This window comes from Populus alba, chromosome 8 (assembly GCF_005239225.2).
Source record: "Populus alba chromosome 8, ASM523922v2, whole genome shotgun sequence".
Classification (NCBI taxonomy): Eukaryota; Viridiplantae; Streptophyta; class Magnoliopsida; order Malpighiales; family Salicaceae; genus Populus; species Populus alba.
In genome coordinates, this window is record NC_133291.1 from 1090829 (window position 1) to 1220435 (window position 129607).

The window sequence follows — 129607 nt, forward strand, 5'->3', positions numbered from 1 at the left end:
CTCGGACAAGCTCAATGCTTCACTTTCCGTGAAAGGATATACAATCACAGCAATATCGATGCCGGATTCGCTAGCACCCGCAGGAGGCGATGTCCACGTGCTGGCAGCGACTCAACCTTAGCCCCGCTCGATTTGGTCACTCCCAATTCTTTCGACAACAATTACTTCAAGAATCTGATGCAAAACAAGGGTCTCCTTCAGTCAGATCAAGTGCTTTTCAATGGAGGCTCCACGGACAGCATTGTCTCTGAATACAGCAGGAACCCTGCAAGATTCAAATCAGATTTTGGATCTGCCATGATCAAAATGGGAGATATAGGTCTTCTCACTGATCTTCCGGGCAGATAAGGAGGATTTGCAGTGCTGTCAACTAGTTTTTTCCTTTTCTTTTTTTTCCTTGAAGATTCTCTCGGATCAAGTGTGCAGACATAACAATGTGTTATTTGTTTTCTCAAATTGTTTCATTCATTTAGTCGGTCAAGTATAAATTAATAAGCAACAAAAATTCGTTCATGGGTTGTCCTATTCGTGTTTTGTTCTCTGGTCGTCTTACCCCATAATCAACCACACCCTGTGCTCCCTGTTCCTGGCCTTGATCAGCTCCTTAATTTCCATATGGACTCAATAATCGGTTACTAATTTTGCCTCTATTATAGAATTGGTTACTCAAAAAATAAATTAGTAAGATGTTAAGATATGATTTTAAACTAGTTACATGACTTGCGCGATGCTGCGGGTCAATGATTTTTGCATAAAAAATATCAAAAAAAATTAAGATCTAAAAGTATGAGATCTTTTTGCAAATCTATACCTAAGAGTCTTGGGTGTGGCTGCAACACCTGACCCAAGAGTAATATTTATAATATTAATAATAACATCAAGCTTGTATGACCCAAGTTTAAGTGGGTCTGCTTGCAATACCAGACCCAATAGTCTTGGATGTGCGTCTGGCTGCAAGGTCGTGTCATAAAAGTGTGATAATTAAATAGATTAATTAAAAAGAAAAAAACAAAGAAAAAAAAACCAAAAGGAAGAAAAAAATTAATGAAGAAAAAGAAAAAAATCGGAATTAACCAGGTTAACCCTTCAAACCAGGTTAACCCGTCAAACATTGGATTCGTATCGTGAAAGTTTAATAACTAAATAAAAATTAACCAGTTTAAATATCAACAAACTAAATTAAACGAAAAAAATTAATTAAAAAGGAAAAAAAAATAAAAAGGCATAAGTCTTTTCACTATAGACTACAGTGTGCAGTCCACAGTTAAAGACATAAAAAACAGCAAAAAAACAAAAAACAAAAACTAAAGGCGTCAGTCAATAACTAAATAGAAAAAAATTTAATATTGATGAACTAAATTAAATAAAAAAATATTAAATAAAAAGAAACAATAAAAGAAAAAAAAACTTATAAAAAAGAAAAAAACTAATGAAGAAAAAAAAATCTAAATTAACTGAGTTAACCCGCCAAACCTAAGATCCGTATCATGAAATTCTGATAACTAAATAAAAAAAATTTAATATCAACAAACTAAATAAAAAAATTAATTAAAAAAAAAGTATCAGCCTTTTTACCGTGGACTGCATTGTACAGTCTGTTGTAACCCATTTTTGGGTCCCCAAAAAAAAGATAAATAAAATAAATAGCCAAAAGGGGCTAGAAAAATAACAGGAGGCAGTAGCGCCCAGAAAGTGGTCAGAAAAATTGGTCAAGGAGATTAAAAATACAAAGATGGATTTTGGACAGTATATTCTTGAAGGATGAGGGCCCTGTTTAGAAGGAAAATTTGAGTTTTGAGGAGAAAAGCCCAAATTTGGATGTTTATGGACTTAATTGGATTTTTAATTGGATTTATAGGGGATTTGATTGCAAGAAAAATTGTTTTTTAAGTCAATTTGGGTTTTAACTAGAAGAAATTTAAGTTCTGGGGCCAAAATATATTTTTTAGGAATTTATTGGGTCAAATCAGGGGCTCAATTGTATAAATATTGAAGTTTAAGGGCCAATTGGGGACTTAATTGTGAAAATCCGAAACCAGGGACCAATTTGGAAAAGGCGCGTAAATAGGGGTGCTGTATTGTATTGATTCGGGGTCAAATTGAAGAATTTGAAAACTGGAGGACTAATTAAAAAATCGGCTGGTTACTGTTCACTTTCTTCCTCAAAAAGCTGCCTGAGTGGCTGCTTTCCAGGCGCGTTTTCCGGCTCGTGTGGCCTCCAAATCCGACAAAGCTTGCACCAACATATCCACATGAAACCCCTTTATCCCAGAGAATGGTCCGGTCGGGTCGGAAAAGTTAGAAACGGCTCCGTTGAGTGGCTCAAAGTGGCCACCTCGGGCAGTTCACAGCCTGGAGCTGCCAATTTTGGCAGCTCGAGGTGCCCACTTTGAGCCAACGGTTGAGATGTTTCCCAACTGAATCAAGGGCTGCAATTTTTCCCCAACGTAGACAAGATTGCCCTCTTCCACAGCCTATAAATAGAGTCGGATTTGATGATCTGAGGGTTGAGAAATTCAGGTCCAAAGTCAGCCAAAAAACCAGCATTTTCGCCCAATTTCTGCAGATTTTTCTTCTTCTTTCTTCCTCTGCAACAGGAAACCGACGCCGTCTTCCTCCAACTCCACCGCTGCAACCACCGGTTTAACCATCTCATCACAGTAGCCACAACCTCTTCGGCCAAGTGAGCCCCTCTTCCTTTCCTCCTCCTTCCTTTTCCTTTCCTCCTCTTCTTCTTCTTCTTCCTCCTTACCTACTGTTCACTGCATGAACAGTAGGCGTGAAATATAATTCACGTCCTACTGTTCACGCAGGACGTGAATTATATATATATGTGTGTGTTTGTGTGTGTGTGGGTGTGTGTGTGTTATAATTTTATAAAATAAAAAATCTTTGCATTTTATATGTATAAAAATAAGAAAAAAAATATTTTGAAAAATCTTTGAAAAATATTGTTGATTTTCTTGCATTTTTTCAAAATGGCTTAATAATGGTTTGTATTTCTATACCGTAGAGATATAAATTCATTATTAAAATACCCGATTTTCGTCGAAACATAAAAATAATATTTTTCCAAAAATTGTTTTTGTTTTAAAATACGGCCTAGTCTCTCCAATATATATATATAAATATTATAACATCATATTTTTCACACAACAAAGAAAATTTTCAAAACAATATATGTATTAGCATGCATTTTGGCTTTAATAACTAGTTTATTCAAGTCATGAGAACTAGGCCAATATTTCAAAAATTCTAAAAAAATCTTTTTTTGTTTTCTTTTAGTATTTGGGATTACGAATTTATACGTAAAACGTATTCCTAAATATTATTAATAAAGTTTTGGTATAAACGTTAGAACGATTAGGATTTTACCCGATAAGATAAAAACCTTTCTTACCGAGGAGGATTTTTCTTGAACCATAGACAGACCAACAACTAGGAAAACACGAAAATACCTTAGTTTTTATCAGACAATAAAACAATGCAGCTTACCTTAGGTAGGGCGTATTTGGGGTGCTAATACCTTCCCTTTACGCAACCAGTCCCCGTACCCGATCTCTGAGACCAGTTAGGGTTCCTAGTGACCAAAATACTAGGTGGCGACTCCCATTCCATTTTCTACCAATAAAAGACAATATTTTTGTTGTATCCCCATAGATATAGATAGATTTACATTATAGATTAAGAAAATGGAAAAACACATGTATGATTTTCGCCGCGACGCCGCACACGTGCGACAGAATGGCGACTCCACTGGGGACCTTGTAGACTAAGCTTTGTTTTTGTCTGATTTGTTTGTGTTTTCATGTGTTTGTTTTTAATATGCCTTTCCATTTATTTGCATATTTGTTTTTATTTTACGCGTATTATTTATGCATTGTATAAAATTATCTCATGCATCACTTGCTTTTATTTTGAAAAGCACACACAAGCTTTAAGTTAAGTGGGGAATTAGCGATTTACCCTAAGACTATCGGTCAGGGTTTAAATGCGTGAAACACCCAACTCATATCCGAGTGCCTGCTTGGTAATGGCGGACATACGTGTCTTAGCTATTCCTTGCAACGCCCCCATACTGTCTTTACGAAGAACGTCACTGGGCAGATATGAGAACCTTCAAGACTAGATAGAAAAAAACTACCCACTCTCACTTGATAAATAGAGTTTGTCCTTAGGTTATGTATCTTTGTTTGCAATGTTATACTCATCACACATCACTTGTGCATCACATTTTCATCACGCATTTTATCATATGCATTACAGATCGTGAAACATAGGTCCCACACCCAGAGTCCATCAAACCCGTTTAAGATCAAGAATGGAGAATGAAGAGAGGGCCATCCTAGAATCCCGCTACCAAAGTGAATTGGAAGCCGTAAGGAATGAAGTGTCTCGAATGACCAATCTACTTGAGCAACTTTTAAGAACCAAGAACGGGGAGGGAACATCTACCCAACCACCTATAGGAGCACCGTCAGTTCATGTCCCGGGGGTATCTCAGAACTTGGGGGCAGATTCAGTGACGGGGCAGCACTTTGCACCTGTCATTCCCGTTCAGCCCCCTCAAGCTCACATCACTGTAGATTTGACAGCAGATGGGCCTTCCGATAATAGGTCCACTGGATTTATGAACGATGATAAGATATCAGCCTTGGAAGAAAGGTTAAGAGCAGTCGAGGGAAATGACTGGTTTAACCCCATGCGAGCGTCTGAAATATGCTTGGTACCAAACATCATGATACCAAAAGATTTTAGGATACCGGAGTTTATAAAGTACACTGGGTTGGAATGCCCAAACACTCACCTTCGATCTTATTGCAATAAGATGGCTGAGGTGATTCATGACGATAAGTTACTGATCTACTTTTTCCAAGACAGTCTATCGGGGTCGGCGCTAAGTTGGTACATGAGGCTGGATAATGCCAAGATCAAGAAATGGAAGGATTTAGTTGAGGCTTTCCTTAAGCAATACAAGTTCAATTTGGAAATTGCTCCAGATCGAACGAGCCTTATGTCAATGGAAAAGAGAAGCCAAGAATCAGTAAGGGCTTATGCGCAAAGGTGGAGGGACGAGGCCATGCATGTGCAACCCCCTTTGATAGAAACGGAGATGGTGACTTTGTTCGCCAACACATTCAAGGCACCCTACTATGAGCATTTAATGGGTAGCTCATCTCAACATTTTTATGATGCTGTACGCATAGCGGAAAGAATAGAGCAAGGGATTAAAGCTGGACGCATAATTGAGCCATTGGAGACAAAGGGTTTTTTTCGAAAGAAAATTGAAAGGTCCCGTTAACAACTTCGAAGGTGGGTCCAATGACAAGATAACGGATTCATATAACCCACAAATACCTACCTCTCATGTGGCCCACATAAACTTTAACAAACCTTTTTCCCCTAATCGAACAAATGGTCAGTCAAACACCCAAAACAACCACCAAAGACCAAACACAAGATACATTTCAGAACAACTACCGCCATTACCCATGCCTCTGAAGGACATATATGGCAAAACTACTGAGCATTGGAAAAATAGCTCCTATCCCTACATTACCACTACAACCACCATTCCCCATCTGGTATAAGCCCGAGTTGACTTGCGAGTACCATGCTGGTATTCCCGGGCATTGTCTTGAAAACGTGCTATGGTTTCAAGAACAAGTTGTTGAAGCTCATCAAGATAAGAATGGGTGTCATTTGAAGACACACCCAATATCAGTTCAAATCCATTGCCTGGTCATGACAAAAGTGATAGAGGATAAAGGGTTGGAAAACCTTGGTCAAGAATCATCAATAATGAAGAAGGCAAGATTGAAGGAGAAGACAAGGAAACACAAGTGGGGAAGGAAGATGAAGCATTGCCTCGGTTGACTTTCCACACACTAGAAGAAGTTTCAGAACGGGTTGACCCAAGAACTTCTCGTAGTTTTCAAAATGTAAAACAACTTTATTTGCCTTAGCATGTTTTTGTCATTTGCTTTTGTCATTGCTTTTATTTTCTCTAATGGGCAATCAGGGCTCATGTTGTCAGCCAGATTTTGTGTTTGTCTTTGAGCCTACCTTTTCTTTAAATAAATGATGAGATTATGCACCTTTTTAAACAAAGTTGAGTGGTTACAAAGAAAGTATCATAAATCGGTCGAAGATGAAATTTAAGAAAAGCTACCCTTGAAGTACAACTATACCTCTGGATAGCATAATGAATTGATAAATCACCTGTAAACTTCTTTCAAGATAAAAATAGAGTTTATCAATCCTAACAATGTGCATTTTGAAATGAGAAAAACTCATTTTCCTTTCACTTTCTAAAGAGTTTATCGTTGGTGATCCCATTTGAGCCAGAATGAATTTCTCCTTTATAAAAACCCGGACTAGGATCACACTCCACACTGGGGGCAATAAAAGATATTTCATGAAAAGTTTTACATATTTTTCAAAGCAAGATGAGAGCCGTAGATTTGAAAAAGATAAAGCATTTGACAAAAGCATGACAAAAAGGCAATAACAAGTCATACATTTTGAGAAAAGGACTACTTGAAGAAGGTCAAAGACTTCTTCTCCAAGAATATGATCAATAAAAAGAGGCAACACGAGAGATGAATCCAGCATACGACTTCAAAAGCAAGCTCGTGTTAAGAAAGAGCTTCATGAACTAGAAGAAGATGATGGGGCCTATGTTTCAAACCAGGTACGAATGCATGCATTGCATCTAATCATAAATCATTGCATGTTTGTTTTTTATCGTTACAGGAGGAGATCTTAGTGCATTCCAACAAGATTGTGGACGAAGAAAGAATCATTGAGTTGATTTTAGAACAACAAGAAGAGAAGACAATAGCTTCCAAACCCTGCCCGTAGGAAGAACGACATCGATATCAGCTGTTGGTTAAAAGGAATCGCCAGATGGGATTCCAAGTTGTTTGAGATCGCCAGAAGGGATCTCGTATTTCACTATTGTGGAGGTCGCTAGATGGGACCTTATATTTCACGTTTGTTAAAAGGAATCGCCAGATGGGATTACGAGTTGATTAAAGGAGATCGCCAGAAGGGATCTCATGTTTCGCTATTTGGAGGTCGCCAGATGGGACCTCATATTTCATGTTGGTAATAAGGAATCGCCAGATGGGATTCCAAGCTGTTTGAGATCGCCAGAAGGGATCTTGTATTTCACTATTGTGGAGGTCGCCAGATGGGACCTCGTATTTCATGTTGGTTAAAAGGAATCGCCAGATGGGATTCCAAGTTGATTAAAGGAGATCGCCAGAAGGGATCTCGTGTTTCAATATTTGGAGGTCGCCAGATGGGACCTCATATTTCATGTTGATTAAAAGGAATCGCCAGATGGGATTCCAAGTTGATTAAAGGAGATCGCCAGAAGGGATCTTGTGTTTCACTATTTGGAGGTCGCCAGATGGGACCTCGTATTTCATGTTGATTAAAAGGAATCGCCAGATGGGATTCCAAGTTGATTAAAGGAGATCGCCAGAAGGGATCTCGTGTTTCACTATTTGGAGGTCGCCAGATGGGACCTCGTATTTCATGTTGGTTAAAAGGAATCGCCAGATGGGATTCCAAGTTGTTTGAGATCGCCAAAAGGGATCTCGTGTTTAACTATTTTGGAGGTCGCCAGATGGGACCTCATACTTCATGCTTGTTAAAAGGAATCGCCAGATGGGATTCCAAGTTGTTTGAGATCGCCAGAAGGGGTCTCGTTTTCGATATTCATCAATGGAGGTCGCTAGAAGGGACCTCAAATTTCAGCTTTGGTATAAAAGGAATCGCCAGATGGGATTCCAAGTTGTTTGGCTAAAGGAGATCGTCAGAAGGGATCTCATATTTCGATGAAGGTCGCCAGAAAGGACCTCATATTTCAGCTTTGAATAAAAGGAATCGCCAGATGGGATTCCAAGTTATTTAAGATCGCCAGAAGGGATCTCGTACTTCGACATTCATCAAGGAAGGTCGCTAGAAGGGACCTCATATTGAAACCATTTCTTAGAAAAGCATGGAGTTTACAGAATTCTTCCCCTTGGGTAGGTCACCCATACAATGAGACCATCATTTTTCTTGGGTTCGTCACCCATACAATGAGACCATCTTTTTTCTTGGGTTCGTCACCCATACAATGAGACCATCATTTTTCTAGGGTTCGTCACCCGTACAATGAGACCAGCACTAGGGTTCGTCACCCGTACAATGAGACTAGCACTAGGGTTCGTCACCCGTACAATGAGACCATTCTTCATTTTTTTTCTGGGTAGGTCACCCATACAATGAGACCATCATTTTTCTTGGGTAGGTCACCCATACAATGAGACCATTACGCATTTTTGTATTTGGTTGAGTAAAGGAATCGCCAGATGAGATTCCAAGTTGATTGAGATCGCCAGAAGGGATCTCGCATTTCGATATTGGTCAAAGGAGGTCGCCAGAAGGGACTTCATATTTTAGCCTTGGTTAAGAAGAATCGTCGGATGGGATTCCAAGTTTTTGGGGTTAAAGGAGATCGTCAGAAGGGATCTCGAGATGATTAAATTTTGATCATAGTTTTTGGGTTGAGGAGGATTGCTGTAAAGACAAAGTTTCAGAGCGATCAAGCTCCAACCAGATCAGTTTCGGGAGTTCAGTTTTGGTTTATCTTTATAAATCTTACTGCGCAAAACCCCTGCTCCGTAAGCTTTATAAAGAGGGGGCATCTGTTGTAACCCATTTTTGGGTCCCCAAAAAAAAGATAAATAAAATAAATAGCCAAAAGGGGCTAGAAAAATAACAGGAGGCAGTAGCGCCCAGAAAGTGGTCAGAAAAATTGGTCAAGGAGATTAAAAATACAAAGATGGATTTTGGACAGTATATTCTTGAAGGATGAGGGCCCTGTTTAGAAGGAAAATTTGAGTTTTGAGGAGAAAAGCCCAAATTTGGATGTTTATGGACTTAATTGGATTTTTAATTGGATTTATAGGGGATTTGATTGCAAGAAAAATTGTTTTTTAAGTCAATTTGGGTTTTAACTAGAAGAAATTTAAGTTCTGGGGCCAAAATATATTTTTTAGGAATTTATTGGGTCAAATCAGGGGCTCAATTGTATAAATATTGAAGTTTAAGGGCCAATTGGGGACTTAATTGTGAAAATCCGAAACCAGGGACCAATTTGGAAAAGGCGCGTAAATAGGGGTGCTGTATTGTATTGATTCGGGGTCAAATTGAAGAATTTGAAAACTGGAGGACTAATTAAAAAATCGGCTGGTTACTGTTCACTTTCTTCCTCAAAAAGCTGCCTGAGTGGCTGCTTTCCAGGCGCGTTTTCCGGCTCGTGTGGCCTCCAAATCCGACAAAGCTTGCACCAACATATCCACATGAAACCCCTTTATCCCAGAGAATGGTCCGGTCGGGTCGGAAAAGTTAGAAACGGCTCCGTTGAGTGGCTCAAAGTGGCCACCTCGGGCAGTTCACAGCCTGGAGCTGCCAAATTTGGCAGCTCGAGGTGCCCACTTTGAGCCAACGGTTGAGATGTTTCCCAACTGAATCAAGGGCTGCAATTTTTCCCCAACGTAGACAAGATTGCCCTCTTCCACAGCCTATAAATAGAGTCGGATTTGATGATCTGAGGGTTGAGAAATTCAGGTCCAAAGTCAGCCAAAAAACCAGCATTTTCGCCCAATTTCTGCAGATTTTTCTTCTTCTTTCTTCCTCTGCAACAGGAAACCGACGCCGTCTTCCTCCAACTCCACCGCTGCAAACCACCGGTTTAAACCATCTCATCACAGTAGCCACAACCTCTTCGGCCAAGTGAGCCCCTCTTCCTTTCCTCCTCCTTCCTTTTCCTTTCCTCCTCTTCTTCTTCTTCTTCCTCCTTACCTACTGTTCACTGCATGAACAGTAGGCGTGAAATATAATTCACGTCCTACTGTTCACGCAGGACGTGAATTATATATATATGTGTGTGTTTGTGTGTGTGTGGGTGTGTGTGTGTTATAATTTTATAAAATAAAAAATCTTTGCATTTTATATGTATAAAAATAAGAAAAAAATATTTTGAAAAATCTTTGAAAAAATATTGTTGATTTTCTTGCATTTTTTCAAAATGGCTTAATAATGGTTTGTATTTCTATACCGTAGAGATATAAATTCATTATTAAAATACCCGATTTTCGTCGAAACATAAAAATAATATTTTTCCAAAAATTGTTTTTGTTTTAAAATACGGCCTAGTCTCTCCAATTTATATATATAAATATTATAACATCATATTTTCACACAATAAAGAAAATTTTCAAAACAATATATGTATTAGCATGCATTTTGGCTTTAATAACTAGTTTATTCAAGTCATGAGAACTAGGCCAATATTTCAAAAATTCTAAAAAAATCTTTTTTTGTTTTCTTTTAGTATTTGGGATTACGAATTTATACGTAAAACGTATTCCTAAATATTATTAATAAAAGTTTTGGTATAAACGTTAGAACGATTAGGATTTTACCCGATAAGATAAAACCTTTTCTTACCGAGGAGGATTTTTCTTGAACCATAGACAGACCAACAACTAGGAAAACACGAAAATACCTTTAGTTTTTATCAGACAATAAAACAATGCAGCTTACCTTAGGTAGGGCGTATTTGGGGTGCTAATACCTTCCCTTTACGCAACCAGTCCCCGTACCCGATCTCTGAGACCAGTTAGGGTTCCTAGTGACCAAAATACTAGGTGGCGACTCCCATTCCATTTTCTACCAATAAAAGACAATATTTTTGTTGTATCCCCATAGATATAGATAGATTTACATTATAGATTAAGAAAATGGAAAAACACATGTATGATTTTCGCCGCGACGCCGCACACGTGCGACACAGTCCATAGTGAAAGGCATAAAAAAGCAAAAAAAAAAAAAAAAAAAAAAACTTCAGCCTTTTCATTGTGGATTGCATAAAATATTAAAAGATGAAATCAGAGGAACAAAATTAATGAGGAAAAAGAAAAAAAAATCTGAATCAACCGGGTTAACCGGCCAAATCAGGTTAACTTATGAAACCTGGAATTCGTGTAATGAAAGTGTAATAACTAAATTGAAAAAAGATTTATTATTAATGAAATAAATTAAAAAAAAAGATTAATTAAAAAGGAAAAAGTAAAAAGAAAAAAACCTACAGGAAGAAAAAAACTAATGAAGAAAAGGAAAAACAATTTGAATAAACTGGGTTAACCCGTCAAACCTGGGATCCATGTCATGAAAAATATGATAATTAAATAGAAAAAATTTAATATTAAGAAACAAAATTAAAAAAAATAATTAAAAAAAACAAAAAAATAAAGGCATCAGCTTTTTCATTGCGGACTGTACTATGCAATCCACAGTAAAAGGCATAAAAAGGAAAAGAGAAAAAAAAAAAAGGCACACACCACGGGTTAAATTTTTTTTCTTGCATAAAAAATATCAAAAAAAGGCTAAGATCTAAGTGTGTTAGGTTTTCTGCAAAAATTTGCCTAAGAGCCTTTGGTTTAGCTGTAACGCTTGATCCAAAAGTAATATTTATAATATTAATAATAGTATTAAACTTACATGACTCAAGTTTAAGTGAGTCTGGCTGCAACACCGGACCCAAGAGCCTTGAATGTGGGTCTGGCTACAAGGTCGTGTCATAAAAATGTGATAATTAAATAGATTATTTAAAAAAAAAAAACAAAGAAAAAAAAACCAACAGGAAGAAAAAAAACTAATGAAGAAAAGGAAAAGAATCTGAATTAACTGGGTTAAACCCTTCAAACCAGGTTAACCCGTCAAACCTGGGATTCACATCATGAAAGTTTGATAACTAAATAGAAAAAGAAAATTAACGGGTTTAACCCGTCTAGCCCGGGATACGTGTCATGAAAGTTTGATAATTAAAAAGAAAGAAATTTAACATTAAAAAACTAAACTAAACAAAAAAAAAAATTAAAAAGAAAGAAAGCAAAAAAAATTCCGGGTTAACTCATCAAACCAGGTTTAACCCGTAAAACCCGGGATCCGTGTTATGAAAGTCTGATAACTAAAAAAAAAAAATTAACATTAACAAACTAAATTAAACAAAAAAAATTCATTAAAAGAAAAAAACACACACAAAAAAAAAAAGCAAAACAAAACCCATAAAGGCATAAAAAAGCAAAAAAAAAAAAACAGAAAAAAATATTAAAAAAAGAAAAAAAAACAGTTTAGCGTGTCACTGTGGACTGCACAGTGAAACATTGAACAATTTTAGTAAAAGTTATTAATTAAAAAGAAAAAAAAGAAAAAAAATTGAGGTTAACTCGTTAAATCCATGATCTATGTCATGAAAATCTGATAATTAAGTAAAAAAAATTAACATTAACAAAAAAAAATTAAACAAAAAAATTCATTAAAAGAAAAAAACACAAAGAAAAAAGCAAAAAAAAAAAAAAACCCATAAAGGCATAGAAAACAGAAAAAAAAAATAAAACAGAAAAAGAAAGAAAAAAAATAAAAAAATAAAGAAAAAAAGAGAAGACTGCTCAGCGTTTCACTGTGGACTTGCACAGTGAAACACTGAGTAGTTTTAGTTTATTGTTAATTAAATAATAGAATGATTGTTAGGAAGAAAAAAAAATAATTATTCCAATTTGAATTTTTTTTTTTTAATTAGATTGGTTTTATGGCATCCTGCCTCACAGGTATATTTACATAGAATGTACGCTAAAAATGAAGTCATGACATCATTATTTATATGGCAGCAGCCAGGGCGGAACTAGAATTATTTGTTAGAGGGGGCCAAAATTAATATAATAAGATATAATATTTGTTTTTCTGAATATTTAGACATTAAATGTTGATATGGCCTTAGATTAATGTATGCCCTTAGAATTTCATCTTGTTTGATTAACCGGGTATTCTCAAATTTGAGGATGATTATTTAGATATTTAATTAAATGAACAATGTCGATTCTAGTAAGAGGTTGCTCACTAATCAACGCAGGTTCTTCGTAAAATTGAAGCATACTAGGACTACTTAACCATAACTTCAACATTACATATTAGAATTGGTTTACCAGGGTTGTGAGTCATTAATATTTTTTTTTCAAAAAAAAATCAATTCTTCTTATTTTGTTCATGGTTTAACCTAAAATCAAAATATATTTCGTAAGAAAAAAATTGATAATTTTGATGGCTTTGTTAAAAACAAAACATAAAAAAAATCCAAGTATAATTAAAACAAACCAATAAAATATATCTAATTAATTAGAGGAAAAAAATCATTATAATAAGAATTCAAAAAAACAATTGGTAGAACTAGCAGATCTGAAGAAAAAAAAAGAGCAAAAATAGTAGAATTATATAAAAAAAACCTCATGAAATTATTAACAAATATATCAAAACAAAGCAAAAATAGATTTTAAATTTAAATTATCTTATTTTGTTTGATAAAAAATAAATTAATTGATGGCTCTACTTCAATTTTTTTTGTAGAAAAATTTTGCTCATTATTTGTATTTTTATTTCTCTATTTAATCGACCATAAGATTTAAATTAAGATAAATTGGTGGCTCTATGGCTCTATTTTTTTTACAAAAATAATTTCTCTATATATTTTTCTTTCCACGTATGTGAAGGGAATTAGGGAAGAGTGAATTGAAAATTAAAAATAAAGTCACTGTAATAAAGCCTACCTTGACCTGTGGGTAATGAAGAAAAATTAAAATGTCTTGGGGGGGCCAGGGCCCCTGCTTGCCCCCCCTTACTTCCGCCCCTGGCAGCAGCTGCGTTGTATTTGTATAGCTGGTGAAGAAAAAAATAGTGCAGTATTATTTTTATTTTTTTTAGAATTGTTTCATGGGAATAACCAAATTTCGGATACTGAGATATTTGTGTATTTGCTTGATTAGTGATTATAATTCTCAATGTTCAATACTAAGATTTCTATACAATAAATTTAATTTTTCAAACTATATCTAAATTTTTACTTTTAAAAAAAATATATATGTTAATATTTGGTTTTGCATGCAAGTGGGTTTTTGCGCAACATAAATACATAAAAAAATGGTAGAGATCATATATACTTTCATCAGATTGTAACTGGGGAGGTTGCCTGTACTTGCAGAGGCACTCAATTTTTCATGGAGTTGACCTGAGAAATTAATTTATCTTTAAAGAGCAGCTTAATGTCTTACTACTACAATCGTTGTTTACATACGCAAAAGACATGTTTATTAATAAATTATTACTTTATTCCTTTTTGGGTCCCCGAATAAAAGTAATTCTCAATTGGGTCCTTCATCTATCAAGCATTCCCCAATTAACCATCTGCTCTAAATCTTTCCCTTCCAATATTAAAAATGATGATCAATTTGGCTTACAAAAAGTCATTCTGTTTCACAACTTTTAATGCTTGATAGAAGGAGGGATCAAATTGGGAATGGTTTTTATTTGGAAACCTGGTTGCGAATCACATGACAGCTAGGGAACAAATCTATCCTTTGCCTATGTATGTTCTCTGTAAGACAAAAGTTGCATTCTACCTACGAGTGTAATAACAATATACATTTGTTTGTTATTTAATTATAAGAAATAATTTAAGTAACGATTTCTAAAACAATTTAGGGGCATATTCTCCAAAAAAATAAAAACAAAAGAAAAATCCTTTTTAAGAAAATATAAAAAAGATAGTTGGATAATAGTGGAGTTGAAAAAGACAAAAAAAAATACGATTGCAAGCATTTAGAATAGATTTTAAGAAGCTAAATAAATAGAAGTAATGAGACAATTTCATATTACTTCACAAAAGTAATCTCTTTAGGACATCAAATGAGAAGAAATAGTGAAAATATTAATGATGTTTGTGTGATGGAGATGATCTTAGGTCTTTGGATTCAAAGCTTGATCATATAGCAGTAGCAATTGAAGAATCCAAGGATTTGAAAGATTTCACAATAAAAAAAACTTATCGGATCTTTGGAAGCCCGTTAGCAGAAAATTGATAAAAAAAAAAAAAAACAGAAAAGAAAAATCTCTTGAACAAGCATTATTAACAAAATTAATTGTAAAGAATATTGTTGCATCTAGTAGAGGACCATTTCAAAGAGGAAGATTATTTTACAGGAGAGGAAGATGAGGAAGATCATTTAGAAATCAAGAAACTTATGGAGCAAAAAATCAAAGCTTCAACTTCATAGGATGTGGTAGAAGTAGCTAGAGGAAGATGTCGTGTTGGAAACTCAAATTGAAGGAATAATAATGCAAAATGTTCAATGTTATAATTATAAAGAGCGCATGGTCATTTTGCTTCAGATTATTCGCAACATAAATCTGAAGATAAAATTGTTAACTTTGTTGAGAAGGAGCTTGATTCTGAATATCCTACTTTACTGTTGGCCTGTGGAAAATTAGATGGTAGTAACTTCAGCACCTAGTATTTAGATACAAGAGCATCTAATCATGTATTTGGAATGAATTAAGTTTTTTTTTTTTTTTTTTTTTTTTTTTTTTTTTTTTATCTAAGTGAGAATTATACAAGCAATATTATTTTTGTAGATCTTTCATGAAGACATGTTGAAGGAAGAGGTAAAATTCTCATTAAGCTTAAGAATAGCGAATAAAAGTTCATTTCAGAAGTGTTCTATATTCCAGATATGAAGAATAATATTCTAACTTTATTGGGACAATTTTTGGAGAAAGGGTTTGCAGTATAGATAAAATATAAGAATCTAAGGATTTTTTTTTTATCTGGTGTTATAATTGCTTCAGTAAGAATGATAAAGAACATAATATTTCCTCTGGATTTGAATATATATCAGTCAAATTGTTTTAAGGAAGAAACATTCAGCATGCCAAGGGTTTACAATATAGATAAAAGATAAGAATCTAAGGATTTTTTTATTTTTTTATCTAGTGTTATAATTGCTTCAGTAATAATGACAGAACATAATATTTCCTCTGGATTTTAATATATATCAGTCAAATTTGTTTAAGGAAGAAACATTCAGCATGTTAAGTCTTTTGCATCTGTGTTATGGTTATTTAAATTATGGATCATTGATGCTATTAGAGAAGAATTAAATGGTTTTGTGAATACCAAATCTAGATCACACAAACAGAATGTGTGAAGTTTGTGTAATGAAAAAGCAACACAAGAATTCATTTCCAAGAAGTTGTTCAAAAGCATCCCAACCCCTTAATCTGGTGCATTCAGACGTATGTGACCCTTTTAAACCTACTTTAATTGGTTGTAATAGATACTTTCTCACTTTCACATATGATTTTAGAAGTGGTACATGAGTGTATGTATTAAAAGAAAAGAAAGAAGTGTTAAGCAAATTTATGAAGTTAAAAATTAGTAGAAAAACAATGTGAACATAAACTGAAGTGTTTAAGAACAGATAGGGGTGGAGAGTATATTTCACATTATTTTGATGTTAGAAAATTGATATTTTAACTCTAGTGTTTCAGTTTATTTAATTGTTATTCAATCAAGTGTTGTCTGTTTTCTTTTCTTTCATTTTTGTTTTGATTTTGTCAAAGTAAATCCCTTATTTTTATAAGGTTGTTGCTGAGTTCGTGGCAGCACATTGTCCACTACAGTAGTGGCTATTAACTAGGAAAGTTTGTTAAGTTTTCTCATGTATTTAAAGACATGTAATTAATAAAATAATAACCGATATATTTTATCAAACACCTTGTGTGTAGTTCGTGTTCTTCAATACCCAGCACTGTTGTTCTTGATTGTGCATCCCTTCACCTGCACAAAACACAGCAACACAATTCTTAACAGTGGTATTAGAGCTTAGCAAGGATGATGAATCTGAAAAAGTAGATGAAAGTTTGTATAGAGGCTTAATTGATAGCCTTCAATATCTCACAGCATGCAAACCTGACATATTGTTTGTTGTGAGTATTCTATCAAGGTTCATGCATTCTTCAAGAAAGACTCATTTTATTGCAGCAAAAAGGATACTTAGATACATGAAAGGTACCATTGATCTTGGTATTTTCTATCCAAGATCATCAGAAGAGGCTGTGGAACTAAAAGGCTATACTGACAGTGACTGGGGAGGCTGTGTTGATGATTCAAGAAGCACTTCAGGGTATTTATTCTCACTTAATTCAGGTGTCTTCACTGGAGTTCAAAGAAGCAAGAGATAACGGCTCAGTCCACTGCATAAACAAAGTACATTGTTGTTGCCTCTATTGTCAACCAAGTAATTTGGTTAAGGAAAATGTTAAAGGATTTGGGACATGAACAAGTTGAAACTACTAAAATCATGTGTGATAACAGTTCTATAGTATCAATTTCAAATAATTCAGTCTTTCATGGATGTACAAAGTATATCAAAATCAAGTTTCATTTTACTAGAAAAGTTCAACAATCTAATGAAGTGATACTGATTCATTGTTCTTCCAAAGAACAACTTGCACATATATTTACCAAACCACTACCTAAAAAGAGATTCGAGACATTAAGACAAATGATTGGAATTTGTCATCAAAATGTCAAGGTGGAGTGTTAGACAATTGACATTTTAACTCTAGTGTTTCAGTTTATTTAATTGTTATTCAATCAAGTGTTGTCTGTTTTCTTTTCTTTCATTTTTGTTTTGATTTCATCAAAGTAAATCCCTTATTTTTCTGAGATTGTTGTTGAGTTAGTGGCAGCACATTGTCCACTACAGTTAGTGGCTGTTAACTAGGGAAGTTTGTTAAGTTTTCTCATGTATTTAAAGGCATGTAGTTAATAAAATAATAACCGAGATATTTTATCAAACTCCTTGTGTGTAGTTCATGTTCTTCAAGACCTAGCATTGTTGTTCTTGATTGTGCATCCCTTCACCTGCACAAAACACAGCAACACAATTCTTAAGAATCAACTTACTAGGCCTTAAACTCCACAATAAAATGAGGTGTTTGAAAGGAAGAATAAAACTATTATAAATATTGTTAGAAGTATGTTGAAAGAAAGAAATTGTCCAAAAGAGTTTTGAAGAGATGCAGTAGTGTTATATGTATTTGTTAAATAGGTTTACTACAAAAAAAAAAAAAAAATTAGAAGATTACACCAAAGAAACAAGAAGTATGAAGAAACCATGAGTTGAGGATTTTTAGCAGTGCTGCATATTCCAAAATTCAAGAGGAAAAAAGAACTAATCAGTTTATATGGTTACAAATTGTATAATCCAGTAACCCAGAAGGTGATTATGTCAAGGGTTGAAGTTTGATGAATAGCAGGTGTGGGATTGGAATACTAAACATCAACCACAGAGACTGACAGTAGATGAAGAACAAGTTCAAAAGGATAAAGAACAAATCTAGTATGCACCTTCTTCACCTACTCAAATTGATAGTCATGGTCCTTCAAGTTTAGCTTCAAGAAAGATAAAAAGCATCAAAAAAATATATGATGTAACTAAAAGAATCAACCTAGATAATATTAGTATATTTTGCTTATTTTCAGGTAATGATGTTGTTACCTTTGAAGAAGCTTACCAATAAGCTAAATGGAAGAAGACAGTGAAGGACGGAAAGTGATAAATTCATTTTTGAGTGGCCTTTTGTTCATCTAGACTTATTTGAAGATTTTTCTCAAATTAGCACAAACGTTTTTTTTATAAACAATCATTCTATTATTTAATTTAAATCACATTTTATTAATTTTATTTTTGTGTAACCAATTGTATAATAGAGGCAAAATGAGTCCCGATGAGCGAGTACATGGAATGGAGCGCTCAAGCCCGAGAACACGGAGCACAGGGTATGGTTGATGAAGGGTAAGACGACCAGTGAACAAAACACGAATAGGACAACCCATGAACGAATTTTGTTGCTTATTAATTTATACTTGACAGACTAAATGAATGAAACAATTTGAGAAAACAAATAACACATTGTTATGTCTGCACACTTGATCCGAGAGAATCTTCAAGGAAAAAAAGAAAGGAAAAACTAGTTGACAGCACTGCAAATCCTCCTTATCTGCCCGGAAGATCCAGTGAGAAGACCTATATCTCCCATTTTGATCATGGCAGATCCAAAATCTGATTTGAATCTTGCAGGGTTCCTGCTGTATTCAGAGACAATGCTGTCCGTGGAGCCTCCATTGAAAAGCACTTGATCTGACTGAAGGAGACCCTTGTTTTGCATCAGATTCTTGAAGTAATTGTTGTCGAAAGAATTGGGAGTGACCAAATCGAGCGGGGCTAAGGTTGAGTCGCTGCCAGCACGTGGACATCGCCTCCTGCGGGTGCTAGCGAATCCGGCATCGATATTGCTGTGATTGTATATCCTTTCACGGAAAGTGAAGCATTGAGCTTGTCCGAGAGTATGCGAACCTGACAAGGCAACCATGTCCCTTGCAGTAAGGCCTTTCTTTTGGAAACGAGAAATAAGACTCTCCAGGCTTTCAAAGAAGGCAGGTAACTCTGCGTTGGCTAAAGTTCGACTTGCTGTTGTTGAATCTCTTCTTCCAAGCTTCACCGCGTAGGATGGGCCACCCACCTGTGACATTTTTTCCATAAGAATCATAAACAACAAGTCCTGGTTTTGCAGCTCGCAATACCAACAGCAATAAAGAGATGGATTTAGATATACTCACATAAGCAGACGCATCTCTCGCTGCAACAGCAATGATATCTGCACAAGATACTACTCCGGGACAGATCTTCTCAACTTCAGTTTTTGCTTTGTCTATTACATTATAACCTCTAGCAGAGTTAAGATTGCCGAGGGCAGTCTTTTCACTCTGGATAGAGGGAGTCTCGTCCAGTAAGATGGAGGCATCACAACCCTGCAAAACCAAGGAATAACAACTCATAAGTACACTGGCTCCAAGATAATACATAATCAGAGAGGAGCACTGTGGCTGCCAAAAGTAGTGGCAAAAGTACCTGGACAAAGCAATCGTGAAAGTGCAAGCGGATGAGAGACGCAGCCATTCTCCTGTCGCTCGCAATTGCACTTCTGATAGCAGTTCGGATCGCGCTGAGCGCATTAGGACAGGAGCTGTCGTAAAATGTAGGGGAGAGTTGTGCGTGGCATGCTATGTTCAGCAAGAACAGCATGAACATGAAAGAAGCTGCTGCTCCTGCTTTTGCTGCCATTTTATATGTTTTCAGTTGGAGAAACTAAAGTTTTTAGCGCGCTAAATGTATAGCTAAGTCTGCAAGTGCTGTTACCAAAGCTGTTGGATGATTGAGAGAATTGAGATAGAAGATGGAGAAGAATGCATGGGAGCTTATCTATTTATAGAGTCTGATCAAGCACATTAATCAAGATTTGTCTAGGTAAGATCTGTAAGGCCAAAACGCGTTGAAACTTTTCTAATTTGATGCCTGCATGCCATTCATTAACTTTTTGTTTACACTTCTTGTCGTGACCCATTAATTAATTATTTTGTCTGCATCAAATCCTATCAAATAGTAATCTAATGAGGCTGCTTTGGTATTTTTTAGAGCAATTAGTTGCTCACAGCTGCGGTCTTTTACTAAATTATAACTTTAGATAGTAAAGAAATATGGATAGCCAGAAGCAGGGATTTGTGCTCCGTCGCAATTGTCCGTTTGTCCATCAAAACAAGCATCATTATTTTATTATTTATGTCGCGTTGAAAAGTCAGAGTCAGAAAGCGATTTATATCACCCAAAGCCTTTTATCCCCCTAATTCACATCTGAAAGGAATCTCTTTGACTTCCACTCCACTAAAATCCTACGCTTTTTGCTCCTTCATTTAAAATGCCACCATGCAGTCCAAAACTTGTCACTTGAAATCGATGAAATATAGAGTAATTTGAAATCGATGAAATATGGACTGGTTAAGTACAAAACTTCAATTTCTAGATATAATTAATAGGTTTAGGATAGCGATCATGCATATTAGGTGAAATTATCATCCCTGTCTAGAAAAGATATATACTGCATTAATGGTCTATTTTTTTTTTTTTTAAATCCTTATATACCAAAGTAAACGAAACAAAAGGTGGATTTGGTAAGCTACGCGGTGCCAGCAAGCAGAAAAGGATATGTCAATGAGTATATTACCACCATGCAGCCAAGAAAGGAAAACTAGCCACTTGAAATCGATGAATTATAGAGTAATTAATTTGGCCTGATATTATAGCTGGTTAGTTAGTACGCTTACCGGTCAGTTCCTTCGACGTATTTGAAAAATATGGACTATGACCACATCCATTTAGAAATTAATGCTTGGTTGAAAACTTATATAATTTAATTATCATTTAGAATCATTCCCAGCCTCCACATTTGATCAATTATTTGTTTTTTAGAACTGCTATTTTTTTTACTTTTAAAACCCAATCTAAGGTTAACCCGGGACAAATCTTATTAAATCATAGATTAAGTTACGTTGATTCAGGTCAACCTTATTTTTTTTTAAAAAAAAATATATATCTAAACAATGTCAATTTTAAAATAATTCTTTTTTAAAATGAAAGAGTTCATAAATTTTGACTAAATTTTTTCATGATTGATTAGATTGCTAGTTAATCTAGTTAACTTTTTATTTTTGTTAGAAATCGTCCCGAACAAGGTGTTGAATTACTTGGGTCTCGAGTCAACCTGCCAGAAAAGATTGAGTTTTAAAATAATGCTATTTTTTATAACAAAAAATACAATCAATTGTTTAAAAAATGTAACACTCCTGTTTGTTTTGAAAACTTATTTCGATCACCTCTTTAATTATAATTTCATAATACCAAATGACATGTAAGAGTAAAGAATTTACATCTGCAAGGTGGTTGTAGAATAATTCTATTTAATGTCACTTTATTTTATCATCATTGATGAAATCATATTTTCTTTAAGAAAATAAAGAATTTGTCTTCTTACCACCACGAAACCAGTGAGCTCTCACAAATAAATCTTTCTGAAAATTGTATGGGTAATCATCTCTTTGGAAAATTATCCCTATAGAATTCGTCAATGCTTGTCTTTGAAATTTTCTAATTGTCTCATGATTGAAAAAGTATGTGTTGTCCGTACAAAATCAACGCATATCCCTCATAAAGGACTGAATAAGACACTTGACCAACGTCCTAGAAAACAAGGATGTTTCCATGTAGCACATCGTTGTCCCATATTATATTCACCGCCAGAAAAGGCAGCGTTGGGTGCAGAAAAAAGGGATTTTTTAATAGTGAATTGAAGGATAGAATAATTCTCTAGTTGAATTGGTAAGGACAAAGACGGGTTACCTCATGATGGCATGCAGTCATAAAAAAATCGAACGCGTTACGAGTGTGCTTCATCATCCTTCTATAAAAGGATGAGCTTCCATGCATTCTTCTTCATCTTCTATCCCTTCTCTCAATTCTATATTTGATAACAGCTTGTGATAATCAACTGGATTGATTTGCAAAAGCTATAGATTAATTTTGTGAGAGTAAAAATTAGTCTTGCACTTAGACGACTCAAAGAAATGGCAGCAAAAGCAGGAGCAGCAGCTTCTTTCATGTTCATGCTGTTCTTGCTGAACATAGCATGCCAGGCACAACTCTCCCCTGCATTTTACGACAGCTCCTGTCCTAATGCGCTCAGCGCGATCCGAACTGCTATCAGAAGTGCAATTGCGAGCGACAGGAGAATGGCTGCGTCTCTCATCCGCTTGCACTTTCACGATTGCTTTGTCCAGGTACTTTTGCCACTACTTTTGGCAGCCACAGTGCTCCTCTCTGATTATGTATTATCTTGGAGCCAGTGTACTTATGAGTTGTTATTCCTTGGTTTTGCAGGGTTGTGATGCCTCCATCTTACTGGACGAGACTCCCTCTATCCAGAGTGAAAAGACTGCCCTCGGCAATCTTAACTCTGCTAGAGGTTATAATGTAATAGACAAAGCAAAAACTGAAGTTGAGAAGATCTGTCCCGGAGTAGTATCTTGTGCAGATATCATTGCTGTTGCAGCGAGAGATGCGTCTGCTTATGTGAGTATATCTAAATCCATCTCTTTATTGCTGTTGGTATTGCGAGCTGCAAAACCAGGACTTGTTGTTTATGATTCTTATGGAAAAAATGTCACAGGTGGGTGGCCCATCCTACGCGGTGAAGCTTGGAAGAAGAGATTCAACAACAGCAAGTCGAACTTTAGCCAACGCAGAGTTACCTGCCTTCTTTGAAAGCCTGGAGAGTCTTATTTCTCGTTTCCAAAAGAAAGGCCTTACTGCAAGGGACATGGTTGCCTTGTCAGGTTCGCATACTCTCGGACAAGCTCAATGCTTCACTTTCCGTGAAAGGATATACAATCACAGCAATATCGATGACGGATTCGCTAGCACCCGCAGGAGGCGCTGTCCACGTGGTGGCAGCGACTCAACCTTAGCCCCGCTCGATTTGGTCACTCCCAATTCTTTCGACAACAATTACTTCAAGAATCTGATGCAAAACAAGGGTCTCCTTCAGTCAGATCAAGTGCTTTTCAATGGAGGCTCCACGGACAGCATTGTCTCTGAATACAGCAGGAACCCTGCAAGATTCAAATCAGATTTTGGATCTGCCATGATCAAAATGGGAGATATAGGTCTTCTCACTGGATCTTCCGGGCAGATAAGGAGGATTTGCAGTGCTGTCAACTAGTTTTTCCTTTCTTTTTTTCCTTGAAGATTCTCTCGGATCAAGTGTGCAGACATAACGATGTGTTATTTTTTCTCTCAAATTGTTTCATTCATTTAGTACGTCAAGTATAAATTAATAATCAAGAAAATTCGTTCACGAGCTATCCTATTCGAGTTTTTTTCACTAGTAAGAAAAAAAAAAACGACACTATGTGCTCCTTGTTCCTAGGCTTGAGCGCTTATTATAGAATAAGATTCTAATATAGAATGTTGTAATCATTACAATTACTCATGTATCTATCAAAATAGGATTCTAATATAGGATGTTGTAATCATTACAGTTACTGCAGTGTTCTACTGCCTCTATATAAATAGGAAGGTTGGCTAAGGCACAACCCAACACATTCCATTATTCTCAACTTGGTATCAGAGCCACAAAACCCTAAAATAAATTAAACATAATTTTCTCACAGCCTCCCAACCTCCCTTTTTCAATGGAACAGCCACCACATACATCTTCAAATTCTGCAGCACCAGCAATCCAGCTTTCTTCTTCTCTGACAGTGCAGCCCTCTTCTCTTGCAGCGCCTCCTCTGCTTTCCTCTACTACGTCACCGCCTGGATTCTCCTCTACCATGGCTAGTGAACGCCTCCTCTTGCAGCCCAAGTTTGCTGCCTTTACTGCCGCAAGCATTATCTCCCTTTCTCACACTCATCAAGTCATCTCCTTCAAATTAACAAACACCAATTAGTTATTAACAAATCTACCAATTATTACGTGATCACGAGGTTGTGCCTTATAACAACCTCCAGGTTTCGTTGACTCTTCTCTTCCATCTCATGTCTACAGATTGCACAAATCATTGTATGGTTTGAAACAGATACCGAGAGCATGGTACACTCGTCTAAGTGATTTTTTGCTCTCCATTGGTTTTCGAGCTTCCTAGGCTGACATCTCCCTGTTTATCTTATCTGATGGTACGGCATCTTATGGTTTCCATATCACTCGACGCTCCTCTTTTGCTCTACATGGCTTTACAGATGCAGATTGGGCTGGTAGTATTGATGATCGCAAGTCTACGGGCGGCTATCTTGTCTTTTTTGGTCAGACGCCGATTTCTTGGAAATTCGGTAAGCAACGCACTGTTGCTCGCTCCTCTACTGAGGCTGAGTATAAAGCCCTTGCTGATGGTACCGCTGAAGTCATTTGGCTTCAATACTTGTTAACAGATTTGCAGGTTCCCTCAGTCTCTGCCCCTATCATTTGGTGTGATAAACTTGGTGCTACCTATCTCTCAGCAAATCCTATCTTCCATGCTCGTACTAAGCATGTTGAAGTGGATTATCACTTTGTCCGTGACCGTGTTGCCAAGAAAGAAATTCAGATTCGTTTTATTCCCTCTCGATATCAACTTGCCGATGTCTTCACTAAACCACTTCATGTTGCATCCTTTACTGCTTTTCGATTCAAGCTTCGAGTTGATCCCCCACCCTCAACTTGAGGGGGCATATTATAGAATAGGATTCTAATATAGGATGTTGTAATCATTATAGTTACTCATGTATCTATCAGAATAGGATTCTAATATAGGATATTGTAATCATTACAATTACTCATGTATCTATCATAATAGGATTCTAATATAGGATGTTGTAATCATTACAGTTACTGCAGTGTTCTACTGTCTCTATATAAATAGAAAGGTTGGCTAAGGCACAACCCAACACATTCCATTATTCTCAACTGCGCTTCTTTCCACGGACTCACTCATCGGGACTAATTTTGCCTCTATTATAGAATTGGTTGTGTAATTATTAACCATTTTTGGTGCCACGTAAACCAAAAAATAAAAAAATAAAAGAGAGTACAAAAAATAAATAATGATAGAAGAAAAACTCTCTCTCTCTCTCTCTCTCTCTCTATATATATATATATATATATATATATATATATATATATATATATATATATTAGTTAAGAAAAGCGTACTAGAACTCCTAAAAATTACCTAAAACTAGTTGAGTATCAAAATATACAAAATTTTGGAAATTTGACCATGTTTTTGTTGGTTTATTTTGTTTTCAATTATCCTTGTCACTGATAATGTGATTTGTTGGAATGAAAAAAACATGTTTTAGAGGCCTTAAATGACCATTATAAGATTGAACAATGTTTCTAGGTTTTTTTAGGCACATTTTGGGTTCATGTTTATCCAAAAAAAACATTGTTGTAGGTACTAGTTTTAGGGTTTATTTTGATTCAAATTTGATATTATTTTTAGTAAATAATCTAGGAATTTTAAGTATCAATAACGTGTTTTTTGTGTGTTTTAATTTTTGAATTTCTATTTTGAACCAAACTCATTCTTCACAAAAATCATAATGTTTACGTAATAATCATAGCAAAATAACAATTGATTCTTAATCTATGCTTATTGTGATTAAAACCTTGTCTTTTATTGCTTGAAATCTAGTCTGATTTGATGTTAATGTTGTTGGGTTTACATTTCAATGTTATTGGTGTTCTTCATTCTTTCTGTATTTGATTTGTTTTTCTTGAGAAATTTTGAAGTTTTATGTTTTTCTTATGTTGAATCCTTTTCAGTTTTGGGTCTTTGTTTTACTTTGTTTTCAGCTCAACTCAATCAGGTCAAAACCAGGTCAGTCCTTAAGCCCTGTTTGGTTTGATTTTTTTATTTTTTATTAAGGTTTCTTTGTTTTAAGGGTGTGTTTTGGAAAATACCCTTTAAGTTTGTTTTAGGTAGTTTTTATTTCAAGAAAAACTGTTTTTTTAACCAAACATAGCTTTACAAAAATACAAAAAATATATGTAATAAATAATAAAAATATCTTTTTGTGTGTTGTATACAACCAAGTCTCTTAAAAAAAAATTAAAAAATCATATCTTGTTTAAGGAATAAAATACATGGTATGTTTTATTTTTTAACATGTGTTTTGAATTTAATAACAAATTTAATGAATCCTTGGAATTTAATCAATATTTTAATAATTCATAATAGTATAGTCTTCCTCTCTGTTAAAAAACTCTTAATGCTGAGACTAGTATTAAGCCACGTGAACATATAGACTATCTAAAAATTTATAACCTGAATAAACTAACTAAATAAGTGCCGGAAGTATCAAATTTCCATATTTTTCTATCTTCACTTTTTGAAAAAACTAAACAACGCTTCATCTCTCCAATTAAACTTTCCCGCTTGAGAGAGAGAAGTGAGGAAATTATGAGTAGCAGTGTTACTTCGTTGGATCTTATTGCTGCTCTTTTTTCTTGCTTTCTTTTTTTTCTCGGATCTTATTACGATATCTTGGTTCTTGGCTTTCCATTTTTTTCTCCACTCTTTAATAATGGAGTGAGTTGCATGAAGCAAATTCATTGTCCTAAAGAAAATTTGCGTAGCATGAAAATCTTACCACTTACAAATAATGGAAATATTCTTCCATCAATTATTTACTTACACTACCAGAAAATCTATAAATACAAATGGAAATACGTACCAAGAAAATATTTTTATCGGTAAATTTCCGATGAATTTTACCGATGGAAATATTCCTTAGTATATACTGAGAGAATTACAGTTGGAAAAAAATTTAAAACAAAGCAAAAAAAAATGAGACGTGTCATATTTACCTACGGAATTTATTCTGTCGGTAAATTCATTAGTAAAATGTGAACACTGTTCATCATGTCAATTACAAAGGGAATTATCGACGTAATTTTCCAGAGAGCTCTAGAACCGTTCACTTTTCAATTGCACTGTTAATTATTGTTCTTTACAGATAAAATCACCGACGGATTGAAAATACGTCAGTGTTATTTGGCGGTTTTACAAAAAAATTAAATTAATGTAAAATTTTCATTTAAATATTATAAACGGAATCACCGACGGATTGAAAAATCATCGGTAATTGTTGACAGTTTCTGAAAACTTTTTACGAAATTAAAAATTTAAATTAAATATTACTGATGGAATTACCGATGGAATAATTAAAAAATATTAATATTCAATTATCCGTCTGTAAATCCGTCGATAATGTGCCCCAATAAAAAGCCTGAATCCCCTTATTTCACAAAAGACAGACTCATTTCTTATTCTTATTCTTCTTCTTCTTCACTATATGTAAAAAATATCAATATCTATTTCTTTCTCTTCTTTTCTCTCCTCATCTCCTTCTCTTTTTCTCCATGCTCGGGTATGTCTTCTTCTTCTTTCTTCTTTTACCCTCTTAGTTTTTTTTTTTTAATTAATATGCTTTACAAAATTTTCTCTCTCTCCTTAGCTTCACTTGCACCTACATTAAGGTAATATTTTTCTTTTTTCTTTTTTTTTCATGATTTTTTTCACTAGATTTGTTTTTTTTATTTTATTTTTAATTTTTTTGTTCTTAATAATTGTATAAATGTTGTTGTGAGATTTTTTTTTCATATGAGATCAATTTTTAGTTGATTTATTTATAGAATTTTTAAATTTTTTAGCAATTGCAACTTCATTTTTTTCATATGAATTTTTTTTGTTTTATTTATTTGTTGCAAATTTGTTTGAGTTGATTTTTTTATTCTTTTTTCCAAGTATTTTGAGTATATATTATAGAGTGTTGATTTATGTTAATTTAATTATTTTATAATTTTATAAAATGATTTTTTAAAATGTTTTTAATTAATTACCAATGAAAATTCCATAGGTAATTTAATTGGTAAATCTGTTGGTAATAAAAAAATATATTATTACCGACGCGTTTGTTCCATTAGTAAATCCGTCGGTAATAATATAACGGATTTACTGATGGATAAAAAATTACAGACGAAAGATTTACTGATGAAGCATTTCCGTTAGTGATGTCGTCGGTAAGTTAATTACCGACAGAATATGTGTCTGATGTCGATAAAAAAAATTTATCGGTAAAACTATTAAATCTTGTAGTGTTATTATTTATTGAAAATGATGGAATAGATGCTTCATCTGTCGAAAAACACATCCAAAAAGGACATTATCAAACACGTTCTAACGTGATACAGTTATGTATGCCATCAATTTTGATTTAAAACTAGCGCTTCAAATGTAAAGAGGGCAGTGCAGGACACAGTTACCTTCACTCTTTATTTGTCCTTTTGTCTGTTTCCTGTATCTTTCTTTTTTCTTCTATGCAACAAGATGATCTAAGGTAGGACCTTAAGACAGGATACAAGGAATTTCTATTCTCTTTTCCAGCAGCATTTCGTATTTATTTAGAACACAGAAAGTATGGAATGTGTCATCTCCCTTATCCCTTTCTGCTTCGGTGGAACAACTTGTGGACTCTACTGTTATGTGTGGGTCATGCAGGGATGGATCCAGACTTAGCAAAGTGGGAGGCAAAATCGTAGGCATAACCTGTTTTTTTTTTTTTTTTTTTAGTTTGGGGATTCTGTAAAAATACGTAGAAGTTTTTACAAGTCTACGAGTCATTTTGGAAACTTCTCAATTTTTGATGGGTTAGGACACCTCTTGCCATAGTTGTTAAACCTGGTTTAACAGGTGAACTAAAAAAATCTAAATTCAAAACTTTACCCAATTGAATTTTTTATTAAATCATGCTACACATGTCCTAGTTGACTTAAGTGGGTTTTTAATTATTTTATCGATCTAGGTTATGGGTCATGTACAGTTTAAAAGGGTGGTGATAGACACAGCTACCCCAAACATGAAAGTCAACTCTTCATGCAAAGCAACTGGGTTCATATTAAAGAAAAGCCACATGCACATATTAAAAGAGAAGGATGTTGCTAGTCAACTTTGACTTAGGAATGGCGTTTTGCTTGGCCTAGGACACATGCATGATATTGATGTCTTGGCTTTTTACAATTTTCTTAATAAAAACTGCTCTCTTGTTTTATATAAAAAAAATTAGTTTTCTATCAGAAAGAGGTACAGAGGGCACCTCCTCTAATAATAAACAAAGACCTCCTTGCATGAAGGGCGACTAAGGCATTCTATACATTAACCCAGCCATTGCTAATTTTACTGGCATTTTCAAGCCCTTTCTAGATGATTCCTGGAAAATTCCCTACAGAAGGGTAAGGAAGAAGCAGCTTGATCTAGATTGTTGCTCTTTACATGAACTGGCACCACACCATGTAAGTATTTCATGGGGTCTCCTTGTTCCTCTATTTTCTAGCTTTTATTCAATGATATCTTGGTTCTTGGCTTTCCTTTTCTTTCCCCACTCTTTGACAATGCAATGAGTTGAGTGATAAGTTCAACGTCCTGAAAATTTTTTTGCATCATGGTAGATCCAAAATCAGTTCTGAATCTTGCAGGATTCCTGCTGTATTTGGTACTTACTTTAATCTAAATATAAAAAGCTTATATATAGATTAAACTAAAAATTTTATTTTATCTTTAATATATAAAACAAGATAAATATATTATTTAACAAGTTAAATAAATGAAGCTGATCAACTGGGGATTTACTAGCTGGTAAGGGAATAAACAAAGACCCGACGATAATAATAAAAGAAGACCCTTCTATATCGAAGGGAAAGGAAGAAGCAACCACTTGCCATATGTTAAAAGAGAAGGGGAGATAGTCAGCTTTGAGGCTAACTATATAATTAGCACCAAGCAACATACCAAGAACAACAACATACCTTTACTCAAGTTCCTGCCATCGCTCAGACATTCTCAGCAGTCTTATCAAGCTTGAGAGAGAGAAGTAAGGGAATTATAAGTAGCACTGTGAGCTGCTACCACACAGTACCATGTAAGTACTTCGTTGGATCTTATTGTTGCTCTCTTTTCTTGCTTTCATCCAATGATATCTTGGTTCTTGGCTTTCCATTTTTTCCCCCCACTCTTTAATAATGCAGTGAGTTGCATGAAGCAAATTCATTGTCCTAAAGAAAATTTGCGTAACATGAAGATCTTACCGCTTAAAAGTAATGGAAATATTCCTGCATCAATTATTTATTTATTTATTGAAAATGATGGAATAGATGCTTTATCCGTCGAAAAACACATCCAAAACTACATTATCAAACACGTTCTAACGTGATACAGTTATGTATGCCATCAATTTTGATTTTAAACTAGTAGTTCAAATGTAAAGAGGGCAGCGCAGGACAGTTACCTTTACTCCTGATTTGTCCTTTTGTCTGTTTCCTGTATCTTTCTTTTTTCTTCTATGCAACAAGATGATCTAAGGTAGGTCTTTAAGACAGGAAGCAAGGGATTTCTATTCTCTTTTCCAGCAATATTTTGTATTTATTTAGAAGACAGAAAGTATGGAATGTGTCGTCTCCCTTATCCCTTTCTTCTTTGGTGGAACAACTTGTGGATTCTACTGCTATGTGTGGGTCATGCAGGGATCGTCTCTTTGTCGGTTGGAATTTTAGATTCCAATGAACCCGAGCTGAGAGCTATTATCAAAGCTATTGTAATCTCAGCCTCTAACTATCTCTTGCATCACAACCATATTATTATTGAATCTGACTCTGCTAATGTCATTAGCTGAATGAATAATCCTGATAACAGACCTTGGCTGCACCATAAGCTCTTCTCTCCAGCCAAGAGATTGTCTCTATTTTGGCTCATTCACTTTCACCCATTCTTGTCGTGAGACTAATCACATGGCAGATCACCTGGCTAAAGAAGGAATGCGCAGAACAAGTGAATTTGTTGCTTGGATTTGAACCAGCCAGATGATTTTTGGGTCTTCCTTTGCTTAGTTCTGCTTGTGGCTCTTGGTGAAGATGGTTTGTTCTTTTATAGGTTTTGATTGTTTTGCATTCTAAAGAGGTAATGGCTGGTTGTAGCACGTGCTTGGTCTAATGACCTCTATTGATTTGATGTCGTCGGTGATAGTTTTGGATGTTTGGCTTGGTAGTTTAGCATGGCAGCTCCGTTTTTTGTGGAGGCAAACCTACATACTATGGCTGTTGCTCTGTTCTTGTGGTTTTTTGGCCTCTTCTTCTTCATTTGGCTCTTTTGCTATTTCTGTGTGTTTTTGCAGATTTGTAACTACTCATTCCCGCCACATTTTGGCGTTTTAATACATTTCACTAGTTATCAAAAAAATCTTAAGAATCAAGAAAAGTGCCCCGGTGAATAAAACCCTGACACACTAATAAAAGAATAAAACACATGACCACAAAAAAAATGAACAAACTAGATCTGAGGCTAACTGACGTAGCGGAAACTTTGAAGAAAACAGATCACCGTCTGTTTTGAAGGAAAGTAATTGTTCGAGTCCACGAACACAAGTAATGCTCGATTCCACGAGCCAGAGAATGGAATTCTCTAAGAGAAAGTTTATTAAATCTGAATTAAAAGTTATCTTACAATGAAACTAAGCAGCCCTTATATAAGCTGCACATCCTAATTCAACTAGGAAAGAAATAACTGAATTGGAAAAAACATACTAGAGTTCTGACGTTAATTAACTTCTAATATTTAAAGCATAACTGAGAGTTCTAAGCTAGATTGGAGAAGCCAGCTGTTGTTCCTGATTTCTCTCTGCCACGAGTTGTTTGTTGCTGGTTCAACTATAGCTAGCTTTCTCTTTGGCCATCAGTGATGCAGGCTGCAACGTTTGGCCATCAGTGATGCAGGCTGCAACGTGTTCTACATCACTAACCCTGATGATACTCATAGATTAGTCAATGAACATATAACTTCATTTCTTTAGTCGCCAATGTCGAAGCCCTTCCCACAAACTTTGGCTCAATAGATCTTGGCATCACTAGTACTTTCTCTGATTCTTACCCCCCATTGTACACAGATTCTAACATGACGACAAACATTTCCCCATCTTCAATTGTTGTTGAAGTCCTAAGAGATGATAACTATGATGATTGGAGTGCCTGCATGAAAAGCTACATGTTAGCTCAAGGCCTTTGGGATTTTATTGAGCCTTCTGGTCTTCAAGAAGTTGACTATAAGGCTTTGAGAAGAAAGAATGCTGCAGCTTTACGTGCAATTCAAGTTTCTTGTGCCCCACACATGCTTTCCAAGATTAGGAGCATCACTTCAGCCAAAGTTGCCTGGGATACTCTAGCCAATTTGCAGCAACAACATTCACCAAGCCACAAAGAGCAATCTGTTGAAGCAGAACAATCAGTTGAAGCAGAGCAATCTGTTGAAGCAGAGCCAGCAGAAGATGATGAGTCACAAGGTTCAGGTATACCATGATCTCATTCTCTTCCTTTGTTAGGTTTACAATCACTTCGATCTCTTGATGTTAACACGGGAGAGAATAAAAACCTTGGCAGGAGCGGTGAGAAATGAAATGAATGGTCCCTTGCAAACGCTGTACAAGTATGCCCATAATGGAGACTGGGATGCCATAAAAACCTATCTTAGCCGATACCCAAATGCGAAAAAGGCCAAGATTAAACCCTATGGTGGAACTGCCCTACATGTAGCAGCTTCTACTGGAAATCTGAAAGTTGTGGAGGGGTTGGTGAAGTTGATGTCAGTAGAAGAATTGGAAATACAAGATGATCAAGGCCACACAGCTCTTTCTATTGCTGCCACTGTTGGAATAAGAAAGATGGCAGAATGTTTGGTGAGCAAGAACGAAAACTTGGTTACCTTCGCAAATCGATATCAAAAGATCCCACTTGTTGAGGCATGTGTAGGAAGTCACAAGGATATGGTTCTTTATCTATACTCTGTTACTCCAATTGAATATCTTTGTAGCGGCGATCTCGACCAAGGACGTCGCTTCCTAAAAAATGCTATTAGTGGTCAAATGCTTGGTAAGAGACTCTATTACCCCTTAATTACTTATTTTCCCTTTTTTTTGTCTATTGTTTTCATGCTTTTTTCATAAATTTTCCCTTTCGAGTAAATTATTATTTATTTCCTGTAATTTAATAAAACTAATTAATTCATAATTATGGTTTTTAAGAAATATATGAATAATCCTAATTTTGTTTTTAACTTAAAATCATTTTGTCAATTTTATGTGATTTTTTAATTAATTATTTTTTTCTTCTTTTAAATAATAGAAAAGGGAAGGAAAATCAGGAAAGATGGGAAAAGAAGGCAATAATAAATTGATACGAAACAAAATGACTTGTAATTTATTAACATTTCAAAACACTAAAACCTCATCTTTCTTGTTGCTTCTTATGCTGTTTCTTTTTGCTATTGCAATGCCAGATGTTGCTTATGATTTTCTGCAATATCGCTGCCCACGTTTTGCTACTCCAACGGATGAATTAGATCTGAAGTCGTACGCTTTGACTCATTTGTCTTGGACGCCTCAAATATTCCCAAGTGCAAGTCGACTTTCATTTTGGCAGCAATGGATCTATTCACGTTAGTATCTCTTCCTTCGATTTTTCCTCCTCCCATTTCTCTTCATTTCCTCTGCCGGTCTTTTTTACGTGTAATGTTCTGCATGTTTTTGGAGATCATCACTCCGTCACAAAGAAAGAAAGCAAGGTTCTATTTGATATAATTTTTGTAAACTGATATGAGTTAACTCAGCTGGCTTTAACTATATATCTTGTGGGAATATGTTAGGAAGGAAGAAAATCTCTCCTCGAAGAGTTTGGGCACGGCCCCCCGATTTCTTTGCCGTGGGAATATGAGTTAATTTTTTTTTTAATTTTTTACCCATAGAAAAATTGTAAATATATTTAGTTAGAAATGATTTTTGGTTTAAATCAAAATTTATTACAAAACTGATCAGTCAAAATTTTAATGTCGTCTAATGTTTAGGAAAAAAATTAAACTTTAATTTATGAATTTCAACTTATAATATATCTATTCTTTAAAAGAATTACTTTAAATTATTTTTATCAAACATATTTCTAAAATAAAGTTATTTGAACTTTATATATAATTATATATATATATATATATAACGTTTTTAATTGTGATTCATGTTAAAAAAATCATTTTTGTCATAAGTTATGATAGGTAAACTTCAAGTTATATATATATACTAGACACATGACCCGCGCGATGCCGTAGGTTTTTTTTTTTTTTTGTATAAAAATATTTAAAAAAACCAAAAATTTAAAAATCTTGGGTTTTTTTTTGCAAGGTCATACCCAAGAATCTTGGGTTTGGCTGCAACGCCTGACCTAAAAGTAATATTTATAATATTAATAATAAAATTAAACTTGCATGACCCAAGTTTAAGTGAGCCTGACTGCAACACTAGACTCAAGAATATTGGATGTGTGTATGGCTATAAGGCCGTGTCATAAAAGTGTGATAATTAAATAAATTAATTGAAAAAAAAAGAAAAAAAAATCAACATGAAGGAAAAAACTAATGAAGAAAAAAAATGAATTAATTGGGTTAATTCTTTAAACCAGGTTATCCCGTAAAACCTGGGATTCGCATTATGAAAGTTTGATAATTAAATAGAAAAAAATGACGGGTTTACCCAGAATTAACCGAGTTAACCCGTCAAGCCCAGGATACGTGTCATGAAAGTATGAAAGTTTGATAATTAAATAGAAAGAAAATTAACTTTAACAAACTAAACTAAATGAAAAAAATAACTTGTCAAATCAGGTTAACCCATCAAACCTGAGATCCGTATCATGAAAATCTGATAACTAAATAAAAAAAAATAACATTAACAAACTAAATCAAACAAAAATAATTCATTAAAAAATTTAAAAAGAAAAAAAGAAAGCTAATATTGTAGTAATCCATAGTGTTTTTTTTTTTTTTTTTGAAAAAAGCTACAAAGCTAAGTTCTCAACCAGATCAATATAAAAAAAAAAAACCGACAAAGATTATTTTTTTATATATAAAAAAAGTCAATTCTGGGTAAAATAAATGAAAAAAAAAGGGGAAAAAAAACGGAAAAAAAAACACGTGGGGAAAGCTACAGCGTTTTAAAGAAATAAACAAAAAAACTAAATTTTCAACCAGCTCAATAGTAAAAAAATAAAATCAACAAAAATAATTCTGACAAAAACAAAACAAAAAAAATATGTAAAAATTGACAATTTTGGAAAAAAAAACAAATAAAAAAAATAAAAAAAAAACATGTGGGGAAAGCTAAAGCTAGATTATCATTCAGCTCAATATTGAAAAAATAAATTCGATAAAGATAATTTAAAAAAAAAAATATGGGGAAACACTACAGCAAAACAAAAACTATGTAGGGAAAACACTGTAGCAATCCATATTATTTTTTAAAAAAAACTACAAAGCTAAATTCTCAACCAACTTAATATAAAAAAAATAAAATCTACAAAGATCATTTTGAAAAAAAATAAATAAATAAATCATAAAAAAAACAATGTATGAGAATATTATAGCAATTCACAATATTTTAAAGAAAAAAACTATATAGTTAAATTTTCAACCAGCTCAATATTTAAAAAAATTAGTAAAAATAATTTTGAAAAAAAAAAAAAGAAAAAAAGAAAAAGTCAATTTTGGGTAAAAAGAAAAAAAAACATGTAAAAAAAGAAATAAAAAAAAAAACTGCTATAGTGAATTTCCTACGTGTTTTAGAGTTTTTTAATAAATATTTACTAAGATTGACTTGATTCTAAAATCATGGCAGGTATTCCCATGCAATCAATTGCTACAACTGATGACAATGTTCGTATTAATATGCCTGATCAAAGCCTAAGTGAGTCGAAGAACATTATCCTCCAAGGTATTTGCACAAATCTCTCCGTTTTTGTTCCATTTCCTTTTAAGGGGTATGGCAAGCACAGGACATATGTATAGAAGTCCAATTGGGCTGCATCGTGTCGGCATAAAACATTTCATCATACTAAGTTAATGTACAAAACCTTTAGTTACTGGAGCAATTATCATTACATTGAAAACTTAATACATGCAAGTTTGATTAGTATACATATATGCTGCTTGTGATAATTTCTCTAATCTGTTTTTGTCCAACTTTTCAGTGTCAAGCAAATTGCGTGGGTTTGCAATAAATCTCCTCGCATTCTTAGGTAAGCAAAATATATCTGACATCGCTTCATTTCTGTCATCATTATCATGGTTTTATCTGATCACTCTTTAATGGTTGATCCAGGAATCAAGCAAATATACGATTTGAAGAAGATCCACTTTTATTCAGATAAAATTCTACGGTGTATGTGTGAGTATATATCAACTCTGGATTATGAGGAATACCTCAAGGCAGGTGTACATGTATATGGAGCATTGCACAATGCTGTAGAGAATGGCATGGTTGAGTTTATTACTGAGGTGATTAAAGCTTGTCCTCATTTAATGATTAGTGGAGATGACAACAAAAGGAACCTATTTATGTCCTCGATTGCAAACCGACAAGAAAAAGTGTTCAGCCTTTTCTATGGACTGGAAGCAGAAAGAGCAGGAATTGTTTCCCTCGTAGATCGCTCAGGAAATACAATGTTACATTTGGCAGCAAAACTATCACCTCCTTCTCAACTAGCTCGGATCTCTGGTGCAGCTCTACAGATGCAAAGAGAACTACAATGGTACAAGGTGAGCTTTCTGCACTCAACATCTTTCTACACTACAATGATGGAACCTTGATCAAAGATATTTTAGAACTGATTAAGACCTGATTGATTTGAATTTAGGCTACTCGTTTACACATTTTCATTGTTATCCAAAAAGAAATAATTTCACTCGAATTCAAAAATCTTGATGCAGGAAGTGGAAAGCATTATGAATCCTATGCATAAGGTTGTTCATAATAAGGACAATCAGACAGCCAGGGAATTATTTACGTCTGAGCATAAGGACTTGCTAGTGAAAGGAGAGCAATGGATGAAAGAAGCAGCAACTTCTTGTACAGTTGTGGGTGCTCTCATCATTACAATTATGTTTACTGCTGCATTTACTGTTCCCGGCGGCAACGTTCAACAGACCGGCTATCCGGTTTTTAAAGATGAGAAATCTTTTACAGTTTTTATAGTAGCGGATGCAATCTCTCTCTTTTCTTCATCAACATCAGTGTTGATGTTCTTAGGAATTCTTACGTCGCGATACGCAGAGGAAGATTTCCTTAAATCCTTGCCCACTAAGTTAATCATCGGCCTTTCCATGCTTTTCTTCTCTATTGCAGCCATGATGGTAACCTTCTGTGCTGCTCTTATAATCATGTTGGATGGGAGATTGCAAATTATAATTCCAATTGTACTGCTTGCTTCTATCCCTGTAACTTTGTTCATGTTGCTGCAATTTCCCCTGCTAGTGGAGATTTTTGTATCCACATATGGACCAGGAATCTTCAACAGAAAAATGAAACCCTGGTCAAAATCTTCAACATATAGACTGTTAGAGGTTAACAGTTTATCGTTCCAATCTGTTTAGCAATTCCTATTTCCCCGGGATGAGCTGTTTTCTGTTCTACAATTCTGTCAGTAAGTCCTATTCTTATGGGGCTAGTTGTTTTCTGTTCCTCGTCTGTTACCACGTTTAGAGTATGTATAGCGTGGATTGTTTGTAAAAGGCTATATAAGACTTCTCATTCATGACTGTGTGCTGCTGTAGTTTCTTCCGAGTCTTTTTCTACAAATGGCTATAAATTAAGTTTGCTCGTGATTTTGCCATCAATTAAGTTCCTTTTTTAATAATAATAAAAAAAATAATTAGTTAAACATGCATGTTCCTACCTCACACACTAATAAAAGAATAAAACAAATAGCACAAGATATATGAACAAAACCAGATTGATTCTGTTTGAGAATTATTATAACCCAATTTTTAAATAAATAATACAAAATAAATGGATAAAAATAATGGAGTTAAGATAATATAAAATTGTAGTTTGAAGATGCAATTGTTAAATTTAAGAGTCAATTGGTCAATAATTGAAGAATTAATAAGTTTGAAAATTTAATTAAAATTTGGATTAATTTAATTAATGAAGAATTAATAAGTTTGCGTACTTAATTAAACTTTGATTTAATTAATTAAATAAATTCAGGGATTTAATTGGAATTAACCCAAGGGCACAATTAGAAATCAATTTTTACTTATTAGGATCCCAATTGTTAAGTTTAAATTGTTTAGGGACCAAACTCAAAAACAAATGTCCGAGGACACAACGGCGCCGTTTTGGAAGCAGTGTTCATTGTCTCCTTCGTTGCACGCAGATGAAGCCGGTTTAACAGGGAATGTATAGCTGCCCACGATGATCAAGGCCAACAATCCGGACTCTTCTGGAAGGCAGGGGCGAACGTGCCCCATGATCTGGGGACACGAACGCGCAGAGAGAGGAACGTGCCTCACGATCGTGAGGCACGAAGCCATTCTCTGGCTTTATAAAAGCCAGAGAAGGCCATGAAGGCAGAGGAGGAACAGAAAGGAGAGGAATTAAAGGGAGCCGAAAATCAGAGAAGAAAAACCCAGCATAAAAAGGGGAACAAAAAAAAACGGGAACAAAGACTCAAGCAAAATCCAGAAAAAGGCCTCAGCAACACAGAGACATGAATTAGCCTTGCTATTGTCTTCGTCCCTGCAGAAAAAGAAGAACCCGAAATCAGTAAAAAAAAAAATAAACAGACGAACAGGGAGAGAGAGCTGAGGATAGAACCCAGAACACAGGGGAATGAGCAGCGGAACGAGTGGAAGACGAAAACAGAGAGGGAGTGAACCAGCAGGAGGCAGATCACAAAACGAATAAAAAACAGAGGACCAGAAGGGGACGGGAGCAAAAAAACAGAGCAAAAATCCAGAGAAACAAAAAGGGCACAAATTCACAGAAAAGAGGAGCGAAAAGCAGAGGAACAACCATCGGCTTCGTTCCTGCACAAAAAAGGAACAACCCAGAAATCAGTCAAAATAAATCCAGCCAGCGTCTTCATCATCTCAAAAGCTACGGGAACACGAAAGCAATCGGTGAACACAGAAGCAAAGGAAAGAAGAAGAACGAGCAGAAGAGAAAAGGTAGTGTCGGCCAGCCAGAGCTTCACCATCGTCTTCATCGCCTCACAGAGCAGGTACGCCGTTCCCCTCCATTTCTGTTCTCCGTTCAAATTGAGTTGCAATTACACTGTGCGAAGGTAATTTAATTACCTTTGCACAGATCAAGGCACGCGTGAACTCACTTCAAATCTTATCATTTCTATTTATTTAATAAAAAAAAATTAAACACAATGTAACGTGATGTTACTTGCTCCCCTGGCACATGACAGTCTTCAAGTACTATATGGAAGGCAGGGGAGCATAAAGGATTTACTGGTTTTTCTTACCCTTTTATGCTAAGCAATGCAGGAACCAAATTAAATGTTATTTTATTGATTATGTCTTCGATATTAGTTTGATGGGTTCGGTATTAGTCTGATTAATAATTATTTCTTGATTAAAAGTTTACACAGATGCATGCTTCCTCTCTCTCACGAATATTTTCAATGGTGAATTTCTCAACCCCAGAATAATGAAAAGAGTCATGAAATGTTGATTTATATTTGGAATCTACGGTTTGCAGCTTCATTTCTTGGTATAAAATCTCCAATGCAGTACAAATGGAGAAGAACGGTACAAAAATCTGGTCTAAGATCTGGGATGAACTTCGGATTTTGGAGGGACTCGAGTGTTTGATGCATTCATCAATGCAACAAATATGGCTTCCCAAATTGGTTTTTATCAGCAGTTGCTTTAAGAAAAAGTTTAAACCAAACAAGACCTCAACTCTTCCATTGCCCTGGTGTCCCTAGCAGGCAATGACTACCCTAAACTACATTGCTGTTCTGTGTGTGCTCATGGTGCTAGACTGATAGGGGAGGTAATCTGTGGCAATACAACATATCACTGTCTCTTAACTAATTTTTCAGAATCAACAACATATAATGATCCATTAATTAACTAATTTTTCAGAATCAACAACATATGATGATCCATTAATTAACTATTTAATCAGTTAATTCTAAAAAACCAGAACAAAACAGTATCTTGTTATCAACGTTAGGATTTACCAGCCTTCACAACATCGCTTATCAGAATTGACAGCCTTCTGCCTGCCTGAAAAGAATAGCAGTGACAACATCGTGGCCTCTTGGATGCCTGCCCATATTGACAGCCTTCTCTTCATATCAGAATTACAGTGAGACGTGGAATATTGCCTCCAAGTTCCACAACCAGAAATTGCAGCAAGCAATACGAAGGATGAACAGTGAGAGCAGGGTATGCACGTACGACACTCTGAATCTCTATACTGCATTCATGTCCAAACAGAATAATGCGCGAAACTTGAAGCTCAGGACTCTCCTTATTCCATGTTGTGTGGGTGTGACAAGCAACTTTGATAGGACTGGAGCAAAAAAGTATGTGGTGTGCGAGAAGCCAGAGAATGACTGGCATGAAAGTTCTTGTCTCTGGAATCCTCACTTCGTCAACTCTATTAGGAACATTCAGAGGAAAAAAAATATATTAAGAAGAAAACTAGCAGCTTTCATGCATGATTTCATTTCCTTACTTGCTCTTGTCGTGAGCAGCTTGATTACGTAATTAAAGGGACAAAAAATTGAAAACAATGGCGTCGCCCGGATAACCAACTATACCACGACACCCTGATGCCACCATCAAAACTTACTATGTTTATATATCTATATATGATTTCCAAGCTGACAATTAAACTTGAATGACTCGTCATTGTTTTCTTTTACAATTAAACTTGCAAAAAACTGTTAGTTAGTAGATACTAAGCAAGTCTGAATTATTATTATTATTTTTTATCTATCCATGAATTATTATTATTATTACTATTTCTTTTCATCTATCCATCCATAAGTTTGAACACCAGAGTCTTTGTCTTCTATGTGTTGGTTTTTTTTTTTAATTTTTATTAACTGTATTTCTTTCATAGATGAAAGGAGACAAAAGCATTTGTTGAGCTGTAGAAATTACTTTCAGTATATCTTTTCAAGATTTGAAAAAAATTAGTCCCGATGAGTGAGTCCATGGAAAGGAGGTGATCAAGCCCAAGAACAGGGAGCACAGGGTGTGGTTGATTAAGGGGTAAGACGACCAGTGAACAAAACACGAATAGGAAAACCCATGAACGAATTTTCTTGATTATTAATTTATACTTGACGGACTAAATGAATGAAACAATTTGAGAAAACAAATAACACATCGTTATGTCTGCACACTTGATCGAGAAAATCTTCAAGGAAAAAAAGAAAGGAAAAACTAGTTGTTGACAGCACTGCAAATCCTCCTTATCTGCCCGGAAGATCCAGTGAGAAGACCTATATCTCCCATTTTGATCATGGCAGATCCAAAATCTGATTTGAATCTTGCAGGGTTCCTGCTGTATTCAGAGACAATGCTGTCCGTGGAGCCTCCATTGAAAAGCACTTGATCTGACTGAAGGAGACCCTTGTTTTGCATCAGATTCTTGAAGTAATTGTTGTCGAAAGAATTGGGAGTGACCAAATCGAGCGGGGCTAAGGTTGAGTCGCTGCCAACACGTGGACAGCGCCTCCTGCGGGTGCTAGCGAATCCGGCATCGATATTGCTGTGATTGTATATCCTTTCACGGAAAGTGAAGCATTGAGCTTGTCCGAGAGTATGCGAACCTGACAAGGCAACCATGTCCCTTGCAGTTAGGCCTTTCTTTTGGAAGCGAGAAATAAGACTCTCCAGGCTTTCAAAGAAGGCAGGTAACTCTGCGTTGGCTAAACTTCGACTGGCTCATAAGTACACTGGCTCCAAGATAATACATAATCAGAGAGGAGCAGTGTGGTTGCCAAAAGTAGTCGCAAGAGTACCTGGACAAAGCAATCGTGAAAGTGGAAGCGGATGAGAGACGCAGTCATTCTCCTGTCGCTCGCAATTGCACTTCTGATAGAAGTTCGGATCGCGCTAAGCGCATTAGGACAGGAGCTGTCGTAAAATGCAGGGGAGAGTTGTGCGTGGCATGCAAGAACAGCACGAACATGAAAGAAGCTGCTGCTCCTGCTTTTGCTGCCATTTCTTTGAGTCGTCTAATTGCAAGACTAATTTTTACTCTCACAAAATTAATCTATAGCTTTTGCAAATCAATCAGTTATCAAATATAGAATTGAGAAAAGGGATAGAAGATGAAGAAGAATGCATGGGAGCTCATCCTTTTATAGAAGGAAAATGAAGCACACTCGTAACGCGTTCGATTTTTTTATGACTGCATGCCATCATGAGGTAACCCGTCTTTGTTCTTACCGATTCAACTAGAGAATCATTCTATCCTTCAATTCACTATTAAAAAAATCCCTTTTTTCTGCACCAAGCGCTGCCTTTTCTGGCGGTGAATATAATACGGGACGACGATGTGCTACATGGAAACATCCTTGTTTTCTAGTACGTTGGTCAAGTGTCTTATTCAGTCCTTTATGAGGGATATGCGTTGATTTTGTACGGACATCACATACTTTTTCAATCATGAGACAATTAGAAAATTTCAAAGACAAGCATTGACGAATTCTACAGGGATAATTATCCAAAGATATGATTACCCATACAATTTTCAGAAAGATTTATTTGTGAGAGCTCACTGGTTTCGTGGTGGTAAGAAGACAAATTCTTTATTTTCTTAAAGAAAATATGATTTTATCTATGATGATAAAATAAAGTGATATTAAATAGAATTATTCTACAACCACCTTGCAGACGTAAATTCTTTACTCTTACATGTCATTTGGTATTATGAAATTATAAAGAGGTGATCGAAATAAGTTTTCAAAACAAATAGGAGTGTTACATTTTTTAAACAATTGATTGTATTTTTTTGTTATAAAAAATAACATTATTTTAAAACTCAATCTTTTTTGGCAGCTTAACTCGAGACCCAAGTGATTCGATGCCTTGTTTGGGCTGATTTCTAACAAAAATAAAAAGTTAACCAGATTAACAAGTGATCTCATCAATCATGTAAAAATCTAGTCAAAATTTGTTAATTCTTTCATTTTTTTTTCAAATTTAATTTTAAAGTTCACATTGTTTTGATATTTATTTTTAAAAAAATAAGGTCAACGTAACTTAATCTGTGATTTTAAAATAACAGAAGACTAGTCCCGAGTTAACCTTAGATCGGGTTTTAAAAGGAAAAAAAATAGCAGTTCTAAAAACAAATAATTGATCAAATGTGGAGGCTGGAAATGATTCCAAATCATAATAAATTATATAAGTTTTCAACCAAGCATTAATTTCTATATGGATGTGGTCATAGTCCATATTTTTCAAATACGTCAAAGGAACTAATTACCAGTAAGCATACTAACTAACCAGCTGTAATATCAGGCCAAATTAATTACTCTGTAATTCATCGAAAATTTCAAGTGGCAAGTTTTCCTTTCTTGGCTGTGTCACATGTGTGCGGCAGCGCGGCGATCGTCCACCCTCAATGAGAATAAATAATTGGAATATGGTTTTATTCCTGGCAAAACAAGTAGAGACAAGGAATTCTTGTCTCCTATCAATAAAGAAAAAAAATTGAATGGGAGTCGCCACCTAGTATTCTGGTTACTAGGAACCCTAACTGGTCTCAGAGTTTGGGTTCTGGTTAGAGGAGATTGGCGAAAGGAATCTCAGTCTATCCTAACCATACACAGAGTTTTGTTTCTAGTCAGAGGGGATTGGTAAAAGAAATCTCAATATTAGCCCAACCGTACATAACTTTTTTGCTTTGATACAAAAAACTAGCCGAATGGGATTTTCTAGCCAGTCAAGATGGAGGAGATCGGTTTTGAAAATATAGGTTTGTCTATCTTTACAACACTTACTATGCAAAAGCTTTACTCCGTAAGTATTATAAAGAGGAGGCATATGTTGTAATTCATTTTTGGGTCCTCATATAAAAAATAATAAAATACAAAAAAATATAAAAAAATATATTATAAAAAAAATATAACAGTGAAAAAATACCAGAGCGCCCCTAAAAATAAATTGATAGAAGAAAATGTGCTGAAAATTTGTATAAAATTCTGACGAAAAAAAAAAATTAAAAAAATATATTTATATGGGCCGGACCCGGCCATCTCAGCGGGCTAGGCCAAGCCCAGCCACAATCATGGGCTGGTTACTGTGTCTAAGCACAGTAACCAACCCTTTGTAATTTGCAGAACGTGAATGAATTCACGTTCTGCATGAAGATGCAGAAATCACAAACAAAAGGAGACAGAGGCGGGGCAGCCGGATGGTGTACCTGCGGTGGCATCGAGGCGGTGTTGCTGGCGGCGGAGGCATGGTGGCCGGCGGTTTTCCTTCTCTCTCTCCTCTTTTTTTTTTTTTTTTACAAGAGGCTGCATGGTGGTAATATACTCATTTACATTTCCTTTTCTGCTTGGTGGCACCGCGTAGCTTTACCATATCCTCAATTTCCAGGCTGATGAGAGAAAGAAGCAGGCCCCCTTTTGTTTCGTTTCCTGAAAAAAATTTTGTTTTACCAAACATGGCCTTACAACAAAATAAAAATAAATAATAATAAAAATATATTTTTATGTATTGTATACAATCAAATCTCTTAAAAAATAAAATCATATCTTGTTTAAAAAATAAAATACATAGTATGTTTTATTTTTTAGCATGCATTTTGAATTCCATAACTAATTTACTAAGTCCTTGAGAATTTGATCAATATTTTAATAGCTCATAAAATTTTAATTAATGAGAATTAATGGTTAATATTATGGTATAAATATTAGACTTACAAGTAGGTTGTTTTATAATATCAGGAATTAACTAGAAAGTTCTCAGAATTATTATGAATATTCACTAATTTTAATGAGAAATATTTTTCACCACAATGCACAAGTTATGGAAAACTCTTCCGCTTTTCAGGACGGGTGAACCATGTCAGGACACCTACATGGATCATCTCCTTAAGAATTAATTTAGACACACGGGTCCATAATAAATTTGAAAAGCAAGATTTAGCCACACGAATAAATCTTAATTCTAAGTCAGTAGACAAACCACTAGTTAGAAATTCATTAAAATCTTTAAATTAAATTCACATTACATAATACAATTTATTTCAGTTAGGATGCGCGTGGATTTTTTCCTGATAGTACTGAGCATAGTTTTAAAACCCGGACCGATCCGGGACCCGACCGACCCGGGCATGAGACCGGTCCGGGTGGAGGCCAAAACCCACATGGGAATTAGCCCGGCCAGACCCGGTCTACCCGGGACCCGGCTAACCCGGCAAGACCCGGCCTCAAACCCGTTGACTTTTATTTTTTTTTGTTTTTTTTACTAAAATGACGTCGTTTTGATTTAAAAAAAAAAAATAAAATTGACCCGGTCGACCTGGCAACCCGGGCCTTGGACCTAGCCGACCACCGGGCCGGGTCTTAAAACTATGGTACTGAGGAAGGAACCGGTACGCACACTAACTAACCAGCTGTAATATCAGGCCAAATTACTCTATAATTCATCGATTTCAAGTGGTAAGTTTTCCTTTCTTGGCTACATGGTGGTAATATACTCATTGACATTTCCTTTTCTGCTTGGTGGCACCGCGTAGCTTACCAAATCCTCAATTTCCAGGCTGATGAGAGAAAGAAGCAGGCCCCCTTTTGTTTCGTTTACTTTAGTATATAAGGATTTAAAAAAGAAAAAAAAAAGAAAAAAGACCATTAATGCAGTATATATCTTTTCTAGACAGGGATGACAATTTCACTCAATATGCATGATCGCTGTCCTAAACCTATTTACATCTAGAAATTGAAGTTTTGTACTTAACCAGTCCATATTTCATCGATTTCAAATTACTCTATATTTCATCGATATCAAGTGACAAGTTTTCCTTTCTGGACTGCATGGTGGCATTTTAAATGAAGGAGCAAAAAGCGTAGGATTTTAGTGGAGTGGAAGTCAAAGAGATTCCTTTCAAATGGGATAAAAGGCTTTGGGTGATATAAATCGCTTTCTGACTCTGACTTTTCAACGCGGCATAAATAATAAAATAATGATGCTTGTTTTGATGGACAAACGGACAATTGCGACGGAGCACAAATTCCTGCTTCTGGCTATCCATATTTCTTTACTATCTAAAGTATAAAAGACCGCAGCCTCATTAGATTACTATTTCATAGGATTTGATGCAGACAAAATAATTAATTAATGGGTCAGGACAAGAAGTGTAAAAAAAAAGTTAATGAATGGCATGCAGGCATCAAATTAGAAAAGTTTCTACGCGTTGTGGCCTTAGAGTTCTTACCTACACAAATCTTGATTAATGTGCTTGATCAGGCTCTATAAATAGATGAGCCATGCATTCTTCTCCATCTTCTATCTCAATTCTCTCAATCATCCAACAGCTTTGGTAACAGCACTTGCAGACTTAGCTATACATTTAGCGCGCTAAAAACTTTAGTTTCTCCAACTGAAAACATATAAAATGGCAGCAAAAGCAGGAGCAGCAGCTTCTTTCATGTTCATGCTGTTCTTGCTGAACACAGCATGCCAGGCACAACTCTCCCCTACATTTTACGACAGCTCCTGTCCTAATGCGCTTAGCGCGATCCGAACTGCTATCAGAAGTGCAATTGCGAGCGACAGGAGAATGGCTGCGTCTCTCATCCGCTTACACTTTCACGATTGCTTTGTCCAGGTACTCTTGCGACTACTTTTGGCAGCCACATTCCTCCTCTCTGATTATGTATTATCTTGGAGCCAGTGTACTTATGACTTCTTCCTTGGTTTTGCAGGGCTGTGATGCATCGATCTTACTCGACGAGACTACCTCTATCCAGAGTGAAAAGACTGCCCTCGGCAATCTTAACTCTGCTAGAGGTTATAATGTAATAGACAAAGCAAAAACTGAAGTTGAGAAGATCTGTCCTGGAGTAGTATCTTGTGCAGATATCATTGCTGTTGCAGCGAGAGATGCGTCTGCTTATGTGAGTATATCTAAATCCATCTCTTTATTGCTGTTGGTATTGCGAGCTGCAAAACCAGGACTTGTTGTTTATGATTCTTATGAAAAAATGTCACAGGTGGGTGGCCCATCCTACGCGGTGAAGCTTGGAAGGAGAGATTCAACAACAGCAAGTCGAAGTTTAGCCAACGCAGAGTTACCTGCCTTCTTTGAAAGCCTGGAGAGTCTTATTTCTCGCTTCCAAAAGAAAGGCCTTACTGCAAGGGACATGGTTGCCTTGTCAGGCTCGCATACTCTCGGACAAGCTCAATGCTTCACTTTCCGTGAAAGGATTTACAATCACAGCAATATCGATGCCGGATTCGCTAGCACCCGCAGGAGGCGATGTCCACGTGTTGGCAGCGACGCAACCTTAGCCCCGCTCGATTTGGTCACTCCCAATTCTTTCGACAACAGTTACTTCAAGAATCTGATGCAAAACAAGGGTCTCCTTCAATCAGATCAAGTGCTTTTCAATGGAGGCTCCACGGACAGCATTGTCTCTGAATACAGCAGGAATCCTACAAGATTCAAATCAGATTTTGGATCTGCCATGATCAAAATGGGAGATATAGGTCTTCTCACTGGATCTGCCGGGCAGATAAGGAGGATTTGCAGCGCTGTCAACAACTAGTTTTTCCTTTCTTTTTTTCCTTGAAGATTTTCTCGATCAAGTGTGCAGACATAACGATGTGTTATTTGTTTTCTCAAATTGTTTCATTTATTTAGTCCGTCAAGTATAAATTAATAATCAAGAAAATTCGTTCCTGGGCTGTCCTCTTCGTGTTTTGTTCACTGGTAAGAAGGAAAAAAAAAGAAGCGACACCTTGTGGTCCTTGTTCCTGGGCTTGAGCGCTTCTTTCCATGGACCCACTCATCGGGACTAATTTTACCTACATGATAGAATTAGTTATGTAATTATTACCCATTTTGGGGCGCGTAAACAAAATAAATTAAAGAGAATACAAGAAATCAAATAATAATAGAAGAAAAAAAATATATATAAAAGTTAAGAAAAACATACTAAAACTCTTAAAAAATTATTAAAAACTGGTTAAGAAGTGTCAAAATATACAAAATTTTAAAATTTTAACCCTTTTTTTATTGGTTTATTTTGTTTGAATTATGCTCGCCATTAGAATGAAGAAAACATGTTTTAGAGGTCTTAAATAACCGTTCTGGGATTGAACAATGTTTTTAGGTTTTTTGAGCAAATTTTAGGTTCATATTCATCCAAAGAACATCGTCATTAGTACTAGATTTAGGGTTTATTTTGATTCAAATCTAGTTCCTACAAGTTTGTATATCATTTTTAGTAAATAATCTAGGACTTTTAAGCATTAATAACATTTTTTTGTGTGTTTTAATCTTAGAATTTTAGTTTTGAATTGAAACTCATTCTTGACAAAAATCATAATGTTTAAGTAATAATCATAGAAAAATAACATTTAATTCTTGATCTATACTTGATTGCGATAAAAACCTTTATTTTTTATTCCTTGAGATCTAGCTTGATTTGATGTTGATGTTAATGTTGTTAGGTTTACGTTTCAATGTTGTTGGTGTTATTCAATCTTTTTGTATTTGATATGTTTTTCTTGAGAAATTTTGAAGTTTTATGTTTTTGTTATGTTGAATCCGTTTTGGTTTTAGATCCTTGTTTTGATTTGTTTTTGGGTTAACCCAGTCGGGTCAAAACTAGGTCAGTCCTTAAACCCTGTTTGGTTTTTTGTTTGTTTGTTAAGGTTTCTTTGTTTTTAGGGTATATCTGACAAATACCCTTTAAGCTTGTTTTGGGTAGTTTTTATTTCAAGAAAAATTGTTTTTTTTTTTACCAAACATGGCCTTACAACAATACAAAAATAAAAATAAAAAAATTCTTTTTGTGTGTTGTATACAACCAAGTCTCTAAAAAAAAGCATATCTTGTTTAAAAAAATAAAATACATTGTATGTTTTATTTTTTAGCATGCGTTTTGGATTTAATAACTAATTTACTGAATCCTGGAGAATTTGATCAATCTTTCAATAACTCATAAAATTTTAATTCGTGAGAACTAATGATTGATATTCTAGTATAAATATTAGACTTATAAGTAGGCTGTTTTGTAAATATCAGGAGTTGACCAGAAATTCTTAGAATTATTATGAATATTTACTAATTTTAATTTGGAATATTTTTCACCACAACGCACAAATTGTGGAAAACCCTTCCGCTTTCCAGGATGAGTGAACCATGTCGGGACACCTACATGGATCATCTCCATAAAAATTTATTTAGACACACGGGCCCATAATAAATTTGAAAAGCAAGATTTAGTCACACGAATAAATCTTCATCCTAAGTCAATAGACAAATCACCAGTTAGAAACTCATCAAAATCTTTAAACTAGATTCACACCACATAATGTAACTTATCTTAGGTAAGGTGCACGCGTTATGAGTGCTAATTTCCTCTCTAACCACAATCAGTCCCTTATCCTTTGAAGTTTTTACAAGACTAGTACACCTAGGTTTCTTAGCTATCCTGAATCAAACATTTAGATGGCGACTCCTACAACTCCCTTACGTCGCGCTCCCACGTACGATAGGTCACTCAAAATATAAATTAATAAAATATGATTTAAATTAAGTAATGGAATGATTTTTTTTTTTAAAGTACGATAGGTCACTCAAAATATAAATTAATAAAATATGATTTAAATTAAATAATGGAATGATTGTTTTTTTTTTTAAAAAAAATTGTTCTAATCTGAGAAAAATCTTCAAATAAGTCCTAATGAGCAAATGGCCACTCAAAAAAGAATTTGTCACATTCGTTATGCTAGTCGCAGAATAAACATAGGGCTATATGCATGCTACATGGAACATATGAGACTGCATAATCCCGATGTGCTACTGGGAATAAGCTAAAATCATCTCTCTCCTTTTAGCTATTTCCAAATCAGCTATAGAATCTTTTTTTTTTTCTTCTTTCTTTGTTTTTTTTTTTTAAAAAAATTAGTTTATTAATATTAATTTTTTTTTTAGTTATCAGACTTTCATAATACAGATCCTGGGTTTAATAGGTTAACCTAATTTGATAAGTTAACCTCGATTTTTTTTTGCTTTTTTTCTTTTTAATTATTTTTTTTTGTTAACTTTAGTTTGTTAATGTTAAATTTCTTTCTATTTAGTTGTCAGACTTTCATGACACATATCTCAGATTTGACGACTTAACCTGGTTTCACGAGTTAGCCCAGTTAATTCTGGGTTACCCATTAATTTTTTTTTTGTTTTTTTAATAAATTTTTTTTATTTAATTTAGTTTGTTAATGTTAAATTTTTTTTATTTAGTTATCAGACTTTCATGACATTGATTCCGGTTTTAATTGGTTAACCAGATTTGACGAGTTAATCTAAAATTTTTTTTTTTTGCTTTTTTTTTAATTAATTTTTTTTTTAGTTTAGTTTAGTTTGTTAATGTTAAATTTCTTTCTATTTAGTTATCAAACTTTCATGATATATATATATCAGCTTTGACGGGTTAACCTAGTTTCACTGGTTAAGCCAGTTAATTATGGGTTAACCTATCATTTTTTTTTCTTTTTTATTTGTTTCTTTGTTTTTTTAATTTACTTTTTTAATATTAAATTTTTTATATTTAATTATCAGATTTTTATGACACGGATCCCAAATTTGACAGATTAACCTAGTTGATTCAGATTTTTTTTCTTTTTTTCTTCATTAGTTTTTCTTTTTCCTATAGGTTTTTTTTTTTCTTTGCTTTTTCCTTTTTTATTAATCTTTTTTTAATATAGTTCATTAATATTAAATTTTTTTTTCTATTTAGTTATCAAACTTTCATGACACAGATCTCAAGTTTTGCCTGGTTAGCACAGTGAATTCTGGGTAACCCGTCAATTTTTTTTTTTCTATTTAGTTAGCAAACTTTCATGACAAGAATTCAAGATTTGACGGGTTAACCTGGTTTGCAAGGTTAACTCAATTAATTCAGATTTTTTTCTTTTTCTTTATACGTTTTTTTTCTTCATGTTGGTTTTTTTTTCTTTGTTTTTTTTATTTTTTAATTAATCTATTTAATTATCACACTTTTATGACAGAACCTTGCAGCCAAACCCACATCCAAGGCTATTGGATCTGGTATTGCAATCAGACTCACTTAAACTTGAGTCATACAAGTTTAATGTTATTTTTAATATTATACATATTATTCTTGGGTTAGGCGTTAACGCTAAACCCAAGATTCTTGGGTATAATTTTGCAGAAAGATCTAATATTTTTAGATCTTAGCTTTTTTTAGTATGTTTTATGCAACAAAAAAAAACCCGCGGCATCGCGCGGGTAATGTAACTAGTAATTGCTAAACTTGGTCTAGTGGGGTGAACTATAAAATCCAGGACTCAAAACATAATCCCGACCGAATTTCTAGTTGAACGATGATACACATATTCTGGTTTACTCAAACAGGTTTTTAGTTATTTGGTTAATCTAGTTTAAACTTGATTGGATCAACGATAAAAAAAAATCTAAAAAAAATAAAATAATATTATTTTGATAAAAATAGAATTCACTTACAGTGATCTAATAACTCTGTCATGCCTTTTGATGCCAATTATGAGGTTGAGTCTCACAACTGTAACCTGGCCACCCACTAAATTCAACCCTAGATTAGGGTCATGTACGATTTAAAAGGGTGGTGATATACACAACTACCCCAAACATGCAAGTCAACTCTTCTTGCGTCATGACATGGGTTCTTCTTTAAAGACAGTTTTTTTTTTTAATCTTACGAGTCAAGAAAAGAGGAAGGTAAGGAATTGTGCAATGTTAACTGATCAATAATTACTCTTCCTAAAAGTGTTGGTGGCCTTGAGACTGGACCTCCAAGGGATAAAAACAAAGTTTTGTTGTTCATATGGTTATAAAGATTTGATTAAGAGGAGTCTAGCATGTGAAAGGATGTGATCAAAAGCATATATATAAAATACTAAATGCTTCAGACTTATTCCACAAGATTCTATTCCAAGGGCTGGAAGTAAATGGTCATGCATTGTTAACCCTTGTATTAAAGATAATAGGCTGCAGGATATTGTGGATCACCAATCTATGGCGCTAGTTGGTAATGGCAAGAGGATTAAATTTTAGCTTAATACTTGGATTGATAATGGTAGTTTGGTGGACTAGTTTCCTACCCTCTTCTGTTTATCTAATGATAAAGAAGCAAGCCTCGACAAGATAGGAATGTGGGATGGATATGAATGGTTCAAGTTCTTCTACTAGTCTAGACCTTTGCGAGGAAGGAATATTGGTTTATTAGATCCATTGTATGTTGTTTAATCGAAGGTGAACTTAGATAAAGATGCAGAGAATAAATTAGTTTTGAAAGACAACACTACAGACAAATTCTGTGTTAAATCCCTTTACAGGCTGTTAAGCTCTTATCCTTCCATGGATACTTTCTTCTCTGCTGGAATTTGGTGAGGATTCGTCTCACCTAAAGTAGAGCTCTTTTGCTGATGGTAATCATCAACAAAATCAATACCCGTAGTATGTTGGTCAAAAGAGGTATATTGGATATCTCAGCTGCTAACTGCCCTATATACCTAGCCGAGGAAGAATCAGTTGATCATATCCTTATGCATTGCATAGCACTAGATCATTTGGTCCAGAATCATTAACCGGTGGGGGTTAGCGTGGTGTTGCTTGAATAGCTTGTCAACATTTTTTTCTCAGTGGGATTCTTTGATCAATGGCAATTTTTAAAAGAAAGCATGGTTGATGTTGTTTTTCTTAGTGTCATGGTCCATTTAGCTTCTCCGTAATGATGTGATCTTCAAGCAGAAGACCCCAAACTATGAAATACTATTCTTCCTTATTATTACTCGACTCTACTTGTGGATAAAGGCTACAGACTCTGATATCCCCTATTCAGCATCAGATCTGCTAAGATCAGCAGAAGGACTGTTTCGATGGACTAATCTTCAAAAAAACTAGGACAGTTGCCATGTGGTCTCTCCCTATGGCTAATAGCTTCAAATGGAACGTGGATGGATCTTCTCTCGGAAAGCCTGGCCCTTCAAGTATAGGTGGTGTTTTGCAAAATTATTATGGAATTCTTCTTGGTATCTTCTCTTTGTCGGTTGGAATTTTAGATCCAATAAAGCCGAGGTGAGAGTAATTGTCAAAGCTATTGAAATCTCAGTCTCTAACTATCTCTTGCATCACAAGCATAATATTATGGAATCTAACTCTACTAATGTCATTAGCTGAATGAATAATCATGATAATAGACCTTGGCTGCACCAGCCAAGAGATTGTCTCTATATTTTGGCTCAATCACTTTCATCCATTCTTGTCGTGAGACTAATCACATGACAGATCACCCGGCTAAACAAGAAGTAGATCAACTGGGGATTTACTAGCTGGTGCAGGTTTCTAAGGCCTAAATGAGAGAATAAACAAAGACCCGACGACAATAATAAAAGAAGACCCTTCTATATCGAAGGGAAAGGAAGAAGCAACCACTCGCCATATGTTAAAAGAGAAGGGAAGTTAGTCAGCTTTGAGGCTAACTATATAATTAGCCCCAAGCAACATACCAAGAACAACAACATACCTTTACTCAAGTTCTTGCCATCGCTCAGACATTCTCAGCAGTCTTATATATCAAGCTTGAGAGAGAGAAGTCAGGGAATTATAAGTAGCACTGTGAGCTGCTACCACACAGTACCATGTAAGTACTTCGTTGGATCTTATTGTTGCTCTCTTTTCTTGCTTCCATCCAATGATATCTTGGTTCTTGCCAAATTCATTATCCTAAAGAAAATTTGCGTAACATGAGGATCGATCTTGCCGCTTAAAAATAATAGAAATATTCCTGCATCACTTATTTATTTATTTATTGAAAATGATGGAATAGATGCTTTATCCGTCGAAAAACACATCCAAAACTAAATTATCAAACACGTTCTAACGTGATACAGTTATGTAAGCCATCAATTTAGATTTAAAACTAGTGGTTCAAATGTAAAGACGGCAGTGCAGGACACGGAAACCTTTACTCTTTATTTGTCCTTTTTGTCTGTTTCCTGTATCTTTCTTTTTTCTTCTATGCAACAAGATGACCTAAGGTAGGACCTTAAGACAGGAAGCAAGGAATTTCTATTCTCTTTTCCAGCAATATTTTGTATTTATATAGAACACAGAAAGTATGGAACGTGTCATCTCCCTTAATCCCTTTCTTCTTTGGTCATGCAGGGAAGTAGCCAGACTTAGCAAAGTGGGAGATAAAATAGTAGGTTAACTTTGATTTTTTGGGTTTGGGGATTCTGTAGAAGTACCATAGAAGTTCTTACAAGTCTAGGGGGCAGTTTGGAAACTTCTCAATTTTTGGTGGGTCAGGGCCAGCTTTAGCCATAATTTCTAAACTTAGGGTGAACTGTGAAATTCAGGACTCAAAACCTAATCCCAATTGAATTTCTAGTTGAACAAAGATAGACATGTTCTGATTTACTCGAACAGGTTTTCAGTTATTTGGTCCATTTAGTTTAAAATTGATTGGATCAACAATAAAAAAAAATTCTTAAAAAAGATAAAATAATATTATTTCAATAAAAATGGAATTCACTTATAGGGCGGAGCCAGGAATTTTTTTTATTCTAGGCTATAAATAAATATAAAAATATTTTTTAAGATTGATTATTAATTTATGTACATAAATTTTTAAAATTAATAGTAAAGTTTTAATTCAAATATACTATCCAAAATATTAAAAAATAAATTTGAAAGTACATAAAATTAAAGCAAAAGTAAAAATAAACTCACTATTAAAGTTACATCCTTCGATGTTTTGTGAAATATAATTCATCTATAATTGAATCTGAAACGATATTGTAACAACCCCTCAACAGGGATAAAATAACAATCTCATGTCAACTGAAAAACAAAGTAATTAATTTTTTTTCCTCTTTTAATTCCTTCTTCATTCACTTGATTCTTCCCTAGATTAATATTTTATAAGTTGGATTTTGTTAGTTTACAAGGTTATTTTCTCACTTCTTATTTTTTTTTCCTTGGAATTTTTTAATGTTTTTCCCTTAATTTTTTCTATTTCTCTCTCGCCTTTTCTTTTCTTTCTTCTTCTATTTTGCTTCTGCTCAGTCGGCAACATATAAAAGGAAGGAGGAGCTTATTTGTTTTATTTTTTAATGGCAAATAATCATTTTACTCTTAATAAGTCATTTTGCTTTTATTTGACGATCCTTTTTTTTGTTAGCACTACTAAGCTCCGTTCATCCTAAAATCTTAACTAGATTTTATTCAATATATTTTAAGATCCCTCGTAAAATTTCAACTCAATCTGATGGTCGGATTGAAAATTACATCTAATAACGTAAAACTGATCAAATTGTGATTTTTCATCAAATTTCTAAATTTCTCTAAAAATTCTGAAATTTTAACCCAAGCTAAAATATCATATTAGAAGGCTCCACGTAAATTTTCAGAATTTTTTGATAACTTAATTGAGAATTATAAATTGTTTTTACATAAAACTAGTTAAAAAAATATTGATAAAATTTTGACCTAGACTAAAGCCCACCCTAGCCTTTGGCATGCCTCCGCCTATGTGATCTAATAACTCTTTCATGCCTTTTTTTATGCCAATTATCGGGTTTGAGTCTCACAACTGTAACCTGGCCACCCACTAAAGTCAACCCTAGGTTAGGGTCATGTACGATATAAAAGGGTGGTGATAGACACAACCACCCTAAACATGCAATTATGAAGATTTGGTTCGGAGGAGTCTAGCTAGCATATTATTATTGAATCTGACTCTACTAATGTCATTCGCTGAATGAATAATTGTGATAACAGACCTTGGCTGCACCATAAGCTCTTCTCTCCAGCCAAGAGATTGTCTCTATATTTTGGCTCAATCACTTTAATCCATTCTTGTCGTGAGACTAATCACATGGCAGATCACCTGGTAAACAAGGAATGCGCATAACAAGTGAATTTGTTGCTTGGATTTGAACCAGCCAGATGATTTTTGGGTCTTCCTTTGCTTAGCTCTGCTTGTGGCTCTTGGTGAAGATGGTTTGTTCTTTTATAGTTTTTCATTGTTTTGCATTCTAAAGAGGTAATGGCTGGTTATAGCAGGTGCTTGGTCTAATGACCTCTATTGATTTGATGTCGTCGGTGATAGTTTTGGATGTTTAGCTTGGCAGCTCTGTTTTTTTGTGGAGGCAAACCTACATGCTAGGGCTGTTGCTCTGTTCTTGTGGTTTTTTGGCCTCTTCTTCTTCATTTGGCTCTTTTGCTACATCTGTGTGTTTTCTCTGATTCTTACCCCACATTATACACAGATTCTAACATGACAACAACCATTTCCCCAACTTCAATTGTTGTTGAACTCCTAAGAGGTGATAACTATGATGATTGGAGTGCCTGCATGAAAAGCTACATGTTAGCTCAAGACCTCTGGGATTTTATCGAGCATACTGGTCATCATGAAGGTGATCAAGAAGTTGACTCTAAGCCTGTTGATCATCAAGAAGGTGACTCTAAGGCATTGAGAAAAAAGAATGCTGCAGCTTTACATGCAATTCAAATTTCTTGTGCACCACACATACTTTCCAAGATTAGGAGCATCACTTCAGCCAAAGTTGCCTGGGATACTCTAGCCAATTTGCAACGACAACATTCACCAAGCCACAAAGAGCAATCTGTTGAAGCAGAGCCAGCAGAAGATGATGAGTCACAAGGTTCAGAGCAATCTGTTGAAGCAGAGACAGCAGAAGATGATGAGACACAAGGTTCAGAGCAATCTGTTGAAGTAGAGCCAGCAGAAAATGATGAGTCACAAGGTTCAGGTATACCATGATCTCATCCTCTCCCTTTGTTAGATCTCCAATCACTTCAACTCCTTGATGTTAACACAGGAGAGAATAAAAACTTTGGCAGGATCCGTGAGCTATGAAATCAATGGTCCCTTGCTAGCCCTGTACAAGTACGCTCATAAAGGAGATTGGGATGCCACAAAAAACTATCTTCGCCAATACCCAAATGCGAAAAAGGCCAAGATTAAACCTTACGATAGAACTGCCCTTCATGTAGCAGCTACTGCTGGAAATCTGAAAGTTGTGGAGGAGTTGGTGAAGATGATGTCGGAAGAAGAATTGGAAATACAAGATGATCAAGGCAGCACAGCTCTTTTTAGTGCTGCTACTGTTGGAATCACAAAGACGGCAGAATGTTTGGCGAGCAAGAACAAAAACATGGTTACCTTTGTAAATGCACAAAAAAAGATCCCACTTGTTGGGGCATGTATAGGTAATCATAAGGATATGACTCTCTATCTATACTCTGTTACTCCATTTGAATTTCTTCGTCAAGACAATGGCAACCATGGATCTTACTTCCTACAATGTGCTATTGGTGCTCAAATGCTTGGTAAGAGACTTTACCCATTAATTACTTATTTTCTCCTTTCTGTCTATTTGTTTTCATGTTTTTTTCATAAATTTTCCCCTTCGAGTAAATTATTATTTACTTTTTTTAACCCTAATCGTACTATCCGATCATTTATTCAATCCCAAATCCGATAAATCTCACATATTTTTTTTTTAATAAATTTAGGTTTAGTTAATGTACAAAACCTTTAGTTACTGGAGCAATTATCACGACATTGAAAACTTAATACATGCAAGTTTGATTAGCATACATATATGCTGCTTGTGATAATTTCTCTAATCTGTTTTTGTCCAACTTTTCAGTGTCAAGCAAATTGCGTGGATTTGCAATAAATCTCCTCGCATTCTTAGGTAAGCAAAATATATCTGACATCGCTTCATTTCTATCATCATTCTCATGGTTTTATCTGATCACTCTCTAATGGTTGATCCAGGAATCAAGCAAATATATGATTTGAAGAAGATCCACATTTATTCAGATAAAATTCTACGGTGTATGTGTGAGTATGTATCAACTCTGGATTATGAGGAATACCTCAAGGCAGATGTACATGGAGCATTCCACAATGCTGTAAGGAATGGCAAGGTTGAGTTTATTACTGAGGTGATTAAAGCTTGTCCTCATGCAATGATGAGGGGAGATGCCAACAGAAGGAACCTATTTATGTCCTCGATTGCAAACCGTCAAGAAAAAGTGTTCAGCCTTTTCTATGGACTGGAAGCAAGCAGAGCACGATTTGTTTCTATAGACTATCTAGAAATTTATAACTTGAATAAACTTAACAAGTGTCGAAACTATCAAATTTCTATATTTTTCCCGTGTACAAGGTGAGGGAATTATAAGTAGCAGCGTGAGCTGCTACCACACCATGTAAGTACTTGGTTGGATCTTATTGTTGCTCTCTTTTATTACTTTCATCCAATGATATCTTGGTTCTTGGCTTTCCATTTTTTTCCCCACTCTTTAATAATGCAGAGTTGCATGAAGCAAATTCAATGTCCTAAAGAAAATTTGCGTAACATGAAGATCTTACCACTTAAAATAGTGGAAATATTCCTGCATCACTTATTTATTGAAAATGATGGAATAGATGCTTTATCCGTCGAAAAACACATCTAAAACTAAATTATCAATATAGTGATACAGTTATGTAAGCCATCAATTGTGATTTAAAACTAGTGGTTCAAATGTAAAGAGGGCAGCGCAGGACACAGTTACCTTTACTCTTTATTTGTTCTTTTGTCTGTTTCCTGTATCTTTCTTTTTTCTTCCATGCTACAAGATGATAAACGGAACAAACCAGATCTGAGGCTAACCCTGATGATACTCATAGATTAGTCAATGAACATATAACTTCATTTCTTTACTCACCAATGTCGAAGCCCTTTCCACAAATTTTGGCTCAATAGATCTTGACATCACCAGTAGTTTCTCTGATCGATCCTTGCCCCCCATTGTACACAGATTGTTACATGACGACAACAAACATTTCCCCATCTTTAATTGTTGTTGAAGTCCTAAGAGGTGATAACTATGATGATTGGAGTGCCTGCATGAAAAGCTACATGTTAGCTCAAGACCTTTGGGATTTTATTGAGCCTCCTGGTCTTCAAGAAGGTGATCAAGAAGTTGACTCTAAGCCTATTGATCATCAAGAAAGTGACTCTAAGGCGCTGAGAAGAAAGAATGCTGCAGCTTTACATGCAATTCAAATTTCCTGTGCACCATACATACTTTCCAAGATTAGGAGCATCACTTCAGCCAAAGTTGCCTGGGATACTTTGGCAAATATGCAAAAATTGCAAGTAACAACAGCTGAACCACCACAATTATCAAGAATGAACGCGGGTAATACATCTATCATCTCTTACCCTCTCTAAGATGCAAGCACAGCTTGCAAAATAATGCTGTTATTTTTTCCTAACAGAGAAGGCATGACTTTCGCAGGACTCGATAGATGGCGTGAACTATATAAGCATGCTCATGAAGGTAATTGGGAAGCCACAAAAAGATTTCTTGACCTTCATCCGGAAGCAAAAAATGTGAAAATTACACCTGTTGGTGAAACAGCTCTTCATGTAGCGATTGCGGCTGGGAATGTGAAACTTGTGGAAAAGCTGGTAGAGCTAATGTCACCTGAAGACTTGGAAATAGCAGAACAAGCTGGTTGCTCAGCACTTTCTTATGCTGCTATGCAAGGAATCACAAAGATGGCCAAATGCATGATCATAAAGAACAAAAAATTGGTTAACCTTCCGAATGGAGGAGGATGTATCCCAGTTGTGGTGTCTTGTTTGGGAAATCATAAGGATATGACCCATTATCTTTACTCTGTCACTCCAGCTGAACTGCTATGTGAGGACAGCGGTAACCATGGATCATTGCTCCTCCAATTCTCTATAGCATCCGAAATGTTTGGTAAGAGACATACTCATGCAAGCACAATGAATTAGCCCCAACATTCTTGTTGATACTTGTTTGTTGCTTTTGAAATGCTAAAATACCAGATATTGCTTTGGATCTGCTTCAACGTTTTCCTAGTTTGGCTACCGCGTTGGATAAAATTTGGAAGCTTAATGCTGTGACGCAATTGTCTTTCTTGCCTGATAGATTCCATAGTGGAAGTCGACTTGCATTTTGGCAACGTTGGATCTATTCCTGTTAGTATTACTTTCTCTGATTTTCATCCTCAGACCCTCTTCCTCCACACTAGTCGCACGTTTGAAAATTCAGGAGGAATTTGTTGTTTGTGGAATACTTATGGAGATGGAATTTGCATCGTTTTTGGATAATTATATAAAAAGTTCATTTTAAAAAAAAAAATACATATATATATATAAAATAAGTTCACAACTCATGAAAGCTTTTTCATTGAAAGGTATACACATTGGTCCACCCATTCCCTTCAGTGATCAAATGCTACAAGGTACAATCTCTTCATCATTATTTGATACAAGACTAATTTTTGTTTTGATTACTATAGAGGCTATCTAATGCAAGATTAATTTTTCTTTTGCAGCTTCGAATAGACCGCGGAAAGAAATTATAAAGCTCCTCAAATTCCTAGGTATTTTATATGTGGCTATATACATAACCGGATGATTTTGTTGTTATCATCACTAGTATCATGTTATTAATCTGATAATTCTTTCCTCACCCAGGCATAAAGAAAATATATGATGTTAAGCTGAATCATATCTACTCTGTTGAACTTCTACGTCGAATGGTTAAACATATATCAACACTGGATTTCGAAAAATACGATGAATGCGGGTTATTCAGAGCATTTAACAACGCTGTTAAGAATGGTATAGTTGAGATGATTGTCGAGATGGTTAAAGTTTGTCCTAATCTAATGCACACTTTGGACAAGAATGGCAGAGTTTTCTTGATGTCTTCAATTGCACACAGACAAGAGAAGATTTTTAGCCTTTTTTATGGGCTTGAAGGAAGGAACGGAAATTTCCTTTCTGTGACAGATTATTTTGATAATACTATGTTACACTGCGCAGGAGAGTTATCACCTTCTACTCAGTTGGCTCGAATCTCAGGTGCAGCTCTTCAAATGCAGAGAGAACTACAATGGTACAGAGTAAGTTTCTCAAGCATCAACTTTTTGTTACGCTAATCTGACTGATATGGGGTTTATAGTCGCTCTGCCTGAATCTTTCTCATGAACTGGTCAATACTAGAACATTATTTCTCATTATTTCATAGCTCAATGGTTTTGATTCAATATTGTAGGAGGTGGAAAGCATTGTGAATCCTAGGGCTAAAACGTATTGCAATCAAAATGGTGAAACACCTGGCCAACTGTTTACCAAGAGCCATGAAAAATTGATGGCAGCTGGGGAGAAATGGATGAAGCAGGTGGCAACTTCATCAACAGTTGTAGGTGCTCTTATCATTACAGTTATGTTCACTGCAGCCTTTACTGTTCCTGGCGGTAACAAAGATACTGGATTTCCAGTGTTTTTACATGAAAAATCATTTCTGATTTTTATAATATCCGACGCAAATTCTCTCTTTGCATCATCTACATCAGTGTTGATGTTTCTAGGAATCCTCACGTCACGTTATTCCGAGAATGATTTCCTTAAATCATTGCCTAGAAAGTTGGTTATTGGCCTCTGCACGCTTTTCATCTCTATTGCAACCATGATGGTTGCCTTTTGCGCTGCTCTGAGAATTGTGATGGATGGAAGATTGGAAGTTGTCATTCCTGTTTCGTTACTTGCTGGAATTCCTGTAACCCTTTTTATATTGCTGCAATTTCCTCTCCTTGTTGAGATTTTCATATCCACATATGGACCAGGTATCTTCAACAGGAAAATGAAGCGTTGGTACTGAACATCTTTTTTTTTCAATGCAAGGGACGTTCTCTCCGTTTCGTGTACTTCAGCCAAAATTCTTGAACGATCAGCTAGAATTTAACTTCATGGACCTCATGTGATTACTCTTCTTATGGTTTTGCTCACAAAAAAGTATTGTTACATTTGCCTTAAGCTAGATTTTTTTCTTGTGTTTGTTTATTTTTATTATTATTTAATAAATAAAAAATTCATTTTGATAAATAAAATTATTAAAAACAACTAAATAAATGACATGTATTATAAAATTAAATATTTTAATTTATATTTGTTTTTTTTATTCAATTTTTAGTTTTATCTTTAATAATCATTAATAATGTTTTATTTTATTTATTAATACTATAATTATTGATTTATATAATTTGATTTGATGTATCAAATGATTTTTTATATATAAAAAAACTTGTCAACAAAAGTTTACACATTCAATTTTTTTTTCTATCGAAAAAAACCATGGACAGCGTGTCGAATAGGTAATAATCACTATAAAGTATAAGCCCCATCAATAAAAAAAAACAAATTTTCTCCACCTCCAATCAATTACATCCACGCTTTAATTATCATTTCAAATGTGACATCGTAATAATTAACGTTAGGATTTTCAGGTTTTATTTTAAGTATAATTTCTAGGATGAGTATGAAAAATGAGTAACCCAAGCTTAATGAATTTTTGGAGTCAAAGTCATGACACAAACTCATTTCTCACCTAGCTACTAGCTGAGCACATCAAAGATTTCCTTGTGAGAACTGTATGCTTTGAAATTATAACAACCAACTAAAAAATTAAAAAAATAATAAAAAATAATAATAATATTATAAGCATTTAAATCGGTAATTTCATGGAATCTTTGCATCCTTTCTGAAATTTCTGAGAACAAAATGCTTAGGATTTAATTATTGGCGGGATAGAAAACAAATAATTTTATAGGCAAACTAGTTGGCTATGGAAAATGAGAGATAAAATTTGAATTTTTAAGGAGGATAATCTTTTATTTTCGATAATAAGTTTTTACTGGTAATTCTGTTGATAATTAAAATACCATGTAATATTTGCCTAAACATTGATATAATATTCTATCATCGTTTTCCAATTTTCTGGTTGTTAATTGACTCTCTCTCGCAATTAGAATCTACAATTGTACATAGCAAAGCTCTTAATTTTAAGATGTTCATTATATATTCTCGTAATTAATTAGTTGATTAAACTAGCTCCTTATTGAATAGGGAAAACAAAAATCAAAATCAATTTTAAGTTGATTGGGATAGGGACATTGGGCGGTACGAAATTGGTGAGAAAATAAATGGGGTCAGGAGCCTCATCTTCATGATGATTGGTGGAGTTTTTTAGAATTTCAAAAAGTTGTTTTTACAGCTGGCGATGCTCAAGTAAAGGAGATGGTGATTCAAGATAAAAATGATTATTCTCCAACAGCTGTTTTTATTATGGGAAAATAGAAATTAGAGAGGTAAAGGTGTAAGTAATACTATAAGAAATACTATATATATATATATAGCTAAAACAATACGAAATTTATTGTATTGTAATTTATTTTAATTAATTAAATTGAGTTATAAGATCAAAGCTCGTTTTTTTTACCAAAAAAAAAAAAGATTTGAACTTGAAATCCAGATCTAATGATATTTTTTAGATGCTCATTTTTAAAAGAGAGATAATAATGTTATTATTTGAGCTACAACTCATTAGGAAGACCAAAACTAATTAGTCAAATAGTTTGGAGTTGCAACTCTTAATTTAGAATCATAAAAATGTTTTTTTTTTCAAGAAATAAAAGAGAAGAAAGTAGCTTTAATCAATAGGTTATGTAAGAGATTAACATGTTGTCCATCCATATCTTTATTTATTTGTTATGGACTATGACCAGATCTATATTTATTTTTTATAGCATCGTATTTTTACATTTTATATTTTTAATATTTGAGGGTATATATTATTGTATAATTCTACACCCTACAAATATTAAAATTTACATTTGAATCCTAGAAAGAAAGTTAGAAAAAAGTTTTTGATGTAATTTGATAAAATCCGAATGGATAATCATAAACTGGTTATGATAATCATTTTGCATTTTAAAACATGAAAAAGATACAATTTTTGTTTTTATAAAGATATGTTTGTAAAAATTTTAGGATTTAGCCATATATATAAAAATAAAATATTTTTTGTTTGTTTTAGAAAAGAGAAATTAATTTAAAATATTTTGAGATTTTTTGGAAATATTTCAAAAATGTTTTGAAATATTTCGAACAAAACTGGGTATTTTAATACCAAATTTATATTTTACATTGTAAATATATAGTCCGATGTTATATAAAATACATAGAAAAATATTTGAGAAAATAATATTTTTTGAAAATTTTTTAGATTTTTTTTAAATGAAAGTCGGGCCAGATCCAGTTACTTAGGCTGAGCCATAAGTAACCCGACCCAAACCATGAGTTAATTAATTAGATGCTACAGAAATGAATTCTGCATACAGTAGAAGAAAAAGGCAAAATAGGAAGGAGGAAGTTGCTTGGTATGGGGGGGTCTTGGACAAAAAGGCAGAGCTTCTTCTTTCTTCCCACTAATCTTCAAACACATGATTCACGATATATCTTTTTATATAAATGTCATGAAAAAGTAAAGTTGAGAAAATATCTTTTTATATAAATGTCATCATGAAGGTGATCAAGAAGTTGACTCCAAGCCTGTTGATCATCAAGAAGGTGACTCTAAGGCATTGAGAAAAAAGAATGCTGCAGCTTTACATGCAATTCAAGTTTCTTGTGCACCAAACATACTTTCCAAGATTAGGAGCATCACTTCAGCCAAAGTTGCCTGGGATACTCTAGCCAATTTGCAACGACAACATTCACCAAGCCACAAAGAGCAATCTGTTGAAGCAGAGCCAGCAGAAGATGATGAGTCACAAGGTTCAGGTATACCATGACCTCATTCTCTTCCTTTGTTAGATTTCCAATCACTTCGATCTCTTGATGTTAACACGGGAGAGAATAAAAACCTTGGCAGGAGCGGTGAATGGCCCCTTGCTAACGCTGTACAAGCATGTCCATAATGGAGACTGGGATGCCATAGAAACCTATCTTAGCCGTTACCCAAATGCAATAAAGGCCAAGTTTAAGCCCTATGATGGAACTGCCCTTCAAGTAGCAGCTTATGCTGGAAATCTGAAAGTTGTGGAGGAGTTGGTGAAGATGATGTCACTAGAGGAATTGGAAATACAAGATAATCAAGGCAACACGGCTCTTTTTAGTGCTGCTACTGTTGGAATCATAAAGATTGCAGAATGTTTGGTGAGAAGGAACGAACTCTTGGTTACCTTTGTAAATGCACAAAAACAGATCCCACTTGTTGGGGCATGTATAGGTAATCATAAGGATATGGCTCTTTATCTATACTCTGTTACTCCATCTGAATTTCTTTGTCAAGGCAATGGCCACCATGGATCTTATTTCTTACAATGTGCTATTGGTGCTCAAATGTTCGGTAAGAGACTTTACCCCTTAATTAATTACTTATTTTTCCCTTTTTTCTTCTTTTTCTTCATGCTTTTTGCATAAATTAATTTTCTCTTCCGAGTAAATTATTATTTATTTCCTTTAATTTAATAAAAATAATTCATTAATATGTTTTTAAGAAATATATATGAATAATCCTTTTGTTTTTAACTTCAAATCATTTTGTCAATTTCATGTGATTTTTTAATTAATTATTTCTTCTTCTTCATTTTAAATAATAGAAAAGGGAAGGAAAATCAGGTAAGATGGGAAAAGAAGGCAATAATAAATTGATACGAAACACTAAAACCTCATCTTTCTTGTTGCTTCTTATGCTGTTTCTTTTTGCTATTGCAATACCAGATATTGCTCTTGATTTTCTGCATCGCTTCCCATATCTGGCTACTACAATGGATGACGTTACGAAGAAGAACGCATTGATTCGTTTGTCTGAGATGCCTGAAATATTCCCAAGTGCAAGTCGACTTGCATTTTGGCAGCAATGGATCTATTCATGTTAGTATCTCTTCCTTCGATTTTTCCTCCTCCAATCTTTTTTACTTATATGTTTTTGGAGATTATCACACCGTCACAAAGAAAGAAAAGTGGAAGGTTCTATTTGATATAATTTTTGTAAATTGATACGAGTTATTTTTTAATTTTTGACCCATAGAAAAATTGTAAATATATTTAGTTAGAAATGATTTTTGGTTTAAATCAAAATTTATTATAAAACTGAGTCAAAATTTTAATGTCATCTAAAGTTTAGGAAAAAATTAAACTTTAATCTATGAATTTCAACTTATAATATATCTATTCTTTAAAAGAATTACTTTAAATTATTTTTATCAAACATATTTCTAAAATAAAGTTATTTGAACTTATTTTTTATATATAAATGATCTATAAAAAAAAAACAACTTTTTAAATTATGATTCATGTTAAAAAATCATTTTTTTCATAAGTTATGATAGGCAAACTTGAAGTTATATTCAATAAGATTGACTTGATTCTAAAATCATGGCAGGTATTCCCATGCAATCAATTGCTACAACTGATTACAATGTTCGTATCAATATGCCTCATCAAAGCCTAAGTGAGTCGAAGAACATTATCCTCCGAGGTACGTATTTGCACAAATCTCTCTCTGTTTTTGCTCCCTCTCCTTTAAAGGGGTATGGCAAGCACAGGACATATGTATACAAGTCTAATTTGGCTGCATGGCCCTTCAAGATTGTAAAAATCTTGGCCCCCTGAAATTTTGGACAGTTTCTTTCTCTCTTTCTTGATTTATTTATTTCTATTTTCTGAAAATATAAACTTTTTTGAACCCTAATCCAAGTATCCGATCCTTTATTCAATCCCAAATCCAATAAATCTCATATATTTTTTTTATAAATTTAGCTGGTCCACGCATCGGGTCCGCATAAAACATTTTATCATATTAAGTTAATGTACAAAACTTTTTGTTACTGGGGCAATTATCATTAGATTGAAAACTTAATACATGCAAGTTTGATTAGTATACATATATGCTGCTTGTGATAATTTCTCTAATCTGTTTTTGTCCAACTTTTCAGTGTCAAGCAAATTGCGTGGGTTTGCAGTATATCTCCTCGCATTCTTAGGTAAGCAAAATATATCTGACATCTCTTGATTTCTATCATCATTATCATGGTTTTATCTGATCACTCTTTAATGGTTGATCCAGGAATCAAGAAAATGTATGATTTGAAGAAGATCCACTTTTATTCATATGAAATTCTATTGTGGATGTGTAAGCATATATCAACTCTGGATTATGAGGAATACCCCAAGGCAGGTATACTCGGAGCATTCCACAATGCTGTAGAGAATGACATGGTTGAGTTTATTACTGAGGTGATTAAACATTGTCCTCATGTAATGTTTAGTGGAGATGACAACTCATGGGACCTATTTATGTACTCGATTGCAAACCGGCAAGAAAAAGTGTACAGCCATTTCTATGGACTGGAAGCAAAAAGAGCACGATTTGTTTCCATCGTAGATGCATCTGAAAATACGCTGCTACATTTGGCAGCAAAACTATCACCTCCTTCTCAGCTAGCTCGGATCTCTGGTGCAGCCCTCCAGATGCAGAGAGAACTACAATGGTACAAGGTGAGCTTTCTACACTCAACATCTTTAAAAAAAATTGATTGAACCTTGCTCAAAGATATTTTAGAACTGATTAAGACCTAATTGATTTGAGTTTAGGCTACCCATTTACACTTTCATTTTTATCCGAAAAGAAATAATTTCACTCGAATTCAAAATCTTGATGCAGGAAGTGGAAACCATTATACATCCTATAATTGCGGATTATCGTAATGGGAACAATCAGACACCCAGGGAATTATTTACGGATGACCATAAGCACTTGCTAGTGAAAGGAGAGCAATGGATGAAAGAAGCAGCAACTTCTTGTACAGTTGTGGGCGCTCTCATCATTACAATTATGTTTACTGTTGCATTCACTGTTCCCGGCGGCAACGATCAACAGACCGGCTATCCGGTTTTTAAAGATGAGAAATCTTTTACAGTTTTTATAGTAGCGGATGCAGTCTCTCTCTTTTCTTCATCAACATCAGTGTTGATGTTCTTAGGGATTCTTACGTCGCGATACGCAGAGGAAGATTTCCTTAAATCCTTGCCCACTAAGTTAATCATCGGCCTTTCCATGCTTTTCTTCTCTATTGCAGCCATGATGGTAACCTTCTGTGCTGCTCTTATAATGATGTTGGATGGGAGATTGCAAGTTATAATTCCAATTGTACTCCTTGTCTCTATCCCTGTAACTTTGTTCATGTTGCTGCAATTTCCCCTGCTAGTGGAGATTTTTGTATCCACATATGGACCAGGAATCTTCAACAGAAAAATGAAACGCTGGTACTGATTAATGGTGATAGACAGTTAGAGGTTAACAGTTTATTGTTCCAATCTGATTAGCAATTCCTATTTCCCCGGGATGAGCTGTTTTCTGTTCTACAATTCTGTTAGTAAGTCCTATTCTTATGGGGCTAGTTGTTTTCTGTTCCTCTTAGTCTGTTTAGAGTATGTATAGCGCGTGGGTTGTTATTTTGAGTGCTGCATCTCTTTGTAAAAGACTATGTAAGCCTGCTGTTTGTGATGAATAAAACAAGAGACTTCTCATTCAAGACTGTGTGCTGTAGTTTCTTCTGAGTAATTAAAAAGTAATTTCCACTAAAAAAAGTAATTAAATACATATAATATAATTAAAAAGTAATTTCCACTAAAAAAAGGTTAAATAAGTCAACAAAGTCATAGAGAATTGGGTTAATTAAAATATAAATTTAAAAACATATAAAAAATATTAATTAAAAAAATCATTCTAGTATTGTTGGGTCTAGGAAACTAAGCTAGTTATTTGACCTATCAGGAACAGATCAGAGCATTAGTTTGTAAGAGTAGACCCACGCGTAAAGCCTTTAATGTTTTTACAAAGTTACGCCTTTAATGTTTTTACAAAGTTGGTGGATTGAATGGCATGTCATATGGACTTATTTATACTTCAGCTAGGAGAACAAGTTTTATATTTTTTGACCCAAAATAATTAGAAAAAAAAAACCGAAATCAATTCAAAATCAATTTAGGTAATTTTAATATATAAAAAAATTTAAGTGTAACTTTCTTAACCAAATAAAACCCTTGGATATCAAGATGAATCATTTTAATGGCTGAAATTAGTTTGAACATTATTTTTTTTTCTCTAATGCTTGAAAACGATTTTTTTTTTTAAATTAAAAAATATAATAAATAAATAAATTTTTATATCAAAATTGAGTTGAAGAATTAGATATATAGAAAAAAAAAATTATAATTTTATCACGGCAACACTATGATAAAATTGAAAATTATATTATTTCTACATTAGAACATGTATAGTATATCATATAGAAGATCCATATTTATTCGGATAAAATTAGTTTTTTACCTTTGTGGATAGCGCACGAGATACAATGCTTCATTGGGCAGCAAAATTGATTGGACCTTATTTGCAAAAAAAAATATTTTTTCTATATAGTATATGAAATCAATCCTAATTACATATATGTAACTTCATAGTTAATTTAACTATATTCAATCAAACCTGGGGCATTTATAATAATTTAATATTTTAGCGGATCGCATTTCCAGTTGTCACCATCCGCAGATGCCCTTTGACCTGAATGTTCAATTACGAGGTAGGGCGTTTATGGATGACAATGAGATGAAATGAAAGGCTGAGAGTGCTGGACAGTTGATAGTCTTTGTTTCGAACTGTAGGCATAGCAAGAACAAAAACATACCTTCACCAAGTTCTTGCCGTCACCCAGACATTCTCAGCAGTCTGGTCAAGCTTGAGAGAGAGAAGTAAGGGAAATTATAAGTGGCTCTGTGAACTGCTACCACACCATGTAAGTATTTCATTGGGTCTTGTTGTTGCTCTGTTCTCTGGCTTTCATCCGATGATATCTTGGTTCTTGGCTTTCCAGTTTTTCCCCACTCTTTAATGATGCAGTGAGTTGCATGAAGCAAATTCGAAGCCCTAAAGAAGATCTGCATAGCATGAAGATCTTACCACTTAGAAATAATGGAAATATCATTGCATCAGTTATTTAATTATTTATTGAGAATGATGTAATAGTACGCAAAAACACCATTTTCGTGCTTCATCGGTAGAAAATAACTTCCAGAACTACATCATGAAATACACTCTAACGTGATCCAGTTATGTAACCCGTCAATTTTTAGGGCAGATATTAATGCTTTTTTAAGGTGCAGAGCAGCTCCGTTCATGGTTTGCCATCAATTAATTATTATTTTTCTTAATCTTAAGAACCAAGAAAATTGATGGTTTGCTTATGGTTTGCCATTGGCTCGGTAGATCTTGGCATCGCTGGTTTTTCTGATCCTTACCCCCACGCTGTACACAGATTCTTACATGACGACGACAAACAATTTGCAACAACAACAAGATTCACCAAGCCACCAAGAGCAATTTGTTGAAGCAGAGTCGTCACAGTCATCACAAGGTTCAGGTATAATACCATGACGTCATTCTCTTCCTCTGTTAGATTTCCAACCACTTCGACCTCTTGATGTTAACACGGGAGAGAATAAAAACCTATCTTAGCCATTACCCAAATGCAAGAAAGGCCATGATTAAACCCTATAGTGGAACAGCCCTTCATGTAGCAGCTTTTTCTGGACATCTGAGAGTTGTGGAGGAGTTGGTGAAGTTGATGTCAGTAGAAGAATTGGAAATACAAGATAATATTGGCAACACAGCTCTTTCTATTGCTGCCATTGTTGGCAAAAGCTTGTAATTTACTCTTAATTCCTCCTTTTTTTTTTTCGTTTCTTCTTATAATAGATTTTCTCCATGCAAGCAAATGTGAGAGACTTCACGTTAGCTATTGAGGGATTATCCACTTTTTGTGTGAGAAATTTACACTTGAGGGTACTTAGAAATTAGCTTTTCATAAACAAAAATGAGAGAGAGCTTGATTTCAGATGGCTTCGTATGAAACAAAATGACTTTTAAATTAATTTGTTAACATTTCAAAATTAACACTAAATTAAACCTCATCTCTTCTTGATTTCAGATCGCGCAGGAAATACAATGTTACATTTGGCACCAAAACTATCACCTCCTTCTCAACTAGCTCGGATCTCTGGTGCAGCTCTACAGGTGCAAAGAGAACTACAATGGTACAAGGTGAGCTTCCTACACTCAACATCTTAAAAAAATAATTGATTGAACCTTGATCAAAGATATTTTAGAAGTGATTAAGACCTAATTGATTTGAATTTAAGTTCGGTTCGGTTTGGTTTTTTCCCCTTTCAAACCAATTTAAATCGAAATTATTTCAATTGAGTTTTTATTCTGAGTTTTTTCACTTCGGTTTGGTTTTTTTCCCTTCCAAACCAATTTAAATCGAAATTATTTCAATTGAGTTTTTATTCTGAGTTTTTTCACTGACCATATTTTTTCAGGAATTCTATCTTCGTCTTGTTCTTAATTTCAAAGATATATGCTTATTTTCTGAGAAATTTTGGCTTTGCTTTCTCAACATGGCTTTTTCTTAAAATGAAGGGGCATGTATGACAAACAAAAGGAAAGAACAGAAGTCATTTGACTAGAAAGAAAAAAACCAAAGGGAAGATCAAAAGATAGTTTACATAGATCCTCATCTGCTCATCATCCATCGAGTGCCAAACTTGATTTTGAATTTTTGTTCTCACAATACCAACATCAAGGAGAGCACATGAAAGCCTTTTACTGGTTCAACATGATAATCTTCTTTGGTTACATGTACATGAACAATTATACAATAATTACATGATTATGTGAAAAATAGAAAGAAGAATAAAAAAATTAAAAGCAAAAATAAAAAGGGATATGTCTCCTATAGAAGGAATAAAACAATTAAAAGTAAAATTACAAAAGTGAAGAGGGTGGCGTGCCTTTCAAATAGGAGAAGCAAGAAGCAGAGCTTAACAAATGGAGGAGCATGGAGCAGAACCAAAAAGTAAAGATGTAGGGAGCAAATGGAAAGGAGTGACGGAGAGATGCAAAGAGGAAGGGAGGGGGCGGCTAGTTTTGTTTTTAGAGGAAAGCTAATTTAGGTTTAGGGTTAGGAAAACATGCTATTTATACCCGTTTCTTTTTTTAAGTGCTGGCTTGGTTGAACCGGTTCGGTTCGGTTTAATCAGTTTTAGACTTTAGAAACCGAAACCAAACTGAACCGGAATTTTTTTATAAATTTTTAATTGGTTATTTCAGTTTTTTTTTTTAGTTTGGTTTTTTTTGTTATTTTTTTTTGCTTTCTTGGTTTAATTAATTGTTCGATTTTTTTGCTCACCCCTACTGGTGTCCCTAGCAAACAATGACTACCCCCTAAACTACATTGTTGTTCTGTGTGTGCTCATGGTGCTAGACTGACAGGGGAGGTAATCTCTGGCAATACAACATGTCACTGTCTCTTAACTAATTTTTCAGAATCAACAACATATGATGATCCATTAATCAACTATTTAATCAGTTAATTCTAAAAAACCCACAACAAAACAGTATCTTGTTATCAATGTTAGGATTTACCAGCCTTCACAACATCGCTTATCAGAATTACCAGCTTTCTGCCAGCCTGAAAAGAATAGCAGTAACTCTCCACTCTCCATATTGACAGCCTTCTCTTCATATCAGAATTACAGTGAGAGGTGGAATATTGCCTCCAAGTTCCACAACCAGAAATTGCAGCAAGCAATACGAAGGATGAACAGTGAGAGCATGGTACACACGTACGAAACTCTGAATCTCTATACTGCATTCATGTCCAAACAGAATAATGCGCGAAACTTGAAGCTCAGGACTCTCCTTATTCCATGTTGAGTGGGTGTGACAAGCAACTACTCATGTGGGAACTTTGACAAGAATGGAGCAAAGAAGTATGTGGTGTGCGAGAAGCCAGAGAATGACTGGCATGAAAGTTCTTGTCTCTGTATAGAAAAGTGAAATAATCAATTGTGTATATCAGAATTACAATGATACTTTGATATTCTTCCCTCTGTACATATCCTGATATTTATATAATTACATAAATAGCTTCTAACGTAAATCTAGTTACAGCTGGTAACATCTGTTAATTTTGAATGCATAACAATCATATCTTCTGCTACTGCTTTCACGGAGGATTAGTTGCTGATCTTCATCCTTAATTCCAAATCATTTATCTGCTGCTGCTTTCACGGAGGATGTATTGTCGTTGCTGCATTCACGGGTTCAGTATCTTCATCCTTGATCTCAGTATCTTCATCCTTGATCTCAGTAACCATGACCTGATCTTCTACACGCCCCCTCAATCTAGAGGGTAGTTCACGAACATGCAGATTGCGTTGAACTTCTCTGAATTTAAGTGGTGGTAAAGGTTTGGTAAGGGCATCTGCCAACTGGTTTTTGCTGGAGATAAACTGAACCACAAGTTCTTTGTTGTAAACCTGATCGCGGACAAAATGAACATCAATTTCGATGTGTTTGGTTCTTGCATGAAATTTAGGATTGGACGTGAAGTAAGTTGCACCAATATTATCACACCACAAAGTGGGGCAATGCTGCGGAGGCAATCCAAGTTCACAAAGTATGGACTTAAACCACATGAGTTCTGCAGTAGCATTGGCAATGGCTTTGTACTCTGCTTCTGTGCTACTACGTGCTAATGTAAGCTGTTGTTTGCAACTCCAAGAGATTAAATTGGAGCCCATGAAAATACAGTAAGCACCAACTGATCTGCGATCATCTCTGTCGGTGGCCCAGTCTGAATCAGAGAATGCCTGCAAGTTGAAATTATCACTGCTGGTGATGAACAAACCTGTTGAAATAGAATGTTTGAGGTAGCGAAGGATACGCTTGACAGCCAGCCAATGAGTGTCCAGAGGATTGTGCATAAACTTGCTAACTTTATGAACAACAAATGCTAGATCAGGTCTTGTAAAAGCCAAATATTGCATACTGCCTACTATACTGCGATAAAAGCTGATATCTTCAAATGAAGTACCATCAGTAGAAGTGAGTCGACAGTTGGAAGCCATAGGACTAGTGCATGGTTTGGCATTCTCCATTTTGCTTCTTTTGAGCAAATCAACAATATATTTTCATTGAGTCAAGTAGAGGCCATCTGTGCACCAAAGTGTTTCAACGCCAAGAAAATAGGAGAGATTACCCAAGTCTTTGACAGCAAAGGTGTCTTGTAGAGATTGAATGATTGTGTTGATGACAGATGCATTTGAGCCAGTAATTAGTATATCATCAACATAGATAAGAATGTAAATCACCGAATTAACTTGTTGTAGCACGAAGAGAGATGTATCTGCCTTACTTTCACTGAACCCCAGAGACAGAAGCTTGTTGGACAGCTTGGAGAACCAAGAGCGGGGAGCTTGGCGTAAACCATAAAGTGATTTGTGCAGTTTGCACACATGGTTGGGATACTGAGGATGAACATAACCTTGTGGTTGAATCATAAAAACATTTTCATGTAGATCACCATGTAAGAAAGCGTTTTGCACATCCAGTTGCTTGATTTTCCACTTATACGTGACTGCAATAGAAATGACTAACCGGATGGTGGCATGTTTGATGATGGGACTGTATGTCTCAGAAAAATCAACCCCCTCTTGTTGGTGAAAACCTTTAGCTACTAAACGAGCCTTATAACGCTTAATAGCTCCATCCGCTTTCCGTTTGATTTTGTAAATCCATCGGCATCCAACAATATTTGCATGTGTGGGAGGTGAGACCAAGGACCAGGTTCCATTGTGAAGTAATGCTGAAAATTCTTGATTCATAGCCTCTCGCCAATGCACAGATTTGGAGGCTTAACTGTATGATGTTGGTTCTGCTGCTGTAGGAACAAGTGCTGTTAATGCTTTCGGTAAAGGATAACGGATGAAAGCATCACTGGATTGTTTAGGCCGATGAATATTATTTTTGGATCTTGTGACCATAGAGTGTACATTAGGAGCAACAGTCACTGGATCAACATGTGGAACCGTAGATGTAGTTGACGACACAGGCTGAGAGAGAGCTGATGCTGGTGCTGTAGATTGTGCTGGAGGTAGAGCGTGATCTGTATCTGCAGGAATCAACATTAGAGGTGCATGTGGTGTGCATGTAGGAACATGGTTAGATTGCAAATCGGTGGGACATGAAAATTGTGGCACAACAATTGTGGGAGGAAGAGAAGCAGATGAGGAAGGAGAGTTTTTATTACTCACGGAGGCAATGTTTTGTGAGTAAGGGAACAGTGTTTCATCGAATATAACATGACGAGAAATATAGATTTTACCCGTAGAGAGATCTAGACACTTGTACCCTTGATGACAAAGACTGTAGCCGATGAAGATGCAGGTTTTGGATCTGAAATTGAGTTTATGTCTATTATAGGGTCTTAAGTTGGGCCAGCAAGCACAACCAAACACACGCAGGAAACGATAATCAGGGACCTTATTATGAAGAATTTCAAAGGGAGATTTGTGGTGTAAAACAGGTGTTGGAAGTCGGTTTATGATATAGGTAGCGGTTTGAAACGCATCTTCCCAATATATCATAGGCAAATGTGAATGAGCTAACAAGCTCAAACCAACTTCGACAATGTGTCGATGTTTGCGTTCAATAGATCCATTTTGTTGATGAGTGTGTGGGCAAGCTAGACGATGATTAATCCCATTTTGGTGAAAATACTTGTTTAGTCGGCGATACTCCCCACCCCAGTCTGATTGAATGGCTTTTATTTTTCTATCAAATTGCTTTTCAACATATGTCTGAAAATTTAAAAAGACACTTTCAACATCAGATTTAAGTTGAATAGGAAATAACCAAAGAAACTTGGAATAATCATCAAGAAAGCTAACATAATATTTAGCACCAGTTGTGGAAGACACTGATGCAGGTCCCCACACATCGGTGAAAATTAAATCCAAAGGGTGCAGTGAAATAGACGTAGAATTTTTGAAAGGTAAATCATGGCTTTTTGCCATTTGACATTCGGGGCACACAGCATGTGTTTTATTTTTCGTGACAGGAAAAGAAAGTAGGGATAAAACTTGATTGACAACTGGAGCAGAGGCATGGCCAAGTCTACGATGCCACTCATAGGAACGAACACAAGAAAGAGCTTGAGGAAGACTGGAATTATTGGTGAACTGATAGAGTCCATCATGAAGATAGCCTCGATGAAGGACATTCCCCAAGTAATCCTTCACAAGAAAATAATAGGAGTGAAATTCAAAATACACGTTATTGTCAACACAAAATTGATGTACTGACAGTAAATTTTTATGTATTTCAGGAACAAGAAGAACGTTATTAAGAACAAAGGTGGAAGAGGGAGTGGAAATTTTGGAAGTCCCAATTTTTGAGATTTGCAAACCTTGGCCATTTCCAACTTGCACACTGTCTGCACCATCATAGTCGGATTTCTGAAGGGTTAAATTATTAGCATCATTGGTAAAATGATGTGTGGCTCCTGTATCTGCATGCCATGCAGGGTCCATGTATGATTGATCATTTCTTCGCAGAGTGTTACTGTCGCACCCCAAAAAAAATCAGCGCGCGGCATCGGGCTGGCGATTTATGTCTCGTTGTATGGTTGTTTGCTTGAATTGGTTCGTTGGAGTCGCCACCTAGTAATTTATTGAAGGCTACTAGGAAACCGGATATGCTGGTCTGGTCAGAGATTCACGGGTACGGGACTGGTTGTGGTTAGGGAAGGTATTAGCACCCCTAACACACCCTACCTGAGGTAAGCTGCTTCGCGAATTTGATGTGTTAAAGAAGTTTTAATAATTGTCTTTTCATCGGAAATTAGAAATATCACTTACGTATAAGTTAATAATTCTTAACCGTGATCCAATCAAAATATTAAATTCTTCTTTTGATATCTGCAATTTTATCATTAAAAAAATAAAATATATATAAAAATAAAACACACACACATACACTTCCACTATTTTTGTTTCTTTTCTTTTTTTCTTTTTTCTTTTCTTTTCTTTTACATCCATATTTACAAAATACAAATAAAAATTCAATACTAAATAAAAAAAATTACAACAACTCAAAATTACAAAATAATCCCTAAAATTCAAGAAACACAAATCTGAAAAGCATTCTGGGTCTGCCTGAACAGTGATGAGGGAGGCTGCTAGGTGTGTGAACAGTGCTTGGGCGGCGGCGGCGCGTGGACCCACGCGCCGTCGCGAGAACGCCGGAAAAAAGGGTTGGCCGGATTCTGCTTCTTCTTCCTTTTCCCTCCCCGCAGACGGTAAAAAGCCACATCATCTACAACAAAAAAACAAACGCACAAACAGTCGATTTTAAGCTTTTATTTCTTTGTGTTTCGCGGATCTGATTTTTTTGTTCTTTCTTTCTTCTCTGATCTGCTCCTTCCTCTTCTTCTTCAGATTCGTCTTCTCCGTTTCGGATCTGCAAATGGGTCTGTTGTGTTCTTCTTCTCCTCTGCTTCAGGTGGCGCCCAGTATGTCCAAGGGGCGGCCGGCGACTGAGCTTCGGTGTGGAGAGGAGAGTCGCCCACCGGCTACTCGTGCGGTCCGTTACCCGCTGGATCGGGTAGATCACCGACCCTTCTTTCTCCTTCGGCTGACGGTGAGGAGGCAGAGAAAGGGACTGGTCTTCGGATGTGGTGGTCGGCTGCTGTGGGAAGGAGACGGGTCCGTGGCTGGCCGCTTCGGTGGAGGAGACGCCGCTGCAAGGCTGGTCAGGCGGAGATGAAGAGGACAGCGAGGCTGCTGCTGGTGGCTTGGGTTCAGTGGAAGCCGGTCCGGCGGAGGAGACGCCGCTGCAAGGCTGGTCAGGCGGAGATGAAGAGGACAGCGAGGCTGCTGGTGGTGGCTTGGGTTCAGTGGAAGCCGGTCCGGCCACTAGTCTGTGGGGAGGAGAAAAATGGGGAATGGAGGCCTTGCGGCTGCTGAAAGGTCCGGTTGAAGAAGGAAAACAAAAGCTGAGGGAGGTGGCGGTGTGGCTTGGCCAGCCGGCTGGAGAAGAGGAAGAAGAAAAATAAACCGGTGTGTTTGGGTGTTGTTTGGCCGGGTTTGGGGGAGCTGTGGCTGGGGGAAGGAAGAAGAGAAAAATAAAAAAATCCAAACGGTAGGGGGCTCCGGCGGCTCCCTTTGGTTAGAGATGGATTTTAGGGTTTTTTGTGGTTTAGGTTTTTTGTTGTATTTTCTGGTGTTTCCAAAATTAGCCCCCCCCTTTGAATGTGAGTTGAAGACTAGTATTTATAGGCAAAATGTTGCTAGGTTTTTCAACTTGGTCCCTCAACTTCTTTCTTTTTTGGAAATTTTGATTTTTCTTATTTTTTTTGTATTTTTTGAAAACGAGCAATATCAACGTCGACTCAAATGAGGAAAAACAATGATTTTAAAAATGACGCGTGAAAAGTCGAACGCGTTCGAAAGCAATTTAAATTCTTTTTTAGATGATGTTGAAAATGCTAAAATGATGAAAATTAAAAAAAACATATTTTTTGGATTTTCATTGTTTTTCTCTATTTTTGGATTTTTTGAAAATATATCAAAAACATGGGTCAAAAATTGGGTAGCAACAGTTACGCATAGCAACCAGGCCATGTTTGGTTGGCAGAGGAGTTGCTTCCTGGTAAGACAAATCAAAACGAAAATAGCATTTCTTGGCAGAGTGTCCAATCTTACCACATATCTGGCAAACAGCAGTCGGTTGATCATTAGTCTTGTTTCTATAATTGTAACCACCACGATTAGCACGCCCCCTGTCACGAAAATTACCACGCCTTGGAGAGTTGTTCTGTCGATATGCAATATGGGCAGAAGGTTGCTGGATGACAGGGGTGAGTTGATGTCTTGACAGGCGAGCTTCAGAGGTCAGTAGTAGAGAATAAATTTCCTCAAGTGTAATGCTATCAGTCCGTGCTGATATGGAGGCCACAAAACTATCATATTCATGGCCGAGTCCTGCAAGAATATATGTTAGAATATCATCATGATTCAGCGGTTGTCCAGCAACAGCTAGTTCATCAGTGAGCCTTTTTATGTGATGAAAGTAATCAGTGGCTGTCATGTTTCCTTTTGTTGCAGTTGCAAGTTGTGTGCGGATTTGTAAAATGCGCGCACGAGATCGAGAGGAGAAAGTATCCTCTAATGCATTCCATACAGTCTTGGAAGTTGTATAAGAGACAACTTGAGCAAGAATTGGCTCAGATAAAGAAGTCATAAGAGTGCTGAGGATGAGATTATCCTGACGAACCCATTGAGAGTAGGCTGGGTTCAGACGTTCAGTGACAACAGAAGTTTCAGGGTGAGTGACAGAGATGAATTTTGGTGGTTTGGGAATGCATCCATCTATATAACCGAAGAGATCTTGTCCTCTAAAATATGGTATAAGTTGTGCTTTCCAGAGAAGGAAGTTGTCATGGTTGAGTTTAACAGTAGCAACGGAAGGCATGGAGATGACAGAAGAATGAGTTGAGGTTGCAGAAGAATTTGAGGAAGACATTTAGACGTTAGTCTTTTGGGGCTCTGATACCATATAGAAAAGTGAAATAATCAATTGTGTATATCAGAATTACAATGATACTTTGATATTCTTCCCTCTGTACATATCCTGATATTTATATAATTACATAAATAGCTTCTAACGTAAATCTAGTTACAGCTGGTAACATCTGTTAATTTTGAATGCATAACAATCATATCTTCTGCTGCTGCTTTCACGGAGGATTAGTTGCTGATCTTCATCCTTAATTCCAAATCATTTATCTGCTGCTGCTTTCACGGAGGATGTATTGTCGTTGCTGCATTCACGGGTTCAGTATCTTCATCCTTGATCTCAGTATCTTCATCCTTGATCTCAGTAACCATGACCTGATCTTCTACACTCTGGAATCCTCACTTCGTCAACTCTATTAGGAACATTCAGAGGAAAAAATTATATTAAGAAGAAGAAAACTAGCAGCTTTCTTGCTTGATTTCATTTCTTGACTTGCTCTTATCGTGAGCAGCTTGATTACGTAATTGAAGGGGAAAAAAAAGAAAACAATGGCGTCGCCCGGGTTCGAACCGGAGACCTTCAGTGTGTTAGACTGACGTGATAACCAACTACACCACGACACCCTGATGCCACCAACAAAACATACTCTGTTTATATATCTATATATTATTTCCAAGCTGACAGAAGGTTCGTTTTTGAATGATGGGTTAAGAAATGAATGACTCGTCATTGTTTTCTTTTACAATTAAACTTGCAAAAAATTGTTAGTTAGCAGTTAATAAGCAAGTCTGAATTATTATTATTACTATTGTTTTTTTATCCATCCATCCATAAGTTTGAACACCATAGTCTTGTCTCCTATGTGTTGTTTTTTTTTAAAAAAAATTTATTAACTGTATTCTTTCATAGATGAAAGGAGACAAAAGCATTTGTTGAGCTGTAGAAATTACTTTTAGTATATCTTTTCAAGACTTGAAAAAATTTATAATAAAATGGTACAGATATATGTCAAATTTAAAATATTTGGGTTTAATAATTAGTTAAACTAAAAAAAATATGGATATGATAAGAAATCAGACTTAACATATTTAGAGATTAGTCATTAGTTGAATTTCAGGTAACACGAGTTTGATAATTTGACAAAATATTAGATCTAAACATGTTTAGGTTCAACTGTAAATGGAACCCAAACATATTATAAACTTGACGAAATGTCAGATCCAATATTTTTAAGTTCGACCGTCAGCATAACCCAAGATAATATAGATTTAGTGAGATACTAGAGTCAACATGCTTAAGTTCGGCTGTTAGTTGAATCCAACATACTTGAGTTGGTTATTAATTAACCCAAAATAATATAATTTTGACAAAATGCTGTATTTAATATATTTAAATTCATCCATAAGTTAAAGCCAAAAGACAATATATCATGTTATAAATGAACATATAAGCTGAGAATGTAACGGTTTGGATGAAATCTTCATGCCATTTAATCTAGGTTAGGTTTGATCCTCTGATCATCACAATTATGTCCACGGCAGCATTCACTGTTCCTGGTGGTACGTAACAAGCAAGACGCTGGACTTCCAATATTTTGACATGACAAGACATTCTCGACTTCCATTGCAACCATGTTGGATGGAAAGCTACAAATCGTTATGCCAATTGTTTTCCTTTCTGGGATTCCTGTCACCCTCTTCATGTTGGATGGTAGCCTTTTGCGCTGCTCTTATAATCCTGTCACCCTCTTCATGTTGGATGGTAGCCTTTTGCGCTGCTCTTATAATCCTGTCACCCTCTTCATGTTGTTACAATTTCCCCTCCATGTTGAGATTTTCTTTTCCACCTATGGTCCAGGCATCTTCGATCCGAAAACAAAATGCTGGTATTGATGAAGCTGGGAAGTATATTGAGAGAAGATGTTAACTCCTAATAGTTTAAGCTGTTAAGTTACATTCTAGAATATAATTAATATTATTTTCTAACACACCTTTTTAAGCTGTTAGGTTAAATCTCATAATATAATTTATATTATTATTTAACATTCCCTATCAAGTGAAAGCCCTTTAGACTTGAAATTTGTACATGCTCACATTACCTTGTACTTAATGTTTATCAAATAAATGGTGATGAGATTCGAATTTGTGATCACTTGGTCATCAAGACTCTGATATCATGTCAAAGAATCAACTCAATCCAATAACTTAAGCTATTATACTAGGTCCTAGAATATAATTTAAATTATTATTTTATTTTTGCTTTGTTTGTGATGTTCCAAAATATAATTTATGTTCATGTTTGTAACTTATCTCGCGATGTTTTCCTAATAAAGTTGGAGATGTTTGGGAGGCCTATATTTCTTGTAAGATTGAGAGTTTTGCCTTTGATAAGGTTTTGTAAGCAGGTGTGATTGGAGTTGATGAATGCATGTTGTAAGCAATTTAGTAAAAAAATTTGTCAAGGATTTAATATTAATCGGAGCTAGTGCCATGATGCTAATGACAAACTAGTAAAAAAAACAAAAGTTGTATATATAAAATTAAAAAAGGCAAGAAATAGATAAAACCATGCAATAATATATAAAGATCTTATAGTCAAAACTAACAAGAGTTTACTTGTTAGACCAAATAATTTTAAAAATAATAATTAAGCACATTCATCAACTCCATGAGCTCATCCATGTTTGCAAAAATAGCCAAATCTAATTAAAAAAAAATCTCTCAAATTAGATCAATTGTCTTTCTAAAACAATCATTCCATTATTTAATTTAAATCATATTTTAACATCTTGTTATTTTATCTTTGAGTAACCAATTCTATCATGGAGGCAAAATTAGTCCCGATTATTGAGTCCATATGGAAAGGAGCTGATCAAGGCCAGGAACAGGGAGCACAGGGTGTGGTTGATTATGGGGTAAGATGACCAGTGAACAAAACACGAATAGGAAAACCCATGAACGAATTTTGTTGATTATTAATTTATACTTTGTCGATACTCGACGTCGGGCGACGGCTCCATATCATTTTTGTTTATTTAACAAAAAGATTTTGTTTTGATTGGTTGAAATGAAAATTTTATTGGAGTCGCCATCTAGTAATTTGAGGGAACTAGAAATCCCAAATTAGACACTGGTCCCAGAGATTCGGGTACTGGGTTAGTTATGATTAAGGGAAAGTAGACACCACCCTTAAAACATCCTTTCAAAAGAAAGGTTACCCTTACTTGTGTGTTTTTTATTTGATTTAAATGCTATTATATTTTGAACTTATTTGCAATTTCGTTTGTTTTAAATAGTTAACGTCGGTCCCTCAAAATAGGAGACGCGTTAAAAAAATGACGTCAGTCCCTAAAAATAGAAGACTTGTCTAAAATATCGACGTTTGACCCTAAAAAGGAGATTTACATCTGAGTTACCAAAAAAATAAAATAAAATTATGGATATAATCCATATTTGTTTGGTATTTAAACTTTATTTTATTTTATTTTATTTTGACATCGGTCCTTTTCTATAAAAAGAGACATGTCGACAAACAACGTTCATAAGAGACGTTAAAAAAAAAAGACATCAGTTCCTAAAAATAGGAAACTCGTCTAAAATATTGGTAGAAAACTATGCGAGAAAATCACTTTTGTTTTTGAAATGATTGTTTTGAATTTTATTTTTTTAAAAAAAATTCGGAGAAAACCGGGTATTTTAATACTGGATTTGTATTTTACAATGTAAATATACAGCCCGATATTATGCAAAAATTGGTAGAAAATATTTGAGAAAAATCATAATTTTTTTTAAAATGATTTGTTTGAAATTTTTTTTGATTTAAAAAAAAAATAAAAAAAAAATAATAAAAAAAAGTCCACTGCATGAACAGTGGACGTGAATTATAATTTTTGTGTACCAACATTTGCTTCCCCAGCGGAGTCGCCATTCTGTCGATACTCGACGTCGGGCGACGGCTCCGCTCATTTTGTTTTTTTAACAAAAAGATTTTTTTTTATGGGGGAAATGAAAATTTTATTGGAGTCGCCATCTAGTAATTTGAGGGAAATAGAAATCCCAAATTAGACACTGGTTCCATAGATTCGGGTACTGGGTTAGTTATGATTAAGGGAAGGTAGACACCACCCTTAAAACATCCTTTGAAAAGAAAGGTTACCCTTACTTGTGTGTTTTTTATTTGATTTAAATGCTATTATATTTTGAACTTATTTGCAATTTCGTTTGTTTTAAATAGTAAACGTCGGTCCCTCAAAATAGGAGACGCGTTAAAACAATGACGTCAGTCCCTAAAAATAGAAGACTTGTCTAAAATATCGACGTTTGACCCTAAAAAGGAGATTTACGTCTGAGTTACCAAAAAAATAAAATAAAATTATGGATATAATCCATATTGTTTTGGTATTTAAACTTTATTTTATTTTTATTTTATTTTGACATCGGTCCTTTTCTATAAAAAGAGACATGTCGACAAACAACGTTCATAAGAGATGTTAAAAAAAAAAAGACATCAGTTCCTAAAAATAGGAAAACTCGTCTAATATATTGGTAGAAAACTATGCGAGAAAATCACATTTTTTTTTGAAATGATTGTTTTGAATTTTATTTTTTTAAAAAAAAATTTCGGAGAAAACCGGGTATTTTAATACTGGATTTGTATTTTACAATGTAAATATACAACCCGATATTATGCAAAAATTGGTAGAAAATATTTGAGAAAAATCATAAATTTTTTTAAAATGATTTTTTTGAAATTTTTTTGATTTAAAAAAAAATAAAAAGAAATAAAAATAAAAAAAAGTCCACTGCATGAACAGTGGACGTGAATTATAATTCACGCCACTGTTCATGCGTGAACAGTAGGACGTGAATTATAATTCACGTCCTCTGTTCCTGCAAAAACAACGACAGCGACGAAGAAAAAAAAGAAGAAGGGTAAGAAGAGTGGATTACCTGCCTGAAGGGTCGTGGCTGCCGTCACTATTTTGGCTGAGGAAGGTGTGCTGCCAGTGGTTGCAACGGTGGAGCTGGTGATGGCGTCGGCTTCCTGTGGCAGAGGAAGGAAGAAGAAGAGGAAAAAAAAAAACGCGCGGGAGGGGCTGCAGCGAAGAGAGAGAAAACGACGGTGGCTCTTGGTGGTCGGCTGGTGGTTGCGTTGGCTGCCTGTGGTGGAGATAATGGTGGGAACACCGGTGATGAGGGTGGTGGTGGCTGAAGGTCACGGTGGAGAGAGAAATAAAGAGTAAATGTGCAGAAATCGGCAGAAAAACAGGTTTTTTGGCTGACTTTGGACCCGATTTTTCTTTTTTTTTAGGCCATGAAATCCACCTCTATTTATAGGCGGTGGAAGAGGGCAATCTTGTCTACATTGAGGAAAAATTTAAGCCCTTGATTCAGTTGGGAAGGATCCCAACCATTGGCTCAAAGTAGGTATCATGAGTTGAAAATCTGCAGACAAAAGCTGATTGAGTAGGCCTCTTTAGGCTGTCACAAGATTTATGTAGGTAAGAACTATAAGACCACAACGCGTAGAAACTTTTTTTTTTTTTTAGATTACCGTGGGTGTCCAGGCCAGCTTGCGCGCACCTCGACTAATCCGACGGGCCCTGAAGTTAACGACTATATAAGCCTCCAGTGGCCATCATATGAGCAACCTAAAGTTCGAACCTGAAACCACAGAGGGAGCAAACCTCTTAATCCCAAACTTTTATCATTAAGCCACTACCTAGATAGTTGCTTTCTAATTTGATGCCTGCATGCCATTCATTAACTTTTTTTTTACACTTCTCGTCCTGACCCATTAATTAATTATTTTGTCTGCACCAAATCCTATAAAATAGTAATCTAATGAGGCTGCTTTGGTATTTTTTTAGAGCAATTAGCTGCTCACAGCTGCGGTCTTTTACTAAATTATAACTTTAGATGGTAAAGAAATATGGATAGCCAGAAGCAGGAATTTGTGCTTCGTCGCAATAGTCCGTTTGTCCATCAAAACAAGCATAAGTATTTTATTATTTATGCCGCGTTGAAAAGTCAGAGTCAGAAAGCGATTTATATCACCCAAAGCCTTTTTCCCCCCCATAAATCACATCTGAAAGGAATCTCTTTGACTTCCACTCCACTAAAATCCTACGATTTAAAATGCCACCATGCAGTACCCAGAAAGGAAAACTTGTCACTTGAAATCGATGAAATATAGAGTAATTTGAAATCGATGAAATATGGACTGGTTAAGTACAAAACTTCAATTTCTAGATGTAAATAGGTTTAGGACAGCGATCATGCATATTGAGTGAAATTGTCATCCCTGTCTAGAAAAGATATATACTGCATTAATGGTCTATTTTTTTTTTTTTTAAATCCTTATATACTAAAGTAAACGAAACAAAAGGTGGCCTGCTTCTTTCTCTCATCAGCCTGGAAATTGAGGATTTGGTAAAGCTACGCGGTGCCACCAAGCAGAAAAGGAAATGTCAATGAGTATATTAATTACCACCATGCAGCCAATAAAGGAAAACTTGCCACTTGAAATTATCGATGAATTATGGATGAATTAATTTGGCCTGATATTACAGCTGGTTAGTTAGTATGCTTACCGGTTCCTTCGACGTTTTTGAAAAATATGGACTATGACCACGTCCATATAGAAATTAATGCTTGGTTGAAAACTTATATAATTTAATTATGATTTAGAATCATTGCCAGCCTCCACATTTGATCAATTATTTGTTTTTAGAACTGCTATTTTTTTTACTTTTAACACCCGATCTAAGGTTAACCCGGGACAAGTCTTATTAGATCACATATTAAGTTATATTGAATCAGATTGACCTTATTTTTTAAAAAAAAAATATCAAAACAATGTTAATTTTAAAAATTAAATTTGAATAAAAAACAAAAAAAAAATGAAAGAATTAACAAATTTTGACTAGATTTTTTCGGGATTGATTAGATCACTGGTTAATCTGGTTAATTTTTTATTTTTGTTAGAAATCATCTCGGCCGAGGCGTCGAATCACTTGGATCTCAAGTCAACTTGCCAGATAAGATTGAGTTTTAAAATAATGCTATTTTTTTATAACAAAAAATACAATCAATTGTTTAAAAAATGTAACACTCCTGTTTGTTTTGAAAACTTATTTGGATCACCTCTTTATAATTTCATAATACCAAATGACATGTAAGAGTACTAAAGAATTTACGTCTGCGCAAGGTGGTTGTAGAATAGTTCTATTTAATGTCACTTTATTTTATCATCATAGATAAAATCATATTTTCTTTAAGAAAATAAAGAATTTGTCTTCTTAATTACCACCACGAAACCAGTGAGCTCTCACAAATAAATCTTTCTGAAAATTGTATGGGTAATCATCTCTTTGGATAATTATCCCTATAGAATTCGTCAATGCTTGTCTTTGAAATTTTCTAATTGTCTCATGATTGAAAAAGTATGTGTTGTCCGTACAAAATCAACGCATATCCCTCATAAAGGACTGAATAAGACACTTGACCAACGTACTGGAAAACAAGGATGTTTCCATGTAGCACATCGTCGTCCCATATTATATTCACCGCCAGAAAAGGCAGCGTTGGGTGCAGAAAAAAGGGATTTTTTTAATAGTGAATTGAAGGATAGAATGATTCTCTAGTTGAATCGGTAAGAACAAAGACGGGTTAACTCATGATGGCATGCAGTCATAAAAAAATGGAACGCGTTATACGAGTGTGCTTCATCATCCTTCTATAAAAGGATGAGCTCCCATGCATTCTTCTTCATCTTCTATCCCTTCTCTCAATTCTATATTTGATAAAAGCTTCTGTTAATCAACTGGATTGATTTGCAAAAGCTATAGATTAATTTTGTGAGAGTAAAAATTAGTCTTGCACTTAGACGACTCAAAGAAATGGCAGCAAAAGCAGGAGCAGCAGCTTCTTTCATGTTCATGCTGTTCTTGCTGAACACAGCATGCCACGCACAACTCTCCCCTGCATTTTACGACAGCTCCTGTCCTAATGCGCTTAGCGCGATCCGAACTGCTATCAGAAGTGCAATTGCGAGCGACAGGAGAATGGCTGCGTCTCTCATCCGCTTACACTTTCACGATTGCTTTGTCCAGGTACTTTTGGCAGCCACATTGCTCCTCTCTGATTATGTATTATCTTGGAGCCAGTGTACTTATGAGTTATTCCTTGGTTTTGCAGGGTTGTGATGCCTCCATCTTACTGGACGAGACTTCCTCTATCGAGAGTGAAAAGACTGCCCTCGGCAATCTTAACTCTGCTAGAGGTTATAATGTAATAGACAAAGCAAAAACTGAAGTTGAGAAGATCTGTCCCGGAGTAGTATCCTGTGCAGATATCATTGCTGTTGCAGCGAGAGATGCGTCTGCTTATGTGAGTATATCTAAATCCATCTCTTTATTTCTGTTGGTATTGCAAGCTGCAAAACCAGGACTTGTTGTTTATGATTCTTATGGAAAAAATGTCACAGGTGGGTGGCCCATCCTACGCGGTGAAGCTTGGAAGAAGAGATTCAACAACAGCAAGTCGAACTTTAGCCAACGCAGAGTTACCTGCCTTCTTTGAAAGCCTGGAGAGTCTTATTTCTCGCTTCCAAAACAAAGGCCTTACTGCAAGGGACATGGTTGCCTTGTCAGGTTCGCATACTCTCGGACAAGCTCAATGCTTCACTTTCCGTGAAAGGATATACAATCACAGCAATATCGATGCCGGATTCGCTAGCACCCGCAGGAGGCGCTGTCCACGTGTTGGCAGCGACGCAACCTTAGCCCCGCTCGATTTGGTCACTCCCAATTCTTTCGACAACAATTACTTCAAGAATCTGATGCAAAACAAGGGTCTCCTTCAGTCAGATCAAGTGCTTTTCAATGGAGGCTCCACGGACAGCATTGTCTCTGAATACAGCAGGAACCCTGCAAGATTCAAATCAGATTTTGGATCTGCCATGATCAAAATGGGAGATATAGGTCTTCTCACTGGATCTTCCGGGCAGATAAGGAGGATTTGCAGTGCTGTCAACTAGTTTTTCCTTTCTTTTTTTCCTTGAAGATTCTCTCGGATCAAGTGTGCAGACATAACGATGTGTTATTTGTTTTCTCAAATTGTTTCATTCATTTAGTCCGTCAAGTATAAATTAATAATCAACAAAATTCGTTCATGGGTTTTCCTATTCGTGTTTTGTTCACTGGTAAGAAGGAAAAAAGAAAAAAAGCGACACCTTGTGCTCCTTGTTCCTGGGCTTGAGCGCTTCTTTCCATGGACCCACTCATCGGGACTAATTTTGCCAGAATTAGTTATATAATTATTGCCCATTTTGGGGCGCGTAAACAAAATAAATTAAAGAGAATACAAGAAATCAAATAATAATAGAAGAAAAAAAATAATATATAAAAAAGTTAAGAAAAACATACCAAAACTCTTTAAAAATTATTAAAAAGGGGTTAAGAAGTGTCAAAATATACAAAATTTTGAAATTTTAACCCTTTTTTTATTGGTCTATTTTGTTTGATTTATGCTCACCATTGAAATGAAGAAAACATGTTTTAGAGGTCTTAAATGGCCATTCTGGAATTGAACAATGTTTTTAGGTTTTTTGAGCAAATTGTGGGTTCATATTAATCCAAAGAACATTGTTATTAGTACTAGATTTAGGGTTTATTTTTATTCAAATCTGGTTTCTACAAGTTTGTATATTATTTTTAGTAAATAATCTAGGACTTTTAAGCATTAATAACATTTTTTTGTGTGTTTTAATTTTAGAATTTTATTTTTTGAATCAAAACTCATTCTTAACAAAAAATCATAATGTTTAAGTAATAATCATAGAAAAATAACTTTTAATTCTTGATCTATACTTGATAGCGATTAAAACCTTATCTTTTATTCCTTGAGATCTAGCTTGATTTGATGTTAATGTTGTTGGGTTTACGTTTCAATGTTGTTGGAGTTCTTCAATCTTTCTGTATTTGATATGTTTTTTTTCATAAATTTTGAAGTTTTTATGTTTTTTGTTATGTTGAATTCATTTTGGTTTTGGGTCCTTGTTTTGGTTTGTTTTTGGGTTAACCCAGTCGGGTCAAAACTGGGTCAGTCCTTAAACCCTGTTTGCTTTTTTTTTTTTTGTTAAGGTTTCTTTGTTTTTAGGGTGTATTTGACAAATACCCTTTAAGCTTGTTTTGGGTAGTTTTTAATTCAAGAAAATTTTTTTTTTTTTTTACCAAACATAGCCTTACAAAAATACGAAAATAAAAAATATCTTTTTCTTGTTGTATACGACCAAGTCCCTAAAAAAATCATATCTTGTTTAAAAAATAAAATACATGGTATGTTTTAGTTTTTAGCATGCGTTTTTGGATTTAATAACTAATTTACTAAATCCTTGAGAATTTGATCAATATTTCAATAACTCAAAAAATTTTAATTTATGAGAACTAATGATTGATATTCTAGTATAAATATTGGACTTACAAGTAGGCTGTTTTGTAAATATCAGGAGTTGACCAGAACATTCTCAAAATTATTATGAATATTCCCTAATTTTAATTAAGAATATTTTTCACCACAACACACAAATTGTGGAAAACCCTTCTGCTTTCCAGGATGAGTGAACCATGTTGAGACACCTACATGGATCATCTCCATAAGAATTTATTTTGACACATGGGCCCATAATGAATTTGAAAAGCAAGATTTAGTCACACGAATAAATCTTCATCCTAAGTCAATAGACAAATCACCAGTTAGAAACTCATCAAAATCTTTAAACTAAATTCACACCACATAATGAAGCTTACCTCAGGTAAGGTGAACGCGCTATGAGTGCTAATATCTTTTCTAACCACAATCAGTCCCTTATTCTTTGATTTTTTTACAAGACTAGTACACCTAGGTTTTCTAGCTATTATAAATCAAACAACTAGGTGACGACTCCTACAACTCCCTTACGTCGCGCTCCCACATACAACAGGTCCCTCAAAATATAAATTAATAAAATATGATTTAAATTAAATAATGGAATGATTGTTTTTTATAAAAAAAAAAACTAAAAAAAAAAAAAATTGTTCTAATCTGAGAAAAATCTTCAAATAAGTCCTAATGAGCAAATGGCCACTCAAAAAAGAATTTGTCACATTCGTTATGCTAGTCGCAGAATAAACATAGGGCTATATGCATGCTACATGGAGCATATGAGACTGCATAATGCCAATGTGTCATTGGGAATAAGCTAAAATCATCTCTCTCCTTTTAGCTATTAATTTTTTCAAACCAGTTATAGAATTTTCTTAAATGATATTATTGTTTTCAAAACAAATAGGAATATTATATTTTTCTAAAACAAATTAATAAAAGATTCCTCCATTTTTATTGGGAATTATACTCTACAGAGCTTTAGTTAGATCTCGTGATCGTTATGTTCTTTTTTTTTTCTCCATACAATATATAAAGGAATCGGAGAATTAAGGACTGAGATACTGCATTAATGGTCAATTATTTTTTATTTTTTAAAAAATCTTTATATACTAAAGTAAACGAAACAAAAAGTGGCCTGCTTCTTTCTCTCGTCAGCCTGGAAATTGAGGATTTGGTAAGCTACGCGGTGCCAGCAAGCAGAAAAGGAAATGTCAATGAGTATATTACCACCATCCAGCAAAGAAAGGAAAACTTGCCACTTGAAATTATCGATGAATTACAGAGTAATTTGGCCTGATATTACAGCTGGTTAGGGAAAAAATCAAAGACACTGCTGTTATAGTATGCAACGGATGTTATATGACCAGACGTAATAATTAAATATTAATGATTAGTTGAAAAATAATGCAATTTAGCTATGATTTAAAATAATTCCCTGTAAAATAAGGCTCCATGCTTGATTAATTACTTGTTTTTAGTAATGTTTTAATACTTGAAACGCCCGGCAGGTCAACTCAAGATATAGTTAATTTAAAAGTTAAGCCCGAGCTACAGCTAATTTAAAACCTAAACCGGTTTAGTTTGGAAAAAAAAGTGAGAGCCTGATTTGGCTAGATATGACAGCTGGTTAATATGCTTACCGGTTCCTTCTACGTATTGTAAAGAAATCAAAGACAATTTTTTTTTTATATAATAAAAAAATCAAAGACATTGTTAGTGTACGCAACAGATGTTATGGACTATGACCAGATCTATATAGGAATTAATGCTTAGTTGAAAACCTATATAATTTAATTATGATATTTAGAATCATTCCCCGTTATTTAATGCCTCCACATTTGATCAATTATTTGTTTTTAGAACTGGTTTATATATATATAAACCTAAATAAAGATAGACCAAACAATTCTTAGACCACATGTCAATTTTAAAAATAATCAAAACAACATTAATTTGAAAACAAGCATTTTTTTTTTAAAAAAAAATCAATAAGTTTTAATCAATTTTCCATTATTGAATTGCTAGTTAACCTAGATCTTTTATCTAATTATATTAGGTCAATTTTTTTATTTATTTTTGTTGACATCTATCACGAACAAGGTTTCATTACTCGAGTTCCAGGTCAACTTACCAGCATGGATTGAGTATTAAAACAAAGCTATTATTTTATAACAAAAAGATAAAATCAATTGTTTTGAAAATGTAACAGTACTCCTATTTGTTTTGAAAACTTATTTTGATCATGTATTTATAATGTCATAATACCAAATGACATGTAAGTAAAGAATTTACACCCGCAGGTTGGTTATATAATAATTCTTTTTAATGTTTATTTTTATTTTATTCTCATAGATAAAATCATATTTGAAAACAAAAATAAAGAACTTCTCATCATATTACTGCGAAACTAGTGAACTCCCCCAAATAATTCTTTCTGAAAATTCTATGGGTAACCAATTTGATAATAACTAAATGTAAAGAGATTCTTTATAGTTATCCCTAAGGCATTATAGAAATCTTGAATGCTTGTCTTTGATTTTTATAATAATTGTCTCATGATTGATCGCATTTGACTTCTGTTTATTCTATTGGTTGAAAAAGCATGTCAAAGTCAACGAATATCCATCATAAAGGAGTGAGTAAGACATTTTAGCAACGTTTGTTTTTATTAAAAAAAGGGAGGAGGGTTCCATGTAGCATATCGTCCCATATTATATTCACCGCAGGGAAAGGCTGCGCTGGGTGCAGAAAAAATGATTTTTTACGAGTGATTTTTGCAGGATAGAATAATTCCCTAGTGGAATCGGTAAGGGCAAAGAAGGGTTAACTAATGATGGCGCGCAGTCTTCAAAAATTGATCGCGTTAATTACAAATGTGCTTGATCATCAGCAAACGGACATTTATGACGAAGCACAAATTCCTGCTTCTGGCTATCCATATTTCTTTACTATCTAAAGTTATAATTTAATAAAAGACCGCAGCTGTGAGCAACTAATGGCTAAAAAAATACCAAAGCAGCCTCATTAGATTACTATTTCATAGGATTTGATGCGGATAAAATAATTAATTAATGGGTCACGACAAGAAGTGTAAAAAAAGTTAATGAATGGCATGCAGGCATCAAATTAGATAACTTTCTACGCGTTATTGCCTTACAGTTCTTACCTAGACAGATCTTGAATAATGTGCTTGATCAGCATCTATAAATAGATGAGCTCCCATGCATTCTTCTCCATCTTCTATCTCAATTCTCTCAGTCATCCAACAGCTTTGGTAACAGCACTTGCAGACTTAGCTATACAATATTTAGCGAGCTAAAGACTTTAGTTTCTCCAACTGAAAACATATAGAATTGCAGCAAAAGCAGGAGCAGCAGCTTCTTTCATGTTCATGCTGTTCTTGCTGAACACAGCATGCCACGCACAACTCTCCCCTGCATTTTACGACAGCTCCTGTCCTAATGCGCTTAGCACGATCCGAACGGCTATCAGAAGTGCAATTGCAAGCGACAGGAGAATGGCTGCGTCTCTCATCCGCTTACACTTTCACGATTGCTTTGTCCAGGTACTTTTGCGACTACTTTTGGCAGCCACATTGCTCCTCTCTGATTATGTATTATCTTGGAGCCAGTGTACTTATGAGTTAATCCTTGGTTTTGCAGGGTTGTGATGCCTCCATCTTACAAGACGAGACTTCCTCTATCCAGAGTGAAAAGACTGCCCTCGGCAATCTTAACTCTGCTAGAGGTTATAAAGTTTGCAGACGCATATTTGTTTTAATGATTTGTTTTCTCAAATTGCTCGTTCTTTTATTTATTCAATTATTAGAATAAAATTCCTTCATTGGTTATCTCATCTATGTTTCGTTCATTCGTAATTTGCGAGACGGAATGTGTATTCAGTACCAACGCCTCATTTTCCTGTTGAAGATGTATTCGGTACATATGCGGATATTAAAGTCTCAACGAGGAGGGAAATTTGCATCAATAGGAAAAGAGCTCATCTGAACAAAAAGGTCTTTGTTTTTTATTTTAATATTAAAAAAAGAATAATCTTGGTGGTGATGCTGGCACTTGCTCCAAATTAAAATAAGGAGTTAGCTGTTTTTGCCTTTATCCTTTTGTACCAAAAAGAAAAGGAAAAGGAAAAGATCTAATTAATAATTGATTAAATGAATGAATTAGATCACCGGGGGATTTACTAAGCAACCACTTGCCATATATGTTAATTAAAAGAGAAGGGAAGTTAGTCAGCTTTGAGGCTAACTATATAATTAGCACCGAGCAACATATTTTTTTTTTAATAGTAATAGAGTAGAATTAATATTTAAAACAGCATCATTAAAAAGATGAAACCGAATAAAAAAAGAGTTTACAAGAGGGCACTTAAAAGAAGGAGCAAACAAACAAAAGACCAAATTAATTAGTCTACTTCACCATATATCCAGGATTTCTAGTAAAAACCATATCAGATAATTAAAAAGCCAAATGGTGAAAGATAAGATAAAAAAATCACATCACAGTAAAGAGTTTTAGACTTGAAAAAGCTGTTTGCGAACTAACCAGATAAACTAATAAAAACCTTTGCTGAGAAGAGTAATAGCCCAACATTGAAAGTTGTCTTTGACCGACTTGAACAATTTCTAAATATTCTGATTATAATCTCTAGACACCCAAATCAAGTCATGAATTTACTCTAAAAATTTACATAATAGTACAGTAATAAAACAAATGATTAATATTCTCAATCTCTCCTCACAACAAAATACAAAAAGCATCCTTATAATTTATAATCTCCCTCTCAGCTAAGAGATTACTATTAAGCAGTAGCTATATGAACACATGAACAGATAGACTATTCCTGAATAAACTTAATAAGTGTTGGAACTATCAAATTTCTATATTTTTCTATCTTTACTTTCAAGAAAAAAACTAAACAACACTCCACCTCTCCTATTAAACTTTCCCGTGTACAAGGTGAGGGAATTATAAGTAGCAGCGTGAGCTGCTACCACACCATGTAAGTACTTGGTTGGATCTTATTGTTGCTCTCTTTTCTTACTTTCATCCAATGATATCTTGGTTCTTGGCTTTCCATTTTTTCCCCCACTCTTTAATAATGCAGAGTTGCATGAAGCAAATTCAATGTCCTAAAGAAAATTTGCGTAACATGAAGATCTTACCACTTAAAAATAATGGAAATATTCCTGCATCACTTATTTATTTATTTATTGAAAATGATGGAATAGATGCTTTATCCGTCGAAAAACACATCCAAAACTAAATTATCAAACACGCTCTAACGTGATACAGTTATGTAAGTCATCAATTTTGATTTGAAACTAGTGGTTCAAATGTAAAGAGGGCAGCGCAGGACACAGTCACCTTTACTCTTTATTTGTCCTTTTGTCTGTTTCCTGGATCTTTCTTTTTTCTTCCATGCAACAAGATGATAAAAGGTAGGACCTTAAGACAGGAAGCAAGGAATTTCTATTCTCTTTTCCAGCAGCATTTCGTATTTATTTAGAACACGGAAAGTATGGAATCTGTCATCTCCCTTATTCCTTTCTTCTTTGGTGGAACAACTTGTGGATTCTACTGTTATGTGTGAGTCATGCGGGGATGGATCCAGACTTATCAAAGTGGGAGATAAAATAGTAGATTAACTTTGGTTTTTGGGTTTGGGGATTCTGTAAAAGTACCATAGAAGTTCTTACAAGTCTAGGGGGCAGTTTGGAAACTTCTCAATTTTTGGAGGGTCAGGGTGGTTGCTAAACCTGGTCTAGTGGGGTGAACCGGAAAATCCAGGACTCAAAACCGTATCCCGACTGAATTTCTAGTTGAATGATGCTAGACACGTCCCGGTTTAAAAGGGTGGTGATTAGACACATCTACCCCAAACGTGCAAGTCAACTCTCCTTGCATCTTGACGTGGGTTCTTCTTTAAAGACAGGTTTTTTTTTTTTTTTTTAATCTTATGAATCAAGAAAATTGCCCCGGTGAATAAAACCCTGACACACTAATAAAAGAATAAAACAAAAAAAAAGGAACAAACCAGATCTGAGGCTAACCCTGATGATACTCGTAGATTAGTCAATCATGAACATATAACTTCATTTCTTTTCTCACCAAAATTGTCGAAACCCTTCCCACAAATTTTGGCTCAATAGGATTATAGAATGTATATCATGTATTTATCATAATAAAAAATTAATATAGAATTATTTTAATGTTAGGCCATGTTTGTTTCTCGGAAAGTAGTTTCCGGGAAACCATTTTCCAAACTTTCCTATGTTTATTTGCCATTAGAAAAGTTGGTCAACAGAAAACACTTTTCGGTCAACGAAAAATTTGGTTTGGTTTTCAGGAAAGTGTTTTCCTAGAAAATTTGGGCGGAAAACACTTTTCGGAAGTTGTGAAAAAATTTAGAAATTTCATTATTTGCTGATTATATCAAATTTGATCCTCAAACTTTTGATTGCTATATATATTTTGTTTTTAAATATTTATTTTTGAATTTCATCTCTTAAAATTTAACTTTTATATTAACTTTGGTCCTTATTTTTATAATTGCTATTTGCTTTTTCCTTATCATTTTTTTATTGAAATTTTTTATCTATCAAATTTGATCCTCATTCTTTTGATTGTTACTTATTTTATTTGAAATAATTTATGAAATGTTGATTATTATTATTTTAATTTCTTCATCTTTTATTTTTTTTAATTTTTTAGATTTGATCTCTATTATTTTAATTATTATTTATTTTATTTGAGATAATTTATGAAATTATATTTTTTTTTCAATTTCATTCTCATTCAACCTTTTAATTTGTAAGATTTGTTCCTCATTATTTTAATAAACTTGAGAAAAATAAAATATTAATAAGTTATTTTCTAGTTTATTTTCTATGACATAACTAAACACTGGAAAGTGTTTTCCAACTTATTTTTCATTACACTACCAAACATCGAAAAATACTTTCTCGGAACTCACTTTTCAAAAAAAAACTATTTTTCAGCAAACAAACAAAGCCTTATAATTCCTATAATTATTGCAGTGTCCTGCTGCGTATATATAAATAGAAAGGTTGGCTAAGATACAACCTAACACATTTCATTATTCTCAGTAGATCCTGACATCACTAGTAGTTTCTTTGATCGATCCTTACCCCCCATTGTACACAGATTCTAACATGTTGACAACAAACATTTCCCCAACTTCAATTGTTGTTGAAGTCCTAGGAGGTGATAACTATGATGATTGGAGTGCCTGCATGAAAAGCTACATGTTAGCTCAAGACCTTTGGGATTTTATTGAGCCTACTGGTCTTCAAGAAGCTGATCAAGAAGTTGACTCTAAGCCTATTGATCATCAAGAAGGTGACTCTAAGGCATTGAGAAAAAAGAATGCTGCAGCTTTACATGCAATTCAAGTTTCTTGTGCACCACACATGCTTTCCAAGATTAGGAGCATCACTTCAGCCAAAGATGCCTGGGATACTCTAGCCAATTTGCAACAACAACATTCACCTAGCCACAAAGAGCAATCTGATGAAGCAGAGCCATCAGAAGATGATGAGTCACAAGGTTCAGGTATACCATGACCTCATTCTCTTCCTTTGTTAGATTTCCAATCACTTCGATCTCTTGATGTTAACACGGGAGAGAATAAAAACCTTGGCAGGAGCGGTGAGCAATGAAATGAATGGTCCCTTGCAAACGCTGTACAAGTATGCCTGTAATGGAGACTGGAATGCCATAAAAAACTATCTTAGCCATTACCCAAATGCAAGAAAGGCCATGATTAAACCCTATGGTAGAACAGCCCTTCATGTAGCAGCTTTTTCTGGACATCTGAGAGTTGTGGAGGAGTTGGTGAAGTTGATGTCAGTAGAAGAATTGGAAATAAAAGATAATCAAGGCAACACAGCTCTTTTTATTGCTGCCGTTGTTGGAATAAGAAAGATGGCAGAATGTTTGGTGAGAAAGAACGAACACTTGGTTACCTTTGTAAATGCACAAAAAAGGATCCCCCTGGCTCAGGCATGTAGAAGCAACCGTAAGGATATGGCTCTTTATCTATACTCTGTTACTCCATTTGAATTTCTTTGTCAAGGCAATGGCCACCATGGATCTTTTTTCTTACAATGTGCTATTGGTGCTCAAATGCTCGGTAAGCGACTTTACCCCTTAATTAATTACTTATTTTCCCTTTTTTCTTCTTTTTCTTCATGCTTTTTGCATAAATTAATTTTCTTTTCCGAGTAAATTATTATTTATTTCCCGTAATTTAATAAAAATAATTCATTAATATGTTTTTAAGAAATATATGAATAATCCTTTTGTTTTTAACTTCAAATCATTTTGTCAATTTCATGTGATTTTTTAATTAATTATTTCTTCTTCTTCTTTTTAAATAATAGAAAAGGGAAGGAAAATCAGGTAAGATGGGAAATTAATGCAATACTAAATTGATACGAAACAGAATGACTTGTAATTTATTAACATTTCAAAACACTAAAACCTCATCTTTCTTGTTGCTGCTTATGCTGTTTCTTTTTGCTATTGCAATACCAGATATTGCTTTCGATTTTCTCCATCGCTACCCACATTTTGCTACTACAACGGATGAGGTTCTGGAGACGAACGCTTTGTTTCGTTTGTCTAACATGCCTCAATTATTCCCAAGTGCAAGTCGACTTGCATTTTGGCAGCAATGGATCTATTCATGTTAGTATCTCTTCCTTCGATTTTTCCTCCTCCCATTTCTCTTCATTTCGTCTGCCACTCTTTTTTACGTATAATGTTCTGTATGTTTTTGGAGATCATCACACCGTCACAAAGAAAGAAAAGCGGAAGGTTCTATTTGATATAATTTTTGTAAATTGATAGGAGTTATTTTTTAATTTTTGACCCGTAGAAAAATTGTAAATATATTTAGTTAAAAATAATTTTTGGTTTAAATCAAAATTTATTACAAAACTGAATCAAAATTTTAATGTCATCTAAAGTTCAGGAAAAAATTAAACTTTAATTGCTGGGTTTCAACTTATAATATATCTATTCTTTAAAAGAATTACTTTAAATTATTTTTATCAAACATATTTCTAAAATAAAGTTATTTGAACTTATTTTTTTATATATATAAATGATCTATAAAAAAAACAACTTTTTAAATTATGATTCATGTTAAAAAAAAGCATTTTTTTAAGAGTTAGGATAGGCAAACTTGAAGTTATATTCACTAAGATTGACTTGATTCTAAAATCATGGCAGGTATTCCCATGCAATCAATTGCTACAACTGATGACAATGTTCGTATTAATATGCCTCATCAAAGCCTCAGTGAGTCGAAGAACATTATCCTCCAAGGTACTTGCACAAATCTCTCTCTGTTTTTGTTCCCTCTCCTTTAAAGGAGCTGACAAATACCTCCTTTTGTTCTCACTTTTCCTCTATTGGGGTCGCAAGTAAAATTACTCCCTAAATTCCTAGCTGTTCAGCTATGAAAAATACCTGGCCCTGCTTCCAACAATTGGCAAAATCTCTTTGAGCCTTTAGTTGAAATGGAAAAATCTCCCACTGACAGTTTCAACCGTGCATGTGCCTTTTTTTGTAACTTGAGTGTTCAAATGGGGATGAACAATCTCTTCATAGAATGGTCGTGACCACATGCTTCATGCTAGTTTTACCACACGAGTACATCCTTTCATCATATGGTTTTCTACACCTTGTCCTTGGATTTCAAAGGAAATTATCCAATTCATCAAAGCCTAGCTTCCGATTGCTTACTGTTCCGAGATTTTACATAATATTGTTTCTTGCAGGTGAGCAATTCTATCTTTATTAACCCATGTTTCTCTACACGGGAATTTGAAGCTTTGTTCATACTCAATACAGAGCTTGTTCCAAAATTCTGAAAAAAAACTATGACTTTGCGTGCTTCTTTTTATTGTTGAAAAAAAACTATTTATTTCTATTTAAAGGGGTATGGCAAGCACAGGACATATGTATACAAGTCCAATTGGGCTTGATTTATTTATTTCTATTTTCCAAAAATATAAACTTTTTTGTTTATATATGCTGCTTGTGATAATTTCTCTAATTTGTTTTTGTCCAACTTTTCAGTGTCAAGCAAATTGCGTGGGTTTGCAATAAATCTCCTCGCATTCTTAGGTAAGCAAAATATATCTGACATGGCTTAATTTCTATCATCATTATCATGGTTTTATCTGATCACTCTTTAATGGTTGATCCAGGAATCAAGCAAATATACGATTTGAAGAAGATCCACTTTTATTCAGATCAAATTCTACGGTGTATGTGTGCGCATATATTAACTCTGGGTTATGAGGAATACAACAACGCAGATGTACATGTATATGGAGCATTCCACAATGCTGTAAAGAATGGCATGGTTGAATTTATTACTGAGATGATTAAAGCTTGTCCTCATTTAATGATTAGTGTAGATGGCAGAAACTCAAGGCACCTAATTATGTCCTCGATTGCAAACCGGCAAGAAAAAGTGTTCAGCCTTTTCTATGGACTGGGAGCAGAGAGAGTAGGATTTGTTTCCGCCTTAGATAGCTCAGGAAATACAATGCTACATTTGGCAGCAAAACTATCACCTCCTTCTCAACTAGCTCGGATCTCTGGTGCAGCTCTCCAGATGCAGCGAGAGCTACAATGGTACAAGGTGAGCTTTCTACACACAACATCTTAAAAAAAAAAATGAGCATTGTAAGATCCACATTTATTCAGATAAATTCTACAGTGTAAGTGTGAGTCGGAATCTTAGAATTATATTTATTTTACATCTTATATTTTTAATACTTGATAATATACTTTATACCCTAAAAAAATATTGGTAATTTTTTTTTGATATTTTAGTCAAATTTTAATGGATGATCATAAATTGATTACAATATTTATTTGTTTTATTTTTTAAATAATGAGAAAGATGTAATTTTATTTGAAAATATGCTTGGAACACTATTTAGGATTTGATGTAGGCATGAGAACAAATTTTTTTTCATCTTTTGAGAAGGAGAATTAATTTAAAAGTTTTGAGATTTTTTTTTAATTTTTTAAAAAGTTTTAGAAATATTACTTTATTGCATCTTTTTTAGAATCTTGATCGAACATATTTTAGAACTGATTAAGACCTGATTGATTTGAATTTAGGCTACCCATTTACACATTTTCATGCATTGTTATCCAGAAAGAAATAATTCCACTCGAATTCAAAAATCTTGATGCAGGAAGTGGAAAGCATTATGAATCCTACAGACAAGGATGATCGTAATGGGAACGATCAGACAGCCAGGGAATTATTTACGTCTGACCATAAGGACTTGGTAGTGAAAGGAGAGCAATGGATGAAAGAAGCAGCAACTTCTTGTACAGTTGTGGGTGCTCTCATCATTACAATTATGTTTACTGCTGCATTTACTGTTCCCGGCGGCAACGTTCAAGAGACCGGCTATCCGATTTTTAAAGACAAGAAATCTTTTACAGTTTTTATAGTAGCTGATGCAGTCTCTCTCTTTTCTTCATCAACATCAGTGTTGATGTTCTTAGGGATTCTTACGTCGCGATACGCAGAGGAAGATTTCCTTAAATCCTTGCCCACTAAGTTAATCATCGGCCTTTCCATGCTTTTCTTCTCTATTGCAGGCATGATGGTAACCTTCTGTGCTGCTCTTATAATCATGTTGCATGGGAGATTGCAAGTTATAATTCCAATTGTACTGCTGGCTTCTATCCCTGTAACTTTGTTCATGTGGCTGCAATTTCCACTGCTAGTGGAGATTTTTGTATCCACATATGGACCAGGAATCTTCGACAGAAAAATGAAACGCTGGTCAAAATCTTCAACTGATTAATGGTGATAAACTGTTAGAGGTTAACAGTTTATTGACCCAATCTGATTAGCAATTCCTATTTCCCCGGGATAAGCTGTTTTCTGTTCTACAATTCTGTTAGGAAGTCCTATTCTTATGGGGCTAGTTGTTTTCTGTTCCTCTTAGTCTGTTTAGAGTATGTATAGCGCGTGGGTTGTTATTGTGACTGCTGCATTTCCATGTAAAAGGCTATATAAGCCTGCTGTTTGTGATGAATAAACAAGAGACTCTGTGTGCTGTAGTTTCTTCTGAGTGTTTTTCTACAAATGGAAGGTTAACCAATTCCTTCGCTCTCTCTGATCATGCATGTGGCCATCTATGTGATTCCTTCCATAGCTGCGCAACCACAATTATCTTCTATTTCCAAGTCTTTGGGTGACATTAATACTGCAGTCTTTTCTACATTTTGGGCGAAAGTCTTTACATGAAGAGCTGCTCCACCGAAAGGAGTGGTTTTCGCATTTATTGCATCCTGATGGTTGCCATAACTTAAATTTTAACCCTTTTATTTCTATTATTATTATTATTATTAATTTTGAAGGCTCATTAATTATTTGAAAGTGTGGTTAGGATTATTTTTCAAAGTGTTTTTTATCTAAAAACACTAAAAAATATATTAATTTGAAGCAAATAAAAAAAATAATAAAAATTTAATATTTTCAAAAGCGCTCTTGAAATACAAAAATAAACATTGTTGGGACTAGCGTTTTGCTTGGCCAAAAACACATGCATGATGTCATGGCTTTTTACAGTTTTCTTAATAAAAACTGCTCTCTTATTTTATAAAAAAAAAAACTTTGATTTTTATCAAAAAAAAATATTAAAAAATAATATAAATTATATATTGGAACCTCATCTAATTGTAGCAAATTCTAATGGATTGTAATTATCTCCTATAGAGTTGTGATTAGAACTCTTAGTTGTTCAATTATATTCCATGTCTATCACTTACAATATTTATCTCCTATTTTTCAGGAGATAAACCTGTACAATAGACTATAAAGAATGAATAACATGAAATAGATTCCTTTATTCTGTATAGTAAGCGGGTTTTCTAAGAATCCTTACAAACCCATTGAATCAAATTACCTCTCAATACAATGATTACCAAATCATCTTCTCCTATTATACATGTCCAGTTTCAATGCTCTTGTATAATACTCACTGAAACCAATTATGATTCCAAATCATTGAAATACAAATTGTTGGTCGTGAGAAACTCGATTATATTATTGGCGATTCATCTCAACCTGATACAAAAGATCCTTCTTACTCCAAGTGGTATGCTGAAAATCAAAAAATTAAAGACTGGATACTCACATCAATGACCTTAGAGATTATGTAGAGGTATTTTTGCACTGCTCGTGAAATTTGAAGTGCTCTTGCTAAAGCATTCTATGATGGATCTTTCATACGGTATCGATAGAAAAATACTTCCGAAACCACGTTATGAAATGCACTCTAACATGATCCAAGTAACCCATCAATCTTGTATTGAAAAGGTTAGAGCGAGTATTGCTTTTTTTTAAGGCCTATTAGTCGTCGAGCAGTTGCGTTTATGTTTGCTTGTGTTTTTGCCATTAACTAAGGTTAGAGCAAGTATTACTTCTTTTTCATGTTTTGTTCATAAGCCTTCCCTTTCTTTAATTCCACATCTCTTGGAAATTGGTGCTCAAATACACTAAAACCTCATCTTTTTTATTGCTGATTTTATTTTTTTTTATTAAATCAAATGATAATAGAAGCCGATATGTATAAAATTAATCGAATAAAAAAAAAGGAAAAAATATATATGAATGGCTGCACATATTAGAAATATTATTCCAAAATAAATATTTTATTTTTAAAAATATATTTAATTTATATAAAATGAAAAAGAAATATAAATGAATCATATTAATCTCTTAAAACTTAAATACATATAATATAATTAAAAAGTAATTGCCACTAAAAAAAGGTTAAATAAGCCAACAAAATCATAGAGAATTGTGTTAATTAAAATATAAATTTAAAAATCAATTAAAAATATATAAAAAATATTAATTAAAAAAATCATTCTAATATTGTTGGGTCTAGTAAGCTAAGCTAGTTATTTGACCTATCAGGAAAGGGTTAGAGCACTAGTTTGCAAGAGTAGATCTACGCGTAAGGCCCTTAATGTTTTTTAAAAAATTGGTGGAATAGATGAAATATTGTATGAAATTATCTAGATTTCAGCTAGGAGAATAAGTTCTATGTTTTTTTTTTTACCCAAAACATTTTAGAAAAAAACTCACAAAAGAAAATCAAAATCAATTTAAAACCAAATTTGGCAATTTTAAGATACAAAAAGATCTGAGTGGAACTTTCTTAACCAAATAAAACCCTTGGATACCAAGATGAATCATTTTAATAGCTGGAATTGATGTGAACATTAATTTGTTTTCTTTAATACTAGAATCTAGCGATTTTTTTCTTTTCTTTTGAATTAAAAATTAAAAAAATAATAAATAAATAAATTTTTATTTTAAAATTGAGTTGAAGAATTAGATATATAGAAAAACAAAATTTATAATTTTATCACCGCTGCACTATGATAAAATTGACAATTATATTATTTCTACATTAGAACATGTATAGTATATCATATAGAAGATCCATATTTAATTCGGATAAAATTAGACGGTGTATGTGTGAGGAACACAAAGGGGCAGATGTCCATGTGATTAGAGCTTGTCGTCATGCAATGATTAGTGTCGATGCAAAGTCAATAAACCTATTTGTGTCCTCAGTACCGTGTCGGCAAGAAAAAGTGTTCAGCCTTTTGTATGGACTTGAAGCAATCAGAGCATGATTCGTTCTTTACCTTTGTGGATAGCTCACGAGATACAATGCTTCATTTGGCAGCAAAGTTGATTGGACCTTATTTGCAAATAATTTTATTTTTTCTATATAGTACATGAAATCAATCCTAATTACATATATATAACTTCATAGTTAATTTAACTATATTCAATCAAACCTGGGGCATTTATAATAATTTAATATTTTAGCGGATCGCATATCCAGTTGTCACCCATCCGCAGATGCCCTTTGACCTGAATGTTGAATTACGAGGTAGGGCGTTTATGGATGCCAATGAGATGAAATGAAAGGCTGAGAGTGCTGGACAGTTGATAGTCTTTGTTTCGAACTGTAGGGAGCACCATAGCAAGAACAAAAGCATACCTTCTCTCAAGTTTTTGTCATCACCCAGACATTCTCAGCAGTCTGGTCAAGCTTGGGAGAGAGAAGTAAGGGGATTATAAGTGGCTCTGTGTGAACTGCTACCACACCATGTAAGTATTTCATTGGGTCTTGTTGTTGCTCTGTTCTCTGGCTTTCTTCCGATGATATCTTGGTTCCTGGCTTTCCATTTTTTCCCCACTCTTTAATGATGCAGTGAGTTGCATGAAGCAAATTCGAAGCCCTAAAGAAGATCTGCATAGCATGAAGATCTTACCACTTTGAAATAATGGAAATATCATTGCATCAGTTATTTACTTATTTATTGAGAATGATGTAATAGTACGCAAAAACACCATTTTCATGCTTCATCGGTAGAAAAGAACTTCCAGAACTACATCATGAAATACACTCTAACGAGATCCAGTTATGTAACCCGTCAATTTTGTACTGAAAAAGTTAGGGCAGATATTACTGTTTTTTTAAGGTGTAGAGCAGCTCCGCTCATGGTTTGCCATCAATTAATATTATTATTTTTCTTAATCTTAAGAACCAAGAAAATTGATGGTTTGCTTATGGTTTGCCATTGGTTCGGTAGATCTTGGCATCGCTGGTTTTTCTGATCCTTACCCTCACATTGTACACAGATTCTAACATGACTACGACAAACAATTTGCAACAACAACAACATTCACCAAGCCACGAAGACCAATTTGTTGAAGCAGAGTCGTCACAAGGTTCAGGTAAGCCATGACCTCATTCTCTTCCTCTGTTAGATTTCCAACCACTTCGACCTCTTGATGGTAACCTTGGCAGGAGCGGTGAGCAATGAAATGAATGGTCCCTTGCTAACCTTGTACAAGTATGCCCATAATGGAGACTGGGATGCCATAAAAACCTATCTTAGCCATTACCCAAATGCAAGAAAGGCCATGATCAAACCCTATGGCGGAACAGCCCTTCATGTAGCAGCTTTTTCTGGACATCTGAGAGTTGTGGAGGAGTTGGTGAAGTTGATGTCAGTAGAAGAATTGGAAATACAAGATCATCAAGGCAACACCGGTCTTTCTAGTGCTGCCTTTGTTGGAAAAAGAAAGATGGCAGAATGTTTGGTGAGAAAGAACAAACACTTGGTTACCTTTGTAAATGCACAAAAAAAGATCCCGCTGGTTCAGGCATGTATAAGCAACTGTAAGGATATGGCTCTTTATCTATACTCTGTCACTCCATTTGAATTTCTTTGTCAAGGCAATGGCCACCATGGATCTTATTTCCTACAATGTGCTATTGGTGCTCAAATGCTCGGTGAGAGACTTTGCCCCTTAATTAATTATCGTCATTCTTTTTCTCTTTTTTATTCATGCTCTGTTCGTAAGTCTTCCCTTTCTTGAATAATGTTTTACACTAAAGGGACTGATTGGCTAATATCTCTAAACTATAGGGACTAGCTTGTAATTTACTCTTAATTCCTCCTTTTTTTTCGTTTCTTCTTATAATAGATTTTCCCATGCAAGCAAATGTGAGAGACTTCACGTTAGTTATTGAGGGATTATCCACTTTTTGTGTGAGAAATTTACACTTGATGGTACATAGAAATTAGCTATTCATAAACAAAAATGAGAGAGAGCTTGATTTCAGATGGCTTCATATGAAACAAAATGACTTTTAAATTAATTTGTTAACATTTCAAAATTAGCACTAAATTAAACCTCATCTCTTCTTGTTCCTTCTTGTGCTGTTTCTTTTGAATATTGCAACGCCAGATATTGTGTTTGATTTTCTGCATCGCTTCCCACATATGGCTACTAAAACGGATGATGTTCTGAAGTCGAATGCTTTGATTCGTTTGTCTACCTCACCTCAAATATTTCCAAGCGCAAGTCAACCTGCGTTTTGGCAGCAATTCATCTGTTCATGTTAGTATCTTTTTCTTCAATTTTTACTCCTTGCTTTTCTCTTCATTTTCTCTCAGAAATCTATTTAACGTCCGTATAATATTTTATGTGTTCTTAGAAGCTATCTCACAGCAATTTATATACATGTTTGAAAGAAAGAAAAACAGAGAAAGAAAGAAAGTAAACACATTACACATGCATCCATGCACATGGGTTCTTTGTTTTTTAAAACTTTTGATTCATATAGTTAAAAATATATATAATTTAAAATTGGTTAAAAAACTGAGTGAAAACTTCGATGTAATCAAAAGTTTGGAATTTTAACTTATGAATTTCAACTTATACTAAATTTATTCTTCAAAGGAATTACTTTTAAGTTATTTTCATCAAGATAAAAAATAATAAAAAGTTATTTCTAATATAAAAATAACTATTACTTATCATGACAGCAACCAATCTGAAATTTTTTTATATAAATTGTCTATAAGAAAAATTCAATTATGATAATAAAATAATAAATATTTTTTTATAAAGTCGAATTATTAAAAACTGACTTAATTCTAAGAACATGGCAGGTATTTGGTCAAAACCAATAGTTGCAACTAATGCTACGGTTCGTATCTATGTGCCTGCTCAGAGACTAAGGGAGTCGAAGAACATTGTCCTTCAAGGTATTTGCACAGATCTGTGTGTTTTTGTCCACTCTCCTGTGAACAGATCTGTGTCTTTTTGTTATTGGAGCAATTATCATTACAATCATAATTTAATACATATAAATTTGATTAGCATACATATATTTTACTTGTGATAATTATTCTGTGTTTTTTTCCCTAACTTTTCAGTGTTAAGTCAATTGCGTGTGTTTGCAGAAAATCTCTTCACATTCTTAGGTAAGCGATGTATATATATGTATATCCACTCGTCTATATCCCACTTCTCTTAATTTCTATCACCATTTTCATGGTTTTATTTTATCACTATTTAAATATTGTTGATCTAGGAATCAAGCAGATTTATGATTTAAAGAAGATCCACATTTATTCGGATAAAATCCTACGGTGTATGTGTGAGCATATATCTTGTCTGGATTACGAGGAACAGCTCAAGGCAGCTGTGCATCCAGCATTCCACAGTGCGGTAAAGAATGGCACCGTTGAGTTTATCATGGAGATGATCAAAGCTTGTCCTCATGTAATGATCTGTACAGATGACAACTCAAGAACCCTATTTATGTCCTCCATTGCAAATCGACAAGAAAAGGTGGTCAGCCTTTTCTATGGACTGGAAGCAACCAGATCAGGATTTGTTTCCCTTATAGATAGCTCAGGAAATACAATGTTGCATTTGGCAGCAAAACTGTCTCCTCCTTCTCAACTATCTCGGATCTCTGGTGCAGCTCTTCAGATGCAAAGAGAACTACAATGGTACAAGGTGAGCTTTCCAAACTTAACTTCTTTTTCTTAAAAACAAACAAGATTGATAGAACGTTGAGAAATAAAAAAAATCCTTAATGCAGGAAGTGGAGAGTATTATAAACCCTACAGACAAGGATTTTGCTAATGTAAAGGGTCAGATAGCCAGGGAATTATTCACAAGTGACCATAAGGACCTGTTAGTGAAAGGAGAGGAATGGATGAAAGCAACAGCAACTTCATGCACTGTTGTGGGTGCTCTCATCATTACAATTATGTTTACTGCTGCATTCACTGTTCCCGGCGGCTACGTTCAAGAGAGCGGCTATCCGATTTTTAAAGACAAGGAATCTTTTACAGTTTTTATAGTATCGGATGCAATCTCTCTCTTTTCTTCATCAACATCAGTGTTGATGTTCTTAGGAATTCTTACGTCGCGATACGCAGAGGAAGATTTCCTTAAATCCTTACCCACCAAGTTAATCATCGGCCTTTCCACGCTTTTCTTCTCCATTGCAACCATGATGGTAACCTTCTGTGCTGCTCTTATGATTATTGTGGATGGGAAATTGCAAATTATAATTCCGATTGTCTTGGTCGCATGTATCCCTGTAACTTTTTTCATGATGTTGCAATTTCCCCTCCTAGTGGAGATTTTTGTATCCACATATGGACCGGGAATCTTCAACAAAAAATTGAAACGTTGGTACTGATTAATGAAATGTATGTGATTCTTCGTGTAAGATTTAGATCCTTTTATCTCTTGCGTGTTTTAGCCTAAGTTATTATTAAAATTATTTTTTTAATTTAGATTTTAAGTGGATGATTTATACTTATATAAACTTTTAATATATTTTCAAACAAAAAAAATACTTTAAAAAAATTATGAAAATGACCTGTCAAACAATGAAGATGAGGTCATGTATATTCAGACACGCCCATCTCTGTTCTTAATTCCATCTTTTGTTATTCAATGTAGTCATGATTTATAGAATAACCAAACACATTTCTTTTGAGGATTTTGACGATACTTACAAGTTACAACCTCTCATATTTTACTGTATTCTCTGTTTTCCCCCCTCCCTCTCTCTCCCTGGATCTGTACTGAGTTACGTAGTCAACTCATCGATTGAGCAATGTAGATGATGGAGGACACGTCTGCTCATTAATTAACTAATGCCTGACGGAAGATCCTACGCAATTTTCAAGTCAACAAATGTTTAATTAACTAGAGGATGAAGGTTTTATCGTGATTAGCGAGTTAGCTCGTTACTTATATCGTTATTTATGGATGCAAGGAAAGGAATATATTATTAATACATTATATATATATATATATATATATGGAATACTAGAAGGAAGATTGAAATTTAGTTTTTACCATTTCAATGCACAAATAAGACTCAAACTCCATGTCTGGCATAGAAAAGTGAAAACCAAATTGCAAAAAATAGAAGAGGCCCTCAAGATTGAACATCTCTAGAAGACTTGAATGGCATCTGGTAATGGGGTTCTGACACTGCAACCAGGCTGCTGTGTACTAACTCTCTTGGTGGTCAAAAGTTTGTACTGCCATGGCTTGAAAAAGAATCCATGGATACCCCACAAAAAGGCATGGCTTCTTTTAAAAGTTTTAAATTTCTATTTATTTGTTCTTTTTTTCCTTTCTTTCTTGAAGCTCGGTCAGGGTAAGTGGTACCAGCACAAATATCCCTCCATTTTAGGATTGATATGTTAGGATGTAGATTTTTCTTTTGATATGCTGGAAATTCTCAAATCGAGATATGGAACTGGTTAAAACGATGAATAGATCTTAATAATCTATTTTCTAAGAAAAATTTAATATTAAAATATAAATAGATGATCTTAACTGAGTGAATTTATATAAAAAAAGATTATAAATCCTAAATAAATATTTTTTATTGGATTTAAAGTTTAGGAATGTGGTTGTAATTATTTTTTAAAATATTATATATAATAAAAAGAATAATTGACGCATGAAAAACTTATAACTAACCTAAAAAAACAGCTCTTAACTGAAAAAATAACATTGAAATCGAAAACTCAAAAGAATTTTCAAAGGAAATAAAGAGAGAGAGAGAGAGAGAGAGAAAGAAAACTTAACAAAACAGGAAGTCATAGCTAACAAGATCTGGGACCCACACAAAACTTATCATCACATTCACACGCATAAAAAAGTCTATAAATTCACCACCTTGAGGGATACAGAGAACATCAGCTCATATAATCAACACCAAACTCAAAGTCTTCTCTCTGTCTTCTTGATTCCGTGTTTCTTGTTCTGTTCCGTAACAACAACGTAATAACCATGTCTCAGGTACCCTAAATCTTCATTTCTTGATTCTTCTTTTTTTGGGGCAAAGTTTGTATTTTTATTGTTTGTTAATACTATGTTCCTGTTGTTTTGACTTGTTTTGGGATGTCTATGAATTTTGGCTGAATTTGGGTGGATATGTTGGATTTCAAGTTCAAATCTTTTCTGGGATTTCTGGGTTTTTGTTAATTTTTATTTTGTTTGGGGATCTTAGGGAGCTTTTGATGTAATTTGTTTAGTTAAGCCTGAATTTGTAGTTTAAAGCAAGTTGTTGAAGTTGTAAAATTTAATCTTGAGGGAAAAAGATTGCTGCTTTGTTGTCTAGGAACCTAGAATATGTCTGGTTTTAGTTGAATGGAAATTGTAGGATAAAGGCGATACGAAGGTTGACTTCTTTCTTTGCGTTACTGTTGTGAGTTAGAAATTTTTTTAGGGTTACATGTTAACTGATGTTTTAACCTGTTTTTGGAGATTTTATTTGCTTTACTGCCTGCCCGTTTTTTTATTTGATGACATTACATTGTGGTTATTGCTGATTTTTGCATGTCTAATGGTTTTCAATTTGTTAAATTGCAGACTGTTGTCCTCAAGGTTGGCATGTCATGTGGAGGTTGTGTTGGGGCTGTGAAAAGGGTTTTGGGAAAAATGGAAGGTTTGTTTCTGTCCTTGCAATTGATCTTTTAGTCTCTGGAACTTTGCTGATTGTGCTGTCTTTCTCGCTCAACACGCACAAAATTGACATGGACAAAACATTTTAGATTGGATTTATTGAGTTTTCAATCTTAGCTCCTGGAAGCATGCTGCTAAGGTTCTATTTCAGGAATTTTTGGGCAAGGTGTAAATCCTTTTCGTGGTCTATTTGATAATGAACTGGGGCGAGATTGGTTATAGAATTTTGCATCTTTGCAAGCAGATTAGCTGGTATGGTGAGGTTTTGAAGCATTTGCATTTTGTGAAGAAGTGAAATTTACTTTTATCTTCTTACTGTGCGTTACAAAGCAATTTTCACACCGTTACTCTTCATCTATGAAAAAAGAGAAAACAATGAAATGGTTTGGATTGTTATCTAATCTGGTCGGAAATTCCACTGGCAAGTATTATTTTCAGATGTAGCTGAGGCCCTCAGTTCATCATTGTTGTTGTAATAGATAATAATATCTTGTGTCTCTCCTGGAACATTTTTCAGGTGTGGAATCATATGACATTGATTTGAAGGAGCAAAAAGTCACAGTGAAAGGAAATGTGCAGCCAGATGCTGTTCTTCAGACTGTCTCTAAGACCGGGAAGAAGACTACCTTTTGGGAAGCAGAAGCACCAGCTGAACCTGCTAAGCCTGCAGAAACTTTGGCTGCTGCATAATGTTGCTGATACCAGCATTTACTTTGTGAAAGTTTGTTTTATTAGGTAATAGTTTATTGAACTTACTATGATTATAATGTGGATTGTCGATATCCAGCTCGCTTGTACTTGGATGTAAGCTATAATAATTTCTGGGGTACATTCATAAGGATATGATACAGAAAATCTCATCTTGTTGTCTTGCTCTATTGATCGCGTAATTCATGACACTCCTCGAAGATATAGATCATCAAGTTCTTGGCGCGTTATATAGATATGATTTCTCAGGCCTTTGAACCACTTTCAGTGTCTGGGATTTCAATTTCAGTTTTGTTGCAACTTGTGTTCTCCATCATTGTATCAAACCATAGATTTCGTGTTAAAAGATAATACAGTCTGTTCAAAAGCTTGACATATACTAATCAAGTATGAGGGTAGGGCTGTTTGTGCGAAAATAATTAACGTGTCCTCACCCAGATGCGGACGCACACACCTACCCCACGGGATAGCTTGGAGATGTCTCTTATGAGGCTGCAAGAAGTGAAAATTTGACTGATACTCCATCTAATGAACGCGGAAAGGAATGCAGATGGGACGGTATTTGATGATGCAACGTCTACTCTGCTTCTTGACAATAATTTATTTGATGAAAAGAAAGCGAGGACATTATAACATTAACCATAGCTCATCAGCATTCAGCAATGACTTCAGTTCTAACTTCAACAACAAAGGGATTACAGGAATAGAAAGCGAAGTCATAGGGAATGCCGGCTTTTGAAAAGATGGTTGATGAATCTCTGTTACATCATCCTACAAAGATCTATTATAGAGGGGAGACAACCTGGAAGTTCAGAAGCAGATGGCTTGCGCAGATCAGCACTGGGTGAGAGGTAAACAAACGTGAGAGCTTGCTCCCTTAGTTTCAGAGGATAGTCTGCAACACACCCGATTCTCGGACCAGCTCCAGTTGACCATTTCAAAGACAGTTGGTGCCCTAATTGGTATGAGCTAGCTTCGTTCTTGGATTTGATCCTCTGCAATATTGCCTTCTTTGGTACATTTGCTTTTGTGTTCTGGATATTGGCCGACAACATCCTCTTGTAACTGCATGTTCTTGTGGCTTGTGAAGACATGGATGATTCAGAAGGTTGGTAATTGTTAATTTTACTCGAAGCATGAAGTTTAGACGGCTTGGAATCCATTGACCAACCAAATTTACTCCTGTCTTGAGACAATTCCCTTGATTCACAGCTTTCACTATCTTCTGGTGTAAGAACCTGCCTAGAGCAATACCAGATGGAACAATGACCAAGTAGAAGCACCATATCAAGTGATTACTAAAGAATAAGAATAGAAGTTGGCAAAACCAGATAGGCCAAAGCTGGAAAGGCTCCATCATAACCAGATATTTTTATGCAAAAACAGCACATTGGGTGGCAGGTTTGTGAAGTATCATGGCATTGAGTTGCGTACCCGAATTTCATTGAGGTTGATCCCATTTTCTTCGAGGAAGGCCAAGAAGCCGCCAAGGTTCTGGTTAGTTGGACGGTAATGCCCACTATATGCTGATATAGACTGAAAGACAATGAAAATTTAAGATTCAGAAGCAAGAGATGCATATAGTCAAAGCAACCGCTTATCCTTTCTCCAACTCTCTATTTAATCCCAAACCAAGATGCACATTTCTCTCATACTGCAGTCATTTGTTTCAGTATTCCAGGCTTAATTGCCTTCTATAAGCTATGCTACCTACCTTCACATGGATCATGGCATTCTTACCCTGAGCTTTCCATTTTCTGCTGTTAGTCTCCCAGCAGCCAGAGTAGTCCCTCCAGCAAGGAAGCTCGAGTGATGAAATGCTCCTTTCTTTTTCTGAATGTTTAAGAAAAGACATTATTAGTCGTATAGATGGATGAAAATTTGCTAATTAAATGGTCTAATGTCCAGAATGATCCGTACCTCTCCAGCATATAGTTTTCTGCAGGTGCTCATCACGAATATCCATTTTGAACCTTCCAATCCTTGATTTGTATCTAGGAGGTTGCCATTTTGTTTGTGCACCACTGTTCCTTCAGCAATGATGTATTCATACAGTTCTCTCTCTTGCTTATTTCAGGGAAAATCGTGACAGGTGTGTGAGAACAAGTCATGAAAGCTTGTTTTTGCTAGTATTAAAAGGTTCAATTCTAATAGAGATCAAAGCTTTTCTTCTTTCTTTCTTTTCTGTAATTTGAAGCGGTAATCTACTTTCTGAATACAAGGCTATGGCAAATGTCAACATACATTTCATGATATCCTTAAATTGATCATGCAAATTTATCATGAGCTGATGTATGCAATGCAGTAGACAGCTGAATTGCTATGGAAACACAACATTCTGATAATGAGTTCTGAGTTTCTATGCTCAGGAACATACCGGTCCTAGATACTGAATGCATTCTTGGCAAAGTCTTGTTCTTGGACAGTCTTTGAGATCAATTTCTTTACCATCTCCAATATCCAGCCTGAAACCAAGCAGAAAGATACAGCATTTTAGTAACAGCAAAGAGCAAAATTTCCCTGAACAATGCAGAATGCTCATAACAGGAAGTGGGGATCCCATTGTGCTTCCGATCACAACCGAAATGGTGCTTCAAAACCTTGGCAATATTTCATAATTACACATGCAGTTTGTGGAGAAGGAAAAGAGCTGGATTAGATTCTGACTTTCGAACTTTTCAGTGGCATTTACAGATACTAGTCCATCTAGCAATCACTGTAGCAAGAACTAGATTCCAAAGTTCTGGTTTTTTATTTTTCCTTTAATGTTTTTGAGGCACATTGCATCTAAGCCAAATGCACCTATGCAAAAAAATTAAGAGCATGGATAGAAGAGAAACGTATGGAACAAATGTGATGCCCCGTCTTCCAAGTGTTAACTGAGAAAGATCAAAAGATGATCAAATTGGCTGAGACCTCTACTCGTACCAGTAGAAAAATGGCTGCAATGCATCTGTTTTACACCACTCTTCATGGTACAAATTCAAATTATGGCCATACCGATGCCTCGGATCAATCTACATCACAACATATATAAACAAAAAAGAAGTAGCAAAACTAGTACTAGAAGAAAAGGATCAAACATAATCAAACAGCTGCAGCCCAATATAGGCTTACAGCTTCAATCCAATGCTGGAAAGCTAATTTTTGTGCCTTGGCATCTTTGCCTAAACCTTTTCCGACCTGTCAAAAAGTGGAAAGTTGCATGATATATCAGTCTTCTTATTACATCAGAATTTTGTTCTTGACACTAAGCAATACTTTATTCAGTGTTCTAAAGCAGCAAGAACTTAAACAACACACCTTTGAAGCATTCAAGCTGATCCTACTCCACCGCGATGCTGCTGTTTCAGGTTTATCAAAACTGAAGAAGGAAACTGTGCTGTGATTGAGCCTTGCATAATCTAAAGCTCGCCACCTTCACATTCACATCAGATTAGAAAAGAAAGAGTTCCATATGTTGTATTATCTATACAAGAACATGAAGGGCACGTACCAGAGCTCTTCAGCAACCACAGCAGAATCTGCTAACCTGCGACGGGTACGATAACTCCTGTAAACTTTCTGCAACTTCACAGCTGCTGTTGATTCAAATCTCTTGCTTCTTTCAGAACGATCCTTTTCAGTCAATCCAGAACGATAGCGATCTACAGAAAGTGCCATTTCAATTTGTGTAGATCAAGAAATTAACACCAGAAAGTGAGATTTCGAGGGATCATAGCCGATATTCTGCTTCAGCACCTCAAAAAAAATTTCTACATCAGCCCTGCCTATATACTGTGTTTGCTTTACAAACCTTATGTCTTTAGCCCTGAATGAGCCATTAATGCGCTGAAAAGGAACCACGTTTTGGGGGAAACTTGAAAGAAAGTGGGTCTACACTGTTTCCACCAGGAGTCATGTCAGCTGGCACTGCAAATTGCAATGTCAAAGTGCTTCCTCCCTCAATTGATTGATTTTTTCCCCCTCTCCACTTGAAGATGGGAGGGATAGTCCTAGCTGCCTCTATAAATATCCTTGTACGAAAAAAGGATGGAAAATAAAATCATAAAAAATTATCTTAGAGATAAAAGGGAAAACAGACTGGTAGGTGCGCAACCAGTACTCGTACATCATGCATTTATGTTGGTTCCATATACAAAAGCTGGCTCAGCAACAAACACCACGTAACCGCGAAGTATTTATGGTTTGATTGATCGAAAAACATATAAGTTCATATAAAAACATAACGAACAGTTTCTTGGTAAGTCTTCAATTTGAGGATATATTTAAGTATATTAAAGTTTCAAGACTTAAATGAAATGGTTGTCAAAGTTAGAGGGTGTCACGATCCTGGACGAAACGGATCATGGAAGGAGAACTAGAGCCTTTTAGTTCATAAAACCAGATGAACCTTCTAGCTTCTTCTTCTTCTTTTTTTATTATTTGACCCTCTCTTGTTTTTATTTAAATTTTAGCCGCAATTGTTGTAAAAAATGAAAAAAATTGCCACTAAAACTTAAATAGGAACAAGAGAGGGTTAAAAAAAGAAATTGCAATGTCATTTGTATTTTTCTTTAACGTGAACATTTAAGAAATAGCTAAAAATAACCATGAAAAGCTCTATTTTAGCCAAATATAGAAATAGTTAATAATTAAGATAACAAGCAAGAAATAGTTTTAAGAAATGATAAATGGAATAAAAGTATTTAAAATGTGGCTATAGCAGATATTTTAATAAATAAGAAATCAACTTTTATCATGAATATATTTAAGATTTCTCCATATTAAATATTAGAATTTTTAACAATGTTTTAAAAAAATTAAATTTTTTTTTTTATGTTTTTAAGTCGTTTTAATGTACTGGACCACTAAAAAAATTTAAAAAAGATTCTCTTATTCTAAAATTTAAGCTGTGAATTAAATAAATTAATCCCAATTTAAAATTTTATAAAATACTTAAAACATATTGTTTTTAAAAAAAAATTATATTATGCTACAACATATTATTGGTGATTATTATATATCCTCCATATATCCAATTTGTATTATAAAGTAACTAGTTTTTTTCATATCACAATACAACTTAGTAGATGCCCAGGAAGGCCCCACTTGTCCAAGGATTTGTTCAAAATCAACATAACAATTCCAATAAAAAGGAAATAAAACAAAAAGGATCGAGTGGGAAATGTGGTATCCAAGGCGCTATGCTTTCTTCAAAAGCTTACATACAAACAATCTGATCAACAATTACATCTGTAGGAGACCTAAGAATTAGTTTCATTAAATTTGATTTCTCACTTCTCCCAAGAAATAGAATTAAAAGAAGAAAAAAAATAAAGAATGTTTCTTCTTCTTGCTAATAATACTCTATAGAATTATTTCCACGCTCTGCCACGACAAGGTTTTTGTAAGTGACCGGCCGAGGAATATAAGGTGGTGTTCTACACCTTAGCAGCGCCCAGTTTATCCCGTCAAAAAACTGATGGTGTTTGATGGCTGTAGCTCCCATGGTAGAACCAAGTCGTCTTACGGGATCTTTGATGAGAAGCTGGGTGATCAAGTCCTTTGCGAGGACTGGAATTGAGGGTTCCTTGGGGAATTCAAGGGCTCGAGCCACAATGTTTGCTAGGGTTAACTCATGGTCCATCCCTTTGAATGGTGTAACGCCGTAGAACATTTCAAACATGAATATGCCTAAGGTCCACCAATCCACTGCTTTGCCGTGTCCCTCGCCGGACACAATCTCCGGTGCCAAGTACTCATGGGTCCCAACAAACGACATGGATCGGACGTCTATTGGCTCTGCTACTATCTCGAGGGTCCCGCGTTGATGGAGTTTCTTCTTGCGTTTTCTCCTATGGTGGAAGCAAGAGACAGCTGGCACAATACAACTGGGTAGAATACATGATGATGTGGCAAATTGAGATGTCTCAGAAGGGTAGTCTCTTGTTGATGAAGCTGTGGTTGGCTGGTTTTGATCGGAGATAATCTGAGCTGTTGACGGTGAATTATCATCTTTTAGGGAGAGATCAAAATCTGTAAGCATTATGTGACCGTCCGATCTTACAAGAACATTTTCAGGCTTGAGGTCACGGTAGACTATTCCCATCATGTGCAAGTATTCAAGAGCAGCCACAACTTCTGATGCATAGAACCTAATAGCAACCAGAAGAAATTATGATATATACAAAGAATTATTCAACTAATTATAAAGATTATTCCCACGATATATCATGTTATTGTGGTCCAGAATTAACTATATAATTTGTTTTTTTTTTTAATGGAACAACTTCACGAGACATAAATAGCCTCATCCATGCCTATTGAACATAAAATTTAGTAAAAATTCAGACCTTTTATCATTAATAAAAACGATGTCATTTTAATTTTTAGAGTTAAAACGCTAAGTTGACCGGGTACAACTCTCAAATATCTTTTTCAAAACAGGGTCCCAGTTAGTTTTCAGTTTAACCGGAAAAGTGAGGTTTAATAATTGTGAATTCTTACTGCTAAACCAAGTAGTTGGCTATTTGAAGAAATGATGGAGGTGAAAAGAATTAAATCTAATATAATAATTAAAAATGAATAAGAAGGTATAAGATTTGAAGAAGAAGACATTGGACTAGAAAAAGGGAAAGCGACGAATTGACAGAAAAATTAAAGAAGAGCAAGAAATGGGGGGAAAAGCTATCAATTTGATTCTTGAAATGATATCTCGGGACTCTCAGATTAGACAAAGAAGCTGAAAAATATTGTACTAGAACATGCCATAGATTGAGGGATGTCTGGCAGATATTTACTCCTTTTTATGAGGAGCATGATGCCACCATGCCTTCTCTGTTATGATAGAATGCACGAGACACCCACCAAAAGTTCCATGGTCCACACCAAATCAATGGCTGCACCCGAAGGTCACATGGATTTACCCATTGACCCTACACGCAATGAACAGCCTTAACTACCGTTAAACCTAGCCCCGCCCATGATCATCCAGCATTTCTCATCATTCACGAATTTGTATCTTTTATGCAAACGCAACCACTCATCAGATTATATGACATTAATTTTATTGATGTACGCGTGCGTACATTACACGTACAGTTATATATGTGTGTGTGTGTGTGTGTGTGTACATACCGGATGGCAGCTTCGCCGAAACGTCTATCCGGTTGCTGTTGCCGGAGGACATGGAGGTCACCGCCAGGACAAAACTCCGTTAACAAACAAGACCACCTGGGCGAGTCCAATGTGGCATACAATGTAGGCAAAAATGGATGCTCCAACATTTCCAATATTTCCCTCTCAATTCTAGCCCTACTCTCTTTATTCCTAGTCGCCATTTCTTTTTTGTCCATGACTTTGGCAGCAAAAAGGCACCCGTTGCCTTCCTTGAGCTCTACAAGATACACGCTCCCTATGTCACCACTTCCTAATTTGTGGACGAAGCGTAAATCAGCTAGGGTTAGGGGTGAGTTATCGCAGTTGTCACGTTGGATTGCATGCCAACACTGATCACATTGAGGCGGATGATGGGGCTTGCAGGAGTTTGACACGAGGCTCGAGGTTGAGGTAGTCCATGTGGTTTCGGACCCTGAACCTGTGCTGTGTCGTGTCTCGGCAGCGGTGGTGGTGGTGGTGGTGGAAGCTAAACTAAGATTATCTAGATCATCGGTTAGATCTTCCACAACTGGCTCCATGGCGGTGGTGGAAATAATGGTGGCCGGGAGTGGATTGGACAACTGGGGTTTTGGAATGAGGGTGTGGAGAGGGAGTTGAGGTTTTAAAGGGAACGGAGGAGGGCAGTACGGGCCGGTAAGATGGGGTTGGGCCATGTGGCTTCTTTAGAAAAGGGATGGGTCCATGTAGGGTTACTATAGCTGGATTCCAAACTCTGCTTATGTGATTTATATATTTTATTAATCATAGTCTATGTATTTAATAAATCAAATGCATTGAAATCACTAACATGGAATTAATTTAAAACAATTTGTATATTTTTTTTTTATCATGTTTAAATAATGAGGATAAATTTTCACCATCTCTCAAATAAATAAATAAATAAATTATTACCAAAGAAAAAACAATAATAAAAATATATTATGTTTACAACTAACAAAATCAAACATTCTTTTCAATGACATGATCTCTTTGTGGCCATTAGACACAATAAAAGAAAAGAGAACATTGTATTTGGTTTGGTCTTCGATGGAACTTAACAGCCTTTTAGGGTAAAATATGCCGATTTGCAATTTTATTGGAATATTATAAGCATTATGTATTTAATTCCAAGTTAATATATATATTTGGCTAATGATAACATTTTAGTCTTTTTCACTATTGTTTGAGTAATTACATACTTGAATTATAATGATTCCTGCTATAATTGCAACTAAACCAGGCTGATCTGTTTATGGTAGGACATGAGGATAATAAGAGAAACTAAACCTCTTTTGACTCTCGTAAAGTTGATCTAGCATTTCCATTTTGATTGAATTTATTTATTTATTTGATTCAATATAAGAGGTATTTTTAAACTAGCTTACGTAATTAATTGTGATTAAATTCTTTTTTTCATATGATTTTAAGAGCGATCTAGTAAATTATTTAGATAAACTTGATAAATTTTCATAAATATCGATCCTAAGATTCAAATCTTAAAAAATTAATAAATTTAGTAAATCTCTTTCAACTGATAAGCTAATATGTTTGAGTGTTTTGAACTTGTGTTACCATCTTTTATTTGTCAAAATAAATTTGTGGGATCTACAGTGAATATCCTATTTCTTAAGGCAGGAAAAAAGTATGTGATCAACCTCCCTTTGATGTGGGAGAGAGACAGATTTAACTATATAATATGCTAGAAAATGTCACTGGTCAACATTTACATGTTAAAATATAAAAGAAAATAACAGAACATTTACATGCTTGTGATTAATTTAATACTTGATTTATTAACTGTATCTTTTCCATCTTTAACGTCCAGGACAAATAAATGCTTTTAGCTAAATATACCAGACAAAAAATTAAAGGTACATTTGTTTTTGTGATTGAAAATATTTTAAAAAAATAATAATTTTTTTTTTACGTTTTAGTTTGTTTTGAGGATATTAAAAATGAATTTTTTTAAAAAAAAATATTTGTCATCAAGGATATTTGATGACTGATTTTATATCTTGAAAAAAAAAAAACTAATTCAATCTCAAATTTGGACTTTAATCAATGTCTCAATGTTAATTTTATCCTTTTCTATTTTTTATTGAATGTCGGCATGCTAGTTTACGTCTCATAGTCTGTGTCTTGTACCCCAAAAGACATGGCCATCTTTAGATGTTCGCATCACTCCTCTAGTCTAGGATGATGATGGTTTATCATGATGTGATTTTTGCAAGAAAGTCTTGGGTGTTGGCAGAAAAGCTCACTGATAAGGATAGTTTGTCCATTTTTCTTATAGATTAAAGTTACCCAGAAAACTAATTCGAATTGATGTTTCAGCGTTTCAGGAGATTGCGAGATGTAATTATTCAGAGTAGCCAGATGAACTGTTTCTATAGTCTTGGTCCACCATGTATAATCATTCAACACACTACGAAAGTCAAATTTCAATGTTAGCAGTTATCATTGCTTCAACAGGTGTGGAAAATATGATGCAGGAGCAGGCTCCTCCTGCTTCTTCAACTGTGGACGTGGTTGACAGTATTATGAGCCCGTAACTATGACATTTTCATTCCTCAATGCATGATGAAGACCCAGATCAGCTTTGCTATCTCCTTGGCATCAAACAATTGTCTTTCAGTTTCTCAAGAAAGCAAAACTACTGTGGAAGTTAAGGAAATTGAATCACCAGAGTTCATACACATCAAGGATGTTCCAAGTATTATCTTCTAACAATTCCATCTTTATTTACATGGTTTTTACAGATCAATACTATCCATACATAAATAAGGTGGGATTGAAATTTCACCTTATTCATATAAATGAATTAGATGTTTGATTACTTTTATTGAACTTTGTAAAAGCAATTTCAGTATTATTACTAGTAGGCACCTGGATGATTAGTTCTTGAATCAAGAGAACAATACACTGATTTTGCAGAGACAGCTCGATAATTCATACTATGAATGGCTTTTTCGAATTCTTCTGACCACGCTTTCTCCTTGGATTAGAACTGATCATGCAGGAGAAGGCATTGACAAGCTCGGGATCTTCATCAGTTACGAGCATCCTGGCTGCACCTGGGTCTGCAAGCAAGAGCTTAGCCACAAGGTATCCAGCAATGGACCATGTCTGGAACAGGCGTGATTGTTTTCCAATGAACCTCGCCTTTTTGGTGTCATAATATTCAGGCCATTTGTCTCTTGATATGCGTTTCTCAGCAATATCGACTGCTCTTGCTGCTATTTCTGGTCTATTCATCTTTATGCATGCAACTGTCAGCTGAGAGAAGCATTATGAATGTAAAAAAATCTATTAATACTCAGGATGTAAAATGGACTCTGGTAAAAAGAAAGAGTTATACATAACAAACAGACATGGGTATGACACTGGTATATGCCTAATTGATCAGCTGCAGACATGAATCATCAAATAGAAGAATCAATCAAGCATTCTTACGAGTCTACCAGCAAGAATAGTGCACCAAAACTCAAATTACCAATGTTGCTGTTTATTTCTGTCTTTTTACCGATTTTTTTTTTTCCTTCTCTGATTAATTCTTACTTTTCACTAAAAAATTTACTAGTACAAAGATTGGCAAAGGATACCACCATCACTAACCTGCCACAGAAGAGTTGGCCAGGAACCTGCATTGTGGTAAGACCAAGGCCTGCATCAAACACAACAAATTCATGACTGGATGAAAATCAAGAGAAAGTGAAAAAGATGTGATCGAGTTTAATAAGGTAGCATCATTACGTGTTCTTAGGATCACTTCCAGTGATAATTTGCCACTCCTGACCTTCAAGAGCTGGATAACAAATCTTCAATGGCATGTCTGCTACCAAATCTGACCACTTGGCTTCAATGAGATCCAATATCGCATTTGACTGATCTCTTGTTGCAAGACCACTTACAACAGACCATATGTTTCCAAGAGAAAAGAATCGGAAATCCATATGAGCTGGTTGTAAGTTTCCAATAAGGTAGCCTCCTTGGTTGGGCATCCATTCCACCAACCAAGGAGAAACCTGATCTGGGTAAATGTTGAACTTATTAACTGCATCGTAAGAGTACTCTTCAGTCTTGTAACGGTAAATTTCATTTAATTTTCTTAAATCGATCCAGTAATACTCTCTGATATGGAACGACAGAGCTACTAGACGATTGTTCAAAGCTCGTAAGAGATCAGCTGATCCATCCTCTGGGGCGAGCATCTCCTTTGCACAAAGTAAGGCGGAATAAAAGAGTGCCTGCAAGAGAAAAATACATTCTATCAGAAAATTAATTGCAAAAACCATTTCCAAATCTCAGCATCCTCTTCAGTCTGATATAACCAAAATCTGGCAGAAAGATGCTTCGGCAGAATATTATACTGAGCATCCATTAGAGCTAAGTGATTTCAACCTATTCAACTGAAACCAACCACCTTTAACCACTCAATAATATACAGCTAATCCATCTTGTGCACTTTGAAACTACAGCCAGAAAAAGCATTTAAGCCAACAGCCTTACCGAATAGCAGCTTCAACCCACCCAAATCCTACAGACGCTGGCCTCAACTAGTCTAAATCCTGCAAACTCTTTACCTGACTCTGGGCATATTGATGCCATCAACATATCCTAATTTCATAATCACAGAATTGGTTCAAGACATTTATTTGTACAATCATCTGACAAAAAAAAGGGCAACATCCAAATTTCCTACAAGGACATCCTTCTTCAATTGAATCTCCCTTGCTACATGGATTGGCTGGGTATTTCAAATTTGAAAATGCTTCTAAATTATCTGAAAAACTACTAAAAAATGAATTACCTGGATTTCTAGAGGGTGCCCATGAATTCCCATTCTGCGATCTATCATGCAAGAACCATCTGTCACCAACAATGTTGGGAACATGTCAAAACCATCAGCAAGACATAACCTCAGAATCATCTTAATTCCAGTTTGCACATCGATCCTCTCCTGAACTGAGAGATCACCAGAGCATTTCCCATATGCACGTAACAAGATAATCCACCATAATCCTAATATTGGCATGATAAAGAAAATATCATCAACGGTAGCAGTCAAACACTTTATCATGAACGAAACTTCTTGACATGAAATTTAATTACCAGAATCAACTGGTGCAACACGGCCAATTGCTGCCTCTCCAAAGTCAGGATCCAATACCTCCTCTGTTGCAGAATCATCACCATCCAAAGGAAAAGTGCGCACCTTGAAACTAGCAGGCATTAATCCCGGTCCAGGACTGTGACAGTCCATTGTTTTCTCCCAACTCTGCAATATAAGAAGTCATTGCAGCAAGTCAGATAACAAACAAAAGACGAAGTATTTTTAAACACTCGTTCCTTCAACCAAAAAGCCCAGCATAATCAACGATTAAATTACCTGCAACTGAAGCGTATGAAGGAGGAAGTTCCGGACAATATCATATTCTCCTTTCAACAGAAAAGCAATACCAGAAGGTATGAAGTCTCTAATGAAGACCTGGTCATAATTTAACACACTGGAACTGGTGGGATCATTGGCAGCAATCGTTCCAATTGGACTGCCACAATAATGAACTACAGAATCCCGCAGTAGCTCCCATGCTTCTTCCTCGGTAGGGTCTACACTAACCTTGCGAGAGGCATCTCTACCTGTTCCTGCAGCACCATTAGTTGCCAAACTCTCCTCTTCCTTATTTGCTGAACCATTAGATGTCAAAACCTCCTTTTCCCGCATCAACTGTTGAGTGTCCCCAAGCTCCAATACACCCGGTGTGTTCACTGCCCCATTCAGGTTTAATGTCTTTGCACTATCTACAAACCAAGTTCCATTTCCTCCTTCTGCAGTTACACCACTAACTCTTTCTGCCTTCTGGCATTTGCACCTCAGAAGCTGCAGTCTCTTGATCGTTGCATTCACAGACAGATCACCGTCACCTGATCTCTTAAACCAATGTTTTCCTATACAATTCTGCTGAACACTCGAACACTTGAACATTTTCATATGCCTTGAGGCCCTTTTCTTTACATAATTTATATGCTTAGAACGGAATGCCAAATCTAAATTGTTAAAACAAAGGTCAGAACTGAAACTGCGAGGACCAGCCCCAGACAAAACTTGCAGAACTGCATCCGAAGTCGCCATCAACAATATGCTTATCAAATAAATTGATGCTCACTAAACTCAAAATCACTTCGATCAAAATGAGTCTCAGAACCCAGCTTTAACTCAAGACGCCTACACAAAAAACAAAGTTAGAAAGTGCTCTGGTGATGCAAGAGTTATAATTTCGGAAATCATCAATTCGAAACTAGCATCAAAATTATCAAACCACGTGCAACATGCAAAGTAAAGGACTTGAACTTTAAATTGCATTACCTTATCCTTAGTAACCGAGAATATATAGAACTTGTAACCATCCTACAAATTTAAGCCAAGCTCAGCCTAACTATACCCTTTCTTTTTCTCATTTTGAAACTCAGACAGAGCGATCCAGGGAAAGTTTCATTATCTTGTTTCTTTCCCAAGTTTTCTCATGAACCAACCATGCAAAAAAAAAAGTCCTTTCAGGCATTCCATTTGTCCTTTTCAATAACAAAAACACAAGAAACCTCTCTAAAATCCAACAAAAAACCACAACTCTACCTTATCAATAACTCAAACAACGTCATCTCCAAATAAATCACATAAAGTTTCAAACTTGAACAGAATTCACACAAAATGATCAATCTTTAGATATAATCAATCTCAACAACCAACAAAACAAGCTTAAAACTTTAATGGGTACCTGCCTTTATATCAGTTTATGATCCAGAAATGCAAAAAACAAGTAAGAGAACAGCGTACAGCCCAAACCCAGATAGCAAAACATATAAAAACAATTACTAAACAAGTGCTTACCAATAAAAATTTGGAGCTGCTGATATAATTGGCAAGAGAGGTTTTTGATTTTTTTAATGTTGTAGTAAAATATCTCTATTGGCTTCAAAAAGAAACTAGAGAAAAAAAAAAACAATGACTGTCGATTCTTTTGTGGTTGTTTAATGTTTATGTTGTATGCATAAACCCGAGTACGAATGAGAAAATCATGTAGTTATTCAACTTACGTTTCCTTTTTTTGGCTGTTATTTAGTTGGTTGATTTCTTCTTCTTCTTCTTTTTCTGGTTATTTTAAAGAATTAATAATTATTCTTAAAGAAAAAAAAAAAAAAAAAAGGAGTTGTGGGCCTATTTTATTTCTACTTTTAATTCTCAAATTTCAAGCTAGAACTTAGACAAAAAAAAAAATATATATATATATATATATATAATTGATTAGTAATTAAAAGGAGAGCGGTATTATTTTTCTTCCAAAATTACGTTGGGGACCTGAGTTAGAAAAAGAAATTGCATTAAGTTTTATGTTTTTTCAGAACAAAAAATAATTAAAAGTTCGTAGATCATAAAAATATTTTACTTAAATGAAAACATTTATTTATTTATGTGGATAATATATGGGCCTACTTGAATATTGGGGCAGAAGTGTGTGTATGTGAAGTGCGTGTCAGAAAATGTTGAGCACGTGGCTAAAAGCAAACCAACCGCTACCAACAAAAGTTCAGCCATTTGAGCTAATCTGATCATCCACGCGCGTCCAACTACTTTTTCACTTCACCTTTTCAGTATATTTTCGATAATAAGTGGATTTGTTACCATTGATTACCAATATAAATTCATATTTTAGGTTTGTTTGTTTTTCGTTTTAAAAATAGTTTTAAAAAAAATTATTATTCTTTTATTTTTTATTTTAAAATAATTTTTTTTTAGATTATTTTAACTTGTTAAGTCTGATATGCTATATTTTAAATATTTTTAAAAATATAGATAATGTTGCTTACGTTATTTAAAAAAAATCTCGTTCACACACTCTTCACAAAGCCACCGACAATAGAAACAATTTTCTTAAGAAACAAAAACACATTTCGATTAATATTCTTAAACGACATACTGTGGTTATTTTTCGATTGTCTCTTTAAGATTTTTTTCCCTCGATGTTTCTTTCACGTGTTAGATTTTTTTTTCCTTTTCTCTTGATATTACTTTTTATTAACTTTTTTCTATATTTTCATTATTTTCTTTTTTTGGTATACTGTCCCTTTCACTCTTTTATATTTACAGGATGAGTCCCCATCAAAACGCAAAACATTGCAAGATTAGCTGAGACCAGTGTCTGGTTCTTGTCATCTGTCCCGCCGCTTGCGTTCCCTCTTCCATCAAATTAAAATCTTCATCATCTCCTCGTCTGACCATGGCCTTTTTTCAAGGATTTTTTGTGGCTCACACAGGAAAAGAAAAGAAAAAAAATCATAGCTCAAGGCTTGTTGTTGGATTGTGGACTAAAACCCAGGCGATTGCCAGCCCAGTCCATTCCTTTGGTTTTTCTTTAGTTCTTTTGCCATGAGGCCCCTGACAGCTGAAGATACAAAGCTAATGTATAATTTAGATTGATCGAATCTACGAGTTACTTGTTACGTGACTTGGACCGGGGGGGTTGATCTTATACTTATGGCAATAACACCGCCCTTAAACAAAGACAAAGGAATAATAAACCTTAAAACAATCACCGCTCATTGTGACTGTGAATGAATATACCTTGCCAATTTCCCCTTCTTCTCCATAATCGAAACCTATCTCCTCCGAGCATTGCTTCTCTCTTCCTCATAGAATCCTTCTTTACCCCCAAAAAGTTCTCCAACCTCCTGCCCTTTTCTCGCTTTCACAATGGACCGCTGCTTCTTGACATTCAAACATGACGAGCCAAACCAAAACAGACTCTTGCTCCTGCGTTTTCAACTCCGATATGCTATATTTTGTCAATTTGAAAGCTCAAGGTTAGACCCTTTTAGAGCTCATTACAAATTTTATTATTACATGGTGTTTTTATCTGTTTTTGTCTGGTTTATTGAGGATTGTCTGAAATCCGATGCGGGTTGTTGTTGAAGTTTTAAGTGTCAAGGGAATCTGATTTGATTGGAAAAATTGGAACCTGAATGGATGAAATAGTAATATTTTATTGATCTTGGATGGTAAAATTTATGGCAAGTTCAACGCTTGTGTTTGGTTTCTTGAATTTGATTGTAATTTTGGATGTGGATTTGTTAAAGCTGTGGACTCGTCAATTTTTCGTTGAGGAGTCGTGGATGGCACCGAATGGAATCGGAGCTTAGTTGCCATAAATGTTTGATTATTGTGGATGTTATCGCGAAGTTTGAGGTTAAGTAAGCTCTGATTGGTTATAAAATAAGTTGTAGCATAAAGAATGCTCGTGGAATAGGTTGGACCTACATGGGATCTAAGTGACACTTTTGATTTGATGAACGTGTGTTTAATGTAAGTTGAATAGAGCTTCTATACCTCAGGTTCTGTCGAGTTGGAAGTGATTTCTTTGTTAAAGTGTTGTCAAGTTGGAAGAATCCTTGAATGAGTTCTTTGCTCGTGTTAAAGAACATATTGGTTTTCTATCTCAGCTGAGACCTTGTCTTCTTCCATGCTTTTCAACTTGGTACAGGGGAAGAGAGAAAGTCTCCTCTCAAGCTGTTATTAATTGCAGGCATATCATGCAGGACCACTACTGTAGACTATGCTACTCTTGAATTTCCTAAAATAGTTCATGGAATTCTTTCTTGTTTCAAATATTCATGTCGATTGTTGGAAAATATAAAGATTGTGCATGATTTTTATTATTGGATGCTATTGGATGCTGTGCCCTCTATTCAGCATGTGACCACAGTTCATAGCATGGTTACTTGAGCTTATTTCATCAAAATGGGTATATTGTTCATGAGTTATGAATGGAAGGCCATTGCATAAAGAGTATTAGGTATTATGTGGAGCTTAATGCCAACTGTTCGCAATTATGGATAATGGATGGTTCTGTTTATAAGCCAAATGATTGAGTTAGGACTTGGGAGTACAAGACTTATTATTTCTCGAGTGATTAAAAGATGACCCCACTCATTAAAATTTTGGTTAAATTTGTTGTTAGACAATTATAGCTGATCAAGCTGAAGTGCTGCCTGTAATAGTTGAAACTATCTGGATGATTATACTCTTGTAATGCAGGCTCGGTTATGGACTCAGGAGAG

The 129607-nt window shown here is 34.9% G+C and overlaps 16 protein-coding genes, 2 non-coding genes and 1 pseudogene across 25 annotated transcripts; 12 read left to right on the plus strand and 7 right to left on the minus strand.

Annotated features, from left to right (window-relative positions):
• LOC118030463 (lignin-forming anionic peroxidase-like) overlaps positions 1-374 on the plus strand; it is a 1154-nt pseudogene extending 780 nt beyond the window's left edge.
• Positions 375-18792: 18418 nt separating this feature from the next.
• On the minus strand, positions 18793-20236 carry LOC118030494 (lignin-forming anionic peroxidase). Its single transcript, XM_035034626.2, has 3 exons — positions 19869-20236; positions 19577-19768; positions 18793-19479 (listed from the first exon to the last, which is right to left on the minus strand). The coding sequence occupies exons 1-3, from the start codon at positions 20079-20081 to the stop codon at positions 18928-18930; spliced, it is 957 nt and encodes a 318-aa protein (XP_034890517.1). The 5' UTR covers positions 20082-20236; the 3' UTR covers positions 18793-18927.
• Positions 20237-22302: 2066 nt separating this feature from the next.
• LOC118030460 (lignin-forming anionic peroxidase-like) lies at positions 22303-23730 on the plus strand. The gene is made up of 3 exons (XM_035034577.2): positions 22303-22627; positions 22728-22919; positions 23017-23730. Exons 1-3 carry the CDS (start codon positions 22415-22417, stop codon positions 23566-23568), a joined length of 957 nt encoding a protein of 318 aa, XP_034890468.1. The 5' UTR covers positions 22303-22414; the 3' UTR covers positions 23569-23730.
• An 8574-nt stretch (positions 23731-32304) lies between these two features.
• On the plus strand, positions 32305-37988 carry LOC118030465 (uncharacterized). Its single transcript, XM_035034581.2, has 7 exons — positions 32305-32720; positions 32812-33300; positions 33707-33865; positions 36087-36182; positions 36439-36486; positions 36570-37006; positions 37178-37988. Exons 1-7 carry the CDS (start codon positions 32330-32332, stop codon positions 37838-37840), a joined length of 2283 nt encoding a protein of 760 aa, XP_034890472.1. The 5' UTR covers positions 32305-32329; the 3' UTR covers positions 37841-37988.
• A 2106-nt stretch (positions 37989-40094) lies between these two features.
• LOC140955849 (GDSL esterase/lipase At5g03610-like) lies at positions 40095-40978 on the plus strand. Its single transcript, XM_073410857.1, is given in 2 exon segments — positions 40095-40331; positions 40481-40978. Coding segments are annotated over 2 exon segments (735 nt in total).
• A 598-nt stretch (positions 40979-41576) lies between these two features.
• Positions 41577-42446, minus strand: LOC118030471 (peroxidase 4-like). Its single transcript, XM_035034589.2, has 2 exons — positions 42313-42446; positions 41577-42161 (listed from the first exon to the last, which is right to left on the minus strand). Exons 1-2 carry the CDS (start codon positions 42444-42446, stop codon positions 41663-41665), a joined length of 633 nt encoding a protein of 210 aa, XP_034890480.2. The 3' UTR covers positions 41577-41662.
• Positions 42447-46853: 4407 nt separating this feature from the next.
• Positions 46854-48063, plus strand: LOC118030469 (lignin-forming anionic peroxidase-like). Its single transcript, XM_035034586.2, has 3 exons — positions 46854-47066; positions 47164-47355; positions 47452-48063. The coding sequence occupies exons 1-3, from the start codon at positions 46854-46856 to the stop codon at positions 48004-48006; spliced, it is 960 nt and encodes a 319-aa protein (XP_034890477.1). The 3' UTR covers positions 48007-48063.
• A 5726-nt stretch (positions 48064-53789) lies between these two features.
• On the plus strand, positions 53790-58039 carry LOC140955850 (uncharacterized). The gene is made up of 4 exons (XM_073410859.1): positions 53790-54108; positions 56741-57247; positions 57339-57827; positions 58014-58039. Exons 2-4 carry the CDS (start codon positions 56749-56751, stop codon positions 58037-58039), a joined length of 1014 nt encoding a protein of 337 aa, XP_073266960.1. The 5' UTR covers positions 53790-54108; positions 56741-56748.
• A 975-nt stretch (positions 58040-59014) lies between these two features.
• LOC118030468 (uncharacterized) lies at positions 59015-62271 on the plus strand. The gene is made up of 6 exons (XM_035034584.2): positions 59015-59696; positions 59796-60266; positions 60356-60508; positions 60727-60815; positions 61018-61440; positions 61593-62271. Exons 1-6 carry the CDS (start codon positions 59321-59323, stop codon positions 62196-62198), a joined length of 2118 nt encoding a protein of 705 aa, XP_034890475.2. The 5' UTR covers positions 59015-59320; the 3' UTR covers positions 62199-62271.
• A 2428-nt stretch (positions 62272-64699) lies between these two features.
• LOC140955851 (uncharacterized) lies at positions 64700-68890 on the plus strand. The gene is made up of 8 exons (XM_073410860.1): positions 64700-64715; positions 64904-65158; positions 65250-65726; positions 66101-66253; positions 66765-66860; positions 67318-67365; positions 67449-67879; positions 68046-68890. The coding sequence occupies exons 1-8, from the start codon at positions 64700-64702 to the stop codon at positions 68652-68654; spliced, it is 2085 nt and encodes a 694-aa protein (XP_073266961.1). The 3' UTR covers positions 68655-68890.
• Positions 68891-70027: 1137 nt separating this feature from the next.
• LOC118030466 (uncharacterized) lies at positions 70028-109385 on the plus strand. Of its 5 annotated transcripts, none has more exons than XM_073411126.1 (9): positions 98937-98955; positions 105310-105448; positions 105983-106078; positions 106152-106640; positions 107099-107251; positions 107806-107901; positions 108073-108120; positions 108231-108661; positions 108747-109385. In XM_073411126.1, exons 3-9 carry the CDS (start codon positions 105991-105993, stop codon positions 109353-109355), a joined length of 1914 nt encoding a protein of 637 aa, XP_073267227.1. In that variant the 5' UTR covers positions 98937-98955; positions 105310-105448; positions 105983-105990; the 3' UTR covers positions 109356-109385. The 5 variants fall into 5 exon arrangements, with proteins under 5 accessions (XP_073267225.1, XP_073267228.1, XP_073267227.1 ...); XM_073411125.1 differs by lacking the exon at positions 98937-98955 and adding an exon at positions 105008-105227; XM_073411124.1 differs by lacking the exons at positions 98937-98955; positions 105310-105448; positions 105983-106078 and adding exons at positions 70028-70176; positions 70696-70800.
• LOC118030510 (small nucleolar RNA Z247) lies at positions 79165-79304 on the minus strand. The gene has a single exon (XR_004684351.1). It is a non-coding gene; the product is annotated as a small nucleolar RNA Z247 (small nucleolar RNA).
• TRNAV-AAC (transfer RNA valine (anticodon AAC)) lies at positions 80349-80422 on the minus strand. The gene has a single exon. It is a non-coding gene; the product is annotated as a tRNA-Val (tRNA).
• Positions 87600-88913, plus strand: LOC118030470 (lignin-forming anionic peroxidase-like). The gene is made up of 3 exons (XM_035034588.2): positions 87600-87912; positions 87998-88189; positions 88287-88913. The coding sequence occupies exons 1-3, from the start codon at positions 87700-87702 to the stop codon at positions 88836-88838; spliced, it is 957 nt and encodes a 318-aa protein (XP_034890479.1). The 5' UTR covers positions 87600-87699; the 3' UTR covers positions 88839-88913.
• LOC118030461 (uncharacterized) lies at positions 99495-102144 on the plus strand. Its single transcript, XM_035034578.2, has 4 exons — positions 99495-99597; positions 100354-100401; positions 100485-100924; positions 101490-102144. Exons 1-4 carry the CDS (start codon positions 99495-99497, stop codon positions 102111-102113), a joined length of 1215 nt encoding a protein of 404 aa, XP_034890469.2. The 3' UTR covers positions 102114-102144.
• A 1434-nt stretch (positions 109386-110819) lies between the features above and the next one.
• Positions 110820-112524, plus strand: LOC118030472 (copper transport protein ATX1). Its single transcript, XM_035034590.2, has 3 exons — positions 110820-110980; positions 111554-111629; positions 112164-112524. The coding sequence occupies exons 1-3, from the start codon at positions 110972-110974 to the stop codon at positions 112334-112336; spliced, it is 258 nt and encodes an 85-aa protein (XP_034890481.1). The 5' UTR covers positions 110820-110971; the 3' UTR covers positions 112337-112524.
• Positions 112525-113087: 563 nt separating this feature from the next.
• LOC118030473 (IQ domain-containing protein IQM3) lies at positions 113088-116422 on the minus strand. 3 transcript variants are annotated; one of them, XM_035034591.2, is made up of 9 exons: positions 115851-116395; positions 115658-115772; positions 115472-115537; positions 115283-115371; positions 114732-114819; positions 114275-114421; positions 114095-114187; positions 113789-113890; positions 113088-113592 (listed from the first exon to the last, which is right to left on the minus strand). In XM_035034591.2, the coding sequence occupies exons 1-9, from the start codon at positions 116015-116017 to the stop codon at positions 113116-113118; spliced, it is 1344 nt and encodes a 447-aa protein (XP_034890482.1). In that variant the 5' UTR covers positions 116018-116395; the 3' UTR covers positions 113088-113115. The 3 variants fall into 3 exon arrangements, with proteins under 3 accessions (XP_034890482.1, XP_034890484.1, XP_073267229.1); XM_035034593.2 differs by having other exon boundaries at positions 113422-113596; positions 115851-116421; XM_073411128.1 differs by having other exon boundaries at positions 113513-113652; positions 115851-116422.
• Positions 116423-117524: 1102 nt separating this feature from the next.
• On the minus strand, positions 117525-120099 carry LOC118030474 (serine/threonine-protein kinase D6PKL1). The gene is made up of 2 exons (XM_035034594.2): positions 119474-120099; positions 117525-118491 (listed from the first exon to the last, which is right to left on the minus strand). Exons 1-2 carry the CDS (start codon positions 120031-120033, stop codon positions 117693-117695), a joined length of 1359 nt encoding a protein of 452 aa, XP_034890485.1. The 5' UTR covers positions 120034-120099; the 3' UTR covers positions 117525-117692.
• Positions 120100-122186: 2087 nt separating this feature from the next.
• LOC118030475 (neutral/alkaline invertase 3, chloroplastic) lies at positions 122187-126710 on the minus strand. 2 transcript variants are annotated; one of them, XM_073411152.1, is made up of 7 exons: positions 126590-126710; positions 124884-125720; positions 124607-124772; positions 124305-124516; positions 123248-123741; positions 123110-123158; positions 122187-122770 (listed from the first exon to the last, which is right to left on the minus strand). In XM_073411152.1, the coding sequence occupies exons 2-7, from the start codon at positions 125625-125627 to the stop codon at positions 122444-122446; spliced, it is 1992 nt and encodes a 663-aa protein (XP_073267253.1). In that variant the 5' UTR covers positions 125628-125720; positions 126590-126710; the 3' UTR covers positions 122187-122443. The 2 variants fall into 2 exon arrangements, with proteins under 2 accessions (XP_073267253.1, XP_034890486.1); XM_035034595.2 differs by lacking the exon at positions 126590-126710 and adding an exon at positions 126384-126573.
• Between the last annotated feature and the right edge of the window lie 2897 nt (positions 126711-129607).

Coding starts and splice junctions, on each gene's coding strand:
- LOC118030494 (XM_035034626.2), bottom strand. CDS start 20,081: ATGGCAGCAAAAGCAGGAGCAGCAGCTTCTTTCATGTTCATGCTGTTC. Junction 19,769..19,868: donor TTCACGATTGCTTTGTCCAG/GTACTTTTGCCA, acceptor TTGGTTTTGCAG/GGTTGTGATGCCTCCATCTT. Junction 19,480..19,576: donor CGAGAGATGCGTCTGCTTAT/GTGAGTATATCT, acceptor AAAATGTCACAG/GTGGGTGGCCCATCCTACGC.
- LOC118030460 (XM_035034577.2), top strand. CDS start 22,415: ATGGCAGCAAAAGCAGGAGCAGCAGCTTCTTTCATGTTCATGCTGTTC. Junction 22,628..22,727: donor TTCACGATTGCTTTGTCCAG/GTACTTTTGCCA, acceptor TTGGTTTTGCAG/GGTTGTGATGCCTCCATCTT. Junction 22,920..23,016: donor CGAGAGATGCGTCTGCTTAT/GTGAGTATATCT, acceptor AAAATGTCACAG/GTGGGTGGCCCATCCTACGC.
- LOC118030465 (XM_035034581.2), top strand. CDS start 32,330: ATGACGACAAACATTTCCCCATCTTCAATTGTTGTTGAAGTCCTAAGA. Junction 33,301..33,706: donor TATTAGTGGTCAAATGCTTG/GTAAGAGACTCT, acceptor TTGCAATGCCAG/ATGTTGCTTATGATTTTCTG. Junction 36,487..36,569: donor AAATCTCCTCGCATTCTTAG/GTAAGCAAAATA, acceptor TGGTTGATCCAG/GAATCAAGCAAATATACGAT.
- LOC118030471 (XM_035034589.2), bottom strand. CDS start 42,446: ATGGCAGCAAAAGCAGGAGCAGCAGCTTCTTTCATGTTCGTGCTGTTC. Junction 42,162..42,312: donor TCCGAACTTCTATCAGAAGT/GCAATTGCGAGC, acceptor CTTATGAGCCAG/TCGAAGTTTAGCCAACGCAG.
- LOC118030469 (XM_035034586.2), top strand. CDS start 46,854: ATGGCAGCAAAAGCAGGAGCAGCAGCTTCTTTCATGTTCATGCTGTTC. Junction 47,067..47,163: donor TTCACGATTGCTTTGTCCAG/GTACTCTTGCGA, acceptor TTGGTTTTGCAG/GGCTGTGATGCATCGATCTT. Junction 47,356..47,451: donor CGAGAGATGCGTCTGCTTAT/GTGAGTATATCT, acceptor AAAATGTCACAG/GTGGGTGGCCCATCCTACGC.
- LOC140955850 (XM_073410859.1), top strand. CDS start 56,749: ATGACAACAACCATTTCCCCAACTTCAATTGTTGTTGAACTCCTAAGA. Junction 57,248..57,338: donor TGATGAGTCACAAGGTTCAG/GTATACCATGAT, acceptor AAACTTTGGCAG/GATCCGTGAGCTATGAAATC. Junction 57,828..58,013: donor TATTGGTGCTCAAATGCTTG/GTAAGAGACTTT, acceptor TAATAAATTTAG/GTTTAGTTAATGTACAAAAC.
- LOC118030468 (XM_035034584.2), top strand. CDS start 59,321: ATGACGACAACAAACATTTCCCCATCTTTAATTGTTGTTGAAGTCCTA. Junction 60,267..60,355: donor TATAGCATCCGAAATGTTTG/GTAAGAGACATA, acceptor CTAAAATACCAG/ATATTGCTTTGGATCTGCTT. Junction 60,509..60,726: donor GCAACGTTGGATCTATTCCT/GTTAGTATTACT, acceptor TTTCATTGAAAG/GTATACACATTGGTCCACCC.
- LOC140955851 (XM_073410860.1), top strand. Junction 65,159..65,249: donor TGATGAGTCACAAGGTTCAG/GTATACCATGAC, acceptor AAACCTTGGCAG/GAGCGGTGAATGGCCCCTTG. Junction 67,366..67,448: donor ATATCTCCTCGCATTCTTAG/GTAAGCAAAATA, acceptor TGGTTGATCCAG/GAATCAAGAAAATGTATGAT.
- LOC118030466 (XM_073411124.1), top strand. CDS start 70,704: ATGACGACGACAAACAATTTGCAACAACAACAAGATTCACCAAGCCAC. Junction 107,902..108,072: donor GAAGAACATTGTCCTTCAAG/GTATTTGCACAG, acceptor CTAACTTTTCAG/TGTTAAGTCAATTGCGTGTG. Junction 108,662..108,746: donor GAGAACTACAATGGTACAAG/GTGAGCTTTCCA, acceptor TCCTTAATGCAG/GAAGTGGAGAGTATTATAAA.
- LOC118030470 (XM_035034588.2), top strand. CDS start 87,700: ATGGCAGCAAAAGCAGGAGCAGCAGCTTCTTTCATGTTCATGCTGTTC. Junction 87,913..87,997: donor TTCACGATTGCTTTGTCCAG/GTACTTTTGGCA, acceptor TTGGTTTTGCAG/GGTTGTGATGCCTCCATCTT. Junction 88,190..88,286: donor CGAGAGATGCGTCTGCTTAT/GTGAGTATATCT, acceptor AAAATGTCACAG/GTGGGTGGCCCATCCTACGC.
- LOC118030461 (XM_035034578.2), top strand. CDS start 99,495: ATGGCAGGTATTCCCATGCAATCAATTGCTACAACTGATGACAATGTT. Junction 99,598..100,353: donor GAAGAACATTATCCTCCAAG/GTACTTGCACAA, acceptor CCAACTTTTCAG/TGTCAAGCAAATTGCGTGGG. Junction 100,402..100,484: donor AAATCTCCTCGCATTCTTAG/GTAAGCAAAATA, acceptor TGGTTGATCCAG/GAATCAAGCAAATATACGAT.
- LOC118030472 (XM_035034590.2), top strand. Junction 111,630..112,163: donor GGTTTTGGGAAAAATGGAAG/GTTTGTTTCTGT, acceptor AACATTTTTCAG/GTGTGGAATCATATGACATT.
- LOC118030473 (XM_035034591.2), bottom strand. CDS start 116,017: ATGGCACTTTCTGTAGATCGCTATCGTTCTGGATTGACTGAAAAGGAT. Junction 115,538..115,657: donor TCAGCTTGAATGCTTCAAAG/GTGTGTTGTTTA, acceptor ACTTTTTGACAG/GTCGGAAAAGGTTTAGGCAA. Junction 113,593..113,788: donor TCAACCTCAATGAAATTCGG/GTACGCAACTCA, acceptor TGCTCTAGGCAG/GTTCTTACACCAGAAGATAG.
- LOC118030474 (XM_035034594.2), bottom strand. CDS start 120,033: ATGGAGCCAGTTGTGGAAGATCTAACCGATGATCTAGATAATCTTAGT. Junction 118,492..119,473: donor TTCGGCGAAGCTGCCATCCG/GTATGTACACAC, acceptor GGTTGCTATTAG/GTTCTATGCATCAGAAGTTG.
- LOC118030475 (XM_073411152.1), bottom strand. CDS start 125,627: ATGGCGACTTCGGATGCAGTTCTGCAAGTTTTGTCTGGGGCTGGTCCT. Junction 124,773..124,883: donor TTCATACGCTTCAGTTGCAG/GTAATTTAATCG, acceptor CTTATATTGCAG/AGTTGGGAGAAAACAATGGA. Junction 123,159..123,247: donor GGAAGTGATCCTAAGAACAC/GTAATGATGCTA, acceptor TGTTTGATGCAG/GCCTTGGTCTTACCACAATG.